Below are 118922 nucleotides of genomic sequence, written 5' to 3'. Positions count from 1 at the left end.
ACAGAGCTTGTGTCATACAATACTCTTATGAAACTCATTATTGTTGTTTTTATGTGCAAAATGAGAATATCAGCAGAGGGAGAGAAGTTCTATTTTACTGTTTTGATGTGCAGAATGTTGTGTTGAATCTGATGGGGCTGCTGTTTGGAAGGATTCATTGTTTTTTAAATCATGATTTGTAATAACTATATAATTAAGCATAATAGGATTGTATTTCTTTGAGAATCATGTTCTGTAATAATTATTATTGCTTGCAGCTTTTTTTCTTTCTTCTGTTTTTTCTTTACCTCTTTGGGTTATATGATTAGTGAATGTTTTATGTGTTTGATATTAGGAAACTTGAGAATGAACATGTTCGGTGACATGGAGAAAATGATGTTTTCTTTTATGCCTAAACCGGCCGAACCAAACCGCACCAAACCGGGCCAAACTGCAATGATAGAATATTTTTCACAAGAACCAAACGACCAAATTTTGAAACAAGGAAAATCACTAAATACATAAAAATTAACTGAAGTTATGTCATGAAATTCATGCAGTGTCGGAAGACAATGCAGCTTTGATCCTCTCAACAGTGCAAGCAATCAGATTGGTAACTGTTGCCACCGACCCGAGAGAGAGCTTGGCGGTCAGGCCAGAATCAACCAGAATTTGAAAGGCAACAGTGAGAAGGGAACCACCAGAGCCAGAATCCCCCATGCCTCCTCCATCTGGAAGGATGGCAAAGCCAGAAGGAAGAAGAGCAACATAGTCAGGGTCACTCCCAATTAGTACCACATTCATGGCAACAATGTCCACTGGAGCATAAATCACAAAAGAAGTTGTTTTGTCTGTGCAGCTCTCTTGCAGTATCAGCACGTTGCTCTAGCTTGAATTCGCACTCTACAAAATTAAAGGTTAATAATTCATCAATTGTGATTAGGAGCATAATATGGAATAATTAAGAAAATTAAAATAATAATAACAATAAGAGAGAGCTACATTTACTCGCAGTAGAGACACGCAATTTCCAGTGTTGCGACCATTAGCAATGTGTGCCATTTCTTGAACAATTCCACCATTGGAAAAAATGTCCCACGGCAACCACAAGTGATGAAGCTCAAGTAATTAGTCGAACCATTTTCATTCTTGTATTTCATGAATAATTTGGTTAATGTATTAGATCTGATAGATCATCCTACGAATTTGAAGGATAATTAATTCACGTACCTCATTACGAGAGTTCTCATCACGAAGGAATTCAAATACCCTTTTGGGAGGAACTGGAAGCCAGAAAGATGTGGCGGCGCTGAGCACAATACCGGGAGGCCTACCAGGATCATCCACGCTGTTTTGGGTCATCACTCGAACATCATCAGCCCCTGTCCCAGACAGTGTTGTCCATGTGTGAGTGGTTGAAGCGCTTACTCCAGAACAGAAGCTTATGACCATCCTTTCAGCCAATTTTAACAGACTTTTTCTGCCTTCTTGATTTGTAATCACTAATTAATCATGCATTAAAAAATAATAATAAGGCTTAATTAATGAATCCATGTGCGTGCACAACATGCTATATTAGACACATGCAATCTTTTAAGAGGACGTCTCTCGTGTTAGACAATACTAGAACGTAAAAGAATAGCCCTACACAAAATTGCTCTTACCACCAACATCACCAATAGGGATGTTTGATGCCAGGGAACTGGCAAGACGTTCACATTGACGGTCCAAGGTAGCGACCCATCGTCTCTCCCCAAATGCATTGCCAGAGTTAACCAGCTGCTTGTACAGATTGTGAACACCACGTTCATCCACATCGACATGCTCAACCCATGTAACCTAAAGCACCAAAAGTTTTAAAATTAAATGACAAATAATGTAATGAGTTAAATACATGATGCAAGTCAAATATGAATCAGAGTTAAATACATAGTGTGTTTAATTATTAATTACATTACCTTTGAGTATCCATTTGGCATTTCTTGGATGAGACATCCAGAGGGTCTTCTTTGGCATGACCTTGGTGCAGGATTAAGGCGCAGAGTGTCCAAGGAGTCATCAACCACAGCCCAAGTGCCATCAGCATTCTGTTTGCAGTACCTCACATAATAACTCTCACGAGTTGGAACAAGCGGTGAGGGTACTTGAAATTCTGCAGTCATCTACCAAATCACAAATAATATAGTCAACCCGAACATATAATTAACCATGACAAGATAATGTTATTATAAATACATAGTGTGTTTAATTATTAATTACATTACCTTTGAGTATCCATTTGGCATTTCTTGGATGAGACATCCAGAGGGTCTTCTTTGGCATGACCTTGGTGCAGGATTAAGGCGCAGAGTGTCCAAGGAGTCATCAACCACAGCCCAAGTGCCATCAGCATTCTGTTTGCAGTACCTCACATAATAACTCTCACGAGTTGGAACAAGCGGTGAGGGTACTTGAAATTCTGCAGTCATCTACCAAATCACAAATAATATAGTCAACCCGAACATATAATTAACCATGACAAGATAATGTTATTAAAAATATTTGAGATTCCAGGGAGAAGATAATAGAATTGTGAAAGTAGATATATATTATACCACTTGCAAGGCTCCATTGTAATTTCCAGCCACTCCAGTTGACAGCACTTCCAAAGTCATAGCTCTCGACACAATCCCAGAAAACACAGTCGACCATTGATTCTAAACAAGAAGATAAGTAAAACAAAAAATGATTAGGGTTTTTGTGTTATTCCTCTATTTAAAGACATAATTAATATTTGTTCAATGTTGATGACACAAGTGCCAAATTCTTGGCCCATATAGGCAGGCTATATACCCTTGATATGCATATACCGTATACCAAATTCTTACTTAGTCACAGAAGAAGAAAACGCAGCCAGCGGGATAAAGAAGAAATAAGAAAAAGATGGAGAGAGAAGAGAAGAAAGAAGAAATGATGGCTAGGAGAAAAGAAGAAAAAGCAGATGAAGAAGATGGAGAGATGGAGAGAAGAGAAGAAAGAGGGAAAGGAATGATGACGGTTGGGAGAAAAGAAAAAGAAAAGAAGAAAAAGCAAAGGAAGAAGATGGAGAGAAGAACGAAAGAAGGAAAAAATGATGACGGCTGGGAGAAAAGAAAAAGAAAACGAGAGTTTGTGGGACGGTTAGATTGTAATAAATACTACATTTGTATGGTTATTCGACAAGAAGATGCATCAGTCCAGTGGTGTTTGAGCCTTGTCTCCAAACTCCTGACCAGAGTTTGATTCCTCATGAGTTCACAAACTCCGAATTTTTTTTTCATTGAAGCAAGTTACACCCCAAAATTGCAAACATGAAAAAATTTACGAATAAACAATCACATTGAATTTGAAATTTCAGCAAATTAGTATATCTAGATATAGCAAATTTGTTCAATGTTGATGACACAAGTAAATAAGGTTACCACATCCATGAGAATCTCAACAAGGTTGCTTTATCGGCACGAAGCTTTTCATTTTCATTACGAAGTTGTGTGTTCTCATGAAGCTCTAGCTGAGTCTGTCAAAAAGGAAAAATAAATAAAACAAAGTTGTATATATTCCCAAACCCATTTTAATTAAAAACGTGTCATGAACAAAACATTATATACCTTCATATGGTTGCGCTTATTTTGAAACCACCATTTCACTTGGAATGGTTCCAAACCTAATTCCCGGCTCAGTTCCTTCCTCTGCTTGGGTTTTGGGCAGGGACACTCCTTGAATAAACTAAATAATAATATCCCAAGAAAAAAAACCAGAACATTAATTCAAGGTTTATTTTTTTTTTAAAAGGACCATTATGAACTCATTAACGCTTAAATACTACTCACGCTTCCATTTCTTGGATCTGATGCTGAGTGTGGCGGCGATGCGTCTTTTTCGGGCGAGGATCTTGGTCACCGAAACCGCCCTCAGGGTTGTTGCTGCCGAATTTGGTGTTGATCATATCCAGAGAGCTTAAAGATTTTGATTTTGATCCCAAGGCTTAGCAAACTTATGGTACAATCACAGATATTACAGCGTCATGGAAAGTAGAGACAATTACGGCGTTATGGAAAGTGGAGACAATTACAGCGTCATGGAAAGTAAAGTAGAGATGACTTCTTGAACGCGTTCGTGCACGTCACGACAAATGGTTTGGGGACGGTTGAAGCTTTAATTGCTAGGGTTTTTCTAAACTATAAGAGAGAGAGCAAAGAAGAAAGAGAGAAAGCAAAGAAGAAAAGAGAGGGAGCAAAGTAGAGATAATGTCTTATTCCTTCCACTATTCTCTGGATCTTAATTTAGCTCCGCCAACACAGGCAAGGGTGCAATCACTTGCACCAGTCTGGGCGCCCTATTTTGCGTCCTCACAAGGACCCGTGACCATCAATGACTCGTTACTCCTTGACAACGATGTTGCCATTGGAGTTGCGAGGAGTCTGGTAACTCCCAGAGATGTGCGCATACTGGGAATGAGAGATGATAACCGCCTAGTGAGTGATGTCGTGGCAATGGGCGTGCAGAGTGCTACATGTATCGCAAGTGTGGGCCATCGCCTCATTGCAAAAACTCATGAAACGCAATTTCTAAAAGCTCAGTTGACGGCAAAGCAAAAATTGGTTGATGAATATCGGCACGACAACATAAGATTGAAGAAGGATGGGGCAAAAAGGGAAGAGGAGCACCGACGCCAGCTCGAGTTTTTGCAGGCAGAAAATGAAAGGTTATCCAAACTGGTAACTTTTTATGATAAAGAAACGCAAAAACAGCCAACGGCCTCAGAGCAACCGAGTAAACGAAAAGGCGGAGATGACAAAGAAGCGGTGCATGAAAATCCGGAAGAGGATATTCAGAGCGCAAAACTAAAGGCTCCTTTGGTGGAATTATGAAGCATGGCGAGATGATGATGAAGAATATGAGGAAGAGGATGAAGAAGAAGAAGAGAAAAAAAAAGTTTTTTTTTTAGTTTTTTTTTTTAATGCAGCCTGTTTTAACACTCAGTTGTGAAAGAGTGTGGACTGAATTTGAATAGTGTAGAGAACATATAGTTTTTGTAAATTAAGAGTTGCAGGGAATTTCTATTTTTGACTGTGAAATGCGAAGTTAGAAAACGCGTCAGATTGGATAGGGACATGCAAGAAAAAAAGAAAAGAAAAGAAGAGAAACAGATAGAAACATAATTAAGAAAAGGCATTGATATGCCCCATTTTTTATGAAAAGGCGTGAAAGAAAAGTCAAAAGTGCAATACACAACACAAAACCTGATTTCTTCTTACAAAGATTGCTATACACGTGTCTCTCTGCTGATGGTTTCCAAGTTGGGCATTAAAATAGTATTGAATTGATTGTACCAATGTCCTGTGGAGGTCAGACTCATCAAACATCTTCATTCTTCTAAATTTGAAAAAGGAAAACCGAAAGGAAAAAAAAAGAAGAAAAGGGATTTGAAAGATTGATAATAGCATACCACCAATAGGCAAAAAGGCATTTCAGATCATGCAAAAGAGAAGAGAATCATTTTCTGTACATAATGGTCGCGTGAAAGGGGACCTTTTGGGACTTTTACAGTAGTTTTCTTGTTTTACATATATAATTTTGCATATTGTCTGTCCACTACTTTGGCATGAGAGGGAAGAGACACTCTCGTTAAGTATTTTTGTCTTCATTGTCACAAACAGACAAGTCTTTCCATTCTCTAGTTAAGGGAATAAGGAAAAATGAAGTGCAAAGAGATGGTAGTGGATCTGGGATGAAGGGAATAAGGAAAAAATGAGATGTCTTCCTATCATTGCAAAAACATCATCATTAATTAAAGACAAATGATGATGTCTTCACATAATTGCAAATAGTGTGAATTTTTTGGGGCACAACTTGTATTATGGTCAACATTCTTTTTTATAGTACAGACTTGAAGTACAATGTTCCCTTCTTCTTTTTTGGCATGAGGTTCCAAATTTCCAATGACTCATTGAGCCAAATCAAGGATGATACAAGGATTTATTGTCTAAAAATATGGATGATACAAGGATTTATTGTCCATGCAAGAAATGTCACAATCGTTATTTGTTCACAAGGGATGTAGTAAGAGGCCATATAATATGGGATGGGTTTATGTCCAAGTACAAAAATTGGACTCAACATGGGGAACTACAGCTATCATTATATGCAAACCAAGATACTAACGTCACTTTTGATTCTGTTGTTGGTGATGATATGATTGGAATGATACATGATGCATTTGTGCATCCAAATGCATATTCTATTTTTGGGAATGATAGACCAACAGAAATGGAACATAGTGAGGGGCTGAATGATGAAGGACCAAATGGTGAGGGGCCGATTGGTGAGGGACCAAATGGTGAGGGGCCAAATGATGAAACTAGAAGATATTTGAAATTGTTACAAGATGCAGAACGTCCTTTGTATCCAGGATGCGAAAATTTCACAAAACTGTCTTTCATTGTCCGGTTATTACATATGAAAGTGATTTGTGGATGGACGGACAAGTCAGTGACACTGTTGTTGAGATTTCTAAAGAAGCTTTCCCTAATGGAGTAGAACTACCAGACTCTTATTATGAGGCTCAAAAGATAACTGTTGAATTGGATTTCACATACAAGACATAGGATGCATGTCCTAACAATTGTATGTTATTCAGAGATGAGGATGAGAAACTTGAAAAATGTGGCATTTGCCAAGAATCTAGATATGAACAGCTGGAAGGTGAGTCTGGAAATAGTCAAATTGTGGATAGAAAAATACCAGCTAAACAAGCAAGATATTTCCCACTAAAGCGAAGATTACAAAGACTTTTTATGTCTTCTAAAACAGCGTTGCTTATGAAATGGCATACAGAGGAACGTACTAATGATGGTGTGCTAAGGCATCCAGCCGATACAGCTGCATGGAAAACATTTGATGAGAAGAATCCATATTTTGCTAGTGACAGCCGTAATGTTAGGCTTGGTTTAGCTTCAGATGGTTTCAATCCGTTTAGAACAATGTTGCATCTGTTGTGAGACGTCAACGCGCCCAACTAGAGACACAACTATCTCAGCAAAATGTTGTTGCTTCTGAGGATGACCATTTAACAGGCCAACCAGATGAGTCAGGTTCTTATGTGCTTAAACTCATTATCTTCATTTTATTTAATGATATTTCTCATTATTAAAAGTTTTTCAAATACATAATTATTACTATGGCAAATGGAATCCGAAGATATTATTAAAGGACGTGGTGCTGCTCGGAGTATTCCTCAATGGGGGACTGGAAACATATTGCATGTTACGTTTGATCCTGAGTGGAAGCCAATTAAAGCTAATGCATCATTGTTTAGTTCACAGCTTGGAATCATAGCACGAAATGGAAAAAAAATTCCTCTAACATATCCTACATGGAATGACATGCCTGATGATATATTAGACGACATTTGGAAGGATATCACAGTAAACTATACTTACAAAACCTTCTAATTTGTGATAATGTATGTGTATTCAATTTGATTGATAATTAAAATGTTATAATTGTAGGATAATACAGATGCCCCTGAGGCATATAGATTCCATTGCCTAAAGGTAGTTGGTAATAGATGGAGGGATTGGAAGTGCCGACTGAAGAAGAAATGGTATGATAGATATGACACTGATGAACAACGCTTAGCCATCACTCCTCCTCGGGTGGTCACAGAGCAGTGGAAGACACAAGTAAAATATTGGGGTCTTCCAAAAGTAAAAGTAAATATCTAATAAGTTTATAGTTTCTGTTTGTAGGAGAGATGAATTATCATTGATAAAACCATCTTGTAGGAATGTTCTAAGATGAATAAGGTCAATCGTGCACAAGGAGGTGCTCCACATAGGACTGGTCGCACATCATTTTCTCAGTTGAGAAATGTGGTAAGAACACTAGATTGATTATAAATGTGGTTGGCTTTCTATTGATTTATGTTGTTGTATTAATTTTTTTTGTTATGTGCTAATGATTCTTTCTATAGTCATTGACCATATAGGTATTGTTATTAGCTAATCCTTTTTGTTCAGGCATATATCTTGAATGGCTGGCAAATAATGCTAACAGAAAATTTAGAATTTGTACTATGGCTGTATGTAACAAATTGGTCATTGGTCTTCTTTTTAGATATATATTTAACGAGATCAAATTTTTTTTCTTACATAGATGAAAGAGAAAGGAGAGAAGACTGATCGTCTGAGCATGTTTATCAAAACTCGAACAAAGAAGAAGAAAAATGATGAAGATGAAGTTTTTGATGAGGACAGTGCTGATATTATTGTAAGTTTGAATATAGAGTTGTTTTGAAATTTTATCTTTTAGCCAAATGAACCAATTCTGCAAGTGTGATTTTGTAGAATCAATTCAACCAATGTTTGGAAGAAAGGGTAGAAGATGAACAAGATGAGTCATTTAGAGAGGAAATATTTACTAAAGTGATGGGAATTGATGCACATGGGCGTGTTCGCATGTATGGGGCTGGTGTAACTCCATCTCAAGTGTTTGGTCAAAAATCAAATTCTGACAATAATGAGAATAGGATGAGAGATGAGCTAGAGAAACAATATCAGTCAAAAATAGATGATCTCCAATCCAAGTTAAATGAAGTTAGCTCAAAACTCAATCAAGTAATGACTCATGTTGGTTTCCAAACCACCCCAGAAGAAACCGGAAGCGGCCAGGTACATTATATTTAATGCCTTTCTCTTATTAAAGAATAAATACTGTTTAAATTGAAGTGATCATAGTTTTTATTGTAACTTTGAAATGTTTTATATTTCCTATATCCTCAATAGATTCCAGATGCCTCAAGTATGCATCAACGAAGACTTAGTGTTAATAGCGAGCTACAGCCTAATTTAGACTTGGAGGCATAAAATAAATCGCTTTCATTAAAAGGTTAGATAATTGTCTTCGAAAAAAAATTAAAATGTATTTTTTTTTCCATTCATTTATTTATGTATTTATCACTATTTTCAGGTTAGGGGTGAAGATGAAATACAAGATAATGATGACTCCTTCAACTTTGAACTCTATTAATTTTAGTACTTTTGAATCCTAATATTTTGTTTTATATCTAGAGATGGTATTGTTTACATATGACTTGAGATTGAGATACTATAATTATTAAATTTTTTTGTGTTAATGCAAAAGATGATACTTTCAAGTACATGAATGAAGTTATTTTTGCTTTGATCAAGATATAACACCATTTTATAAGTTTTTATAGTCAATTCTAATTAAAAATCACAGTTTATATGTCAATTAAGACTGTCATTGGTGTTGCAAATTAAATTTTTTGCATTGAAGCAAGCTGTGCAAAATAATAAATTCAAAAATAATTCAAAAAACTGAATTTATTAAAATTGCGTCACATAATTATTGCGACACTACATACAATCACTAAATCTTTTTTAACGACGCATGCCACCGTCGTATATATTGTCGCCAAAAAGGCATTTCCTTTGTCGTGTAAGAATTAGCGACGGAACGGCACCGTTACAATTACTTTAATTGCTACACGAGCTCGCGTCGTAACTAGTGTTGTAAAATCGCATCTTAAATCCGACGCTCAGTTTATTGCGACAATTTTTAACCGGCGCAAATGCGACGCAATATGTTATTACAACGGGCCCTAAGTGTCGTAAAAACGGCTCAAATCATTTGCGACGCCTTTTATTGCGACGTGACAAAAAACGTCGCATTGCCATCGCTAATCGCTATTTACGACGCTTTTTTGTTTTTTTGTGACGGACTTTGCATGTCGCTAAAGGCCCTTTTTTCGTAGTATATGTAGCACAAAAGTAAAAGGACTTGTATCAAAGTCACAAAATCCGAGGATTAAACCCAACTTCTCAATGGAAATTTGGATCTATATCAAGTTTTCTATAAGAAAACAACAAACTGAGTAGGATCAAGACAAAATAACATAATATTAATTTGGGGAGCCAAGTTTGCTTTAACTTGTTTTGATTTGCTGCTAGTTCTGGTTCATGTTTTCCAAGCTGATGCAGTCAACTCGTATGAAACAGAAAAAACGTATTAATCTGCCTTAAAGATCCTAGGTGTAGTTTTTCGAAAATTCACATAATTATTGTCGTCATTCAAGGAAAGTTTTCAAAACACAACACTTAAAAGGAACAAATACGTAAAATAGAGTTTGTTCAAATGTAAATAATATTTTAGAAAATCTCCATTTTCACTACTACAAAAATCGAAATAGACGACGGTAATCCACCGTCATGTATTCGGTTTTTCAACCGTCGTGAAATCGAGCGACATCTTTTGATGCATAAAACCACGACGGTAAATCCCCATCGTCTATTATTTGTAAAGACGACACTTTTACTCAAAACCGTCATCTATTATACGTAAATAGACGACGCTTTTACTCAAAACCGTCGTCTATTATGAAGTAAAGACGACCCTTTTTATAAAAAAAACCGTCGTCTATTATATGTAAAGACGACCCTTTTTATAAAAAAAACCGTCGTCTATTATATGTAAAGACGACGGTTTTTTTATAAAAAGGGTCGTCTATTATGAAGTAAAGACGACCCTTTTTATATGAAAATGGTCGTCTATTATGAAGTAAATACGATCCTTTTCATATAAAAAGGGTCGTCTATTATATGTAAAGACGACGGTTTTTTTTATAAAAAGGGTCGTCTATTATTAAGTAAAGAACTATGTTTTATTATATCCAAAGACATCGGTTTTGTTAAAAAGCCATCATCTATTAAATGTGAAGACGACGATTTCTTGAAATATTGTCGTCTATTAACTCTAAGACAGCGATTTTTTAGTAAAACCGTCTTTGATTGTATATAAAAAGACGTTATGGTGTTAAAAGAGGTCATGTACAGATGACGGTTTTTCCAATAAAACCATCGTTTTATTATCTTTAGTTTTTTGAAGAGTCAATAGTTATTACATAGTCAACCAATCTTTATTCTATTACATACATACTTCCTACCTATAATTAGAAATAATGGAGCTCACAAATTCTACTAATTTGATTTTAACTTCATCAATTTGTTCTTGGGTTGACTTAGCTCTGTCTTCTTGCACATTTTCCAAGTTGTTGGTGTCGGAAAAGGAAAGACCTGCACGAAAGAGACCCCAATACTCTTAAACATAAACTTGTTTAGCAGTAACCTTAGCAAAAAGATCTATGCAGCTCTAGAATGACAGCAGAACACAATTGGCATAATTGGCAAAGTACCTGTTCTTGTGGTGGCACCATAACAAATGAAAAATCAGAGATTCAGAAAATTAACAATGAAATTCCAAAATAATTAAAGTAAACAACAAAAACAAAAAGTATTTTGGACCTGATGATGTTGTCGGTCCAAAAACAAACGGATCTAGTGAGGGATGGGTATGTTTTGCCTCATCTTCTTCGTCAGCTTCTTCATGATTACGAAGGCCTTGTGGGACGGCTGTGCATATTTATAAAAAACCCAAATGAGAAACTCACTTAAATCCCATGAAATTAGCACAATACATGAACAAACATATATATATAGACCGATTTCCATAAGTCTTTCTAGATCGAGTCGCTGAGTTTGATGAGCGAGTTGAGTGCCTGAGAGCGAGATCTTCTTTGAAGAAAGTGAAGGTCGAGATCTTTCAAATCAAACCTTTCAACCAGCTTTGATTCTCAAATACAGAACCTCCCTCTACATCTTATGGATCTGCGAAGACCTCAATCTCTCAACTCCTTCATTGATATCGATTTTTTGATGATTTTGTAGAGAGTTTCATGAGGGTGTTTTAGAGAGTGCAGGAGGGTTTCAAGGAGGGAGATATAAGGTTTTCAGAGATGGGGGAAAATCTGAAAATTTGTCGAGCGCGAATTCACTTAAGTAGCCTTTTTTTAGCGTGTTTTAAAAGACGACGCTTGTTAATGAGAGATAAGGTTTTCAAAGACAGGTGAAAATTTGAAAATTTGTTGAGCGCGAATTCACTTAAGCGGCCATTTTTTAGCGTGTTTTAAAAGACGACGCTTTTAAAAAAAAACCTTCATCTTAACATATAATAGACGACCCTTTTTATATAAAAAGGGTCGTCTTTACTTCATAATAGACGACCATTTTCATATAAAAAGGTTCGTCTTTACTTCATAATAGACGACCCTTATTATATAAAAAGGGTCGTCTTTACTTCATAATAGACGACCATTTTCATATAAAAAGAGTCGTCTTTACATATAATAGACGACCCTTTTTATATAAAAAGGGCCGTCTTTACTTCATAATAGACGACCATTTTCATATAAAAATGATTGTCTTTACTTCATAATAGATGACCCTTTTTTAAAAAAACTGTCATCTTTACTTCACAATAGACGACCTTTTTTTTAAAAAAGCGTCATCTTTACTTCATAATAGACGACCATTTTTTTAAAAAACCGTCATCTTTACTTCACAATAGACGACCCTTTTTTATTTATACTTTCATTAAATACAACATAAGATTTTGTGGTATCCACTAGTGTAAATATTTTAAATTGAAGATCAAATTGAGTCATTGTATTCATATAGGGTCAAGGAGTGTAGCTGTAAAAAATCATCAAAATCGGAGTTAAAATAACCGTTAAATCTTGATTTTTCATTTATAACCGTCGAAATGTTTTGTCCGGTTACTTGATCTCTGATTTATTTATTTTTCCGATTTTTGGCGTATATGATCTCGATGTGTAAACAAACAAGTTTGACGATTGGATCGTTGAAATTAGTTTTGTAGAATACGTATGCCATCAAAACAATATATTCACTAACAATTAAGAGTTTATTTATACTTTTATTAAATATAACATAAGATTTTGTGGTATCCACTAGTGTAAATATTTTAAATTGACGATCAAATTGGTTCATTGTATTCATATAGGGTCAAGGAGTGTAGCTGTAAAAAATCATCAAAATCAGAGTTGAAATAACCGTTAAATCGTGATTTTTCGTTTATAACCGTCGAAAAGTTTTGTCATATTACTTAATCTCTGAATGTTTATTTTTTCCGATTTTTGGCGTATATGATCTCGAAGTGTAAACAAACAAATTTGACGGTTGGATCGTTGAAACTAGTTTCGTAGAATGCTTATGCCATCAAAATAATATATTCACTAACAATTAAGAGTTTATTTATACTTTTATTAAATATAACATAAGATTTTGTGGTATCCACTAGTGTAAATATTTTAAATTGACGATCGAATGCAGTCATTGTATTCATATAGGGTCAAGGAGTGTAGCTGTAAAAAATCATCAAAATCAGAGTTGAAATAACCGTTAAATCTTGATTTTTCGTTTATAACCGTCGAAATGTTTTGTCCCGCTACTTGATCTCTGATTTATTTTTGTTTCCGATTTTTGGCATATACGATCTCGATGTGTAAACAAACAAGTTTGACGGTTGGATCGTTGAAACTAGTTTCGTAGAATGCGTATGCCATCAAAACAATATATTCACTAACAATTAAGAGTTTATTTATACTTTCATTAAATATAACATAAGATTTTGTGGTATCCACTAGTGTAAATATTTTAAATTGACGATCGAATGCAGTCATTGTATTCATATAGGGTCAAGGAGTGTAGCTGTAAAAAATCATCAAAATCAGAGTTGAAATAACCGTTAAATCTTGTTTTTAAAAAACCGTCATCTTTACTTCACAATAGATGACCCTTTTTAAAAACAAACCGTCATCTTTTCATATAATAGACGACCCTTTTTTAAAAAAACCGTCATCTTTACTTCATAATAGACGACCCTTTTTTAAAAAAAAACGGTCATCTTTACTTATAATAGACGACCCTTTTTAAAAAAAACCGTCATCTTTACTTCATAATAGATGACCCTTTTAAAAAAAAAACCGTCATCTTTACTTTATAATAGACGACCCTTTTTATAAAAAAACCGTCGTCTTTACATATAATAGACGACCCTTTTTATAAAAAAAACCGTCGTCTTTAAATATAATAGACGACCCTTTTTATATAAAAAGAGTCGTCTTTACTTCATAATAGACGACCTTTTTCATATAAAAAGGGTCGTCTTTACTTCATAATAGACGACCCTTTTTATAAAGAAAATAGTCGTCTTTACTTATAATAGACGACAGTTCTTTCAAAACAATCATGTCTTTACCAAAAAAAGGACACTTGATTTTTAAAAGACGACGCTTGTCATACCTGCTGTCGTTATTTTTTGGTCAGATTTTAACTCTGAAGAAAAGCTTTTTAATAAGACGACGCTTTTTTATTTGTGTGAGTCGTTATAAAAAAATTCTCAACAGTATCTCCATTTTTTAGTTGTTTAAGTCACTTATCCACGACGGTTTTTTATTACCGTCGTCTTTTTAAAAACAACTACGGTTTTTTGTTCTACCGCCGTCTTTTGCCCTTTTTGTAGTAGTGTTTGCGCGTGCGAGAAGTTGAATTTTGAGTAAACAATTTGGTTAGTATTATAAGGGTTGATCATTTCAGGTGCAGGAGGTTTCGGTTATATCATAAATGTGGGAGCAAATGTTTTCGTCTCCAATCACAGCACGCCACGTGGAAAAGAAGATTATCCCTTAAATTAATTAATTAAACCTATTTATTTGGTTAATTAATTAGTAGGGATAATATCTTAATTATAAGATATTATCTTTATTTAATAAGATAATATCATTAATTGGGATATTATCCTAATAAGGGGATAATGTCTTAATTATAGGGTTTTATCTCGTAATTAATGAGGTAATACCATTAATTCCGATATTATCATAATAAAAGGATGTAATCAAGTCCGACTCAATCTCTACGAAACCCTAGCCCCGAGGCTCCTATAAATAGATGACTTCCTTCATCATTCAAGGTACATCTAAACCTACATTTAAACCTACTCCTAATAATAGATGACTTCCTGCACAAACAATAAATGTGCGGCTTTGCCGTCTTACTCTCTCTCATCTTTTGAGTCAACCAAATCATTAACAATTAATTAGCCCTTTGAATATTGAATGTGGATCTCTCTCAAATCATTAACAATTCATCAAGCAATGTGTAGCAACTACTACTGGAGGAGCCGAAGAAGACAACCAGATGACCAGAGACGCCCAAGTCGAACGAATAATCCAAGGAGACGCCGAGATCTTGATCCTTGGCACTTATGGAAGGTAGACATGTACTTTAACCTGCCGTGGATAATACTACTCGGAATCTTCATCATCTTGAGATGGGAACCGAAAGGGTTTAACCCCGAGTTCCGAGTCCACTCAGCGGCCCTACAGTACCCACACATTAATGCGACTCGCTCCTCCTCCTCCGAATTAACCGCAACCTGGGATCTGACGCTACTCGCCACAAATCCCAACGACAAGTGGGACATCGACTGCGACAGCCTCCAGGCCTTGCTCTTCTACAGACCCGGCGGCTACCAACATATTACGGAGCGACCGCAAAGGCACAAGGAGAAGGAGAAGGAACTCGTCGTGCTCGCAGCGACGTCCTTGGTCCCCTTCGCTTTATCCACGAGGGACCAAATAGGTATCAGTTTCAAACTCCCCATGCTCAGCGCGTACGTGGCCAATGACGTGGTCAAAGAAATCTCGGATGGCAACACCACAACTTTGTCGCTCAGGTTCGGGCTTAAGCTTTCGGTTTGGTCCAGGTATAGGGCTCAGTTGATGAGCGACCAGAAAACTCCCTTGCCCAGATTTGCGAGCTACTTTTGCGACCGGATCCAAGTTCGAGTTTCCTCTGATAATATTAATGACACTGGGAATTTGAAAATAATAACGACGGCTCGTCAGTCAACGGCATGCGATTTGACCAGTGTTGTTTGATTAGGATCAATTTGCAATAAGGTTTTCAGTTTTAGTAGTTGTGTAATTTCTAAGTTTAATGTTTCTATGGCCTCATCTCATCAAGGAGTTTACTGTTTACTACGCGTTACTTTAGTTTGCTATTTTAACGAAGAAACTTGTCTTTGGTTCCTCCAAGGAAAAAATGATTCAACAACCTCCCGTGGTTACACTCAATTAAAAAGTTAAGCACCCTAATTTGGAATTAAAAGTGTCGTGCTACATTATGAGTTATTATTTATAAAATAATAATTTACTTATCAAGTCTCTACATTTACAATCTATGCATTTCGACGGATCTAAAACGTCCAAGTAATCAAATCGTCTTTACTACTCCACAGTTTGGAGGACCATATATCTCTTTTCCTTTTGAAAAATAGAAGCAATTTCACTCACCACCCACCAAACGGTTTACGTTTCTTCTATTGATTTTTTGATAAAAAGGTGATAGAATTTTATTAAATCAATATGAATAATAGTACAAAAGACACATATTGTAAAGAAAGCCATCCTAATAACTATATAGCAGACATGGGTAAAACTTCCCCAGTGACCTGAGCCAATTGAAAAGATGAAACGATATGGAGACAATCACTTTCGAAAATAACTTTTCTATAATGCCCTCAACCGCCATAATTTCCTTGAATCTAGTCCAATGACATTAAGGACAAAAACTAGTAGCTAACTGGCATGACTCTCTAGACTAAGAACACTTAGCAAACTCAACTAAAATTCTAGAATCATAAGAGAAAAAAACACATAAATTCATAGAGTTTATGGACTTTATTGAACACATTAAACCTAAATAAAAAAACTAAAACAACGCTAGCAAAAGGAAAAACCAACCGCCGCTAATCTTCCTTCGGTACATGACATAGAGAGCGACATCTAGTTACTCCAGGGCCTTAATGCACAAATGAGCAATAGATCTACCATGACCAAGTCGCAAGACCTCAAAGAGCAACCTCGCAAGATGAGGCACAACCAAAGCCAGCCCAAATATGAGACAATAGATCTGCCAATGAAAAGAGTAGATTGACATAAGTCTACCAAAAGCCGAAGAACACCGAAGATCCGACGGAATCCGAGGGGAAAACCCCCTTGATCTAAATCTTTCTCTCTCTCTCTTAGTGGCTAGAGTTTTCAAATATGTTCAAGTTTGTACGTTCATCATTTATTTTTCAACCAATTATGATTTAAAGTTGAGATATCTTGGACAAATTGGAGATGAATGAATATGAATTTGCTTCTATCGATTTTAGTAAACTTGGGTGTGCAGAAAAGAAAATTAAACTAACGGTGTCTTTATGGTAGAAAAGGCCAAAAAAAAACTAATGATGTTAAAGTGGAGAGATCTGGACTGCTAGATTATTTGGAGGGTCAGTAACATCACAAGAAACCGCCAAAAATGATAGCATAAGGGAGAAATATTATTCCACTTGGACTTTTAACATTTCGGTTAGGGTAAATTTCAACTATTTTTCTACAAGCTAAAAATACCACATTGGATTGTACAATTCTATTTTAATGAGTATTCAATTGAAAAAAACAAGTGTTGTTAGACTAAATTATTCCAAAAAATTAATTATAAATTGGGCCTTGCGCCTTCTTACATTAATCCATTTATGAAAAGATGTAGATTTCCTACTACTAGTAGTATTTGGAAACTTATGCCCAAAAAAAGGAAGAAGTATTTGGAAACCTTATCAGAATGGGACTCGGATACAACACAACCTAACCCTATATAAATGCAAGGCCGTGCGTGGTACCTTTCACACACGAAATTTGAGTATTCTTTTCATTCTAAATTTGTTCCTCTTTTGTCTGCTCTGCTTGTTCTGATCATGGCTTTGAGAAACATTTCTACTCTGGTTTTCTTTGTGATGATGGCGTTCAGTGGTGCTTATTCTAGTGTAGTTTATAGAGTTGGAGATTCTGATGGGTGGACTTCGAGAGGCCTTGTTGATTACAACAAGTGGGCTTCAACGAAAGATTTTCACGTTGGCGACACTCTCATTTTTGCTTACAACAATCAATTCCACAACGTGATGCAAGTTTCTGATCAAGACTTTCAATCTTGCAATGCTACATCTGCCATCTCATCTTTTACCTCTGGTTCTGACACAATTACCCTTAAAAGGCCCGCCCATTATTACTTTCTTTGTGGTGCTCCTGGCCATTGCAAAGCCGGACAAAAGGTTGACATCAAGGTCTCTCTGCCTGTTCCAGAAAATTTGATCCCAAGTCCAAGCCCATCGTCACCTTATGGATCCTCATCACCTTCCGCCTCTAATCCTGAAGAGATGTCACCAAGCTCAACTCTAAGCAGTGCTCCAGCTATTGGCTTGCCATTTGCCACTGTTGTGTTGTTTCTTTTGGGTTTCGAATTCTAGACATGTTTTGTATTCTTTTGGGTTTTAGTTAAATAAGGTTGGGGTTGGTATACTAATTTGTCTGTGGTGCATGGATGTGCTATATATTAATGATTCCGTAGATAAATTCTATGTATGCCTATTACTAGAATTCTTCAGATATTGTTGTTTTTCTTTTGTATGTTACAAATAATTTTGAATTTGACTTCATATAATATTTTTCCAATATATTTTCCACACAAAAAAAATCACATAAATGTACATAGAAGGTTGAAGGCCACATTTTTATGTTTCGCCCCTGAATTTACTTGACTGAGAGTGGCGTCTTCCCATAATCATGTCGATATGCATGACATGAGACTTGTCGATTGATATTGGACCACAATATTATTATGACAATTGCCGCCCATAAAAGGAAAGAAAATTACGAACATTATTTCTCCAGCCATAAAAGAACGATGAAGAACACCCCATATTATGTATCAATACAATTTGTTTTGTTCTAGTAGCTAGACAACAGCCTGTTGTTGAAATTTTTGAGAAGTGTCGGCGGATATAATATAAAATCTTAATAGATCAAACAAGTGTATTGCATGCAATGGATATGCATGGACTATCAGCAGCATAATCAGCACGAATTTCAATATCCAATCCGTTAGGGTATCGGAATTTAGGAGCAGTCACCATCTAGCTAAGACTCTACATTAAGCAACTTGTTCCAACAAGATTTTCAATTTTATTTACAAAAAGATTTCTGTCTCTACCTGTAATTGCATTGATGGTTGGTTGGTTCATCTTGTTTCAGTTGCATTGATGGGTTTGGTGCTGGAGGATCAATCAAAGATTGGTAGTTCTTGAATTTTGAGTACAATGGAAGGAGGCTTGAACCATATGATCAAGACCCCATTGTTGTCATGTGAAGATGAAAGGGCCAACAAACATGGTTTAGTTGGAAGCAGTAACTCTGTTGCTGCTATGAAATGTGATTTCCTCTCCAAATTGCCTGACAAGGTTCGGTCTGGCTTCGATCCTGAGGCCCCTTTTCATCTTAACCTTTCTAACACCACTGGCTTGATAGAAGGTAACTCAGAACTATCTCTTGGTTCTTGGTTTTATCCAATCATTACATAAGTTTTGGATTTAGATAATACCCTTAAAATTAGAGAATCTTATTTGGTGTCAGTAAGATTGAGATATTTTTGTGCTACTGAAATATGGGAGTTATTTGATTGATTATTAACTGCATTGGTCACTTGCAGTCTATTTTAAACAGAAAAGGATGGACCATTTAACTTCGAATAACGATGTTCGTAGTTGTCTGAAATATTTTAATCATGTAGTACTACTAAATATCAGAACAAATGATGGTTTGAATGTCCTCTGTAGTCTGTCTGGAAGAATCATTAAAATAAATCAAGCAATTGGATAGAGCTAATGAGGTGATCAGTTGAGTAAACTACAACTAAGTCATCGACAAAGACGGTATTGAGGTTGTGGAAAAGAAGATAAATTGTTTTCTGATTATGATTATATGTTTAAGTTTAGTGATTTTAAAAGTAAATCTGGAAGGTTTGATCATTTTCGGTTAATGAGCATTCTCTAAGATGATACTTACAATATAAAACATATGTTCCTCTCTCTTAAAAATGAGTTTCTTTTTGTATTAGGGGAAAGAGAATACTATGAGAAGCAATTTGCCACCCTAAGGTCTTTTGAGGAAGTTGACTCTCTAGAATCACCCCATGTCATTGATGAAGAGGAAGATCGAAAAGAACAAGCCCAGCATGAGAGAGCAATGAACATTTCTAATTGGGCAAACATCTTTCTGCTCGCTTTTAAGGTTATATATTTTATTCCTTATGCAGCTTTGCTAGTATTCTGCAAATTAAATGGCAAGGCACTTCAGCATCTCAGCTATCCGAACTTAGTCTCAGAAAATCTGAGAAAGCAGATCTTTTCTTGAACAAGAATGAGCCAACTGTTTCATAAATTTCATCCAGATTTCATGTTAGTCATTGATTGTTAAGTAAAATCCCTTCTTGTTTTTATGCAATGCAGCTATATGCTACACCAAAGAGTGGATCCTTAGCTATTGCAGCATCAACACTAGATTCTTTGCTAGATCTTATGGCTGGTGGTATACTTTGGTTCACACACTTGTCAATGAAAAACATAAATATCTACAAGTACCCTATTGGGAAATTGAGAGTGCAACCAGTAGGCATCGTCGTATTCGCAGCTGTCATGGCTACTCTTGGTATGTAATGTGGCCTAGCCTCTACCTTATCATAATATTAGGAAGTTGAGTGAAAATGATCCATTGTACTGTTGAAATACATATGTTTAGGCTACACAAAATATTCATTTGTGTGTTCAAAAAATAACCCCAAAATGCTTTTTCATCAAGGGGCATATGCCTTCTGCAGATTCAATTTTCATGCCATGTAAACTGAGACTAAGTAGTTTAAGTAAAATTTCAACTCCTCAAATATAACTGGAACACTGGCAACCATAATTGTATGAAGCTGAATCTTTAGACTTGCATTAGAATCCTTGAAAAGGTGCTAATGGGTTTTCTTGCTTCACTTAAGTTCTGTTTTAAGACAATCTGAAAAAATTGAAGGCATACACTATAGCCCTTTCACTCCAGTGCAGGCTTTCAAGTGCTTGTCCAGGCCCTAGAACAACTGATCAAGGACAAACCTTCTGAGAACATGACTTCAGAAAACTTGATCTTGTTGTATGCCATCATGCTGACAGCTACTGGGGTAAAACTTGTCCTTTGGTGTTATTGCAGAAGCTCTGGAAACACAATTGTCCGCACGTACGCGAAGGTTTATACATGCAATTTACAACACATAAAACTTTATATTTGCTCCTGCTTTGTGATCTTACTGCATTACTCAAACTGATGCTTGCCAGGATCATTATTTTGATGTGGTAACAAACATAGTTGGTTTGGTTGCTGCTGTTCTTGGTGATAAATTCTGTTGGCGGATTGACCCTGTTGGGGCTATCATCCTAGCATTCTACACAATTTCCAATTGGTCCGGAACTGTGCTAGAAAATGCAGGTCTCTCTCTCTCTCTCTCTTCCCCACACACACAAAAGGTTGTTCTGTGCTCTTGATTGAAAGCCATATAGAATAGATAAAGACTCGGAATAATTTTATAGCGGGGAACACTGATATACTAGTGGTTGCTTCTTCATGCAGTTTCTCTGGTTGGACAATCAGCTCCTCCTCAAATGTTGCAGAAATTGACATATCTCATCCTAAGGCACCACAGTTTAATCAGACGTGTCGATACAGTTCGTGCCTACACGTTTGGGGTTCTTTATTTCGTTGAGGTGCAATGTTTAAGTATTAAGTTCAACTTGATTTCTAGTGTTAATTTGTACACCAATCATTTCTTTTTCTCATGAAATCTAGCTGCTGTAAATCAGTTGTTGAAGGGCACCAAGATAGTAACATTTCATTTTAGAACTGCTTTTTAGTTCCTGTCCTCCCAAGTCCTTACCAGAATTTTCCTCTACAAAAACAGGTTGACATAGAACTGCCAGAAGATTTGCCTTTAAAAGAAGCTCATGCAATTGGAGAGTTATTGCAAATCAAGATCGAAGAGCTCCCAGAAGTGGAACGGGCGTTCGTTCATCTCGATTATGAATGTGACCACAAGCCAGAGCACTCTGTTCTGAGCAGGCTCCCCAGCAGCCATGCTTAATTTCGAGTTCCCCATGAAACAATGCCCTGTTGTTTTTGGTGATTGAGATATGTGTGAGAATGTGAGATACATATATGATTTAGTTTTTAGTCCTAAAATATTACCATGAAGGCTTTGTGATTTTAACACTTGTGGGGGCCTTCGCGTCCTCAAGTCGCACAAAAAAAACTTAAACCAAATTACATCATAAAAAGAATATAGAGCCCGAATTTAGGGACCCTTTATTGGGGAGATTGTAAGTCTAAATTATAATATTTAAGAGTTGTTTAGACTATCGCTTGTATAGCAAATGGATACCAAGACAAGCATAACCATAACATGTCTATTTTGTCCTTCAAATTTTAAATAAAATGAGTAATCTATCTAGAAATTATGGACAATGTGGTGATTAACCAAACACTTACCACCATTTCCTCTTTTTACTTTTTTTTTTCTTTTATAAAAAAATAAAATGAAATGACTGCATTGACTTGTAAGTTAACCAAGGAAATGATTGACCTAAAAACTAGGATTGGCATCATATACTTGTTTTTTTGTGAGAAAACGTTTTATTTTCTTTTTTAAATGGCAATAATTGAAAGAGCTTGGTTTTTACCGTAAGCGGCTCTGGTGATAAAGTAGCGGTGGTGACAGTGGAACTCCAACTTCACAATTGTTAGGGTAGGCAGAGGAATTAGGATTAGGGCTTTGCAGTGAGAGGCTCTGAGCTTGCATTCGCCGTTGAGGTTCAAAGGAGTAGTTGGGTAAGTGGATTTGGTTCTGGTCATCAGCTAAAACAAAAGAGATTTGAAAATTCCGTTGAATCAGACAAAGCCTTGAAATTCTTCTCTCTTCGTTTTCTTTCTGTACTTTTAAATTTCCAGTTCTGGGTTATTATTTGTATAATTCTTTCATGCAACAAATCTTTTTTTTAGGAAAAATTTGGTACTCACAGCGTTTGCTTCATTGGAAAATGGAGGCAAAAGAGAAAAATGTGAACACTGAGTTTCATGTTCTTGTTTTTTCTTAGGTTCTAAAACGTAAAAGGAACATTTTTTTGCTGGGCCTGGTTGTTCCAGAAAAGCTAATGATTTTTTTCTGCTTAATGCCTGAAACTAAGTTGATGTTAGCTTAGAACTTGAGTAATTAATTATCTTATTATCATTTGATATTGAATGGTTTGAGTGTTTAAGTTACAGTTTCAGGATTGACAATAGTTGGTTTCTTCTTTTTTATATGCAGGGGTTCTGATAAAAAGATTAGTGTAACCGGTTGTGATAACTAGTTGAACCAAACTACTTTTGAAATAATAGCAGAAACCCTTTCGGTTCATTTCGATTTATCAATAATTAAGCCTTTGCATCCCAAAAGGAAATTCAGTTGTTCTCTGCAATGAATTCTGTTTTCTCATCACAGTCCCTTTGCATTCCCTTACCTAGCTTCCAGTTGCTACCTTGTCTTCAAACACAACCTCATTGTACATTCTCCAACCGTGTCTGTTATCGGAATCGTTGCATCTCTCCTCTTTCTCTTTCCTTTCCTTTTATTTCGCATCGGGCTTTGCATGCTCGGCGATCATTTTGTGGTGCTACAGCTCCACCGGATGAAGGAGTAGTCTCTGTAATCAACTTCGACGATTTTGCTGAGAAAGACTGGTCCTTTCTTGATTCCGCTGATTTCAGTTCTGGACAGGATTATAACCTAAACATTGATCGCATTATATCTGCGGGAGAAATTGAAGAAACTTCAAGAGTTATGGTTTCAATTGGTTCCGAAGGATTTGTGGATCGGGTGGTTGAATCATCACCCTGCAATCTCTTGCTTGTTGTCCATGATTCACTTTTTGTGTTAGCTGGCATTAAAGAAAAATATGACAAGGTTAAGTGTTGGCAAGGAGAATTAATATATGTACCTGATAAGTGGGCACCTTTAGATGTTGTGTTCCTTTATTTCCTTCCAGCCATGCCCTTTACACTTGATGAGGCATTTGGAGCACTTGCAAGGTGTTTTTTGCCAGGTGATTTTCTTGTAGAAATGAATAATGTCATCAATTTTTCTTTTCATTCATGTCTGTGTTGTGCCACTGCTTCTCAGCCTCGATAACATGTCATTAATTGCCTCGGATTCATCCTGGCATGTTATTCAGGGCTCACCCTGAAGTTGCATCCTAGCACTGCTGTTGCATTCTGAGTTCTGGCTGTTGCTTGTATAGGTGCAAGACTGGTTATCAGCCATCCCCAAGGAAGAGAAGTTTTACAGCAACAACGACAACAATATCCAGATGTTGTAACTTCTGACTTGCCTGAGAAGAAGAAATTACAGGAAGTTGCAGCACAACATTCTTTCGAGTTAACCGACTATGTCGATGAGCCTGGTTTTTATCTTGCTGTATTAAAGTTTAGTGGGGCAAGAAGCTGATAGTTGATTCTTGAGAGTTCCTTGTGCAAGAAACAGTGGATTCAACTGAAAATTTATAGACTTGCACCTTTTTGCCTGCCTGCGTTATTTTTCTTTGGTTTAAGATTCTTATCTTTGGGCCATTTTACCCTTTTGCCAGAAACTGAGCCAATTAGCCTTTTGCTCAATTAGGCTTTTGTTCAATAATTGAACTCCCGATTAATCAAATTTGTTCACCAAATGATGTGTCAGGTACAAAAGTATTTGAAAACGCCGTTTAACCCGACTTCTCTTACCAACTCATGTGGCCTGACTTGGCTAAACATCATCAAATTAATTAAAAGAAACGAAAACGAATCATATCTTTGCAAAACCTGAACCTTCATCAAGCCTTCTTCTCTTCTCTAGACCCTACCAACAAATGGAGAGCCTCCTCCCTCAGTTTTTTTCTCCTTTGGTTGTTTCTACCCTTTGGCTTTCAATTGTGTTGTGTAGAGCCATACCATATGCCATTGGAAAAGGTGGATGCCAATGATGTCTTGAATGGTAAACAAAACCCCCAAGCCATAAAAAATTTGATGTAACAACGCAGGAACGATTTTAGTGAGCATAAAAATAAACATTGATTCTCAAAAAGTTTGCATTAAGAAATGACAAATAACTTCCTCATCATAAGCCCCATTATTTTCATCAGCCAAGAAATTTCAATTAATTAACTGACAATGTTTTAGGAGGCTCAAAATCCTAAAACAACAAGTACAACAGATGGGACTGTTTTAGCTCTGAAATACAAAAAGAAAATTTCCATACCAATAAATTCTTCATTTAATAAAAGTAAAAAAAAAAAAAAAAACCTGGCCTCTACAGAATCTTCAAACATAGTAGCACTCTCCCTCTCTATAATAGGCAAAAAAACGATGGGACAACTTGGATAACTAAAGAGAAAAAAAAAACCTATGAGCTAAAATTGGAATTTTTCAAAGGAAGATTATTGTGTGCCATATACCAGGTACCACAAACCTTCATCACCAAATAAGAAGATAGAGACTGAATTCCTGAACAGCCACCTCACACCTTCTTACAACTACATCAGAAGAATGAAAACCTTATGCCATTACTTGCTGCAAACAGGTTGTATTCTTCAATAGTAGCCTCTTTCTTATTGCCCGCATGATGATCATTCTCAACATGATCTGAACATTTTAGAGGAAAATCCCCAACAGTCTGTTCTTCCAGCGGCTTAAGATTTGAATTACATCCTGGAGGATCAGCAAGAGGCCCGCCATAATGGAATAAGGAAAAGCTATCATTACTCGTATGCAATCTGCCAGAATTATCGTCTTGTGCTCGTTCTCCACTTGCTGGTGCTTGCATTGAATACGGTCCAGATGGATCCACACACTCTGTATTAGCTTCATAAAGAGATTCTTGCACACCTGGGTTAGAAATTTGAGTCTGCTCCTCTGTATTGATGGCTGGATAAATTGGAACTGGGCCAGGGGTAAACAAGGGAGTGGGTACATGCTGCACAGGACTATACGGCATGCAGAAGCCTGAGTTTCCATTCATACCATACCCAAGAGGGCCAGCATATAGATAGTGGTTGGGATGAGGAAAAGACATCATTCCACTGGTTGGAGCAGCAGGCCATGAAACTGAACTTTGGTGATAGTAACCCATTGAAGGAGCTTGAAATAAGGGAAAGTGTACATTTTGGTTATGCATTGGAGTAAGCATGCCATGATGCTGAGAACCCACACTAATAGCAGACAAACCATTATCAAATCTCTGAGCAATATTTGTTGATGGATTCCCAAGAATGTTACTCCCTGCTCCATTCAGTGAGGGGCCACTCAGTGCCCTGCTTTCCATAGACTCCCCTCTCTTTGCATCCTGATTATTCTCCATACCATGGCACTCTGGGAATCCATTTTGAATGGATAAAGAAGTTTCTTTTCCTCCTGATTTCTGGCTGGCATCTTCTGAATCTGAAGTGGAAGAAGATTCCTGATTTCCATGATTTGACGAGGTTGTATTGCTGTCTCCCTCACTGAGGCATGATGAGCAGTTATCAGAATTAGAACTGCTGCCGACCGTGGAGTCAGAAATTCCATTTAATGCAGTGTCAATAGAATCCTGTGCTCCTGCATGAAATCCGTTCTGACAACTGACATCCATTCCTATGCTGGATTTTCTTAATTCCTTCAAATTATTATCGTCATCAACTTCACCTGGATTTACCACAATATCACCTGTACATACGTCACCAGATGACTTCATGTTTTTATCTTCAGACTTGAAAGCAGAAGACCTCAAGGTAACATCAGAGTCTGAGTTACTTCGAGGATACTTTTTCGTTGGCTCTACGGGCTCCCAAATTTTCCTGGGTTGAGGCAAATCTGTACCAGGATTGTCCCCTGAATTGACTTTGCTTTTGGGTCTTGCACAACTGTCACGCATGTGTTCTACTTGGTTATACCTGTTACCACGATAGAATTGCTTAGAAATATCTAATGCAGATTCCGACTTACTTGCAGTTTTGGTCTCCCAGCCCACTCTGGCAGCAGAAACATGGGGTTCTACCTTTGCTCTATATTCAGTATTTTTGTTACAGCTGCAAGAATGGAAGTCATATCTGTCGCTCATCCGGTTGCCGGGGGAGAGGAACTTCTCAGTAAACTTAGGACCACTATGCCGACCATTGGACTTTGGGCCATTCACTCTTAATTGCCTGTTTGATCCATTGATTCCCCTTGCGGGAGTCTCCAAATTATCACCATTACATCTCAACTCAGATCTATTAACCACCGAAGCACTATCTGAAACAGCAGCATATCGGCGCCTGTCAGACCACTTCAAAGATGCATCAAGTTGTACTTCTCTCCTAAATTTCAATCTCCGTCGAGAAAACTTAGATTGTTCAACTATAAAAGAACCCGTACCACTTTTCCCATTGATAATATCACCATCAAAACTATCATAACAAGGATCTTCAATTTTTGAAATAATATAATCATTTTGGAACTGTTCATCTGGAGTGTCAGGAGATCCAGGTCTAGACAGAATATCATCACCAGCTTCACTAACTGAATCCTTGCAGCTAATGGAACTATTAGGCTCCTCATCAGCAATTAGTGATGATGATTCTTCCTTTGAGACATCGTGAAGATCAAGAGTTTGATTTGCTTCAGAACATTTCTTATCTTTATCCTTTTCTTTCCCTTTCAACCTCTCCTTTCTTCGTAACTTTTTCTCTCTTTCTTTTGTCCTTCTCCTCTCTTTGCGTTCTTCTTCTTCACGCTTTTCTTTTTCTTCCTCTTCCAGAAGTTTCATCTGTAAAAGTACAAAGTCGTCAGAAGTGTTTCTCCTGAAACTGAAAATGGCTCTTCTGGTTTTTCTTTCTAGTATCTTATCTTTAAATATAACAAGATTTAAGACCTGCTTTTCAAGAGTAATTATATCTTTGCAAGCAACATGAACTCGTTCTTCCAGCAGCTTTAGTGCAAGACAAACAAAGATGCTATGCGCATTTTGGCGAGCTGTTCCTTCTCTAAATGCCTTTTCCACCTGAAGGAATAGCATTCACAGTCAAACATGGAATACTTAATATTAAAGTCACACAACGTGCATACTCAGAAATGTGCCAGCATTACACAAGCACATAGTGAGTAATTGCCCAGCATGGTGCAAACATATGTTTGGTGCTCAAAAGCCATAATATTTTAGCAAGGATAATGCTTCCCTCCTTGCCCATAAGGAGGAACTCCTCCTTGCTTACTAATGTGGCTCAGCCACAATTTTATACGTGTTCTCTTTTGTGAAGAATAATTAAAGTGAAAAATAAATGCACCTTTGAGAATTAAAAAAAAAAGGACAAGTGTTAGTTTGTGGTTGAGCCACAGTAGTAGGTAAGGAGGAGTTCCTCCTTATTCTGCTATGAAGATATAGCGTGCACAACTTGTGGCTAGTCAAATTCCTTTTCTTCCTCTTTCCCCGCCATAGGTTCTCCAACCTTTAAATACCATTTCCTCAATAATTAAAACAAAAGGTTTAAATAGTAATACTAGTGCACTATTTTGATTGCATTACCCTAGACACCATTCACCTCACCACAATTTGTGTCATTCCTTGCATAACAAATATAATTATCCCTCTTTACTTTCCACAATCCACAACAATGTCTACATAGACTGAATTGTATACCTAACTAAGGTTTTAGAATACCATATGGAACATGAAAGAACATATGATCACCCAAAAGGTAATCAAACAAGAAGCGGAGTTTAAAAAAACCAAAGACAAGCTTTAACACACAACAAGATCAGCAGAATGAACATGCCTGCTCCTTGAAAATAACAGTTGCAGCATCTAGAAGAAATTCTCGAGCAAGTTCAGGACTCTTCGCATGTTTTTGCGGACGGGAGCATTCTCCATCCAGCTCATTTCCATCCTTGTCCATGGAATCATCATCCTGAAGAAAAAATACATTAAATAAACATAACACATTAGTTTTAATCCCTTGAGATATAAGTCTAAATTGCCTATAATAAGCTTTTCTGGATCTTAACTACCTCTTCTTCCTCTGCCTCTTCAGCATGCTCAAAAAACCTTCTGATAGTTTCTCCTCTTGTGATTGTTACATAGCCATCTCCAACTATAAGCCTACAGTGAACACATTGTTGACCCTTCAACGCATGAGCTTTTACAGAAAGCTCAGTGCAGCGACCATCTAGTTTCCAAGCCCTCAGGGTGATAAAGCATGCACTTAAACCACCAAGATCAAGGCCATTGACCTTAACACTTCCATTCATGCCAACATTTTCAAATTCCAGAATGTCAGATTTTCCCTCGCCTGTTCCAACTGCCCATTCAAAGTGATGGTAAGTCCCAACAGTATCGGCAAAAGTATGGCGCCAGTCAGCTTGGACTGTCCCATCGGATACCTGTGATGACAGAAAATAGACATCACATCATCTGTATGTATCATCAAAAAAACACTGAATAAATAAAGTGGCCCCACTATCAAAATTTCGTATCTCACCAGTTTTGCTCTTGGATGACTTAGAGAAAACAACAACCATAACAGAAATCAGAAAAAGTCAAAATTAAAGAAACATATAAGGCCACACCTCATACTGAAAGGTGGAATCTGCAACACAAAACCAATTAGTGCAGCGAGGTTCCCTCCGCAAGCGCTTCAGCTCCTTTAGCTCCTTGAACTCACGGATTACATTTCTTCTGCAATCTCTGCAAAACCTCTTGCTGTCAAACCTGTGACATGAACATCAAAATCTTAATACAAACCAGAACACTATAACATGAATTCTTATAAAGCGTGAGGCATGAATTAAGAGTAATTGATGAGGACTTCGGAGATATCACGACATAAAGAACCTATAATGTAACTCTATCAATTTTAAAATAACCTATAACGGCCAGATGTTATGCAAAAAGAAAAGCCGCTGATTGATTAAGAATTCAAATAAATTGCAACCGAACTAGGAATGAACAACCAGAACACAAATAAAACAATCCTATGACACATTAATTAGTAACAGGGCAAACCTTATCTGGACATACAACACAGCCACAAAACCACACCCACTATGAATTCAAAACAGGTTGTTTCTAAATTAATGATGCCTCTTCAATGCGGCTATGCATTACTTTTTACATTGATAAGACTCAAATCTTTAAATGTTTAGGGGTCTTGGTGATGTTTTCTGTTACCGAATCCCGGAAAAATTTATCGCCTACAGCATATCACTCTTCATCAAATTCAGTTAATATGAAGGATGCATTTATCCACTCCCAATATGTTGCCTATCATTATGTATCTTCTGCAATATTGCCCATAAGACAGATCACTATCCTTACTGTTCACCTGCATATTTTTTGGTGAGGAATTTCAAATACCCAACATTATACTTACTAGGTGCTTGAACCCAAATAAAAATTGATTGAAAGAAAACAGTATGTCTCAGGCCTATGTAAAACCCTTCAAGGGTACACCAGCTGATATTGGACATCTATTGTTCCAAATTAAGCTACTTTTCTCTTGCCAATCAACTTTACCAGGCTGAACATCCCCAATATCAGTACTAATCTTGCAGGTCCAATAACTGAAACTTGCTCCGCTATCTCCATTATCTGGCACTTCCACTGTTCTATATTTAATTTCATGCGGAAAGGATAAATAAATGGCTAATCACCTGAACATGAGCCTCTCAATAAAATCCTCTTCCTTCATCCTAAGAAGAGATTGCCGAGTTTCTTCTCCAAGTGCTGACCAAAAATCCACCAATGTATCGCAAGAAAGCCTGGCAGTGTGCAATGCACATGTTTCTCTCGTTCCATGACCTCTTCCATAACTTGCCATTCCTTGGCTTATCCAACCCCGACCTCCCCCACCACAGGCATCAGGATAAAGCAATTCACGTTCTCGTTCCCTTGCACGCGCACTGTCAAACACCTGATTCAAGCAAAACATCAGCTACTATAATGAAATTGGATAATAAATTAAGGGAGCTGATTTTCCCACTCCTCTTTTGTCCACTTACCCTCCCTTTGTTGGAAATTGTATGCACTCACTCCTCTTTTGACTCCTTTTTATGTTATAGTAAAAAGTATTAAAAACAAAAGGGAGTGTAAGTGGACAAAAAGAGGAGTGGGAAAATCAGCACCCTAAATTAATCTCATAAAATTAATAAAATCATCAGAACTTACATTTTGAAGTCCCTTGAGAGACTTGCAATACAAATAGCAATCAATGAGTGTCAATGACCCCTCACGTGTTATCGTCAGACCACCCCAAGGATGGACAGATGGATCTGGGATTTCATCATGACACCCATTAGTAATACTTGACCCACCATCCTTATGATTTTTTGAGGCCCTTGATCTGTTGCAGGATATTTGCCCACCTGTTCCCTCCTGCTTCAAAGACTTTCCATACATGACAATCTGCAAAAATCCTTCAAGCAATAACCCATTGCACCGAGAGCAGTACATGTTCTTACGAGCTTGCTCAAAAAGTGTTTGCTTGTCAATTCTGAGAAGCTTCTGCCGAGCTTGTGGCGACAGCTCACTCCAAAACTGTCAAAAGTAAATAGAACTTCATAAGAGACTATTCACGTCATCAATAGTCACAAACAAAAGGAATAACGTGCAATCTGTGTATTGAACAAGGTTATCCTTACTGCAAGGAAATTTCTTATTAAACCCAACTACAGCCACTAACTTATTAAAGGAGCCAGAGTCTTAGGACCAGTAACTACAAAATGTATATCAAGATGCAACAAACGCAACTTTTCTTCCTGTTGCATGCTTGAGTGGATGAAGAGTCTACATGTGTTTCTGTGTGTGTCTGTGTTTTAGGTTCCCTTAGCATGCAAGCCTGTAAGTTTTACAATGAACTAAGCACCACAGGTGCATTAGACTTGGTATACCAAGATGCTCCATTATAACTAGCCCACCAGGAATAATCAAAATCATAACATTTCTTTCTATTCTACTTTATACGTCCTTACCTCGCATATGAAGAGCACCTTGGAAACAAAATGCTGATGATAAACACTCTCTGATAATGGTAGACATTACGCAATTCTCAACTCATATACATAATTAGTGGATCCGAAAAACAAAACACTGGCATTCCAATCAAAACTAGACCTCCAATAAACAATCGCACAAATATAACCTCAACAACACCTCCATCAGATAGCTTGGTAGTGCAAGATCCAATTCAAACTCAAAGTGCCCATTAAAGTCATTGATAAAACACGATACAAAAAAGTGATCCATACCAATCTCAACCCATTATAAATGCACAAACTGAATAAATTAGAAATAATTGAGTACCTTCTGGAGCTGATTGTAGCTAACATCATCGCGATGCTTGGACCAAAAGCCGTTGGGCGAAGAGAGGGAGTAAATGGGCGACGACCCATTACTGAATTGGTCATTTCTCTGAGGTAAGCCGGGCATATTTGGTTCAAGCAGTCATAGAATTCTCATTCACCCGCCCTTCCCATCTCCAGCAACGCGTTCAGAGTCCGATTCGGATCCAATCCGATCGATTATCGAGTATCAAAACCGAAATTAAATCGAAGAACAATTAATTTAGGAATTATAGATCGAGGAGCGAAAGGTTATTGGATCGAAATAAATTGCGTTGGAGGTGAATCTGATTATTGGGATTGTGGATTGAATTCAATTGAATTGAATTGAATTGAATTAGATTAGATTGGATTGGATTGGATTGGATTGAAGGGATGAGAACTGAGGAAGAGATTCAGAAAGAGAGAGGGATGTAGTGGGGTTTTGGTTGAAGACGATGAGATTTGGTGCTGCGTATATATTTGTAGAGAGAGAGAGAGAGAGAGAGAGAGAGAGACAAAGGGAGGCTTGGGTAATGGACTAATGGTAGCTATAAGGGAGGCACGGGTAAAACGAAATGAGACAGAGAGAGAGAGAGAATACTGTTACGTTACAATTTACAGGATTGAAAATAAATAAAATCACAGATGAATTAATTTTCCAACCAACAAAAATCAATATACAAATTTGTAACTTTTTTCTTTTCCACTTTTTTTATTGTCAGAATAAATTTGGTAGTTTTTTTTTTTCTTTTGGTATGGAACTTTCATTTCGTAGTAGTTTGATATGAAAACCGATTATAGGTAATAATACATACATACAAGAGTGTTGAAGTACTTACCCTAGGGCTATATTGTCAAGTTTCATCCCCGCTCTATTAACCGTCACATTTCTTATTATATATGGCTTATACACCCACATGTCGGATTTGTCATTCTCATTCTCCTTTGATTAAATTAGGTGTGAAGGCCTCAATATTGTTTTACAAAGAAAATAAAATATTTAATAAAATGAAAAATATCACCATACTTCTATATAAATTTCATTGGGACTCAAACAATTTTTTTCCACACCTAATACCAATAATATTTTCTTGAAATTCTTATTTTACCCAAATATAAAATTGAAAATAAAAAACAAAATAAATTCAACAACAATGGAAAACAAACCAAAACTAGTGGAGCCTCATTCTCATGTGATAACCACCAAATCATTATGGTATGTTTACTTATAAGTAATGGATATAAGAAGAAATATAATCGAATAAACAAGAATTTGATCAACTACCCCATCCTAGTTGATCTGATTCCTAATTTTTGGAGTATTTCATTAAGGATTTTAAAGTGGGACCCGTATATTACGCAATTCCTTACGTGTAAGTAAATGCATAAGTCAAGAATGGAAATCATTCCGTTTATTCTTATTCTTTAACATGTAAGTAACCGTGTCAATCCAAGCCCAAATGGGTTTACCCGATCATGAATTAATTAGCTCTTAATTACTTATATAAAGACTATATTTTAACTCTTGATTAAACATAGGAAAATACTTTCCTTGTTATCAAGTAAGTAGAAGCTCCTAGATTCCTGTCATGTGTGCAGAAGTTTTTCTTTTTGTGTTTTTGATGAATTACTTTTTGCATATGTGGTAAATTGTAATTCGCATGAAGGAGGAGTATCTATTTACCGTTAAGGAGGCAAGTAGTATCCTTAAACATATAACTTCGCTGCCAATAGAGTCTAACCTAGTGAAAAAGGACTTTAATTTGCAAACCAGTGATCTCAAGTTTGAACCCCTATAACACCTTGGTAGTGTGCGTGTGAGAAAACCTCTCATTCCTTCCTAACTTTGACAACAAAAAAAAAACATATAACTTCGCTCAATTAATCAATTGCCCCGCCCATAATTTTATTTTACCCTCTCATTCACCGAAACTACTATTCACCTCTACTGCTTGTGACATTTTCCATTCTAATTAACCCCGGTAGTGGGAATAACAATAGGGTTAATCACAAATAATATTTACAAATTAGAACTCATTCTAATTATGCCCTCCATATATGAATCACTATATTCGAGCATTACATTATCATAACTCATCGTTAATGTTTCCACACCTGAGACCGGATTATCCTCACCATTCGTTAATTTCAATACCACATTGTTTGGATGCTATACGCAAGAATACTGTCCATATCTTGATCCATACAAGCATAATTCTTGCAAAAAGCAAGTAATTCGAAAGTTTATTTATATGATCATTTTACTAGTTATATCCTTGCAATTATACTTTTATTTCAAAACATACTTCTAAACACGAACATATACAAAATAGATGATTTAGGTCGTATTGTCATATCGACGAGTAGACACCCACAACAAGTGATCAACTTAAATATTTATTAGAGTGTCATGCTCGCTCGCCCAGATATATACTAATAATTGAACATAAGTGTGGTAAGTATAGCCTAAGTAAGGTGAAATTTTTTTCCAATTCTATTATTACCAAATAAGCATCCAAAATATTTTAGTCAACAATGAGAAATTATAAATTATTGGAACTAATTTAACAAAGCAAAAGAGAATATTATACTAAAAAATTATTCAGCGCTCTTGTCCCTATGTGGAGGTTGTGTCGACATTTTTCCCCATTGGTTAGGAGGATGGGGCATAGTGTAGTCATTCTGTCGTCAAAACATGAAGTTCAAAGAAAGTATGTATGGGGTATTAATTGCTGAGTAAAAACAAAATATTATCAAAATATTTGCTGAGGGTATTAATCTGCCCCCTGTGTTTGGTGTAGCCCTTCAGGGGCGTTTATTCTAGCCCTTGAGGCTTTTGTATTTGTACTGCGCTTATGACGTAATTTATAAATATAATCTCTCTATCGTTTGACAAGAAGAAAAAGGAAAAAAAAAATTATCAAAATTAACGTGAATGCTAATGTTTTAAACATGGGAATAAAAATGTGTCATATATGGACCCCTATTTTATATGTATATGGCGATCCCTTCCCATGGATTGTCTAATACCAAGTGGGCGCCAAGCCAATGTTTGCAGGAGAAACCATGAAAATGATTCCCATGTATTTCCAATAAACTGCATTGTAATGTGAAAATGATATATACTAGCTTTTAGACTTTTCTATGTGCATATGGAACACAATTTGCTTTTAAAATTATACTCGGCTCTGTTTTTATTCTTTGCTCTCATAGTTATTTATGGATATCCATAAAATTTACCTTCTCAAAACGTATAGATGAGATCATCTTTGTTAGATTCGACTTCTCTTTCAACGTAAAGAGTCATTTTGTACCATGTTGCATCCCCTTTTTTTATTTGACGAAACAAAATAGAGTTACTTTGTACCTTAGATAATCAATCATCATGTTAATCAAAAAAGAAAACTAAGAAGAAGTGAGATTTTCTCAAAAAGTTTGTTCCGTAAGAAAGAATGAACGTCATTGCTTTCGATCTGAATCGCAATATCTAACGCTTACTCAAGTGACATGAGAACTAAAAATATGTGAATACAAAAAGGTTCATTAAACTAGAGGAATAATTAAGTAGCTTGCGTTTTTAATAAAAGTTTCACAATAACATCTACCAAATGCAAATTATCTTACGCCGGGTATTGAATCAGATAAATGACGATGCAGAACATGCCCTTGTGAGAGTTTCTTGTTTCAGTGGAGCAAAATGGGAATAGGTTTACAAACAAGAAAGATACATTACAAAGCACACACAAGACAAAGTTGCTCTATTCTGGGGTTGAATTGAAAATTTGTTAGGCGTTTGCATCTGGGCCTGCAGGTTTTGAGTTAAGCAGTGGCTGTAGAGCCTTCACAACAATCGTCATGTTTGGCCTGAAGTCAGCCTCATACTGAACACAAAGTGCTGCCACTGCTGCCAACTGAAACATTCAATGAAAATCAATGGTTAAGAAAAATTGGTAATTTGAATCAATCATTTTATCTATCGTGTGATATAATATATCCAGGCGGCCGCTATGAACCTGCACGCTTAAAAATCAATATTTTCTTATTTACAACGCTCGCAAAAGGAGTGCGGGATGACAAATTAGGATTGCGAATTGCATTAAGCAATAACTATTTCCAAAAATCGTTCATAGTAACATAGTTAAGAGAAAGGATGCTAAAGCAGACCTTAGCAATTGCCTTTTGTTGGAAGTCATTGTTTAGCTTGGGATCAATACACTGCTTCACTTTGTCCTCACTCAATCTCGGAGTTGCCTGTAAAGGTTTTGTGTGTGTTTATGTTAGAGGCTTGAAAAAGTAGAACTAAAAGCAACTGAGAGAGTCTGAGACAGTGAGAAAAGTACATACCCAAGTAACAAGACTCTGTTGCCCCTTAGGCATTGTATGATCTACAGGTTTTCTTCCTGTCAAAAGCTCTAGTAGAACAACCCCAAAACTGTAAACATCACTCTTCTGAGTAATCTGGCCCGTCATGGCATACCTGAATAATAAAGAAAAGCAATGATTTTAAAATTAGATGAGGAAGATATGCATCTGCTCAACTTTGTTTGAAGATCAGAAGGGCTGGTTCTGGTAGTAGAAAAATTTATTTATATTATTTATATATATATTTCCAGACGTTCTAGCAACATAAGATGTTTACGTTCGCAGACTGTGAATCTTGACCATAGATTAGAAGGTCAAGACTCAGAATCTGGCAAGAAAACATTATGCTATATATTATACTAACCTTAATATGTAAACTATGCATCTCTTTCTAACCATTGCAGGGGGTAGAGTATATCAAACTCATCCCATTGCTTAACTTCTAAGCTAGTAATATTATTTCTATTAGCTAGTAGAATCATGTCAAACATTCAGAAAACAAGAGCTAAGGCTTACTCAGGAGCATGATAGCCAAATGTTCCTAAGACTCTAGTCGAATGCAGTCGCGCAGCTGTGTCAGATGACTGATTTGTCAAGTTGAAGTCTGCCACTTTGGCAACGTGGTCATCAAAGAGGAGGACATTGCTGGATCTGACATCGCGATGAACAATTGAAGGTTGAACTTTTTCGTGCAGATACTCGAGGCCTTTGGCTGCACCATAGGCAATTTTAATTCTCTGATTCCAAGTAAGAACTGGACCTGGTTCAGCCCCTTGTACTCCTTTCCTTCCTGCAGTTAGAACAACAAATCAATGAATTGGTTTCCAACAGAGACAAATGTACAAGCAAACACAAAGACCAAATATATAACTCAGAATACCATGTAATATGTCATGTAAAGAGCCCATTGCTGCAAACTCGTATATCAAAATTCGATTATTTGCGTCCAAGCAATACCCCATCAACTCCACAAAATGATCATGCTTAAGTCTTGACACTGTTGATAACTGCACAAGATTGATACAAAATTTTGAGTAAAATGTGCAGCATGAATGTGGAAATAACTATGGCACAAAATCTTACTTGTGCTGTGAAATCGGAGTCTGGCTCTTGTGATGTACCCGTATCCAACTTCTTTATTGCAGCATTCTTACCATTACTCAATTTTGCATAGAAAACTCGGCCATAAGAACCTTCTCCTATCAATGCCTTCTGACCAAAGTTACCCGTTAACCTATTCAATTCATCCAATGACATAGCCGGTATTTCGATCGGTAAGGCCTTCTGTGGAGCTCCACTTTTGACCGTATTGGTACTCCTTGGCTCTCCTCTGTCATTGCCTGTAACACACAATGCAATGGTTTGTAATGCTTGACAAGGTGCATAATTTGTGCAACAAGTAATGCATGAAAGTTGATAAAATGTTGGACATTCTAGCTTGATGTATATAGTTGACAAATTCTCTAAGAACTTAACTTTTTAGGGTTTCAAACAAGAAATTTTTGAAGTTGTGTAATTATCTAACACGTCTAACATGGTATCAGAGATCTAGTTTCAAGAGACGTTCGGTATGCAACCTTCAAACCCCCATCGACCTCTTATTCTTTTCAATTACATTAACCTTGACCTTTCTTGATCCTCACTCTAACTCATTTATCTACCCTCCCACATGCGCAAGATGGGGATTCATGAGAGGGGGCATGTTAAGGAGTTAAGCATTTGGGGTCTAGTGATCGTCTGACATACTTGAGCTAAGATGTTGGGCAACCAAACTGCTAAATGCTAACAGTCAACACCAACCTTATGGACCTCACAATGTAGCAAATAAGAAAACACTACCTATTCTTTTTAAGAGAGAGAAAGAAATTGGAATAAAATAATACCTCCTGCTCCATATGTATTTCCACCTCTAGGTGGGGCAGCGTTATATTGATTAGCAGGTGGACCATAGTTTTCCTCCTCCGCACCCCCGCAGCACGACATTGTTCAAAGTTGTGGTGGCACAACAAAATCAACGGCCCATGTAACACCAATTACAACTAGTGCTACACAATTTTATTCAGCACCCAAAAAAACTTCTGAATAAAAATTGTTCCTGCAATTCCAAAAATTCCCATATCAAATTGTAGTCTTTATAATGAGAAAACAAAAAAATAGAAAAACCCCCTCCAAAAGAGGAAAAATTAGCTTCCAAATGGCATCCTCTATGTTCCTTTTTTGTCCCAAATTTATGAAGAAAAAAAATGAACAAGGAAACCATCAACAAATTAAGATCTGTTTAGTTTCAGGGTAACCCAAAAAGAACCAAAAAAAAAAAATCATAAGGGTAATTACCTATTGTCAGAGTGCACCCAATCACAGAGGTAATGCCAATATTCTACAAATTTTTTTTAAAAAAAATTAAAGGTGAAGAAAAAAATTGTACTTGAATGATGAAAATGAGCTGATGGGGATTTAAAGAAAAATGGTGCGGAAGCAGAGGGGAGGAGGGACAGAGAAGAAACAGAGGAAACAGAGGAGAAAGAAAACAAGATTTGTGTATTTTGTGAGGGAAGGGGTTCGTTTTGGGACGACGGAGGGCACATGCTTCTCTGTTTCGCGGGAAACTCGGCCTACGGGACTTTAACCGCTAAAACCAACCCTACTTCGTCTGCCTGTACATGCCCCCACGTTGCACGTCCCCCATTTTATTTGCTATTTTTCTCATCTTTGTGAGATTGATGTGCCCATCCAACGGCCCAAAATTCACCGGGCAAATTCATTCTTTTTATTTGCTGGTTTTCTTTTATTTCTTGGTCTTTACAACTAGCATATTCTGATTACCAGATCTTCTTTAGTTTAATCATTTGCCGTCCATGCAATGCAATGCAACACTGATTTTATTATGAGTTTTTATCACGTTCTGTACTTAAACTTTTCAAAAATCTTCATTTGAATCTTCATATCGCCTTGTTGAGCAAAAACGTGAATGTTATTTTATTTTCTTTGTAGATGAGCTATATTTGAACGAAACACCATTTAAAGTTGATCAAGTGATCAATTTTAACGAAAATTTTGATGGAATGTGACAGTATGACTCAAATTGATGTGTAGACCAAAACGTTAAAGACCCATATTGATTGATTTCAGAATTAAAAGACTAAAAGGAAGACTTCAAAAGAGTTTAGGAACCATTTGTGATAAATAAATAAATAAATAAATAAATATATATATATATATATATATATATATATATATATATTTTAAAAACTCTCTTCTATTATTAAATTCCACAAAAGAAAACCAAGGTGGGTGTGTAATGGAACAATAAGAAATTACAAAGTCAATGGGCTCAAAATGTCTGTGATTTACAAATTCATCCTGGCAACCTAAAGTTAGGTTTGGATCCATATTAGTTGCTTTGGATGATAATTGTCACATTAAGTTTGATATTAATATTATGCTTTATATATATTTTTATTTATTTCTTCATATGCGATTGTTTTAGCAGATAAGATATTAACTTGGATCATATAACTATCTATTTGTTAATTCTCAATAACTGCTCTTACTCAAAAGTTTGCTGCTTGCTTGGCATAGGCTTTGACCATCCTAATGCAACCAATGTAGGTACATTCCATCTCTTAGACTTATTTTACCTATCAAAAAAGTCTCTCAACTTCAAGAGACAGAGAGAAGACAAGAAGGAGAGAGAGAGGTAATGAAACCGGGATATGCAAGTTTTTCTTCCCAACAAGTGCCGGTGTTTTCAAAAGTGTCATGTGATGAGAGAAAAAGAGAAATGGACAATGAGACCAGGATATACGCGATTTTTTCCCCAAGAAGTGGCCATGTTGCTATCATGTCATTTTCCTGTCACATTTTGCGGTCTATGGATTGACTAAGTTTGGCAACACTCCAACCCAAAAGCTAGTAGCTGCCGTCCCATGACAACAGAATGCAGTATTTTATTTTAGGTGAGCTTAGAAAGCTATATTTGTTATAGAGAATGTTCTCTTGCAATCCATCATTCCAGTCAACTGAATTTGAAGTAAAAGAAAAACTCTTGAACAGATTCAGAACAAGCCAAGCAAAAGAAAATCTCTTGAATAGATTCATCAATTCAGGCCATATGGTGTTAATGACCACACTGCATCAGAAACACATAGGTACAAATACAGGGCAATAGGTGTATTTAGATACATATGAAGCCAAGGACTTTGTCAGTCTTGAGGGTAAAGCATGCACAATAACCACGCAAATTATTGCTTCAAAACAGGGACATCCTACTGCACTTCCATCAACCCCATTGAATAATTCAGATATCCATTTCCACACTAGGTTGCAACTCTGATCTTACCAGGGCAGGCAGTCAGCAGATAAATCAGTTTGCAAAATACCCTCAAGCTAAATCACTTAAACTCCAACTTTAAACGAAAAACCCAATCGAAATACATTTGACGCTTCAACATGGGGCTACCCTAGCCATTCTCAGAGTTTTTAACTGTACACCTAAACACAAATCATCTACCCAGATCTTCATTCTTCTTTCCATATACGGCCAGTAATCCTCAACTTTAGTTCTTGCTTATCCCCACCAGAGAAATACAGAGCTAGATTCCTCTGAATAATGAGTCCATCTTGGCTGTCACGAACTTTTCTATGACTGTCCCGGATACTCCTAGGAATTCCCTGCCATATCAGCTTACGGCCATTTGCGCCAACTTCCAAACTGTAGCTGAATTTCTTAGCCTCAATGTCATCACCCATGAATCGTAAAAAGGCCATGTAGACTGGAGCCATGCCTAGCTGGAAGGCTTCAAAGTGCAAACAGAACTGTCTTCCAAAACAATTAAAGACCTGCAAGAGAAAACAAAATTCAAGATGCAGGTCAGACTTCCATATATAGAATAGGTAGCCAAGAGGAATCAATAAGAGGCATAGCACAAAAGATGGACCATAACAAAAGGAGGGTTAAACTACCAGATTTTATACTTTTTTTTATAAAAATGTTTAACAAAATCAAAGAAAAACTTACAGTTAGCATCCAAGTTGCATTTTCAACTTCATTTGGGTTTGCTTTAACATATCTATGGTTGAAGGTACACCCATCATGCATGTCAACCTTGTGATCCTCCTTAAGGTGCCCAACAAGAGTAGGGATATCACCCGTAACAGAGCACTCAGATCCAGCATAAGGGCAATTGTATAGACGAAACCGACAGTGTTGTTCATGTTTGAGCTTGCTGTAGTATGGAAATATATCATGACAGCCTAAACTCTGGTATCTGCACGGAAGTTCCAATGATTCAGCAACTTTCTCCAAAGCCAAACACCTTATATCTCCAAGTTCATAGCGGCAAGTGGGACAACAATTGTGCACCCTAATCTTGCAGTCTGAACATAACGTGTGACCATTTGGACACTGCAAAATAAGAATTTAGAAACATAAGGATTGAGTTAAAAAGAACATGTGATACCGGATCATAAGACACTACCCCTAGGGTTCAATTAAAAGAAGATAAGAAATTAGAGACGAGAAAGTGATAGAAATTGGTCACTTCAAGGGGATTCATGGAAATCTGACCCCAAAAAGCCAATAAGCAAAGAATTTTATCACTTGAGTAAAAGGCACATGGGGCATTGCAATTTACTGAATTTAGTCTTCAGAAAACCTAAAAATTAAAAGTAGTAAAATAAAACGGTTTACTCCACTATATAATAGACTGTGGATAGTACGAACAATAATACAGATGATTAAATAAATTAAGTCAACAATAACAACTAAAATGAAGGAGTCACATCTACACTACAGAGGCACTTTTTTTTTTTTGGCCGAAGAAAGGGGGATTGCATGACAGTTCTATCCAATTTTACATATTGAACTAAGTTTGCAACAAATTAAAGCAAAGAAGCATCACAGAACCATCATGCAAACTTATCATAAGATACTATATGAAGATGATGAGTCCAGGCATTAGTTTCAACCGTCAATCCCAAAAAAATAAAAAATAAAAAAACCGGGGTTTACAAGTCAAGCCAAAACAATATTCCACTACAATTGCAAAGCATACTCTTCAAACCCTTATGAGAATTATTTTTTACATTGGAGCAACCAAACTTCCAAAACATATTCCCTCCTTAAACCATCCACTCCACCACCGGAAACCTACAGTTAAAAGCTTCATTGACAATGAGCTGACTCCACACCTATTAAGCCTAATACTCATGTCATCTAAACTAAAAATATATAATCTGCTACAATTACCTACACCATATGTGCTACCATGTATGCACCCATAACATTTTCTTTCCTTTCAACCATTGCTTTGTTAATAATTTTCCCATATGTAAGAAGAAAAGTTAGAACTCTAGCCTCCTTCATGGAGGATTTAAAGAAAATCCCTCAGAAAATAATATATCCATGTCCTGTCAAGGTCACTTTGGTTGGTGGGGTGGGGAAAGGGGGGGCAAGAACCTTTATGCTTGAAACCATTAATTCATGTCTGGTGCATTTGGTCAATAATTTCTTTTTTCTCATGTTTCTTTTTTAAAAGTAATTAAAAATGCAATCCTATATTTTATCCAGTGATGAGAAGAAGTTGACTGTAAATAATATTTAATTTGTAACATCACTTAAATACATTATAAAACATTTAAAGTGAAGTAAGTAGAAAACATTTCATGATTGCAATTGCATTCACTGAATGTTCTGGAAATATAAAGGCAACACCAATAAATTTTCAAAGAATATTATAGGCTGCACGATTTTGTGATATATAGTAATATTAATTTCAATTGTTAAACGGAAAATTCAGGTGAAACATAACATATCTGGACTGCAAATGTACCTGATGAATAGGAGGGTACATCAAATTTGTGCAGACAGGACACTCAAGTAACTCATGCACGCCATTGGTTGAATAAAGACCATTTTTCCCACCCAAACCAGGGGAAGTTTTATTGAGCATACTAGCTGTCTCCGACTTTGCCATTGCCATGTCATAATCTGAACTGTTAGGTGAGACTCAAGAACCCCCCTGCAAAATGACCCCGAGAGTCACGGATGATTCAAATCGAAGAACCCCTTGCAAAGTTCCCCTAGGAGACACGAGTGATTCAAATCTCAAAAAAATTATGGCTCAAAGACCCAAAACTATATTCAACTTGCCCTCTGTTCCACTCTCAATTCTCCATGGACATGCTATTTCTGTCAAACAAAATATACAAAAAATTTGGTATAAGTATATCACATGCTATGAATGAATACTTTCTACACAATTTATTATTCAACTCTTGTCCAAAATCCAGAAAAAACACAAAAAACAAGGTTAGCATCAAACTTTCATGAAATAGACACAGTATGGCACTGGTTAGTCAGCGCAATACACTTAGAAATGTTATGAGATATGAGCAAGTCAGTGCAGTTGATGCAACCTACAGTTGCTTTCGGATATCTAATGAGCTTGGAAAAGATTCTTGCCTGGCAGCTAGGAGATTCTCAATCTCCTAGGGTCGACCTTACACCTATAAATATCCAGATTTTTTCATATTAGCTCTGAAAGTGTCCTTCTAGCTCTAAAAATGCTGGAAAATGGATTACTGGTATGAACTGTGGAATTTGTTTTGATAGTGAGTATTACAAGAAAAGGGTGCAGTAAGTTATGAATTTCCATAATTATAAAATAACTATGTTTGCTAAATATCTCTAGTTTAAAAATCAATATCCAAAAGTTATTATTGCATAATTATTATGGTAGCAATAAAAAAGTTCATAAGAAAAGGAAGAAGGGACATTATGGAGATTGGAGAAGAAATCATGCCCCTTGAAAATATTTTGAAGTAAAAATGGAAAGTCTTTCTGCTTTAAAAGTGATATGAGACAGAAGAACGAAGTTAAAAGAAATCATGATAAACCAAAACCAAAACTGAAACTTCCATTTCCAGCTTCCATTGTTACATAGGTAACAAATTTGCAGATTTATAAACATATTCAGCAAGATGAGGACAAACTCAGATCGATTCAGAACTGGGTTTGACTAAAACCCACATTCCTCATTTGCTCTAAAAACAATAAGTTTGGAATTTTACAAGAAAAACTTGAAAATAAAGTAAATCCCATTCCTCATTTAAAACCAAGCAACCAGCCTTTTTTTTTTTTTTTTTTTGGACGAAAGCAACCAGCTTTCTCAATACAATAAACCCCAATTCAAAGCTGCACTGCAAAACAATTCATCAACAAGAGTTTAAACTAAGCTTTCCAAAGTCTACCTTCTCACCATAATCATTGATGAAAGCAAATTTCAGAGAGAGAGAAAACAAATTCCCATACAAATTTCCACCCAGATATCAATTTTCAAACTAAAAGCTGGGATTTTGCCAAAACCTAACTTCCCTCACTTTAAAATAGCAGTATGATAAATCCTGCAACAATAAAAATTAAAAATTAAAAACAAAACAAAACCCCATTCCCATCCAAAACCACTACTAACCGAAAGAAAAAACAAAACCACAACATAAAGAACAAAGAACAGACCAAAACACAGATACCCAGACGAGATTTCCAAGCCAAATGCCTCCACGAGCCACCAGTTGAAGCAAAATAACAACTGGGTCTCGCTCCTAAATACTAAAACAAACAAAGAATTGAGATTGCAACACCCCAAACAAGAACAAAGACAAAAGAAAATCGAACGACGAGCCCAGAAACAACACGCGTATTACCCGGATATGGAAATTGAAGAAAAAGAGTGTCTTGCTCGCATCGGAGGTGGCCATCGATGGCCTTTGTTGTCTGTATGCTTCAGAATCACTAAATGTGTTTTTGTTTTGTTATTTTATTTTGGCCTTCTTTTTGTTTCTTATGTGTTTTGAAAATAAAATATTCAGTTTATGTTTCTCGGGTTTAATTTCTTAAAGTTTGAAATTAAACACACAAAAAATGACTCAACTGTTTTTATTTTATTGTTTGTTAAATTAAATTTTACCCAAGCGTGGACCAATTTTGCCTCTACCCGCACGCGATGTTTGAATATTCCAGTCTTTTTGTTTTGTTCTTCCTTTTTTTACCCAAGCACTTGCCTCATAAAAATAAATATATAAATAAAAGACATGAAATTTGAATTCTCAAATTCACACAGCACCTAACCTATTAGGTTTTTAATGGATTTTTGTGGCTAAAAGCGTGTATTTCTTTAAAAAAGATTAAGGTTGTGCTGTGACTATATATGAAAAGGGGTCAATGGGTCTAACTTAATGGAAAAGGACCCTCACGGCATTATGTTAGTGTGTATACGAGAAACCTCATCACTCTATAGTTTAAACTATCACATATATTAAAAAAACAATACTTCGAATATCGTTTGACAAAAAAATAAAATGCTTTAGAATCATAGAAGCGCTTTTTGAATGATTATTTAGGAAGTACTTGAATATTTAATAAGACTTTCAAAAAAAAAAAAAAAGGATTCTAAATTTTGCTTTGACTATTTCCAAGAACTCTGGCAATTTTTATTCTCAATTGTACTGACAAAAGATCTTATACCGCTAAAAGTCTTTAATGACATTTTTATATACTTCTAACTTACAAAAGACTGTCACTAACACAAGACATCATCTCATTGCTCCAACCTTTAAGCAAGAGAAAGAAGAGAAACCCAAAATTTACTTTGACTGTTTCTAGGAAATTTGGCAGAGAAACCCAGAATTTACTTTGACTGTTTCTAGGAACTTTGGCAGTTTCTGTACTCTCAAATTTCCACCATTTGGGTGATTGCCCATGAAGGAAGTAAAGGCAACCTCTTACATGATCTTGCCTGAAATGAGCAATTTGGGTGATGTGTTGTCCTGTGAGACCCAAACAATACGTTGGAACTTAATAATTAGGGTTTCAGAATTCACCAGAAACATGGACCACACGCACCCAACTTGGTTTCTAGGAGCATCAAAATATTTGGTGTTGGATGATGATCAAAAAAAAAAAAAATATTTGGTGTTGGATAATTTAATGATTTTTTTATGGGCAAATTCCAAACATGAGATCATGTTTTACGAGTAGAGATGATTAATTACATTAATATTGACAAAATTTTGGCCTATCTTTTGTTGCTCTAGTATCTGCATCAACAATAATATAATAAGAATTTGAAATGAATAAAATCTAAGAATATTAATTAGGTAAACTCTCTGGTATTAAAAGAGAAAAACTAATGATTAGGTAACCACTTATGGGAATGGTTTCATACTATTATTCAAACTACGTGTGTGCGACTTGTTCCATCTGGTAGCATATGGCTTTCATGGTTGAATGGAAGTCCTACTTTCATATCACCAGTTTTAGTTTTATTATTGTTGCACTGCAATTTATTCACAATATATATTATCTGTATTGTATTGACAAACTTGTTTAAACTAATGTTTATAGCTGCGTGCAACCAAAACATTTGTGGGTTCTTCGTTATCTTTTTTTTTATAGATGAAACGAATTTCATAATTTCTTGTTTTAAGAGGTGGTTGCATGTTTAGGGGCGCGTTTGAGACTGTTTATGTATGAAATTATGTTCATAAAAGCTTTTGTTAGAAGTATTTTTAGTAGAAGAATTAAAAAATCAAGTGTTTTATTTCTCAAAGGCACTTTAATTATTTTTTTGCCAAAACGCAGTCTTAGAATCTGTTTACTGTCTTACCAATTTTTATTTTTATTTACAAGCGATATTAAAAGAACATAGAACTTTGAGTAGAAGATTAAAAATTCTTAATCATTTGAGTTCTAAGATTTTCATAAGTCTTTCCAATTTTAAAATCTGAGCCTTTTGAAATTGGCATTGCTAATTTCTTCCCACATTTCACAATGAGAAAAAGGAAAGACAAAAAAAGGTATCCCGTGAAGTAGGTTCACATATGCTTCTGAAAAAACAAAGCTCATAATAAATGTATTGATGTTTGAATTAATGTACGTATTCTGAAAAAACAAAGCTAATAAATACAGCAGTAATGTTGAATCTGATACGTTTCGAACATTTTGTCTTTTCCATTGTATGAAAACTATGACAAAAATACAAAGTGGGTTAAAAATCACATGGAATAAAATTAAAAATTCACATTGATGTTTGATAAAAGCTCACATGTTTCAACCTAGATGTATATTTTATTTTATACAAATAATATTCTATTTTAATTTAATTTCAACAACGAGGAGGAGAATTTGAACTCAGGTGCAGAATAGTGAGACAAGAAACAAATGGGAACTTATAAAAAAACAGAAACAAAATTAATAAAGAAACAAATGGCAACACCCCAACCAACAACTAAAGAGCTCAATTAAGCCCAACAAAAACTACAAAAAGTCTAGCAAACAAAGCACACGATCAGGGTAAAAACACAGGCCAACCCAAAGAAAGGAAAACTACCCAAACGAAACAAAGAAAAAAAGGAGAAGAAGCAGAAACCACAAGGCCTTAGTGATCTTCCACTGATACCGTAAAGCATAGAGCATAAAGCATATACACCGTGCTGCTATACCCAATTTCCTTGAAGCCATGGGAATTTAAGCTTTGTTATCAAAAGATTTTTCCATGATGAATCATGGGTTGTGTTATATTATTACAATCGGAAAAAAATAACACAACCATTAGAAGCTGGGAGGCATTTAGTGACGTCCTTTCTTTAATCAATACTAATACATTAATACATTAAGGTATCTAGACTTTAAGGTACTTAAACTTGTTAGTTTCAGTGTCCTTAAGGTCATCTCCAGCCATGGTCATAGGTCATATGTAGCCCTCAAAACATGCAAAACCCATCTTTACAGTGGCGGATCTAACTGCCTACCCAAAAAATTTCAGAAAAATAAAATATGTATGCAACTCCCTAAACCTAAGACCCTAGAGGCATATGCATGAGAGAGAGAGAGAGAGAGAGAGAGAGAGAGAGAGTGAAGCCGACATGCAACCACTAATGCTTAGGCTTTATCACTCAATTTTCAAGGCTAATATTCTTTTCTTCACAGTTCCAGTATGATATTGGATTGTTGTCAAAGCATCTACGGAAGAAAAAAAAATTCACTCAAACAGTCGAGTTTAGTGTGTAAATTTTGCCTATCCGACTTTTGAATCATTGAACCGCAATTGCATCTCCATCCATGGGCTAAAAAAAAAATTGGCCAAATTTTGAGGGCCACATTTAGCCCTTTAGTCCTCCTCCCACGCCACTTGTAGCCCATGCCAAATTTTTGTGTGGGCCCAGCGCATGTGCTACTCAAGAAAAGAAAGTATCACCCGTGGGCGTGAGTACGAAATGTCTCATGCAACTGCGATTCAAAGGCTGATTTATAACCTTTTAAATGTATCTAAATTAGTTTTTTTTATAAAAATATATATTGTGCGGATGTCCGCATGTTATTATTGTGCGAATGCCATTGTAAACAGGGAGGAAAGCAAAGAGGGGTAATAAAAAATACATGGCGTTCGCACGATAATAACGTTTGGACGTTCGCATAAGATAATTTCTATATATTAGTTATTCGCTTATCCGGATGTCCGCATGTTATTATTGTGCGGATGTTATTGTAAATAGGAAGGAAAGCAAAGAGGGGTAATAGAAAATACACGGTATCCGCATGATAATAACATATAGACGTCCGCATAAGAGAATTTCTGCATCTATATATATATATATAACGGTCAGAATTTTTTGAAACGTTAACTCTTTTTTTTTTCTTCTCTTTTTACGTTTTAAATGTATATAATTTTTTTTTTAAAAAAATTATAAACAATTGGTTCTGACCATTGGGAGGTCAGAACCTTTTGAAATGCAGCAATTCTTTTTCTTCAAAATTTCCGTTGTTGGCTTTTTTATTTATTTTAAATTTATAAATTTTAAAAAATTTAAAATATATCTATAAATACCTCCAAATTTCTTCAAATTCTTATCAATGTACACATATATATGGAATATTATCTCTAAATAGTAGTTAAATTAAATTAAACAATATATAGCAATGGAATGTATAAGTGTTGTACCATAGTTTTTCTCAAAATAATAAAATATGGTATTCGCCCTACACTATTCTTTAAAAAAATTAATATTTTGGAGGACTAAAATTATAACTCTGGACTACATTTAGGCCTAAGACGGAAGATGACCTAACTATATTATTAACATACCTAAGTAGAATCCTAATTCAATAAATTAGGTAGTTATTGGTTTCGTCGTACTTCTTTTTCCATTGTTGAAATAAATCCCAAGTGGAATTCCCCCATTGATATATATATATTTTTAAAAGAACTATAGTGCACTTTAGATACTTAGTATAATTATATTTATCTGAACTCTATGGAACTTAGTTGGATTGACCAATATAATCGGCTTGCCTTGTGTTGACTGAGTTGAGAATTTCCAAATATTTACTCGGACTTTTCCTAAATTTATATATATATATATATATATTAAGAGGGATTTATTTTGATATGAATTAAAAAAATATCACATGCGATCTAATAATGATCCGAACTGTTTATTTATTAGAATCTCTCACTACACTTGAGCCATGGGTGATTATGCAACTGGTACATTAGCACCATGCCGGTGTTCTTCTTCGTTAAGCTTAAATTTTACTAAAATTGAACTTTTCATATTTTTGGAGAAACTGCAGCTATCCAGGAAACCGTAGAAAAGGTAGACCACACATAAGAACCCATAGAAGAATCTTAATAAACCTATAGGCAGAAATTTATAGGGTAATAGTTTAATGTATATACCTAACTATATTATAAATGTACCTAACTTAAGTAGAATTTTAGCATGCTTAAGTTTAATGTTAATCTACCCACATAGAACTCTAATGTACCTAATGTAAGTACATTTTAGTTTTCAGATACCTAAGTAAAATTTCCCTTATCTAAACTTTTCAGTACCTAAATAAGTCAGTTTACCTAACTAAAAAATAATCTATTTGCCTTTTTGTTTTTGTTTTTTGTAATCTATCAGCTCTATAATAATCTAGTTAGTAAGTGAATATTAATTATTGCCTCTCTTTCAACTAATAAAACGTAGCATTTACTTGTGACTTTCTAAACAACTAGTGCGATGCGGCCAAACTTTTTTTGATGCATGAAGAATTTTAGATGCTACTGCGTGAACCAGTCTATAGCTAGCGTCAAGTTTATGCTAATGCGTGAACCAGTCTATGCTACTGCATGCGTGAACCTGCTATCTTCAATAATTTGGTTAGGTGGCTACTATCTTCAATACACTTAGCTGCTATTTAAGATTTCCTGCATGCGTTTACAAAAGAAAGAAAAAACTTTGTTCATGTACTCCCTCCCTCTAGGCTCTATATAAACTCCATGCAGCAGCAGTATACCAGGAAGAGCACCAAAAACCCTCTCCACTTAGACTTAGTTATGGCAATGCAATTACACTCTTTGCTCTTATATGTGGTGCTTCTCTTTGGCTTTGTTGCATTGGCAAATACCAATGCTTTGCATTGCCAAAAACCCTCTCCACCCATTGATTGCCCAAATAATCTGAACAGGCCCCATTTTGATTCTCTTGTACCGCATTTCATATTTGGCGCTGCTTCATCAGCTTACCAGGTCATCATCTCCCTTCCAGGGTTTAATTAATTACTCTTTAAGTTGTTTTAATTAAGTTACTTAGGTTAAATCTAATTTCAATGTCAGATAATTAACATCCATGTATGAATGCTGACATCTTCATTCGGTATATTCTCTTATATATATATACGTATACGTAATTTGTATGCACATTTCAGGTAGAAGAACGAAGATGGTAGAGGACCAAGCATATGGGATTCCTTCACCCACAACCATCCAGGTCTGTCAACCAATCAATCAATTAATGAACATTTTTGTAAGGCCTTGAAATACATTACGTACCTAATCTAGTACGTCAAGGGGATATACCAAAAATATGCATACACTTTAAAAGAATGTTCGGATTCTTTCAAGGACAAAATGGATTTGTTTCTGTTCTTACGAAATTAAAGTGATGGAGAGTATACATTTTACAATGGGATCATGCACCATCAACATAGTTATATTACGCCACCATAACCATGACCATTTATCGAATTGACCAAAAATATATGTCATTCATGCATCCGTGTGAGTCGAACTTGAAACCTCATCCAATAAGAAAGTGAAAACTCCACTAGATAGTTAGAATTATAAAGAATTGAATAAGGTTATTATACATCTAATAGGGGTACACATGGAACATGAATTTTAGTTACAACAACAAGAAGGTTGCTAGCTATTTGAATATCTAGATTACTTTGTATTATTTTTAATTATTAATGGTCATGTGGTATGCATCACACAAAAGTTTACATGATATGATTTCTTCGAACTTTATGTTCTAAAAGTTAAATTATCTTTGGTTAATTGTAGAAAAGATCGATGATCGAAGTAAGGGAGATGTCGCCATTGATGAATATCATCGCTATAAGGTTCTAAAATCACATATTTTATTCTCTTGGCCTTCTGTAGTTGAAGTGTACATACTGAATTTTAAATGGATTCTTAGTTTTTAACTTCTATCTTATAATTATGTACATATATTATGTCACTATAGGAAGATGTGGGGATTATGAAGAATATGTCAATGGAAGCGTATAGGTCCGCTCGGTTAAAAGGGCAATATTCCTTTCAAAAGAAAACTAATGTTCCTTTAATAATTTTACATGGATGTTATATATGTTAATGTCAATACTAAAACTCCTTACGTCGCATAAACTTTAGTTTGTTTTAATGCACTTATGTGGGCAAGTGTTAATGCACTTCCCTACCAATTTCGCATAATCGTGACACTTAAATTTCATTTGAATTTTATGCCGCAATAAAACTTGGGTGCTATTAAACGAACCTTAAAATTAACTGAGTACACTACTATTTATTGAATTACTAATTTACCCTAATATAAAATGACAAAAAATATATATTGAATTGTGTAACAAATGTAATTTTAATAAGTACACCCTGCTCACCATATTCAACCCTAATTAAATCAATCCCCGATCAATTAGCAATTCACAAGGCAAGAACAAAATAAAGTTAAATTCATCTCAAGCACAACAGATGGGACGTTAATATTAACCTTACGCTCCTGGCTTTTGGTACTTCTCATTGAATGAGGAAATACTTCAACTAAATCGGCAGCTGTTAGCTTGACAACATCTTCAGGACAACTGCAGTGTAATGCATCAAGGCAACCATCAATGGACTAATCATAGATGATGTTTCTGCAGTGTAAGCCCAGCAATTCATTGGCATACCAAGGTAAAAATTAGGAAATAATACCGAATGTAAGGATCTCATTTATCATTCCCTAAAGACAACAAAATAAAATGCCCCAGAAAGAAAATCTATTATCCTGCGAAGACCACTGATACGTACTAATGGCCTATAGAATTGACAACTTTTAGAATCATGTTCTCCAGACCACATTAATGCTGACAAGTTTGCAATACCTATATAATGAAGCATAAAGTTTTGAGTTCTGCTAAACAAACTCTAAAATTAACTGAGTGCACCCTATGATATAAGTACACCCTAATATTGAAATCAAAATGTAAAATTAACTAAGTTTACCCTATTTAACTATCAAAAATACCCCCGGTACATCCTAATACACCATTATAAAAACTTAAAACAGCTTTGTTTGTATATATATATATATATATATATATATATACTCAAATCTGCTTTTTGTATTCATTGGTGCAGAATGATTGAGTCCTGAAGATGAGGAAGCTAAAAAAAACTTGTTTTGAAGGCTATTGAAGAATCGGGCATAACAGATGATGAAGCCAAACTTAGTGATATGCTTGATCACAAGGTTTGCCTATCGAATGTTTATTTAGTACCTTCGATTAAATGGTATCTATTGATCTTGGCTCCACCTTTACATTATTATTTTTAATCATATCTACTTGTTTGGTGCCAGATCAATTCAACCTCCAGATTTAAAGTTGAGAACAAGCATAAGCATGTTCATTTGGTGGCCAAGGATTAAAATACAGTGTGAAGTGGAGTAAATAGGAATCACAGTGTAGTGTCGCCTTTAAATTTGCAGCGTTGTCAGCCTTGGTTGGCTGGAACCTCATTCAAATTCAGAATCAAATGCAGATGGTTGGCTGGACTGGAACCTTTTTTTGTATGCAGAGTCACAAGTCTAGGACTCATATTTTTTTCATTCTGTTTGTAAAGTTTTCAGAATAAATATCATCATTGTCATTAATTCTACAATTCTATATGAATCAGATAGACATTGTGATGGTTGTCTCATAATACAAGATCCATTCTTAACTTACCCATCTCTCGACACATTTGTTAATCCAACTTGGCTTTATGGTTGGTCCCTCCCTAATCATTCATTTTTTTATTATTGAGGTTAACAAATAAACCCAAAAGCAAAAACAAAAAAGTCCAATTTGGTTGAATATGGGGGTGTACTTTTTATTTATTTATTTAAATTTTATAGAGTAGGGTGTACTTATTAAAATTACATTTGTTTTACAATTCAATATATTATTTTTTGTCATTTTATATTAGGGTAAATTAGTAATTCAATAAATAGTTTGATAGTAATTACAATTCATACATGTCAACTTTATGATACAATTCATACATTTCAACTTCTTTTTCAAGAGTGCTAACTTTATGATACAATTCGTACATGTCAACTTCATTCTCATACAAGATATCACTCAATTTCTTTTTGGCCATTTTGAGAGTTTCATTCAATTCATCAAATTCTTTGACATTTTGTTCCAGCATGTGATTCTGTTGTTTGAAATTACAGTTTTCATTGAAAAGCATATCATACTTTTCACAAAGTTCCCTGTATGACTGGTCATCCTGCCTGTCATCTCTAGACACATATTCATTTCATGAATCAAATTTTCCTTCATTAACTACATGAACTCTAGCAAGGCTAGAGTTATGAATAGACACAGCAAGGGCAAAATTATTTGCCTCTTCATAAGATGAAGTGATATAGTTGTTGGAATCGTCACTATCACTGTCACTCAATTGTGCACTAATTGACTCTTCTCTCCCTTTAGACTCTATGATGTGGTTATTTGTACATTCCACATCAATGTGATCAGCACCATCACATATGTAGCACTTTACAAGACCCTTCAAACTTTGGTCCTCCCAAAAGCCATAAGAGTCCGAAAAATTCCTCTCCTTAGGCCATCCCCAATGGTTGGGGCTCTAAAAGGAGTTGATAGAGCCCCATTTAGAGCTCCGATGGAATCTTTGAGGCTCTAAAGGAATCACTCTCACAACAGAAGGGCTCTATATCTAGAGCTTTATATTCGATATAATTTTATATACGTGTTATTTTTAAAATAAAAAAAATATTTGCTTTAGTGTATATTATAGTATGTTAGTTTTTTTTTTTTTGAACATTTCAAAAAAAAATCAAAATCAAAATTTAGACAAGATTTGAAAATCTTTTCTATGAAAAAAAAACCTTGATTGTTGCCTTGAAAAAAAACAAAGCCTCATCCGTAAAAAAACACAAAAACAAACGCTATCCAACCCATCTCCTCTCATTGGTCACATTAAATAAAATATAAAACAAGGAGAAGCAATCATTGGTCAAGAAGAGAGTATCATGAGCTGCAGTCTTAAGGCAAGTCACCAACAACACATATGGGTTGGCAGCTTTTTCTTTATGTGGGCCCCATTCGGTTTCAGGGGCTTCAACCATGAACATAAATCTGGGTATAGCTCTGGTGGGGCTCAATCATTTAAGGCCCCAAAACTGAACCACTGGGGATGATTTTTTTGCTTCAGTTGCTATATATTGCAGCCCAAGGGTGGTGCAGCCCAATTCAGAGCCCCCATTGGGGATGGCCTTAAGAACATTGTCTTGAGACACACATGTAGACAAAGTAGGAGGACTTTGACAATTCATAGTGACTTTGGTTTTATCTTTGACAATTCACATGTAAAATTTCTTTGTGAAGTTTGATGGCTTAGGGATGCCCAAATAATGGAACATCTTTCTATGAAAATAACTGCATTGACTCTATGACCAATGTTTTGTGTGTTGAAGAATAAAGTCCCACATCGGAAACTTGACAAAATAAAATAATATATAATGAATGGTTCCACTTCGAATTGTACCAAGGCCTTCCCTTATCCCTTACACATTACGTGGTGTTCATGTGTTAGGCTTGAATGTTTGACTCCGATGTGAACTTGGCTCCATGTGTGGCCTACTATGTGGTGGTCCCACGTGAGGGGGCGTGTTGAAAAATAAAGTCTCACATCAGAAACTTGACAAAATAAAATATAACATATAATGAATGGTTCCACTACTAATTGTACATATGCCTTTTGTGATAAAACCCCACACCTACTGGGTTTTATAGGTGGTTAAGTTGAGGACAATATCGGCGTTGTTAGTAGTGGGCCGCTGGCCCGTCTCTCTGAATTTAACATTGTGTCTTACTTTATCCTCTACCTTCAAGTCTGTCATATAATTCATTAAAAATGCCGACATGACAAAAAAATGGGACCCATTGCTTTGCTAAAATGTATGTCATGTGTGAAAAAAAAAACTATTAAAAAAATGAGATCTTTAACAATTTAGAGTAGCTTTCTATCCATGGTCCCCAAGGAGCTGTAATAAGGGGATTCCGAGCCTCTACATTTAGGGATTGTGCATTTACCTGCATTTGATAGAATCTTGAACATTCATTAAATCTAATGGGTAAAAGCAACCCACGTCACATATATATATTTTTTCTCACAAAATACACTATTGCAACTAACTGACGGCGTCAGTTTTCCATCTTCTTTTTTGGATAAAAATTTTATTTTTCCTCTTATGAACAAAATCGAGTCTCTACAATAAAATATTGTACATTTATATGCATTCGGAAAAATCTTAAACAACCAAGTAATTGAAATTGGTACTTAGGTGATGAGAGGTAAATTTAAATGCTATTCAAGTAGACACGGTGATCTTCACACACTTTAGACCTTGACCAAATACGCGTATGACTAGTCAACTGTCAGACATGAATAACCACAACCAAGAACATACACAGAGCATATCAATATGTACTTGCAAGCCTAGAGAATTACTAGTGACAACCTAAGCACTCAGAAGGACCCGTCAATCTAGGCATCCTATGTGCTAGCAACAACTATGGTGAAAGCGTGTGAAGGCATCATAATCAAGTAAACACCAAACAGCAAAAAAGGATGACTAGTCAACCGCAAGAACACAAACCCAGAAATACATGAACATCATGCTATGACTAATCAACTGTCAAGAATACAAACCCAAAAAATTACAGAGATGCAAACCAGAAATTGTTCACCAAAAACCCATCATTGGGAAAAACTGGGAGTCATCAACCGACCAGGCATTCACTAAGCAAAAAGATTCTTACAAAGAAACACTAGCAAGCTCAACAAATCCTAGGTCTATTTAGGAAGATGAGCTATACCTCCTTTGTGCAATCTTCTTCTCCAGCTTAGCAAAACCAGCAGCATAGTCTTTCATGGCAATGACAGCTTCTTCTTCAGCTCTATCATCCCATGGCACCAGCTAGCCAGCTCCAACTTGGACAAGAACGAAATTTGGATTCAAGGAGTAAATGACCAATTTCTTCAAGAAACCATACTCTTGAAGAAATCAATCTTGAATTTGACCTAGATATATATGAGAGAGTGTTTGATCTAGCAAGATGAGGTTTTCATATTTCAAATGCAGTTTTCGAAAAATCAATTTGGAAAACTCAAAGATGAAAAATATGAAGGTTTGCTCTTGAGGAAGAAGAAGAGAAAGTTTTCTAAGAAACTTTCCAAAACTCACCCACCAAAGAGCCGGTTGCCAAATGAGGAATCCTTTGGTTTTTACACAAAAATTCCTAGGTTAGAATCGTACAGGCAACAGAGAATTTCATAGAATAGGACAAAACAGATGGGTAAGATCTAGCTGGAAATAGTGAGCTGGAAATCCTACTAATGCAAAGGTTGACTAGTCATACGAAGGAAAGATGACTAATCATAATCTTCAGGAATTTAATGAATGCAATGCAAAATTTACCTTTGTCAAACACATTGTTGTCCATCATAATGTAGCCAAATAAGAACACCTAGAGATGTAATTCTTAATCTAAACTAGAGTTTGGGAAAATACAATGATTGTCCTATTACAAAATTGTCAAGTGAAGCCAAAAGAAAATCACAAAATGCATACACTTACAGTAATCCAACATTATTCACCGATAAGTGGCATCAACACCCTCTCATAACATACCGTTTCTAGCTTTCCCTAATTTTGTTTTCATTCTTTGTTCCTTTGTTTATTTACAATAAATTGTTTTTTTTTTTATAGCAGAATTTACAATAAATTTAGAGAACAATTTTTCTTCAACCACAGAGAAGCATTGGCACAATTGTTATCTATATTTATGAGTTTTCAATATGAAAGAACAAACCTCCATTGAGTTGAGCATCAGAGTATAGTTGATGAAAGAAAATGTGAGTTTTTCATGAAGATTAGGTATTTGAACCAAACTAATTTTGGTTGAGTATCACTGTATCAGGTTGTGGTGAGCCCGTTGATAAAAAAATGGCTTCGGCCCTTCGTTTTATGAGGTGTCCTTGATCTAGCAACTGAGATACGAAACACCAGTGGTGAAACCTAGATACATAATTAGATAATATGTTATGAAGAAATTTGGAATGGCCTTTCAAGAATCTATAAATTGACTAAAAAAAATGGAATTTATGGAATTAAGATTGAAAAAAAGAATCTCTTAGGATAGAAACAAAACATGAATCTATAAATTGACTATAAAAAATGGAATTTATGGAATTAAGATTGAAAAAAAGAATCTCTTAGGATAGAAACAAAACATTATTAAAAAAACAAAAAACAAAAAAAAACAAAGGAGAAAGGTGAATAGGCGTTGGCGTTGCTCTGCTGGGTTCCACCATTTGGTATAGAAAGATGTTCGGTAGGCTTCAAATTATGCGAAAATAACATGTGACGTGACTTGCTTTTACCCATTCAATTTAATGGATGTTCAAGATTTTTTCAAATGCAAGTCCTCCCGTCATTATTGCAGGTCCACACAAACTGGAAATGAAAAACGTTGCACAAAAACAAACACAAGGAAAAAACTCAATTTGTTCTCTTTATTCCCTCTCAGTCTCTCATCACTCTCTCTCACCCAGAAACCCAAACAGATTATTTGTTTGAGACGGGTGGTTTCAAAGAATATTGTTAGGTCGTTGGATTGGAATTTGGCCCGCTTGTTCATCATCTTACCAAACAAAAGAAAGGCTAACACTCAACCCTTTTTGACTTGCACAACAATAATGCATCGTTTCCTTTGGTCGGTCACTCCTTCACTGCATCATCGTTTACTTTGAATTCAATGCTTTATTTTTTTATCTGCGATCTATCAAATCTAGCCAGTGAAATTATTGCCTCTCCTCTCCTATTACAACCAACAAAAATAAAGCATTGATTTGAACCGCATATAAGAAATTGTTTCAGATGTTAAGATTGTTTCAGATGCACAGCTACTTCGTGAAGTAAACCAACCAGTCTATAAATATACAGCAGATCGAGCTGTGTCTGTTGAAAACTTTCAGAAGCCAACTTTTATAGGCTACTAGGAAGCCACGATGTGTTGATCTATTGTTAGCCTTTCCTTTGTTTGGTAAGATGGTCAACAATGTGGGCCAATTACTGAAGACATTTTTCATGTGTGTAATTATTAACATTCCAATAGATACTTTAAGAGAGAGTGCTACTCTCCAAGTGAATCCATACTGAAAAAAGAAAGTCTGGACTTCTCTCTGGAGCAAACCTTTGAGTTCCAATTCCAGAATTCTCTCTCTCTCTCTCTCTCTCTCTCTCTCTCTCTCTCTCTCTTCGTCTTTGAATATTAATCTCTCGAGTGATTTGCCGCTATTGTTACCAAAATTCCGACAGCGGGGACCGTCTATAGCTATCCTCAAGTTTATGGCTGACACAGCAAACATAAGATACACATGCAGTAAGTAACGTTTTTTTTTTTTTTTCATTTAATATTCAAGGAGCTCAAAATCGTTTCTGATTTAACGGGTATTTTTCTATTGAGATGGACGATAATGTATTAAACTCACATACGTTTTTTTTTTTTTTTTTTTTTTGCATTTAATATTCAAGGAGTTCAAAATCGTTTATGATCAAAGATATTATATACCTTTACTTTTATTGTCTACACATTTAATGGACTTTCTCATTTTTGCTATATCTTGTTTTCCATCTCTCTCTGTCTCTTATGTTTACTATACATCTCTCTCTGCCTTAATGGAAGCTACACCATCTCTCAAATCAAACCTACCCTGGTACAGGAAGACCTTGTTCTTCTTCATCAAATATTCCACCATGGATTTCACACATCTTCATGCAAAATAACCCCCACCAAATCACTGCATTCCTCAAAAACCAACGAACCATTAACCCCAAAAGCCTTTTTCACCTTCTCATGCCTCAAAGAATCCTCAGCCAAACTGGTTTTGTAAGGAACGTTCTTTGTGTAATCAACAGAGCCCAAATCGTAGAATTGTTGATTCATCTCCAGGTTTTCAGATTTTTAATTTATTTAAGGAAAAAAATCAGAGTCCAAGAAATACTCATCTCCCAATGCTTTAAGTAATCGTAAAGATCTTAGAAATTCTGTGATCAAATATAATTTCCTTACCTTTTCGCCAAAATCATTCTCTTCAACATCCATTATCTTGTTGTTTTCTTCTTCATAAACAATTTGATTGAATGAATAGAAAAGAGAAGAAAATTATTTGAGAATTGAGTTCTGAGCACTGAAAAGTCATAAGAGGAATCATGAGCAAGGAGTCATGGCTTTCTTGTGTTTTTTTTCTTTCTGTCAAACGATAGGGTTACGTGAGAACTTGAGAAGTCTTACGCCTTTTTTTTTTTTCTCTTTCTTTTTCCTTAAGTCCTTTTAAGTCATTTTACAATAGGGTTAAATTTGTCTTTAAAAGTTTAAAGATAAGGTGGGTGGGAAAATAGAACTGGTGGTGGGTGAAAATAGCAGCACTCTTCGCTATATAAAGATAACCATGTATTATACTATTTGAGTAAAATAATTGGGTACTATATTGTTTCAATTTCTGAAAATCCCTTCAATTGGGATTCCAAATCAAATAAAACTAAAAATTCTATTGAAAACATTCCTCATAGTTCATGAAACCAAAAAGAAGTAAAAAATGATGCACAAAAAATTGAAAAATTTACAAATACCATTCTGAGGAAGACTTAGCTGCAAGGACGGACCATCCCAGACAATTATTTCGTTTTTCCAGTTTAAAATAGCAAACTCAGCACACCTGATCAGTTCACTCCCTCAAGTTGAAATCAACCCATGCAAATGGACCCCAGCCGACAGAGTTAGTGCATTGCCTTGGTGGACCACCTCCTCTTTTCAGTTCCACCACGCTTCCCCAACTTTATTAACATTCAACTCTTCAAATAAATTTTAAAAAAAAATCTTCACATATAAAAACAATTAACATTAAAAACTACACTTCTCGGTCAAATTTTTGTTTAAATTAAAACCACATCCTATTCCTCAGCTTTAATATTGTAATAAATTTTGGTTTAATATTGTAAAATTAACATAAAAAAGAATTTTGAAAATTGTGTGAGTATGGGATATACATGAATTGTTCTATTTTTGAGTGGGAAATTTTGGGTTTGAGTTATCTAGCATTATAGATGGACTTAGTATGTTTGTACGCAAGGTAAATTTAGCATCTTTGGTTTAAATAGATGGTGAATGAACTAATTTAATTCACTTTAAACAGATTGTGATTGTACTAATTTATCGTAAACTATTTTAGATTTCCCGCATGCGTTTACAAAAGAAAGAAAAAACGTTGTTAACACGTTATAACTTATTCTCTCGTGTAGCCTCTAGGCTGTATATAAACTCCATGCAGGAAGAGCACCAAAAGCCCTCTCCACTTGAAAGACTTGGTTATGGCAATGCAATTACGCTCTTTGCTCTTATGTGTGGTGCTTCTCTTTATTGGCTTTGCATTGGCAAATACCAAAGCCTGCATTGGCAAAAACCCTCTCTACGCATTGATTGCCAAAATCTGAACAGGACCAATTTTGATTCTCTTGTACCAGATTTCATATTTGGCGCTGCTGCATCATCTTACCAGGTCATCATCTCCCTTCTATGGCTTAAATAATTACTCTTTAAGTTGTTTTAATTAAGTTACTTAGGTTTAATCTTCATTCGGTATATCCTCTTATATATATACGTATACGTAATACGTATGCACATTTCAGGTAGAAGGTGCTGCAAACGAAGATGGTAGAGGACCAAGCATATGGGATACCTTCACCCACAACCATCCAGGTCTGTCAACCAATCAATCAACTAGAGTATATATATGTACAATATGTGTATTATATGCGAATTCACTAAGTAGCAAAATTATGAACATTTTTGTAAGGCCTTGGAATACATTACGTACCTAATCTAGTACGTCGAGGGCACATACAAAAAAATCTGTACACCTTAAAAGAATGTTCGGAGTATGAATATATTTTCTTTCAAAGACAAAATGGAAATTAATATTTTCGGTTCTTAAGAAATTAAAGTGGAGAGTGTACATTTTACAATGGGATAATGCATCAACAGAGTTACGCCATAACCACGACTAGCTACCAAATTGTCCAAAAATATATGTCGAACTTGAAACCTCATCCAACAAAATGGAGACAACTCCACTAGATAGTTAGAAAGTTGTAGAGAATTGAAGAAGGCTGTTACATCTAATAGGGCTAAACATGGAACATTAATTTTAGCATTTTTAATGTATTAAAGACAATGTTTAAAGTGTAAGAAGAATGACACATAGCTTGAGAAGAAATGAGAAGTTACAAGAAGAAGAAGGTTGCTAGCTATTTGAATATATCTAGATTACTTTGTATTATTTTTAGTTACTAGTGGTCATGTGGTATGCATGATTAGTCTACACACGAAGTTTACATTATATGATTTCCTCGAACTTTATGCTCTAAAAGTTAAAATTATTTTTTGGTTAATTGTAGAAAAGATCGCTGATCAAAGTAATGGAGATGTCGCCATTGATGAATATCATCGCTATAAGGTTCTACAATCACATATTTCATTCTCTCGGCCTTCTGTAGTTGAAGTGTACATACTGAATTTTAATTGAATCCTTAGTTTTTAGCTTCTATCTTATAACTATGTGTGTGTATATATATATATATTGTGTCACTGTAGGAGGATGTGGAAATTATAAAGAATATGTCAATGGAAGTGTACAGGTTCTCCATCTCATGGTCCAGAGTGTTACCAAGTAAGTAGATCATACGCAATACCATATTTGATCGTGATCACAAAAATTTAAATTTTAGCATGTTTTATTTTATGTTATTTATATTTATAGGTAAGTATTGGCTTATATTTGCTTGTTGTTTTTAATTATTATCAGAAGGAACTGGTCAACCTAACCCGAAAGGAATCGAATACTACAATAATCTCATTAATGAAATCCTAAAGAAAGGTGATACGACTGGCAATCTCATATATCGTCCCCATTAGATTAATGTAGGACATGCACTCATAAAACATATTTTAATTTTAATTTTAATTTTCTTTTACTGTATAAAGGTATGAAACCATATGTTACACTCTTTCACTGGGATCTTCCCCAAGCCTTACAAGACAAATATGGTGGTTTCTTAAGCCCTCTTATTATGTAAGTGAATAAATTTCAGGCTCTAGATATTATTGATAATTTTAATAAATAAATAATACTATATATAATAAATATATTTTGAAATGTGTATACACAGAGATGACTTTAGGGCATACGTAGAACTTTGTTATAAGGAATTTGGTGATCGAGTACGGTATTGGACGACATTTAATGAGCCATATACTGTGAGTAACCATGGTTATGCAATCGGGGTCCACGCACCAGGCCGATGCTCTTATTGGTACGACCAAACATGCCTCGGTGGAAATTCGGGCACTGAACCATATTTGGTGACACACAACCAACTCCTTGCTCATATCGCCGCTGTAGAATTATACAAGGATAAATATCAGGTCCGATGAATTATTATTATTATTATTATTCTTTGGTCTGCATAGTACTAGGTAACAATAAAAAAAGGGAATAGTTTGGATATGTAGACAAACAAAGATTTATTTATTTTTTATCTCGTTCTAAACCAACAAACATATTCAATTTTCTTATGTAGGCATGTCAAAAAGGTGTGATAGGAATAACAGTGAATACTTACTGGTTTGTGCCCACTTCTAAGGCAAAGCATGATATAGATGCTGCATTTCGAGCTTTGGATTTTATGTTTGGATGGCAAGTGTATTATTCATTTATATATAAACTCATTTCAATGCTTTATTTGTGCATTATAACATTGACTAGCTTGATAGCATTACTTTATACAATACTATAAGTTCACGCTTGGAATTTTCATATTTTCATAGGTTTATGGACCCATTGATAAGTGGTGATTATCCACATAGCATGCGATTTCTTGTTGGAAAACGATTACCAAAATTCACAGATGAAGAATCCAAGTTGTTGAAAGGGTCATATGATTTTATTGGAATAAATTACTATTCTGCTAGATATGCAAGTGCTTACCCTGCAGGTTATTCTGTACCTACGCCTCCAAGCTACATGACTGATAATTATGTTAATGTTACAAGTGAGTATAAATTGAAAACTTCAAGTAATTAATGAAGTTCTAAGAATAATTAGATCCTAATATTCATATTCATATTTATTGTGGCAGCTGAGTTTAATGGGGTCCCCATTGGTCTAAAGGTATGTAAAAAATTGTTACCTTAAGCTATTGGCATTTTGACAATTAACTCTTGAAATTCTCGCTAATCTTCCAATGGGATTGCAGGCTGCTTCAGACTGGTTATATATTTACCCAAAAGGACTTTACGATCTTATACTCTACACAAAGGAAAAGTATAATAATCCAATTATGTACATTACTGAGAATGGTAATTAATACTTTTAAATATTAATTAATTGCATCATCAATGTTTAATGCACATTTCTTTTTTAGATAAAAAAAATGCATGCATATGATACTGCATTATATTGCAGGCGTGGATGAGTTCAATAATCACAAAGTACCACTTCAGATAGCCCTTAAGGATCCCGATAGAAGTTACTACTACTATCACCACCTTTGTTACCTCCAAGCAGCAATCAAGTATGTTTTTGTCAACGAATGGTCTAGCCTTCGTACATTTCACTTATTTAATCACTACATTGACCTGAATACGTTCCTCTTGTTTTTTTTGTGTGTTTGCAGAGAGGGTGCTAATGTGCAGGGATTCTTTGCATGGTCATTTCTAGACAACTTTGAATGGAATTCTGGATACACTGTTCGGTTTGGTATCAACTATGTTGATTACACCAATGGACTGAAAAGATACCCAAAAGACTCGATGCAGTGGTTCCAAAGTTTCCTCAAGAGATCATAAAATTTGTGTATCAAAATGATGGATAAAGTACAGTAGTTGTGCAAGTTATATTGTGTTAACTTTCTGTTTGACTCTTTCTGAGTCGGAATAAGTTGCAAGAACTCATTATGTAATGAGTTGGTTCTCTTTGCTTTTGTGAGTTTAGTTTTCTTCGAAAGAAAACTAATGTTGCTTGCATAATTGATTTCATGTATAGAAATTATTCATAGACTTTAGCTTATGTATGTTTTAATGTCAATATTAATATAGTTTATATATATATATACCCATTCCTACTATCGGTATTATAAAGAAACACAAATACATGGAAATTGAAGAAGAAGAAAAAAAACTAAAATTTGACCAGTGTACATTTTTTTATTTAATTAATGAGATGAACTTATGATGCATAAACAGTTATGTTAATTTTTTAGTACACTGTTATTGATGCACTTCATATGAATATATATCGTGCAGTTTTTTGGAACATGTTTGCTTGAATCTGTTTATGTGGTGGAGTAGCAGGGCCCTTTGTTTATTATTTCCTCATGTATCATTTGGATAATATATATATATATATATTAAATTCTATAGATGGATTTAGGGTTTCCAAGAGAACTTATGATGCACAAACTGTTATGTTAATTTTATGTGAAAAGCTCTGTTTTGTTTGGGCTCTTTGCGCCACTTTCCCTCTGTTTTACTTTAGAGGTATTTTGTCTGCAATTTGTTAGTTCATAGAGATTAGGTATTTTGCCACTTTCCCTCTCTTTGCGCCACTTTCAATTTCAACAACCCACTTCAAGAGACGGTAAAAGACAGAGAAGTTAGGGGGGTTTGCAGAGGGTGGGGAGTTTGGGGAGAAATGGCGTTGGAAAAGGGTAGGGGTATGGGAAGACATGGTATAATAAGGTTAACTTGTTTATTTATTTATTTAGGTTTTAAATTCTATTTTTTTATTTTTTAGTTCAATTGAATTGACAAAAATGCTCTTATACTTAACAGAAACTTTAACGGAGTTAGACTTAGATGGTGGATTACAATACTTAACAAAGTTCAGGTAGTTAAAAATAAAAATTAAAAGTTCGGGTGGTAATGGCGCACATGTCTAAAAGTTCAGGTCGTATTCATATAAAAATGTCGGACCCATAAACCCTAAAGGCGGAACCGCATTACAAAAAGTTGGGAAGACCAGGATATCTAATTATTAAAATTAAGAGAAAATAAGCAAATGTGCCTTACGAGTAAAATCACATGTTACCAATTTGGAATTGAACCTTAATTTTAGTGGGAATTGGACATTTTTTTTTAGAAGGAGAATTCATTCATAAAACCACAGACATACAAAGAGCAACATGATACAGTGGCCTTGTTAAAACCTTCATAGGGCAACCTCATGGGACAAACCCCCTGGGAGGAAAGAGTACCACACATGTCATGGACTAACAAGAGAGTTCAATTCAAGTCACTTTGGACCATTACAATAAAAGAACAAGTCAAAAACGAAAACTAACACAAAGACCTCCGACGAGAACAACAACTAGAGACCAACACAGTAGACCCACATGAGAGGACCGCAGAAACCCAAATAGTAAACCCACAGGGGAGGACCGCAGAACATCCCAACTGTCAAAAGAAGCCTTTTATGAGCAAAATCATAGTCATTTGACACCCACACAAATTGTAAGGCATACCATAGTAGAAACCAGGAGAGAACACGGAGGAGGAACACATAAACAATAGTAAAAAGACCTCTGAGAAGCACTCCATTTCAACTCAGAACTTGAAAAGGAAAACCTCCTATGACCAAGCATAGTTCCTCGTTCTGCGCAGAGTAGAAAAGAGCACCACATCCCAACAACTACCACTAGCGTCCTGTTGCCGCTGTCCTTAAAACAGAGACAAAACATCAACTACTAGGTATCACAATTCTTCCAAGGAGAGACACAATCCAGCGTCACTACTGTTGCTGCTGCCGAGACAAAGACAACACCAGTCACCTAGAACATTGCAAAAACAACCAAACAAAACAAAGAGACAAACAGATTTAGACTATCTGGGGAAGGGAAGGAGATGAGAAAAGGGGATAAGAGGAAAGAAAAAGATAGGAAAAAGAAGGGGAGATGAGGAGGGGAAGGGGAAGATGCACAGAAGGGAGGAGGGGCAGTGGCCACCTCCCCTCCTCCCCTCCTTAGCTTCCTTGCAGTTGGTTGTCAATAAGGAGAAAGGGGACCAGAGTGCGACTAGGGTTTTCTCATCGATCTAATTATATTTTTAAAACAGTGGCATGGGCTGCAACTTTGATATGTTTATAAGGCCATTTAGTAATATGGGTTTTTTTTTTCTTTTATAAAAATTCAGTTTGGGATTCTTTTAAGAATGAGGTGGCAGCTTTGTAATTCATCGGATTTTCAAGAGCTATTTGATTTTTGTAAATGAGGTTGATGTTTCTTTCTAAATTGTGTTTGGTGTAGGGTTTTCTTATATTTTGGGCCTAAATGAAGCTCCCGATATTTTTTTTGGTGTTTTTAATTAGGGTTAATTATACTTTAGTACCATGTGGTTACACTCTTAAGACATGTTAGTTCCAATCTTCTTAATTTTACAATAACATACCCCAGACTTTTAAATTTGTTACATTGTGATTCTGCTGTTAGGGTTTCTGTTAGATCTCTATGTTAGTTGCATTCGTGGCATTGTGGGTCCCACATTTTTTAATTTTTTTAATTTTAAATTGATTAAAATATGAATAAAATATATTTTTTTTAAAACCAAAATCTCTCTCTCTCTCTCTCTCTCTCTCTCTCTCTCTCTCTCTCCAACCCCCACGAACCCAGAACCCACAGAACCCATCCCCTCTGCAATTTTCTTCTTCCTCAATTTCGCAACGGTTCGAGGGATTCGAAACGGAGACCTCGACCTCTATCCCCCATAACAGAAAGCAAGCTATGAAAGCCTTGAAATTTGTTCTGCGATCGCTGACGAAGAAGGCTTGAGAAGGATTGGGGATTTTTTTCGAATAGAAGAATGATTGAGGTGGGTTTTTTTTTGCTTCTGCTTCTGCTGACATGCAACAACATGTGATTGATTAATGGTGTTTTTTTATTTTTGTTTTGTTGGGTTGTGTTTTTGTTTTAATAATAAAAGTATTTAATTAGTGTTGTGATTGAATTTGGATTTGGATGGTTGGGTTGCGGGTGGGATTGGATTTTGGAAAGGAAACTTAAACAGAATGACGGAATCGTTCATTTATTTTCTTAATTATACTATTATTCTTTGGTTTTGAGGTTTCTGTTTCTTAATTAAGTTATCTATTTCAATTGATGTGCTACGTTATGTTGGCATTCGCGAATCTCACGACCTGGTGCTCCGGGCTGAGTGGGTCTGCGTCAACACAGGTCGTCCTTCTTGGGTTTTGCGCGATTGAATGCGCGGGCGTGCCAGCACAGTTCGCCGTGCGTTTGAGGGTGATGTGAATGGTTGGATATATGAGTGATGCGCCTGTTTGAGTCTAACTTTTAATCAAACGATTGTGGCCGAGAGAGGAACTGATCTCGGCCGTTAGGTTCACGGCCTGAGCTACAAGGCCGTTGATGGTGGTGCTGATGGTGGTTTTAGGTGGTGCTCCGACGCATCGCTAGGTGGTGACGGCCGTATGATATATGGGATGAACGAAAGAGTAACAAGGATGATGCTCCGGCGCCTTGAAAATCAAGGGTTGTGTGATATATTGATGAATGGATCTTTTTACAAACTGCCCATACTCCCAAGAAAACAAGTAAATGTATCGAAATGGCATTACAGGAATGTAAATGACAAGAAGTAAATGACAGAAAAATGTAATCTGCTCCGTGGGAGGCTTGTGTTTGGTGTTGAACCCTTTGAATGTAGTTTGAGCTTGGTATTTATAGGAGGACCTCTGGAGAGACAATCAAGGCTGAAACTCCGCATGATGGGTCTGATCAGAGCAAGTGGGTAGTCAAATCGGCATTTGGGATCGTGAAGCATAGTGGTGTAACCCTATAAATCCCGGCCGCCGCCCTGATCGTGGGTTCTGTTTTGGCCGTGAGGACGCATTTAATGCTCTGGTCTGATGGTTGGTAACACCTCTCTCAATCTGTAAGAATGTTTGCGCCTAACCACTCTGATTTTTCTTACCATATCCTGGCTCCAATCACTTCCCTCATTCCCTCATGCATTAAATGCTTTTTTGCGGCTAGTGGGTTTTGCTGCAGTGGTCAGATGCGCTACTTCTTTAAATGAAGCGTGGGGCCATGATGCCACGTGGCGATATCACTTGATTCTCCTAATTTGGCTGTGTATCTGAGGTGTCCTTCGGCCAATTTTACCGAGGTGGCATTGATTTATAAGCTCATTTGTCTTTAAATAAAGGAAGCGAATGATGCCTTGACTGTGGGTAGATGTTAGGGCCGAGTTGTTGGTCCTTCGGCCAGACCCTTTCGGTCAACTTTCTCGGCCGAGATTTATTAGGCACAAACACGTTAATCCAACTCTAATCGCAAGGGGTGGAGGGAGAAGAAATCGCATAGGGTGGGGGAAGAAGAAAATCTTCAAGGGGGGGGAGAAGAAGAAAATCGCAGGGGTGGATGGGTTCTGTGGGTTCTAAGTTTCGTGGGGGCTGGGGTTTTGGGTTCTGGGTTCGGGGGGGATAGAGGGTGGTGGTCATGGGGGTATGCAGGGAGGAGAGAGAGAGAGAGAGAGAGAGAGAGAGAGAGAGCGCATAGGGTGGGGGAAGAAGAAAATCTTCGAGGGGGGGAGAAGAAAAAAAGAAATATGTGGGACCCATAGTGCCACGCAAGCAACTAACGGAAACCTTAACGACGGAACCACATTGTAACAAATTTAAAAGTCCGGGATATGTTATTTTAAAAATTGAGAAGGAATGAACTAACATGTCTTAAGGGTGTAACCACAAGGTACTAAAGTGTAATTAACCCCTTTAATAAACTAAGAGCATTTTTGGGGTATTGAAAGTTTCACTTTTAAGCGGCAAGCCCATGGGGAGATCTAGCATGTCAGAGCGGGAATTTCAAATTTTTTTTACCGTTGGCCTGTGGAATGCACACACCAACAGTAAAAAAATTTGGATTTCTTACGCTGACGCTAGCCAGACGTCAGCACTGACCCACAGATGCTAGAAACCAAAGGCTACAAGCCACGTGGCTTCTCTTAGAGCCTCCGATCCAAAAATCTTATCAAATCCAACGGCTGTCCATTTTTTGGCTAAAAAATAATTGAAAAAAAATCAAAAAGATTTGTAAAAAAAAAAAAATCAAGAAATTCTGGAAATTTTTTCTATAAATACCTACCAATATTATTCACTTTCCACACCAAATCTTCATACAAATTCATCTTCTTCCAATATTTTTCACTTTCCACACAAAATTTTCCACTACTAAATTCCATTTGTGCAAAAATACAAATGGACTCTTCCAACGAAGCCGGAGGCGCATGGACAAGCGTGGAAGATATTTTGTTGTGTGAGTGTTGAGTCAAAGTTGGTCATTGCCCAATCACGGGCAATGAGATGAAGTTCTCTCACATGTGGAGAAAAAATCATGGAGAATTTTGTGAAAGATCGGGTTCGGCTCATTTGGAAATGGCATTGGCTAGTAGGTGGAAAATTTTGAATAAAGAGTTAGGGAAATGGAAAGATGCATTGGCAAAAGCGAGGGAGAACATTCGAAGATGTCAAAATCTTGGCGGCGAGGTAAAATATTTTTTTTAAATAGATTATTCAATCACAAATGTGGTTCAGTGCCATTGGCCAAGGCAAAAAAAGTTTCATCAATCACCAATGTTGGGACATTGTGAAGAATTGTTCGAGATTCAAAATTATTTCCAATGGTCCGACGGTTGTATTGAATGAGACGCCGCTCCTCGATCAAATCAACTTGACGTCTCTCGTGAATATAAGAAGATTGCATTTCTTGATAACGACCAATCATACGGTAGTTGTATCGACTGTCCCTAATCAACGGTTCATGCTCCAGTGACTGTCCATTTGCTCCCACGGGCCGTTAATAAATTATTGTTAATGTCGTGTTCATAGGATTGGGTTCGAACATCCTTGGGGCATTATAATCATACTTCCTCCACAATCATGTTATGGAGAATGATGCAAGTCATCATAATGCTCCAAAGCACCTCTTCATCAAACATAAAAGCAGCACCCCTAATAATTGCCCAACGAGCGTGCAGGATACCAAAACACATTTCCACTTATTTCCTATAACCCTCTTGAAAAGCAGCAAAGCTTTTTTCCTTCTCCAATTGGGGATTCGAAATTGTTTTGACAAATGTCGTCCACCTCAAATAAATTTCGTCAACTAGGTAGTACCCACCCGAGTATACGGTATTGTTGACCTCTCAAGGCATCGTTGAATATTGAGGATTAACCAAGCACGTTGAGGTCATTTTGAGATCTGGCAACTCTTAAATATTCGTGTCAAACCCAGGTATCGAATGATGCAACGGCCTCCAGAATTATACTTTTTTGGCCTTTCCTATTCTCATAATCTCCTTGCCAAGCGTTGGGCAATTCTTCCACTGCTAGTGCATGTAGTCGATGTTTCCAATCATGCTTGGGAAACCTTGATCCTCAGCTTTTTGTAGAAGCCTTTGGAGGTCCCTAACCTAAGTTTGCAGTGGTAATCCCTCTTGTAGAGAGTTTCTATGGCATCACAAAATCTTACCAAGCACTCTAGGATAGTTGACTTCCCCATTCTAGCAATCTCATTCACCTGGCCTGTAGATGCCCCATATGCAAGCATCTGTAAAGCAGCTATAAGTTTTTGCTCCGGAAAAAGACCCAAAACCCCAATAGCATCGTACTTATGAACGAAGTATGTGTCGTAATTGCGAACATTATGCATGAATTTTTTGAACAAATGGGGTTGTATTCTATATCTCTCTATAAAATAAGAAATAGGATATAATGAATTTGGGATAAAGTAATCTTCTAAGAGATTCTTATCCCGAGAGTGCCTATGTTTGTCCACGTTCGGGACACGACCATGCTGGTGTTGCCTTGATTGATTGAGCATACCCACCGCTAAAACAACTTCATTCTCTTCTTCATCCAACTCGTGATCTTCTTCAGCACGTTTGTGCCTGATTTCTTCATCTTCTCGATGTTGCCTCTCCAACACTCTCCTCAGGTTAGACACTGAGAGTAAAATGTGTTTTGTAAAATATGAGAAATGAAAGGATAGAGAGGAAATGGTGTGAAAGGTTTGTGTAAGGTTTTTATTTTGACCTTTATTGTATTTTGGCTATTCTCTTAAACCAACAAAACCATTTTAATATTAATTAGATTCTAGGTTAGAATCAGTGTGGGTTGAAGGGCTTCTATGTCTCCTCGTTGCAAATCAAAAGGTAAAATTGCATGCATAGATCACTTGGATTAATACATTCTCACTTGTATTAATCCATTCTACGTTAGTTTTTACAGCTTTGTCAGATTCCTTTATTGCATTGATATTTCTTATCTGACCAAAGCATGAGGTTTATTATATTTATCAATGACTATCTTTACAAAATATTAAACCCCTTCTTTCTAAAGACATCTTGATTATTATATTCTTTCTTGAAAAAGAATTGATTTTAAAGTCTTTTTGCACACACATCTCAACTATACTTTTGTGCAAAACATTTGCATGTGTATATGACAAAAGCTTGAGAGTATTTTAATTACTCTCAAATGGCTCATAGCCTTCTTGGAAGCATGACATTTGTTTTAAAAAAAACCCATACCCATCTTGGTCTTTACAAAATGCCTTTTGTATACCACCTTTTTGAGTGATGGGTTATATCTTACTTTTATTTTTCTCTTCGGACTTTTAAAAACTTGCTGTTCATTCTTTGTAGCCATGTGCGGCTCCCCTTGGTTCCAAAACACCCATGCCTTATTGTTTATTCTTTCCTAAGTGTTTTGACAGCTCACATGGTTTCCAAAAGAATCTTTTTATTCCTTATCCACCTTTGTGGTTTGAGCCGTTCTTTGTGTAAGTGTTTGGTCTATAGCCTTAAAATAAATAGAATTATTAAAAAGCTTCTCTATTTATACCTCCTCACTTAGACGGTTTCAGGAGGAGATCTCACTCATGCATTGAAACTTTACTTATGCTATTCAAAGTTATATTCTCTGCATAAGTCAAGCTGAAATAAATCTTCTCTTCCTCAACCATTTGTTTATACTCTTGAGGGTTATGAGAATGAATGCATTCACAAAAGTGCTTCCCTAAGATGATTTTCATTCTTTAATGGTTGATTGTTTCATTGTTTCATTGTTGTTATTTTGAATTAAACTATATGCTTCAAGTTCATTACTTCTAGTTTAATCATCACAACACTTAGGTTTCATTTGTCTAGCTCAATCATACTTTGTGATTGAGATAGATGAATCTGTGAAACCATAACTCACTTCATACATCAAACTACATGCAACTTGAGCTTGGTGCTCTTGAGGCGATTTGCTGCTAAGAGATAAAGAAAAGGTGCTTGCTGAAAGATTGGATTGTAGCTGCCTATAGGTGATAGATGAGCTAAGTCTTCTTTCGTTTTTCTTGTATTTCTTAATTGAGCAGATTGGATCTCTCCTGGCTTGGTGCCCCCAGTTTTTCACCCTGTTGGGTTTTCTGGGTCAACAATTATCGTGTGTTATTTACATTCCTCTGTTACTAGTTTTAATTTATTAATCACGAAATTAATTGTGTTTGTGCTTGTGTGCTTTTGAAGAAGTTTATTTTAAAAAGGGTAGTCTTTTTCTTCTCGCCTACTTCACCCCCCCTCTGTAGGCTTTTAGAGCTTAGGGCCTGGTTTTACAGTTTGAGTTGAGGGTGTAGTTTTATAGAGGGATTTAGAAGATAGAGATGACACGTGGCACAATTTTAGAGGGTGAAAATCTTATTTGATATTAGAATTTTATAATACATATCGACACGTGGCAACCAGGAATCTTATCCGAAAATCTTTTCTGAAATTTGAGATCTAAATGTTATAACAAAATATGGACACGTGGCAACCGAAAATCTTATTTGAAAATTTAATCATAAAATTTTATCCTAAAATGTTATACGAAAATGTTACCTGAAATTTTAGATGAGAATTTTATAATAAATAGTGACACGTGGCAATCGAAAATCTTATCAAAATTAATCATTTAAGTATAAAAAAATAGAAAATAAATAAAGTGGATAGTAATTGCCTTTACCCTTTCCCATAGGGGTGGAAACAAAAAAGGCAAGGGCTGCCACTATTCACATGAATAGTGATAGACCTTGCCTTGCCCTTGCCCTTTGGGGTGGAAGTGCTCTTACGGCATGTTTACGTATCAGTAATGGAGAAAGTAAGGAATCAGATAATTTAGGAATCGGGGAACTACTGAATCGGTATGGGAAGAATCATTCCCATTAAGCTGTTTACTAAACATACGGAATTAGTAAAGGAATGGGGTTGATTTCCATTGTTATTGTTTACTAATTTTCATGAATCAGAATCCAAATTAATTTGATTACTAAAATGCCCTACACATTTTCACCACAGCACATGATTTGCACAAGTGAAGTAAGGGGAAACTGCAGCAGAGCCTCGGTGAAGACCAGACCAAGAATTCTAAGGAAATATTCTACTACTCATGCAAGAACCATATTTGCATCAATACAAAATTTCAGAAAAATGCTTACTCTCAACGAGGCATTCACAATAGGTAATAAAAGTAATTTAGAACCAGAGCACCTAAAAGGCTAGGAATTTATAGAATGTATCACAAACTCACAATAAATATGCAAAGATCAGACCAAACTATTGGAAAGGGAGTTTCAAATTTATCAGTAAGAGGGAATCCGTTATCAAAGAAAATTATCAGCAATTTATTCTGAACCAAAAGCTAGACAAGCTAACCTGGCTAAGAAATCTTTGATCAAGTGAGATAAAATTCACAAAAGAAGTCACCTAAGGGCTATGCAGTTACAAAGAGAACAGAGAAAACCAACAAAAGCAGAGCCAATTCAATGATCATGTTAATAATACCTTTGTCCAGAGCCAATTTCAAATGAAAAAATAAACTCCAATAAATTTATATCTTTCACCTACATAACTAGTAAACAATCAAATAATAATAATCTGCATAATCTTCATACGATTAAATACATAATAGTCATACTACCAAAAGAAGAGATATATAATCTCTACAAAAGTCATTCACCCATTACTCATCAACCACAATCACTGTAAGCCATGCTCCATAAGATTAAATACATAATCTTTTTTTTCTTCATCAATCATGGTAAAGAAGACCCTCAGCAAATCGTGCTCTTTGGCTAAAATGTTGGTGATACGAAATACTTGCAAAGGAGATAGGAATTCTATTTTCCTCAATTCACCACCAAGGTTAGCTTGCATATCAGCAAGATCCTTCTCTGTGGAAAGAACATTAACCAAGCTTGCAAGCTGAGGTGCCATTCCTGCTACAGCTTCAGCCATAAGTCCAAATTTGTTAGACATTTCATTCAAAGCATTTACCTTCCTACGAGGATTATTTGGACCACTTGCTACATCTTGTGCGGGTCTCTTCTGTTGGGCACGTTGTTGGGCACTTGAGGGTTGGGGGTTTGGTTGTGTAAAGGTTGTCTCATCATCTTCCAAATCCTCAACATCCTCAAATTGAGATCCCTCATATTCTGAACCCCCATATTGTGACCCACCATCAGGATGTGAAAACATCTCCTCAATAAAGTCATCACCCACACTTCTATTCTTATGAACACTTGCATCATCTCGCCTAACGTCTTCTTCATCATCATCAGCATTTCCAGCATTTGTTCCAATAGCACGATCTTTTCCGTATATCTCTCCAAGTGCATAGTAATGTGGAAACGACTTGCCATACAAACCACTTGCATCCTTTTTGTTCTACAATTACAATATATATCTGCATTAGTATTCTTAAATAAATATTAAAGACATAGCATAACATATGTATTTTTTAATTCAATACGCCCATAATAGGATATGCTTAGATTTACCTTTGCCCATGCATCAAATACACTTTTCTCACGTACCAACATCATCTCCTCTTCATTCCACCCAAAACCACTTTGAGATAATGCGTCAGCTAAAGCACCATATTTTCCCTTCAAAGTCTTCACCCTTGATTCAATATGGGGTGATGCCTTCAACCTAGAATTCGGAAGTTTGACTTCTAGCATAGTTTCTAATTTATTCAAGTATCCATTTTTAAAGCCTGAGTCACCTCGCCAATTGGTATTCTGATGGAGTTCCATCAAGCATTCCATCAATGTGTTATCCTCCTTAGTTGTCCAATAGAGCTTATTTTGTCCCCTTCCTCCCTTTACTTTTCCACTTGAAGTAGCAGTAGAACTCATGACGATAAATGATCTACTACATAAATAAACAAAAAAAAAAATACATTTTTTGAATCAAAAGGCATGACAAGCAAGCAATGTCATATAACAGATGTTGTCAATGTCAAAGGCATGAAAAACAATCAATCTGCTACATAAGTGATGAATAACATGTAATTATATTGAAATTTTTGAATTTCCAGCTCTAAAAAATGAATGAATGAATGAATAAAAAGGTTCTTAAAAACACAGGAACTCACATTAGTTGTTCATATTCAATACATTACATAAGCACAATAAATAAATAATGTCTTGAGTACATTAAATAACATGATAAAAACAAACAAATAATGTGTTCATCACATGTCTTTATTCCCTATTTCCATTCCATGTATTCCACATTTCATTTGCAAGGTTTTGCCTCCATACACTCCACTCGTCTGAGGACTCAACTGTACCAATGTAATCATTTGTTTCCAAAGTTCCATCTACAAGCTGATTGTCCACTTGATGTTCAATAGGATCCAAAGCCATCTCTCTTCTTATAAAGTTATGGAGCATACAACACACAGAAATTATACGACGTTGTGTTATAATATCATAAAAGGATGGACTCCTAAGAATTGCCCAACGCATTTTTAATAAACCGAAACACCTCTCAATAACATTTCTAGCACTCGAATGTTTCATATTGAAAAATTCATTTGGTGTCTCAGGTCGATGGCCATCCCTCCAATCATTAAGATGATAACGTTGTCCTCTAAAAGGTGCAAGGAAGCCTGTTCCGTTGGTGTAACCAGCATCCACTAAGTAATAATAACCTAATGTAAAAACAAAACAGTAAGAGACATAAACCTAAAGTGATATTTTATGCATAACGGAAAATGCACTAAATTAAAAAATTAGTTTTTAAATATTACCATTAGGGACTTTTAGTCCATTCCTCCTACTCAAAGCATCTTTAAGGACTCGACTATCATGTGCAGAACCCTCCCATCCAGCCAAAACATATATAAACTGCAAGTCTTGAGAGCAGACTCCCAAAACATTCGTTGCTATTTCACCCTTCCTTGTTCTGTACTTTGGTTTCTCTTGTTCCGGTACCTTCACTCTAATATAGGTTCCATCTAATGCTCCTAAACAGTTCTATATTAAAATATAAAAAATTATTAATAAGGTTCTTAAAAGAAAATAAGTATTTTTGTTTTGAATAATTTCATAGCTATAAATAGTGCATACCTTAAACCACTTCCACCTATAGTCTGTTGAGTTCTCAGGTATGGGTTCAGGTAATTTCCAGAAATCCTTTTGGCATCGAATCATTGCCTTCAAGCACTCATGAAAATATTTACTAACAGTTCGTCCCGATCTAGTAAAATTAAATTTTATGACGCGATTCTTATGATGGTGTGCAAGAATATTTAAAAAAAATTGCAACCATCTCCTCTGTGGACATGTTTCGGGTCGATCGTAGTTCTCCTTTAGTGACCAAAATTTGACAAAGCTTATGAAAAGATTGTCTATCCATCCTTAGTTGGTCAATACATGTAGTATCACTCTCATAAACTAGTCCATGTAGGTATTCTAGTTGTTTGTAAACTCTTATCACCGAAGGAAGACTTGGTCGACGACTTTTTCGATAAGCTAAGCGTGCATAGACATAACCCGCAACACATACAACAAATATTATTCGAAGGTAGACAATCAAAGCATTTATAGTAACACGCAGTTTCCTCTTTGTGGACAAACTTAATCGAGCCATTTGTCTACATGACATTAAAATATATATATATTATTCAAGATATCAATACCTCAGTATCTGAGAAAGTTGAATTTTAAGAATCTTACCAAATTTGGGATATGATATTGCTTCGCAAACGTTGCTTTCGTGCTCAACAAGATATACTCACAGTCACTTTTATTGACACCTGCAAAGAACCAAAATTGTAAAATTAAATATAAGCCTTTGCAACGTGTACAGAAAAACATCAGAAAGTTTCTTAGAAATTTTTTTCGGAAATTTATTTGGAACTGTTATTGAACTTTAAAAGGTAAGGAAGATTGGAGACAAAATCATCCAGAGTTTCCAAGAGTAAATAAAGAGAAATAACCCTTTTCACATTCTCCTTCAGAGCAGGTAAAGGCCTCACAGCAGCATTTGCATTCGGTGCTCCTGTGCAATAGAATTATTGAATGGTAGAAAACTTAGCACAATAGAATTATGGAATGGAAGGGAGTCTGTAAAAAATCTTGAATTATTTAAATCTACAGGGCCAAATAAATCACTTTGTAGTAATTATCTAAACAAAAAACAAAATAGATTCTTAGAATAGTAATTATCTAAACAAAATACATGCGTGAGTGTTTTTTATTTTATTTTAAGTGGCTGTATGGTTTGGGTTGTTTTAGAAGCAAGGCAGTGCGACTGGGATTATTCTAAAAGCAAGCCCCAAATTTTTTTTATACAGTTCTCATGACTATTTAGGGTTTGGGTTGTTTTGGAATTATGGTAAAGTGGTAAGGGTATTTTTGGAAGTTAATAAGGGAAAACATGAATGGGAATCGTATCGACTACCCCCCCCCCCCCTAGTTGATCTGATACCTGGTTTTGACGGGATGTGATTATGGATTTTGAGGTAGGGCCCACTTATTTTTTCATTCCTGATTGCAAGTAACGCAGGGGAAGTCAGGAATGGAAATCATTCCCTTTCCTCACATACCCATTACTGATACGTAAACATGCCCTTAAATATTTAGATTAGAAGCCAAATTGATAACTGAAACTTGTGTTTATGCAAGGCCTTGCCACTTAAGTTGTTAAGAGCAATACCGTTCGAATTTCGCATTCTCAATATCGATGGTATAAAAATAAACTTGTATTTGGTGACTTGGAGTTTGTATATTTGGATTCCTTAATTTGTGAGGATGAGTATGGATTTGCATGAACATGATTTGATTTGAGTTAATTGGTTTTTTTTTTTCTTTTATAAAAGAGAAACTTCATTAAATAAACTTCACCAATACAATCAACGACATCAACATCACATCTAAAGTATCAATCCCAACAGGGCAACAAACTAACATGTTACAAACAAAACTAAAGCAGACAAAAGCCACACTAAAACTACTAGCCAACATTACCACAATTAACCGAAACCTTAAAGCAACCCAAGTGCCTAAATGAACCCTACCACCACCACCTAAAGAAGCGTCGTTGAAGCCACACCCACCACCGCATCCGTTACAAATTTGGGGAAAACATGGTTTCTAACGATCTACACACGCATAAGAGCGAACTAATAAATGAAAACAATAACCCTGGTAAAGAACAATTGGATGATTTGCAGCAACCTCCTTCAAATACGATATCGGCTAAAATTTAGAGAATATGAGCAATGTTAGAGATTGGTTTTGGGAGAATGGTTTGATTGAGAACTGATAAAAGAGGTGATGAGGAACTTCAATATAAGCATGGCTCAGAAAAAATCACCACAAGGGACTTCTTATTCAAACGCCCCAATGCACTTATTCACTGACCCAAAAGAAAAAATGTGACAAGAAATGAGAGAGAGAAGGGGTAGTAATGCTTCTTCATCCTCCCCCCACTCTATAGAATTCTCCTTTTTCTAGTTTATGCTCATATAAAAAAGCATCAATCTTGCAGAGCTTTGATCAGGCTAGCTCTATTGAAAATCAACTTTGCGGAACTCCACTCAATAATGATTGCATTATTGCCTTAGGTTTATAATTGCAAATATTCCAATAAATAATTATAATTAAATACATGAAATGATATGTGCTATATGTGCACTACTGCCTTTATAATTAATTGCAATACTCCCTTGGACTCTAATATGAGTTATATATATATTATTTTTATTTTAAAGAAATCATAGGTTCTATATGTGTTTAAGGAATAAGATAATTTTAATCGAACGTGTGTTCCCTCATGATAATCGTAATGTTCAAATATTTATATTTAAAAAAATATAAAAAATATGAAAAAATCTCTATAAAAAAAACCCCTAACAAACCCATAATATTTTTTTTCAATGAGATAGACTTCAAAAAATAATTCCCAACTTAGCAAAAATTAATAATTTAAAGGTTTCAAATTCTCAACTACTCTGTCACAACACTACAATTTGGATTTTGAGATCTTACATAGACAAAGAATAAAAAAAGTGTGAGTTTTTGAGTGAGAGATTGAAGAACAAAGATAGGAAGACTGATAATATGAGAAAAGACGGATGCGTGGAACTGATAAGGATTAAATTTTAGAGAGTCTCTCACGCCCCAAAATCATACCAAAATTCACTGAAAGAACAATTAAGTTAAACTCTTGAACTTGCTCAATTAGAACTACCACGATCTGCGATGTTACCAAAACTAAACATAAACACTTCTATTTCCACATAGTGTATCCACTAGTACAACACTACAATTTAAAGTCTCCCAAAACAAACAGATCTTCTAAACAGTAGCCAATACATCACCAAAAGAGTCAATCTTCTACTTCGAGCTAATATGAATCGGAAGGGAAAAGGGTGAGCTACAAAGCTCAGTAAGCAACTATATATGGCCACAAGTGAGTGTGAGAATCACAACTATACAATATCTGAAAATGGGACTAAAAAGAGTACAGATTCATAGTCAAAATCAGAGAAACAATAACAATGAGATAGCTTCTATAATCCTCGTTAGGGTTTCAAATCAGGCCTCATGGTGGTTGCATGGGCCTTATTATTAGCCGGCCAAAGGTCTTGACTCCTTCAAAAGAATGCACAAATACTGTAATTCAGAGAGTCTAAATTAACCACAAGTTCAGATGCTATTTAACATTCAATTATGAGTTCCTTTAACAATCAAATGATGGCAAATATAGCTGAAGTTACAATGGTACAATGTTGTGATATCAGTAGAAACAATGAAATCCTGAACAGCAACTCAATACCAAAGAAACTAAGATATTCAGAAAGATGGAAGCAAAGCAAAGCAAACACCATAATAGATAACTTACCTGATTCCATAGGCTGAAACTATAGTCTCCAAAACACTTCAGCCTCTTCTTAATGGAGCAAGCAATCCTAGAGCTCTTTAGCTTCTGTTCTCTTTTTCTCTAACAACCTGGAGCTATGTTTTCATGCTACCTATAGTATGTGCAGAGACAAGCAGAAGCTGGAGTGTGTTAGTGTATAAGCATTGAGCTAATATGAGTTTAGGATTAATAAGCCTTGTATTTAATTGTGTATTCACTTTGTCTTAGAAAATGACAAGTGTAAGGCTGAGATGTAATATTGCTTGTGTGCATCCAGCTAAGGCAAAAGCTTTTGTCATACATGCTAAATAGAAGAATATACACACATTGCTCTCTGACTTGGAGAGTAAGCAGAGCATTTAGACAGATTGCATTCTTCCATTTTCTCTTTGTTCTTCTCTCTGCAAATATACTCAATTGAAACCCAGCTAAAGATTGAAAACACTAACATGGCCTCAGAGCCTAGTTCGATCATTTGAAAATCTGGGCGTACACTGTGTTGCAATTGAGCTACATTCAAGCTCGTTCTGGTTCAGGTGAAGTCGCTGGAACTCCATAGATTCCGGTTTAGTTTTTTATTTGAGATTCATATCATCTAAGCTAAGAGATGGCTAGATCTGGAAGTTCTGAGGTGAGAACTCCGATCTTCTCTGGTGAGAACTACGAGTTCTAGAGAATCAAGATGGTGACGATCTTCAAATCACATGGGTTATGGAAATTGGTTGAAAAGGGGGTTACGACCTCAGATCCAAAGAAGAAGAAGGCTGAAGGAAGCTCAGAAGAGGTAGATGATGAGAAAACAGTGGCTGCCTATATGCAAGATGCAAAAGCTCTAGGTATTATCCAGAATGCTGTTTTAGACTAGATTTTCCCACGAATTGCCAATGCTGAATCAGCTAAAATGGCATGGGATTTGCTGTATGGAGAGTATCATGGTGGTGATCAAGTAAGGTCAGTAAAATTGCAAAATCTGAGGAGTGAATTTGAGTATGCTAGGATGAGAGATGATGAAACTCTATTTGGTTATCTTACTAAACTAAATGAACTAATTAATCAGATGAAAACGTTTGGTGAAAATTTGTCCAATGAAAGACTAGTATAGAAAGTTCTAATTAGCCTTAGTAAGCCATATGATTCTATCTGATTGGTTTTTGAGAATACAAAGTGCTTGGAGACTGTAGAATTGCAGGAGGTTGTAGCAATTTTGAAAAGCCAGGAACAGCGTTTTGATATGCACACTGTTGATGCTACTGATAAGGCATTTGCCTCCTTCTCTGTGAGCTCAAAAGGGCAACAAAATAAGGGTAACTCTCAGTCCAGTGGTCCTAAGTCCCAAAAGAATTGGAATCCTAAGGGGAAACCATGGGAGTCAAAAGGAAAGTCTCAGCAGAATAATCCTGCACCAAATCACAGCTTCAGTTCATCACAGCTGGCAAATCAAGAAGCTGTGAAGCCTCAGTGCAAACTGTGCTCTAAGTACCATTTTGGAGAATGCAGATATAAGGGCAAGCCAAAATGTTACAATTGTGATAGATTTGGTCACTTGGCTAGAGAGTGCACTGCAGGAAAATCTATGCAAAAGGCTAACTGTGCAAATCAAGTGGAGGTTTCTGGTAACTTGTTCTATGCTAATAGTGCAATTACTGAGGTCAAAATGAATGGGAATTGGTATATTGATAGTGGTTGTAGCAACCACATGACTGGAAATGCTGAGCTGCTTGTTGATGTAAGGACAAATGTGTCACTGGAAAGGTACAAATGCCTACTGGAAATCTGGTAGATGTTGCAGGAATAGGCTCATTGACGATTGACACGGGTGCAGGCAGAAAATACATTAGGGAAGTCATGTTTCTACCTGGTTTGAAGGAAAATCTGTTGAGTGTTGGATAGATGGATGAACATGGGTATTATCTGCTCTTTGGTGGGGGTATGTGTTGTATTTTCGATGGCCCTGCACTTGACAAACTGGTTATCAAGGTTAAGATGAAAAACAATAGGTGTTATCCTCTATCCTTAATGCAAAATGATCAAATTGCATTGAAGGCTAGTGTGACTGAATGTACCCAGACTTGGCATAAGCGATTGGGTCATCTAAATCTTAGAAGTCTCAAACAACTAAGAGAAAAAGATATGGTTCATGGTCTTCCATGCTTGGAAGAGATTGATGGTGTGTGTGAAGGATGTCAAATGGGAAAACAACACAGAGACTGGTTTCCAAAAGGACAAGCTTGGAGAGCTAAGTATCCTCTAGAATTGATACACACAGATTTGTGTGGTCCCATGCAAACTGAATCAATTGCCGGGAACAAATATTTCATGTTGCTTATTGATGACTGTACTAGGATGTCATGGGTGTATTTCTTAAGATACAAATCTAAAGCTCTAAACTTCTTTAGAAAATTTAAGGCCATGGTTGAACTTCAGTGTGGATATAAGGTGAAGTGTTTGAGAAGTGATAGAGGGGGAGAGTTTCCCTCAACTGAATTCAACAAGTTCTTGGAATCTGAAGGCATACAAAGATAGTTATCCATTGCTTATACTCCACAGCAGAATGGGGTAGTGGAGAGAAAGAACAGGACAGTTGTAGAGATGGCCAGGGCAATGCTTCATGATAAAGGCATGCCATACATGTTGTGGGCAGAAGCTGTACAAATAGCTGTGTATATTCTGAATAGATCACCTACAAAAGCTCTTGAAAACATAACCCCATTCAAGGCTTATAGTGGCAGAAAACCAGGTATTGGTCATTTAAAAGTGTTTGGTTCACTTTGCTATGTGCATATACCAACTGAAATGAGACAAAAACTTGATGCAAAGAGTGTCATAGGTGTGTTTGTTGGATATGCAACATGTGAGAAGGGATACTTGGTATTTGATCCATGTACTAAGAAGCTAATTTTGTCAAGGGATGTGGTCTTTGATGAAACTAAGTCCTAGAATTGGAAAGAAACTTCAGAAAATTCTGTTGCTGTGACTTATACTCAAAACCAACCGGAAAAGGTGATTAACGTGTCTTCACATGAGTTGATTGGAGTTGAAAGAAGTTCTTCTAGCTCCTGCACTTCTTCACATGCTGAAGAACAAGAGAATGTCACACATGAGTCTGCACAGATCACACAGCCTTATGATCATACACCAGTAAAATGGAGGAATATAAGTGATATTTTGGCACAATCCATTGTGGAACCTGAAAAATATGAAGAAGCTGCTCAAGATAAAGCTTGGATAAAAGCTATGGAAGAAGAATTGTCCATGATTGAAAAAAATGGAACTTGGGAGCTTGTAGACAGACCAAGTGATAAGCAGGTTATTGGTGTGAAATGGGTGTTCAAAACCAAGTTGAATTTGGATGGCTCAATACAAAAGAACAAGGCAAGGCTGGTTGCTAAAGGGTATGTACAGAAACCAGGAATCGACTACAATGAGACTTTTGCTCCAGTTGCTAGATTGGACACAATCAGAACATTGATTGCTCTTGCTGCACAAAGAAGCTGGAAGCTATATCAATTGGATGTTAAATCTGCATTCTTAAATGGGAAATTGCAAGAAGAAGTGTATGTTGATCAACCTGAAGGGTTTGTGATTAATGGCAAGGAAGATAAAGTCTATAAACTGCACAAGGCTCTCTATGGATTAAAACAGGCACCTAGAGCCTAGTATGGAGACATTGACAGTTATTTTGCTAAGTGTGGGTTTGAGAAAAGCTTAAGTGAAGAAACTCTCTACACTAAGACAAGGGGAGAAAAGAATATACTAATAGTCTCCATATATGTGGATGATATTGTGTATACTGGAAACAATCAAGAAATCCTAGATAAATTCAAAGAAGATATGAAGGAGAAGTATGAGATGACAGACTTAGGACTTCTTCATCATTTTCTGGGAATGGGAGTGATTCAAACAGAATCTAGCATTTTCATTCATCAAAGGAAGTATGCCTCTTCCTTGTTGGATAAGTTTGGATTGAAAGATTGCAAATCTGTCTCTATTCCTCTTGTTGCTACTGAAAAACTAAGCAAAGATGATGGGAGTGGTGCAGCTAGTGAAGATCAATATAGAAGAATTGTGGGAAGTTTGCTATATCTGACTGCTACAAGGCCAGATGTGATGTATGCTGCCAGTTTGTTAGCTAGATATTGTTGTGTAGATACAGCTGCACCAAAATGGATTCAGTTGCATCCTCAACTTGTGATACTCGCAAGTGCACGAGCCGTTAGGTAGTATAGCATATGTAAGTGCGAGGTCGATCCCACGAGGATTGGTGATTGAATGATCCAATTCATTTCCCTACACAAAACATAAATGAAAACAAAAGGAAATAAATAAAACAAGGAAGAAAGAAATAACTAACTCAAGCAGATAAGTTCCCAAGTTCAATTTAGATTAATGGATTGATTCTAGCTAAAGTATGATTAAGCCATGGTGTGTGGTCATAACCTTGTGTTCCTAATTCCCTAATTTGATCATTTGTTGTCTAACCTAAAATTAAGCATTAGGAACCCATTAAGCATAGAAGAACATTTTAAACAACCAAGTATGTATCTAATCCCTGTTGTCGAATGTCCATACATACTCTTCCTATTCATAGTTCAATTCGAATTAAAGCATGGTGTATACTCTTAATTCAAACCAAGATAGCTAACATGCAAGCCTAAATGGTGATCAATCATTCAAACTAGCATATTAACTTATAAGCATAATGAATAAGAACATGAACCATAATTGAAACTTGGAAACTAATCAAACTTGAAAAACTAAAGAAAAGAATTTACATAATGAAAAGTAAAGTGGAACTAAGAAAAACTTAAGGAAAATTTCAGCACAAAAGATTTCATTACAACAATTGAAAACTAGAAAATGAAACTAAGAGAATTTGAGGGAGAGAAGGGAAGGGAGCTCTAGAGAAGTGTTTGAGAGCTCCCCCCCTTGGGGTGTGTTTACAAGCTTGGGAAACCTCACTATATATAGGCCTAAGGAAGCTGAAAATCTGAATTAAGTATGGCTAATGCATACAACACTTTGTTTTATAAAATCTGAAATGGTTGATGCACTTCACTAATGCATACAACACTTCCATTATAAAATCTGAAATGGTTGATGCACTTCACTAATAAATCCCACCAGCAGCCCTAGCTCATCTTCATGTCACCATGACCAAGCTTCCAACCAGAAATAATAGCTCATCCTGAGGTCAGCATGACCAGCAACTTCAAGGGCTTACGAATTGGGCTTCCCTTAAGCAAATTAAGACTTTAAGCACTCAAACTTGAAGTTCAGAATGTCTTCTTTCCAGCCATATATCATTTGGGCCAATCCAAGGTCGGAGGAGGAAGTTAAGGCCAAAACAAATTGCTAACTCATTTTGCGCGCTGATAAAATCCATCCTGAGCATGGCTCTGTGTTTGCTAGGTAACAGACTCCATATTTATCCAATGGGGCTGAATTTTGGATATGTTATATTACACACCCATTGGAACAACTTTCATGAAGAATGTAGCCTCATCCGAGCTATGTAGGTTGCTGAAACAAAGCTTGCAATATGACCTACGAAACTGGGCTGGCAGGGGACTGTAGCCAAAATTGAGTTTGTCTTTAAGCTCTTCATCCATTCATCCAAATTAGGCCCTAACATGCATGGATTGCATCATTTACTATCCAAAGCCCTCATTATTACCTAAAGCTCAATGAACTGAAAGATAAACACAAAAAGGATTAAAAGCACAAGTTTAACTCAAAAACATAACCAAATCATAAGCTAGAAGGGTACAAAATGATATGTAAATATGCACCGATCAAATACCCCCAAACCTAGATTTTGCTAGTCCTCGAGCAAAACAAAAGGAAAACAAAGATAAAAACAAACAAGAAGTTAACTAGACCACTTTCGTAGGTAACTCGATTGCATTGAGCATATGCAACAAGCCTTTAAACCTATAGGCATCCCTAGTAGGAGGAGTTGTGTCTCCTGAGGGTTTAACAGATACGATACCCACAAACGTTTTACTGACTCTGTAAAACAAGGTAATTAGAAAACTTAAAAGATTGTTAGTCCTTAAGCAAAATAAAAAACAAAAACAAAAAAAAATAATAATTACATTAACAAAAACAGAACAAAACAAAACAAAAAAAAATTACAAAAATAAAAAGAACTCAAAACAATCTTTCCGAACATTTTCTAAAGAGAAATGACTCATGCACATGACTCAAAAGTTTTAACAATAAAAGCTCAATTTTAAACATTATTCACAAAGCGGCAAAGTTCAAAACATAATATGCTCAAAGTGTGGTAGTGTGATAGCCAAATGCAACAAATTCCCCAATCTTAGTTTTCACACAATTTCAAAGCACAAGTTCAACTTCAAATCTCACCAAAGTTGTCCTCTCACAAATGAATCACTCGGAAGAGGGCTATAATGCAACACTCAGTTATAAACATGAGATTAGAGTTAAACCATAAAGACTTAACTCGAAATAGAAAGATGAAGAACTTGCATTAATATGATCTCAAGAAGGATGCCAAACACTTAAAAGTAGAAAAATGAATGCAATTCAACCACATGACATTTAAGATCAATTTAGGTCTTTAACATAGGTTGTAATGGGGCCAAGGGTGTAAGGTGAGTAAGAAATGAAAGGTATGGATAAAACAAAGTCCAAGGAACTCAAAATATAAGAGCATAAAACAATTGTTTACAAGACTTCGAATCATCACAATGAGAATTTATTTTTCTTTTACATGATCAAAACTCCTTATACCTTCATTTACATTGATTCACTCCTTTCCTGAACAACCACCAATTTATTTTGAAGGCCCAAAAATGAAACCCAAAAATGAAATTTCATTCAACCACCACTTAATCACAACTTTTCTCTTTTCTTTCACCAATTGTGTGATATATATATATATTTTTTTTTTCTTTCAAAATGTAACACCCATTCCCTATGAGTTCCTTAGAAAAGTAAATATTTGTTTTTCGGGCTAAGGCGAGGAACTATAATTGGTAAATGAAAGAAAAGGTTTACATGTAGGCTCAATATGGTTAACAATGGAAAATCATGCTTAAGCATGCATAAGGTTAGCTTGAAAGGCACAAACGATCCAAAGAGGGCCTTAATATCACTTCTTAAATGTCGTGAAGTCAAATTGCATAAGAATAAATGACTTTTAAGTGTTCAACCAAATCAATGAATAATGAGATCAAACAACAACTTAGATGACAAGAAATTAAGAGTACGTGTATAACACTCATGAATTGAAGTACAAGGCTTAAAAGCTCACTTTATATGGTTGGTTATATAAGTCTAATTTATGCTTCATACAATTCTTTAGATCATGCAAATCCTTTAATTGGAAAATTATGAAACAAATGGCAAGTGTAAAGAAGGTTTCAAGCATATCATGCTAGAACAATGCCAATTTTTATTTATTTATTATTATTTATTTATATGAAATCCAATTTTCATTTAAGTCATGCAAACATTTATCACAATCTCATCGAATGTGTTCGGAAAGTGACTAAACAAAACAAGATTCAAAATAAGAAAGAAATTTAAATTATTATTATTATTTTTTAATTTTAAGAAAAACCAAGTTTACTTGCTAAACTCCAATACCCCCAAACCTAGAAATGAGCATTGTCCTCAATGTTTAAAAATTAGCCACAAACAATGTCATAACAAGAAATGAAAGGTACTAAAGTAAATATAAATCACAAAACACACTTGAATTAAAATACACAAATAAAATAAAATAAAATAAATAAAAATAAAAATTACAAAACAAACAAACAAACAAATAAATAAATAACGAAACAGTAAAACACTCAAAACAGTAAGCCCTAAACAGACAGTCTTACGCAAACTAAAACCCAAACGTTTGAAAGCCCAACCCCAAAGAAAGTTAACTCACTTTGAAACCAAAACAATGGTGAAAACCCGACCCACAATGAAATCCAAAGCCCACACGTTTTAATTTTAATTTTTTCTTAAAAAGATAAAACGTGAATTATGAGCGCAAAGCGGGATTTCTAAAAAGAGGGAATGTGGTCCCTGATGTCGTCTCATGGATAGTCATGGGCAGACTGAGCGAGACACGTGTTGACAGATAGAAGCGCCGCAGATTTCACAAGCAGAAATTACGGGCTCATGGAAAGGCGCGAAGGCTTTACTGAACGCGTCCGTTCAGAAAAGACATGTCGTGATAAATGAGTTGGGTATGGTTGGAAAGCGAGAAGGTTGTGGGACTCGAGGAATGCTGGAGATTCAGAAATGCTTAGACGCTGCAATGGCTAGGGTTTGTCAAAGACTATGTATATAAGAAGGAAAAAGATGGGGATAAAAACAAAACCACAAACTCAGAAACACAAAAGAGAAAAGAAGAAAAAAAAATCAGAAATCAAATGGCCTCATCCTACCCATTTTCGTTGGATCTCAACCTAGCTCCACCGACTCAGACATTGGGCCAAGCAGCGGCACCAGTATGGATGCCCTACTTTGGCTCCTCCCGGGGGCCTGTGTCTGTCAATGACTCAATACTCCTAGACAACGATGTTGCTATTGGAGTTGGCAGAAATTTAGTGACTCCCAAAGATATACGTGTGTTCGGGACAAGGGATGACAACCGGGTCACGAGTGATGCCCTGGCACTGAGCGTGCAGAGTACAGCATGTGTCGCAAGTTTGGGTCATCGCCTACTTGCGAAGTCCCATGAGGTGGAGGTGCTCAAAGCTCAGTTGGCGGCGGAGCGAAGTATGGTTGAAGATTGTCAGAGTGCTATAAAAAGCTTGAAAAGGGAAAGGTCAAGGATAGTGGAGGTGAATCGACACCAGCTAGAAGTATTGCGGGACGAGAATAAAAACCTATCAAAGATGGTAGAGTTGTATTCTCGCGACATGCGAAAGCAGCTGGAGGACCTAGACCGACCGGGTAAACGCAAGAAAGCAGATCACGAGAGTAGTTACGCTCAAGCTAAGATTGCGATCTTTGGGAGCTCAAGTGATGAGCCCCAAGAGGCTGTGCGTGAAGACCCAGAAGTGGACATCCAGACGGCCAAACTAAAAGCTCCTATGGTCGAGACACCGAGCGCCAAGAAGAAATGATTTCAGTTTTTATTTATTTATTTATTTTTAAAGTTTTTTTTTTTTTTTTTTTTTTTATATATATAAAAATGTTATGCTATCTCAAAGAGACGATTGACCCTAAATTTAAAGAATGACAATCAAACAAAAACACGAAAACCCAAACATGAAATTTTTATTAGTTAAGTAAACACACAAATAGCTGCTTCTTCTTTTAAGAGAAAAACTTAAGGATGACCAGTTAAGGGCCTCAGAAAACACAGCCAGGGGTTCCGGGAAGGTTGGAGGGGTCACAATGGTCCCGCTTAAAACCCGAACTTCTTAGACACCGAAGGTGCCGCCTAAAGAACTCCTAGACACTGTATAGACTGCGGTTGCTCACTGGAGTTACCAAAAATTTAGCTCCTTCAAAGAATATCCTATGAGTTTTAAATTATAAAACCTAATAAAAACAAAATAAATAAATAAAAACTGAAATAAACACGCAATTCAAACAAGAATTTAAAAGAAGAGATGGGATTCTTGCACCAGGTGTCCAAGACGCATCTTTAATTTTGTCTCTTCTTCCAACTAAATTCTTGAGAAACCTGACAAACAAGAAGAAAAAAATTGAAAAAAAAATAAAATAAAATAACAAATGAAAAAAGCAAAAACACAAACATCAGAAAACAGGGAGGCAAAAGTAAGTGAAAGTGTAAGCATGCTCCCTTTTAAAAAAAAAAACGTGCTCGCAATTTGCGCCGGAAATGAAGGGATCCGAGAGAAAAGAGCACAGGATAGCACCCTCGAGATCCGAAGTGCTTTCGGCTCCCTCGTCTGTATAAGTCTATTTAAACTCATCTCGGTGAAGTAGAAGAGCACCCCGCATTTCTTCCTGCAAATTCAGAGAAAAACATCAAAAAATCCAAAAACAAAACAATGGCATCCTCATGCACTCACCTTGATGATCTTAACCTTGAATTGTCCCTTGCGCCACCGAATGCGCAGATAAGGGTTCCTCCAAACCATGTCTTCCCAAACTCCACATATCATCACGGTACAGCCTCAAACTTTGCTGAGATGATACCGAACTTTTCTGAGGCAATGCCGAACAGAGCAGCGCTGCTGGGAGGCATGATTGGTAACAAGCTCACACCGACAGATCATCTGCATGTGGCACAGAGGTCTGACAAGGCAGCGGTGGAGGAGTCCCACAATTTAACTGTACTCCACGCGGTCTCGGCTACCAATTTGGGCATGCGATTGCTGGCGAGAACACGGGAGTGTGCCGCGATGAGCGAGGAAATAGCTTCCTTGACGGCTATGGTGGCGGACTTGCAGAAGCGGCTCTATTGTGCCAATCAGCACGTGGAAGCACTGCAGAGAAAAAATGAGGACCATGTGGAGTTGCTGCAGATTCTGCAAGTAAGAGAAAACAGAGGCATGCCATGAAGATGAAGATGAAGATGAAGAAGTTGTTTTTATTTTTAATTTACTTGAATGTTTTTTTGTTTTTTTGTTTTAAACTTTTTATCTTTTTGAATGCAATGTTTGAATAAAAATGTGTTTTTAACACTCAGAAATAAACTAACTAACCACACCACGTAAATAAATAAACTAACCTAATAAAACAAAAAAAACATAAAAGAAAACCAAGAAGTTCCAAATTGAATTTTTTAAATTTTTTTTTTTTTTTTGGTTATTATTATTTACAACTAGCTGACCACACAAAGAAAAAAAAAACAAAGAAGTTCCAAATTGCAATTTACAAGGAAAAATAAAAACCCAAATTTCAAATTTCAAATTTTTTTTTTAATATTTATTATTATTGTTTTTAAAACACACAAATATACAAGCAACTCACGGATGACCAGTTAAGGGCCTCAGAAAACACAGCCAGGGGATCCGGGAAGGTTGGAGGGGTCACAATGGTCCCGCTTAAAACCCAAACTTCTTAGACACCGAAGGTGTCGCCTAAAGAAATCCTAGACACTATATTAACGGAAGTGCTTACTGGAGTTACCATAAGTCAGCTCATATGAAAAATAAATTATTATTATTTATTTAAATTTTTTTTTTAAAATATATTCTCGTAAGAAAAAGAAACAAAAACAAATTAAGATAACATGAAACAACAAACCATAAACGAAAATAAACTAAGTACTCTAAACAAACTCAAACAAACGATATAAATTATTGTACTAAAAGAAACAAACCAAGAAACCAAAGAAAAAAAAAACAAACAGCACTTTCTATCACCTATTTATCACCATTTGGACAGATTCGTTTCTATGTTTTTCAGCTTCGACCTCTGTTCAGTTTTTAGGCTATAACTTTCCAACCGTAAGTCCAAATTTTACGTTCTTTATATGGTTGGATTCAGCATAGAAAAACAAAGAACTTTGCGCGGACCAAAAGGCAAAAACAACTACGGAAATAAACAGAATTCAAAGAAGAGAAAGGATTGAAATGCTCCCCCTTGAAGCGATTAGGTCGAATGTGATGCACTTGGAGGTCGCGACTTCTCCCATTGCTCCACACTTCCCATTCTTATGATTGAGGTTGCCATCTCTCTCCATTTTTATTAAGCTATCATAAATTGCTAAAACAAACACACAAACTTGAAATGGAATTAAAAGGATTAGGAAATAAAAACTAAAATGAAAAGGAAAATCAACACACATCCAATTCCATACTTCAAAGCAACAAGCACCAATGGGTTGTGTAAGCTGGGACTTAAACCCAGTTCTCTTGCTTGTTGGGCAGTTGTCCTTTTCTGTTGGACTACAAACACAACTTGTCCATTAACGTCATTAACTTTAAAACTTGAAATTGTCTAGAAAAACATGAAAATGAAAAATAAAAATAAAACAAGTAGGGAAAAGAAATAGAACCAAACTATGTTGCCAATCCCCGGCAACGGCGCCAAAAACTTGTTGTGTAGATACAGCTGCACCAAAATGGATTCAGTTGCATCCTCAACTTGTGATACTCGCAAGTGCACGAGCCGTTAGGTAGTATAGCATATGTAAGTGCGAGGTCGATCCCACGAGGATTGGTGATTGAATGATCCAATTCATTTCCCTACACAAAACATAAATGAAAACAAAAGGAAATAAATAAAACAAGGAAGAAAGAAATAACTAACTCAAGCAGATAAGTTCCCAAGTTCAATTTAGATTAATGGATTGATTCTAGCTAAAGTATGATTAAGCCATGGTGTGTGGTCATAACCTTGTGTTCCTAATTCCCTAATTTGATCATTTGTTGTCTAACCTAAAATTAAGCATTAGGAACCCATTAAGCATAGAAGAACATTTTAAACAACCAAGTATGTATCTAATCCCTGTTGTCGAATGTCCATACATACTCTTCCTATTCATAGTTCAATTCGAATTAAAGCATGGTGTATACTCTTAATTCAAACCAAGATAGCTAACATGCAAGCCTAAATGGTGATCAATCATTCAAACTAGCATATTAACTTATAAGCATAATGAATAAGAACATGAACCATAATTGAAACTTGGAAACTAATCAAACTTGAAAAACTAAAGAAAAGAATTTACATAATGAAAAGTAAAGTGGAACTAAGAAAAACTTAAGGAAAATTTCAGCACAAAAGATTTCATTACAACAATTGAAAACTAGAAAATGAAACTAAGAGAATTTGAGGGAGAGAAGGGAAGGGAGCTCTAGAGAAGTGTTTGAGAGCTCCCCCCCTTGGGGTGTGTTTACAAGCTTGGGAAACCTCACTATATATAGGCCTAAGGAAGCTGAAAATCTGAATTAAGTATGGCTAATGCATACAACACTTTGTTTTATAAAATCTGAAATGGTTGATGCACTTCACTAATGCATACAACACTTCCATTATAAAATCTGAAATGGTTGATGCACTTCACTAATAAATCCCACCAGCAGCCCTAGCTCATCTTCATGTCACCATGACCAAGCTTCCAACCAGAAATAATAGCTCATCCTGAGGTCAGCATGACCAGCAACTTCAAGGGCTTACGAATTGGGCTTCCCTTAAGCAAATTAAGACTTTAAGCACTCAAACTTGAAGTTCAGAATGTCTTCTTTCCAGCCATATATCATTTGGGCCAATCCAAGGTCGGAGGAGGAAGTTAAGGCCAAAACAAATTGCTAACTCATTTTGCGCGCTGATAAAATCCATCCTGAGCATGGCTCTGTGTTTGCTAGGTAACAGACTCCATATTTATCCAATGGGGCTGAATTTTGGATATGTTATATTACACACCCATTGGAACAACTTTCATGAAGAATGTGGCCTCATCCGAGCTATGTAGGTTGCTGAAACAAAGCTTGCAATATGACCTACGAAACTGGGCTGGCAGGGGACTGTAGCCAAAATTGAGTTTGTCTTTAAGCTCTTCATCCATTCATCCAAATTAGGCCCTAACATGCATGGATTGCATCATTTACTATCCAAAGCCCTCATTATTACCTAAAGCTCAATGAACTGAAAGATAAACACAAAAAGGATTAAAAGCACAAGTTTAACTCAAAAACATAACCAAATCATAAGCTAGAACGGTACAAAATGATATGTAAATATGCACCGATCAGATATATGCAATGTCCTACAAATAAGCACTATGGAACAGCTAAGAGGGTGCTAAGATACATCAAAGGGACATTAGACTATGGTTTGAAATATGAAAAGGGCAAGAAGGAAGTTTTAATTGGATATTGTGACAGTGATTGGGGAGGCTCTATTGATGATAGCAAAAGTACATCTGGCTATGCATTCTCGTTTGGAAGTGGAGTGTTCTCATGGGCATCTGTCAAGCAAAACTGTGTTGCACTTTCAACAGTAGAAGCTGAATATATCAGTGCATCAAAGGCTACAACTCAGGCTATATGGCTCAGATTTGTTTTGGAGGATTTTGGTGAACTGCAAACAAAAGCAACTTCTCTACAATGTGACAATACATCTGCAATCTCAATCACTAAAAATCCAGTGTTTCATCAACGGACAAAACACATTGACAAAAGGTATCACTTCATCAAAGATGCTTTGCAGCATGGTATTGTTGATTTGGTCTATTGTCCTACCAAAGATCAAGTGGCAGACATTTTTACCAAAGCTTTACCAAAGGAAAGGTTCAACTATCTTAGAGATAAACTTGGAGTTATATCAGCTCAAAGCTTAAAGGGGAGTGTTAGTTTATAAGCATTGAGCTAATATGAGTTTAGGATTAATAAGCCTTGTATTTAATTGTGTATTCACTTTGTCTTAGAAAATGACAAGTGTAAGGCTGAGATGTAATATTGCTTGTGTGCATCCAGCTAAGGCAAAAGCTTTTGTCATACATGCCTTAGTGCGTGTTTTGCTAAATAGAAGAATATACACACATTGCTCTCCGACTTGGAGAGTAAGCAGAGCATTTAGACAGATTGCATTCTTCCATTTTCTCTTCGTTCTTCTCTCTGCAAATATACTCAATTGAAACCCAGCTAAAGATTGAAAACACTAACAGAGTGTGGCTGAAAGAAATGGTTCAGATTCATACACCTAAAGCATGAGGTGGCACTCAAATAACAGAAGAAAATTCAAAAATGAACTCTAAGGCTATGTTTGGTAGGCCTCACTAGATTGGACTATGTTAAATAACACTTGAAACCCATGTTTGGTAACAAGGGGGGACAACTTAAATAAGACTATATAGTCCAACAGTACCAAAAAACCCTCACTCGCTGGCCCAATACAACGATGCTGAAATATGGCTCGCAAAATAGCGAGCTCGCAGAACAGCGAGGCTGAAACCAGCACCGTCTGGGAGAAAATCAACCACCACCAATTCGACTAACCACCACCATCAATTCAAACCCAATGGAACCACATAGTGGTGGTCTCCCCTAAAAAAATAATTTTTTTTTTCATATGAAGATGGAATCATAAACTCTGGGAATCATAAACACAAAAACTCAATTCCTAGTAGATCCAAACTAGAGAAAAAGAGAGAAACGCAGGAAAAAAATTTGGAGAAACGAAGGGAAAAAAACAAGAGAAAGGCGAGAGATAGGAAGAAGAAGAGAGAAAAGGAAGAAAATTAAGATGATTTTGTTGATGTATCCCTACCACCTTTCCAACTTTGTTTGCTCTTTCTTTTGTATCTTGCGGCTGAGGCTGTTTTTGGTCCCAAGCTTTTGTTGGGCTCCTGTGACCTTGTTCTGCTTTTCATGCCTTCTCAAGTATATCTAAAGAGACAAAGAGAGAGAGATGAGGGAAATGGCACGGAAGAAGGAAAAGAGGAAAAAGGAAAGGGAAGAGTGAGGGAGAGAAAAGTGAACATGGAAGAAGAAAAGGGGGAAAAAAGAAAGGGAAAAGAGAGAAGAAAGAAAGAGAAATTGGAGAAAAAGTGGGTTGTGGGTGTGAGACTGGAAGGGAGAGAGAACAAAAGAGAGTGACTCTTCACTAATTAAATTTAAATTTAAAAATATTTAAAAAAATTATTTTTTAGTTCGACACATTACCAAACATAGGTCTTCATTATTTTTACAATCCAGTTTCTTAGTTCGACGCAGCATCAAACGTAAGTCAGTACTTAATCCAGCTTAGTCCAATCCGGACTAATCCAAGACAGTTCCAGAATTTAGTCCAGTCCATGACAGTCCACCATACCAAACGACCCCTAAAGGCTTAGACAAGTAGCTCAAGGAAGCATGAGGTGTAGGCAAAATAAGCAGGAGGGTGGGTGTAGGCAAAATAAGCAGGAGGTGGATTTTCTGTAACAAACAGCTGAAATTACAATTCAAACCTTAAAATGTAATGTTTTTTCATGGTATTTATTATTATTATTATTTGGATACTATGTGCTTCTTTTTTCCCAAAAAAAAAAGAAAAGAAAAAAGAATAGTGCATTTTTTCAGAAATATATGAAAAAGAAGATCTCGCATTTCCGCGCCCAACAAAAAAAATCAAAAACCCTGCGGTCACACTCAACAACACTCTCACCAATCACCAAAACACTCTCGGACTCGGAAGATCCCTTCTCTCTCTCTCTGTCTCTCTCTCTTTCTTTCCCTTCAAAACCCTCTCTCGCACTCACAAATGGAAGAAGAAGACCAGCAAAAAGTCGCGGATCTGATCAAAGAGCTCGTCATTCGCTTGCTCTCACAAAACCCCAACTCTGAATCTCACCCACCAACTCCCAACTCCCCTCAATTCCAAAGCTCATTACGCTACGCGTTTCGGTTGATCTCGAGTCGATTAACTCCATCTGTTTCTCCAGATGCCACCGCCATAGCCGAATCCACCAAGCGCCGCCTCGCCACTCAAGGTAAGTCCTCGCAAGCGCTCACTTTCGCCGACCTTTATACTAAATTCGCATCGAAAACCGGACCAGGAAGTGTAAATAACAAATGGGCAGTCCTTTATTTGCTCAAAATTATATCTGAGGATCGAAAAAATGTGAAAACCCAGTTAGATTCTTCGATTTTGTTGCCCAATTTGGCGTTAAACGACGGTGAATTGGGCAACGAGTCGAGGGTTTTGTTGGGTAAGGGAAATAAGGAAAAGGGTTGGAACAATGGGGTTTTGTTAGTTTCGAAAGACCCAGAAAATCTTCGGGAAATTGCATTTAGGGAGTTTGTGAACTTGATTAAGGAAGAAAATGAAGTTTCTGAAGAGGTTTTGGTGAGAGATGTGTTGTATGCTTGTCAAGGCATTGATGGCAAGTATGTGAAATTTGATTCTGGTGCTGATGGCTATGTTTTATCGGATTTGATTAAGGTTCCGAGAGCAATCCGCCTGATGGTTCGAAAGCTTTGTGAATTGGGGTGGTTGTTTAGGAAGGTTAAAGGGTATATTTCAGAGAGTATGGATGGGTTTCCATCTGAAGATGTTGGAACTGTTGGTCAGGCCTTTTGTGCTGCATTACAAGATGAGCTCTCTGATTACTATAAGTTGTTGGCAGTGCTTGAAGCACAGTCGATGAATCCAATTCCTTTGGTTTCAGAGACAGCAAGCTCAGGGAATTATCTTTCGCTGAGGAGGTTGTCTGTATGGTTTGCAGAGCCAATGGTGAAAATGAGGTTGATGGCCGTTTTGGTTGATAAATGTAGGGTTTTAAGGGGTGGGGCAATGGCTGGAGCTATTCATTTGCATGCCCAGCATGGTGATCCATTGGTGCACGAGTTTATGGGGCGCTTACTCCGGCGGGTGTGTTCTCCACTATTTGAGATGGTGAGGAGTTGGGTTTTGGAGGGAGAGTTGGAAGATGTTTTTGCCGAATTCTTTGTCGTTGGTCAGCCAGTGAAAGCTGAGTCTCTTTGGAGGGAGGGTTACCTGCTCCATGCTGGGATGCTTCCTTCTTTTATTTCACAATCTCTTGCGCAGCGCATTCTGAGGACTGGCAAGTCAATAAATTTCCTTCGTGTCTGTTGTGAGGACCGTGGTTGGGCTGATGCTGCAACAGAAGCGGCAGCTGCTGCTGGTACCTCAACAAGAAGATGGGGTCTTGGATATGGTGAAACTGATGCTCTTGAGTCTTTGGTTGATGGAGCAGCAAAGAGAGTTGATAAGCATTTGTTGGATGTTATTTACAACCAGTATAAGTTCAAGGAGCACTGTCTTGCAATAAAGCGGTATTTACTGCTTGGACAGGGTGACTTTGTTCAGTATCTAATGGATATTGTCGGGCCAGAGCTTTCTGAACCTGCTAACACTATAAGCTCTTTTCAGCTAGCTGGGTTGCTGGAAACTGCAGTCCGAGCATCTAATGCTCAGTATGATGATCGTGATATATTGGATAGGTTAAAGGTAAAGATGATGCCACATGGAACTGGTGATAGGGGCTGGGATGTGTTCTCATTGGAATATGATGCAAGAGTTCCTCTAGATACTGTTTTTACAGAGTCTGTGATGGCAAAGTATTTAAGAATTTTTAATTTCTTGTGGAAGCTTCGACGAGTAGAGCATGCTCTTATTGGTGCTTGGAAAACGATGAAACCAAATTGTATCACTTCGCGTTCCTTCATGAAGCTGCAGCATGCAGTTAAGTTGCAGTTGCTCTCAACTCTGAGGCGATGCCAGGTTCTTTGGGATGAGATGAATCATTTTGTCTCAAACTTGCAATACTATATTATGTTTGAAGTCTTGGAGGTGTCATGGTCCAACTTTTTGAATGAAATGGAGGTGGCCAAGGACCTTGATGATCTACTTGCTGCACATGAAAAGTACCTCCATTCGATTGTGGAGAAATCCCTCCTTGGAGAACGTTCCCAAACCCTTTACAATTCACTCTTTGCCTTGTTTGATCTTATATTGAAATTCCGAAGTCATGCAGATCGATTGTCTGAAGGAATTAATGAGTTGCAAGCAAGGTATTGCTCTTTCTGTGTGACTACTGTTATTTGTGAACCAAATAATGCTACCTCCTTTCTTCTTTCTTTTTCTGGTTTTTTCTTAAATTGTTTTGATAAACTAACGTGTTGAATGTTTTGCTGCAGAACCTTGGAATCCTCTGTACCGTCTCGAAACAAGAGTAAAACAAAAAAGCGGTTAAATGATACATCAGAGCCTGGGTCCTGGGTCAGTGAGGGTAGGAAGGCCCTCACACAACGTGCTGGTGAATTTCTTCGGAATATGGGACAAGATCTAGATGCACTATCAAAAGAATATTCATCATTGCTTGAGGATTTTATTTCTAAGTTGCCCATGCAGCAGCATGTTGATTTAAAGTTCCTCCTATTTCGGCTTGACTTCACTGAATTTTATAGCCAATTGCGTCCTAGTACGTAGAAAATATGTTCGTACATACGAGTCAAAGCAAATGTGTCCGCGACTCCTGACATGATCAAACCAGTTTTAGTTCATTAATTGTCCCTGCTCGTGTGGTTGAACAATCATGCTGTCATGCTGTCGCTGGCTGACGGGCCAATTCACTTTATATTGCTTGTTTGTTAGGTAGGGGGAAAACCTCATGTTCTGTTTGCATTTGACATTTTCTGGAGGACTAACATCTAATACTTTTTTCTTGATATGTCCAGATGGTGTTTGCTTCTTTCTGGATGGCCTGTGTGGAAGATTTACAGTTGACTTGAAGATATATTGCATCACTAGATCAGGGTGTGAAATTTGATTGTGTACACGTATTGTAGCTGATGATTTTTGAAGTTTTTTTTTCCTTGGTGAGTTTTTGCAGCTTTGTGGGCTGCCCTTCCATTAGATTTAGAGCTTGTATATCTGTATCATAGTTCTGGATTAGATGAATGACAGACACTGAGTGCTAACTTTTTGCATCTTTATTTTCATATTTTCGTCAACTATTTTCGATGCCCCCTGTAATTCCCTCTGCCGTTGCTATATAGTTAAAGGCACAGGGTTTCTTAAGCAATGAGGCATGAGATTTCCTTGCAATGTGTACTTGTTCTCTTCTCAACAAGTCGTTATAATCTTATATAGAAAACATGGTTTGCATAAGGAGGGGCTAAACTTGAAAACAGGAGCTTTGGTTGGATATGCATAGAGTGATGTCTTGCTTGTTAGAACTTGTAGTATAGGGTTTAGGGTTGTAGTTGCCGTAGACCTCTTTAATAATTTTGTTTTTTGATGATTGGCCTCAATGCAAGTTTTTCATCTGGATGGATATTATGACATTTTTCTGAGTAATTATACGATACTATACCTTAGAAGTGGGAAATCTAAATCGTGCCGTACTTATGTTATAATATGTGAACCGGTTATTCCACGTATCATGTGACCATATCAGACAATAATTTCATCATTTTTCCAGTATAGAATGCATCAGTTTTGGCTCCTTCAAGGAACCAGGATATTCCATTTTTAATCCACCTATATAGGGTGATACTTTGTTTTAGCAGGTTTCGCTTGGATCACTTAAACCCCATTTCGGTTTTTGATAAATAAAAAAATGAACATTTTGTTTAACAATTAAAACAAAAAATTATTTCCAAAATTTACAATTCTTATACCTAAGTTTTTACCTATAAGATGTAATTTAAAATTAATCAAAATAGAAGTATAAAGAACCAAATAAATACCCTAAAGTGAACTTAAATGAGCAACAACAAAATATATAGGGTTAAATACCTTTTGGTCATTGGGTTTTACACAAAAATTTAATTTTGTCACTGAGAAAAAAATTTAGCCAAATTGGTCACTGTATTTCTCAAAGTTTACAATTTATAGACATTCCTTTATCTTCCGTTCATTCCATAAGTGCAGTTTTTATTTTTATTTTGTAAGAAGCACATTTAGTCTTCTTATTCTAACTCAATGAGTTAGAGCATATTGTGCTATTAGGGTTTAATAAATTGGAGGAAATCTTAGGTTGAATTTGAAATTGTGATTTCATTTTAACTTGGTTTGGCCTTTTGATTTTCCTTATAATTTCAATTCAACTATTTCCCCCAATTTGTTAAACCCCTAAGAGCACCTCCAGCATAGGAGCCCTGCCTGGGCAAAAGGCCCCCCGCCAGCCCATTTCCCCCTCCAGCGCAGGAAATCCAGCCCGGGCAAGAGCTGGGTCCCACGAGCCCAGGCAAGCCCACAGGCAAATTCAGCCCGAGCTGCTGCCTGGGCAGGATGATGCAATGCTGACGTCAGCAATAAATAAAAAAAGGAAGAAAAAAAAACCAAAAATTCCGGAATTTTTTTAAATAAATACCTAGGCATATTCTTTATTTCCCACACCAAAAACTCTATACAAATTCATCTATTCATATCTCATATAAATAGTATTTGCCCTTGCCTAGCCTTCCAAGGGTGGAACCAACTAAGGCAAGGCTGCCACTATTCACATGAATAGTGGCAACCCTTGCCTTGCCTTAGCCTTCATGGGTGGACATGCTCTAATAGCACAAAATACCATACTTGTCGAGTTAGAGGAACAAGACTGAAGATGTTTCCACAAATAATAATAATAATAATAACTGCATTTAACGGAAGATAACAGAATGTCTATAAATTGTAAATTTTGGGAAATACAACGACCAATTTTCCTAAAAAAATTTCTCAGTGAACAGATTGAATTTTTGTGTAAAACCAAGTGACAAAAAAAGTATTTAACCCAAAAAGAAAAGGAAAAATGAGAAAACCAAACAAATACCCGCCAAAACCCAGCAAACATAACATGTTGATGCGAGAAGAATGAAGAGAACACGGCGATTCGAACGAGTCACCGCCAAATCCAAGAGGCCAATTCATGACGACGACGACGAAGCTCGGCCGAGTCAACCTTCCGACTCATTGACCGGTACCGTTCTCAAACCCAAGAAGTCCAAATCTCAACTCCAAACCAAACCCGGCTCAATCCCAATCCCAGACAATCCTCCCGAGAAAATGACGATCTTGCCCTTCACTTTCTTCCAAATTGACGCCCTCGACCTCGCCCCACGTTTGCTCGGCAAGCTTCTCAGGCGTGACGATGTTGTTCTTCAGATTACCGAGGTAATAATCACTCCTCTCTCACTTTTTTTTGTTTTTTTTTTTTCTGTTTGTTTCTCGAGAAAATTTAGTAAACGAGAAGAAACTGCAGTTTCTAAGTACTTGGGTTTTTATTATCTTAGCTTAATTCGTTTTTTACCCCTTTGTATGCTCTGAGGAAAGAAGAAAACAAATTGGAATTCTGAAATATTTTCGTTTTGTGGAAAAATAGACATTTTGTGAGAACTCAAAAGCTTCCAACTCTCAAAACGAGTTACATTTTGTCAAAATTGAATGCACTAATTCCATATGTTTTAGACCATAAAAAGAAAATCAAAATGTTTCATCTTCCCCTTGTTGAATGCACTAATTCTAATGGTAGCTTGGTTAACAGTAATGGGAATCTTCTGACAGGTAGAAGCTTATAGGCAAAATGACTCAGCTTGTCATGGTCGATTTGGCGTAACTGCAAGAACAGCCCCCGTTGTGAGATTCTGCCCTTATTTGTTTCCTTATTTGTTTTTCTTTTAAATTTTAGAATATACATCAAAAACTTTGAACTCATATTGATGTATTGGAAATTGCATTGGTGATGGATTGGTTGTTTGGATACAGTTTGGGCCTGGAGGAAATGCATATGTTTATCTTTGCTATGGCCTTCATACAATGCTGAATGTTGTTGCTGACAAGGAGGGAGTTGGAGCTGCCGTCCTAATACGTTCTTGTGCTCCAGTTAGTGGTAACTTTCCATAGAGATTGTCATAATACCCTTATGATCATTAACTAGAGTTACCCTTCTGTTTACCTTCTATTGCTAGTATTCATATACTTCTACCCTTTTGTTGAAAGCGATGGTCTTGTCCTATCATTCTCAAACCGAGAGAGGAAGAAAATTTATAAATTCAATATGGCAACAGCTGCTAACCAACCTTTGTTACAATTATATGGAAACTGCAACCAGCTTATTATTATTTTTTAAAACTCTATTGGTTTACGATGTAGGTAAGATGGATAAATGAAGAGATTTGTCTTATTTTGTTTTTCAAAGAGTAGGGTTGTTTTAGGAGTAGTTGGGGAATGCTCCAGGTGGGTTGAGCAATATAACTTCAAAAAAAAGAAATAATGGGAGTGGGGAAAGCGCTCACTGAGCATTTTGGACTGGTAATAGAAGCACTCTTAATGCAGTCATCGGGGCTTCTTTGCTGATAGCATTGCAGAAGATAAAAATAACTCTGAGTGGTGCTTAGCTGAAAGAAATGTACTTGAAAGACAAGAAATCAATGCTACTGTGTGAAGCTAGTAGCTTGAAATTCTGTGGATGGACTTAGCTGATTATTCTTTGAGATGGTATGGATTATCAGAAATTGCCAAATGGTTGCAGAAAATAGAGAGAAGAATGTGTTGAGTATCCATGTTACATAGGTTCAGCTCTTTGATACCCTTTATATTTCTCTTTATTGCTTACCAGAAGCTTTTTAGAAGGACCTCTTCTTTATTTTCAATTCATTACTGCTTTTAGAAAAACAAAAACAAAGAACATAATATTAAGATTTCTAATTTCTCTCATATGAGTTTGGATGGGTTGAAAGAAATAGAAAAAATATATAGTTAGAAGTATCTGTGGAATACTTGAAAAACCAAACCTAACATGAATTTCATTCTCTCAAAGGAGGCCCAGAGAGAAAAAAGCTCTAAAAGTCTCCTTTTCTCTATACATCTAACTATCATTTAACCATCTGAAAAGAGCATGTTTCTTCTCTTCTGTCCATTGCTCTCGATGAATGTTATTCATATGTATAGTGAAAATCATTATAGGACTTGAGACCATTCAGCAGCGTCGAGGTCAGAAGACTGATAAACCTGTGCTACTTAATGGACCTGGAAAGGTCAGCACCTTTTTCTTTAAATTTCTAATGCAATCTTCTGTTGGTACAATTTTTGTTTTAGTGGATGATGGTTGACTCTATTTATTGGATGCGGTGTTAGTGCAGTGGTGTTGATTCGATCAAAACAGAAATCTATTAATTTTAAAAGTCAGCCTGATTTGAAAATTGATTGACTAGTTTTTCCCAAAAAGAAAAACAAGAGACTTTGTTGATTGTATGATTGTGATTGTTTAAAGACTGAACGATGAACACAAATATATTGACAGATAATTGACTGAAATGTTTATAGGTGTTTAGGTGTTCCAAGAATAAGAACACTGCACTGTGTTCTTATTCTTAGGAAAACTGATAAACTTTTCTGAATTGTTATGATTTCATTTCCATGCACCTTGCTTTTTGTTCGCTGCTTGTTAGAGTTGCTGATTTCTGTGTTCAGATTGGTCAAGCACTGGGACTTTCTACTGAATGGTCTAACCATCCCCTTTATAATCCTGGTACGCATAGCACTCACGCATATTTATCTCTAAATCTAAAGGAACTTATGTAATTCTGAAGTAAATGAATTCTTCCGGCCAGGTGGTCTGGAGATCTTAGACGGTCCAGAGCCTGAAAAGATGTTGATTGGTCCCCGTGTGGGCATCGAGTATGCTTTACCTGAGCATGTCAATGCATTGTGGAGATTTGCAGTTGCAGGCACCTCTTGGATAAGTGCTCCTAAAAACACTCTCAGGCCACCCTGATGTTGGATTATCCAGCAGGGAATTCCACAAAAGGAATTTGAGGACCAAGAAAAGAAATGTTTCATGAAATTGTATAAAATGTAGATATGCATGCTTGTGGTCTCTCATAATCCTTTTTTCCTTTGCATTCTCTGTACAAAACCATCTACTATAAGTCATCAATCTGTCCCTGCTTTGATATATTTGTGGTTTTTAATATAAATTTTATCAATAGTATTTTGCCTCTATTTAGTTTCTCCTATTTGACAAACTGATTATTTTCCTTTTAAATTCTTGGGGGCAAATGCAACTAAATTGGTAAGTCATTGATTTTAAAAAACAAAAAGGGAATTGTTTTTCACACTACATAAAGCCCTTAATAAAAGAATTTTTTTATAGAGAAGTTGTACTTTTCATTATTTTGATATAAGTGACATTGAAGGGGTGATTCGAATACAGGATCTTAGATATTAACTTTTTGAGCTACAAGCACTTTTCAAGAGATTGCACTGTAAAGAGTGCTTTACATATATATATATATTTTTTTGGAAGTGCCAATATCACTCTTAAAAGAAAAAAGAAATGAAAGATAGTTGATGAATCAACAAGTCAAGCAGGGGTTTTGTTGTTTTGAATTGTCAAGTCATCCCAGTTAAAACAACACAAATGGCAAACTAACCTAAATAAGGCTGGCTCCAGTCTTCCAGATCCTTCTACTCCAAAATCCGAATCTACAAAGTAATTGGTTCCCCAACTTTATTGGGCCTCAGCCAGCCACCCCAAAATTCTAGACCCTTCCACTCTCCTCACAAGAACCCTCTAGAGCCTCTCTCCAGCCCCTTATTTCTCTCTCCTTTCACATCTCCAAACCCTCTCTATCCCCAGAACACACTCAGTCTCTCTATCTCTCTGTCTCGATCTTGCGGACTTGTAATTTGATCAATGGCGAAGTACGGCGAGGGCGACAAGCGATGGATCGTGGAGGACAGGCCAGACGGAGCCAACGTCCACAACTGGCACTGGGCCGAGACCGATTGCCTCGGTTGGTCACGCGACCTCCTGACCAAGCTCCTCAGCAACCTCACCGTTCTCGATGGCGAAGGCAACCTCCATCTCAAGACCAAGACCGTCGACAAGGTCGACGGCGAGGCCTACGTCAACATCCGGAAGGGCAAGATCATTCCCGGCTACGAAATCAGCCTCAGTCTTTCCTGGGAAGGCGAGGCCAAAGACGCCGATGGAAAATCGCTGCTAAAGGTCGATGGGGTGGTGGAGATTCCTTATATTGCGGACGAGAACGCTGATGAGGACCCGGAGGTCAAGATTTCGGTTAAGGATGAGGGGCCCATTGGGAAGAGGCTTAAGGAGGCCATGTTGGCTAAAGGGAAGCCTTTGATTTTGGAGAAGGTTAGGGTTTATGTAGAGAGTATTGCGAAAGGTGGGCCCGTTAAGGACGAAGTAGAGGCTAAGAAGATTGCCACAAAGAGTAATTCGACGGCGGCAGTACCGGCTGCTGCGGAGGCGGTGAAGAAGGAGGTGGTGGTGGAGAAGAAAGAGGTGAAGAAGAAGGAGAGTAAAAAAGGGTTCAAGACGATTAGTATGACTGAGAAGTTTAGTTGCAGAGCGAAAGATTTGTTTGAGATTTTGATGGATGAGAATAGATGGAAGGGTTTTAGTCAGAGCAATGCCAAGATAAGCAAGGAGGTTGGTGGGCAGATTAGCATTTTCGATGGGTCGGTGACGGGTACCAATTTGGAGTTGCAGAATGGGAGCTTGATTGTGCAGAAATGGAGATTTGGGAGCTGGCCTGATGGCATTGATTCAACGGTATGTCAAGTGTTTTTCTTTTTGGTTGAAATGAATTCTTGGTTGGTTTTAAATGGTTTTGTGATTTGTGGGTTGAGTATGTTTTGTTTGAATTTTTGCAGGTGAGGCTTACACTTGAAGAGCCTGAACCCGGGCTCACTGTTGTCAAGCTAACACATTCGGATATTCCTGAGGAAGACAGGTTGGTTTCGATTTGAACTTTTGATTAATGGTTTATTTTTAGTTTTAGTTTATGTGAGTTTTATTGTTTTCTTCTATGAAAAGCTGACTGCCTTGTTTTGGTACCTTTGGTAATGCAGATATGGGAATGCGACTGTGGTGGAGAATACGGAGAGAGGATGGCGGGATCTTATTTTCCAGAGGATACGGGCAGTTTTTAGTTTTGGAATTTGAGATACTTGAGTAGGGTTTCTCTTGAAAGTGTAGAATTTAATGATTTTGGAATTATGATTCAGATCTAATGTTTCCTATCAAAACAATTTGCTGAGTCTAATGTTACAATGTTTCGCAATGTCATTGATAAACTGCTTGTCTTTAAAATGTGTTGTCAGTCCTCTCACTATTTCAATAACTGAGAATCATTGTAGAATTTGGTGAGAAAGAGTTGTATCTGGTTTGTCTCATTGGGTTGATTTATCGCACTTTTACCATTTTTGCTTCTTTGTCTTAACTGTATTTACTTTTCATCACTGCGAGAAAAAAAAGGTTTGTTTCTTACTGCCTTGCAGAAGAGCTGTGTTTTTCACATCTGTACTGCATTGGAGATTCTTCTGTCATCTAAATCGGTGCTACTGCATTGGATTATGTTATTTACTTGTTTCATTGTTAGCAAATGAACATATGTATAATTGTTTATCTTCTTGTTACTTCTTAGCTGTTGATTCACAATTAACAATGGGGAAAGAGTATTAGAGGGATGAATGCATTATGTTGCTAGCAAGTACGGAAATTTGGTGTGGGTGTCGAATCCAAATAATTCCTAAAGGCCTTGGGACATCAGTTTTAGAACATTAGATTGGAAACATCAAGGCCTTTTAGTGGTAGTGATTGATTAGAAGTTATGTTTCAGGTTGCCAGCTTTGTCAGGGTTCTAGGATCTTGATGAGTAAGAGAAAACTTAGGTTTTGATGTTTGTTTTTTGGAGAGGGGGTTTTGGGTTGTATGATGCTATCTGATGTCCTGGGCCGTCATCCTGTCTTTGTTATTGTCTTTGTAAACGAGTACGTTGCCTGTCATGCTGTGGACTGCTGGAACTTCCCACCTGAGGGCTTTGTTGTATGCTTGGAGCTGTAGTTGTGTTCCTCGATCCTATGGATCTTGCATCTGCCGCCAGTTATCAGGCTTCTGGATGAAGGTTTTAGGCTTGTTTGTAAAACAGTGCTGGTTATGTATGGTAAAAAGTGTTATGAATGTGGGTGAAGATTCAATCGATGAAATTAGGGTTACAAACTTATGAGTTGAGCTTGTGCTTGGTGGCATTTGTAGCCAAACCATGAGATAGATGTTAATTTGCATTTGATGTTTGGTAGTATACAACAAAGGTGCTGGTTTGAATTACATACAGAGGTTGCATTGTGCAAATTTTTGGATCATTTCCCTCACTTCATCAGGTACAGGCCAGGCTTTATCTACGCAAATCACTTCTGCCTTAAACTGCTCGCCATTCCATTACTTGCAGTATATTTAACAATGAAGTGTGTGTGAGTTTAGTATCCGTGTAACATCCGTGGTGTGTACCAAAAAAAAACAATGAAAGAGAACTTGTGCAATGTTTCCCTATATAATCAGAAAACTTGTCTTCCAAAATGGAAAATCTTATCTGAATTGTTGCCAATAAACAATAAAAAAAATATCTATAGCATGAGGGTGAAATTCAGATATACAGGGATATTTCCACGCTTTTACAAGGTAACCCTGTTGTGTACTAGAATATCAAAATTAGTTGCAATTGATCACAGCCGTGAAAAGAGTCATATTTTCCAATTTAATGTTGTCAAATTTATGACAAGGACACCGATCTTGCACCATCTTACAATTGCAGAGAGTAATTTTACTTTTTTCATAACAAAATATAACCGATAAAAGCCCATGTGTAGAACTTGCCTCTACAAAACTACTTGAAAAGAAAAAAAGGTGTCCAAGAATATTCAAACCATCACAAAATATTTTATCCAACATTGTTTAACCAAATACCAACCTACAATACAAGTCAAGATTAGGATTGGGAGAAAAACACACCATAATATCATCCCAAACTAATTTTATTTTTTGGCCCATTATCCCAAACAAGTTGGGGAAAAAAGTTAAAAGAGTTCTGTTGTTAAGTCGGGTCTTCACTACTGGAGCTTAATTTCTCAGAAAGAGGAAATTAATCCACAGATAAAGTTGGTACAGGTAAAGAGCTTCCCAATGCAATTTTGTATCCTTACCTGAGATTGGGACTCAAACTCCATTGGGCTTATTATTAAATCCGCGAGGAAAGGCCCAACTGCTGAACAACTTACTATTAAAACGGAGGAGGCTTTGTCCCACATCGAAGAATTGTATATTTGCCGAGTTCTTTATATCCTTGCGCTGAAGACTTAAGCTCGTCCCTTCGGGGACATCCGATAAAATTGGAACGATACAGAGAAGATTAGCATGGCCCCTGCGCAAGGATGACACGCATAAATCGAGAAATGGTCCAAATTTTTTTTGCCCTTTCTCCGCCAAATTTCGAATGGTTTTTTTTTGCTCTCTCCATGGTGTTTACCACAATCTCTAGGGGCCAAAGGCGTAGTTCAATGCAGTGGCTTGATGGGATTGATTAACGGTATGTGAAGTTTTGCTTTTGGTTGATTTTAATTGGTTTTGTGATTTGTGGACTGAGCGTGTTTGGTTTGAATTTTTGCTCACTGTTGTTAAGCTAACACATTCGGATATTCCCGACGAAGACAGGTTAGGTTTGATTTGAGCTTTTAATTCATCTCAGTTTATAGTTTCATTGATTGGGATTCTGTGGTGGAGAATACAGAAAGAGTTTGGCGGGATCTTATTTTCCAGAGGATACGGGCAGTTTTTGGTTTTGGAATTTGAGATACTTGGGTAGGGTTTTGATGATTTTGGATGCATAATTCAGATCTAATGTTTCCTATCAAAACAATTTGCTGAGTCTAAGGTTATAATGTTTTGCAATGTCATTGATAGGCAGGTTGTCTTTAAAATGTGCTGTCAGTCCTGTCATGAACTCAGTAACTAAAAATCATTGTGGCAATTGGTGAAAATGAGAAAGAGTTGTGTCTGATTTGTCCCGTTGGATTGATTTCTCGTACTTTTAGTAGTTTTGTTTTGTTTTTTAAAAATTTAGCCAAACCATGAGAAAAAAAGGGTTTGTTTCTCGCAAATAAACCCTGCAATGGAGTTTTTTCTGTCATCTAAATAGGAGCTACTGCATTAGAGTATGTTCTTTACTTGTTTCATTGATGTTGGTAAATGAACATATATATCATCGTTATCTTGTTTATTACTTCTTAGCTGTTAAATCACAATTAGTAATGGGGAAAGTGTATTACAGGGAGGAATACGTTATGTTGCTAGCAAGTTGAGAATTATTTTTAGAACATTCCTGATTGAAAACATCAAGGCGTTTTTGTGTTAGTGATTGATTAAAAGTTATGTTTCAGGTTGACCGGTTTGTCAGGGTTCTAAGATCTTGATCTTCCTGAGCGCTTTGTTGTAAGCTTTTAGCTGTAGGTTTTGCATTTTCTGCCAGGTACCAGGATGAAGGTTTTAGGTTGTTTTGTAGAACAGTGCTGGTTATGTATGGAAAAGAGTGTCATGAATGTAGGTGAAGATTCAATTAATGAAATTAGGGTTAGAAACTTACGAGTTGAGCTTGGCAAAATGCGGGGAGCTATTTGTATAGTATGAGATTTTGAGAGGTACAAAAGTGCTGGTTTAAATGTGATGGTCATGAATTTTTGTCTCGACCACATGGTGTTATGTTCCTTGTCCTTTGAACTAGTCTCAGGCCTTTGTGGATAAGGATTTGCAATTCTTGTAATAGCAATGTTGAGTTTTCGGTTTACAAATTTGAGGATTTTTTTTCCGAGTACGTTCATCTGTAATTCTTCCATCTAGTGATCATGTTCAGTGGAGACAGACTGAAAATAGAATGGGATCATGACATCTGAAACCTGTGTGACCTGCACTTTCTTTTACAAAAGTACAAGAAATAGATAGACCATAAAACATAAGCGTCAGAAATTTTTTTGGATTATTTCTCTCATTCCATCAAGTATAGGCCACGCTTCACAAGGGCTTGAGGTACACAGAATGTTAAAAAGTAGTTCCAATTGATCACGACCCATAATATGAAAACAGTCATATTTTGCAAAGTAAAAAAAAAGCATATCCTACATGATGATTGGAAATGACAAGTAAAAAAGAAAGCATATCCTACTTGATGATATCAGGTTAGAGTTGGGATTAGGGACATGAAATCTGAAACCTACTTTCATGAAATTTCTTTTGTCTCTGACATGGTTTTTTGTTTACATACACCTATGTTCTTGGCGTGAATTTCATGAAAACAAAACCATGTTCTTGGCTTGAATTTCTTTTGGTTTATTGTCAGCTTGGGGTGATAACAGCGCCTATGTTCTTAGGTTGAATTGGCAACTTATTGATATTTATGGACTCTCATGCCTTTGACTGACTCATATCATGACAGGCTCCTCGAGCTCTCAAGCTTGCACTCATGATTCTTTCGGAAGTCCATACTGTCTGTTACTTCGAAAACCATGAAGCTGATGGATCGTTGGAAGTGATTGTCGGAGTTGCTTCAGTTTGAGAACTAGAAGGTGGTGAAAGCCATACCTTAGAAATGAATGGCTGCATGTAAGCATTTTCAAAAAAATATACGCGTCGATTATTGTGGGGCTAGAACTAACGACAGCAAGCTTAAGAACTCAGCGAGTTACCAAGTCAGTTACACAGGGAGTTGTTGACTTATTACTGCTTTATTTGTTTTTATAGAGTCCCACATCGGAGAACTATAATAGTATTTTACACCTTAAATATAGGGGTTTGATTGATAATAGCACCAAGGCCTTTAGGGAAAACCCCACACCTATAATAAAGGTCTATTGGGCTTGACCAATCTATTGGACTTAGGTGGCTAAGTTGGGGACAATATCGGTGCTAGTTGGTGGGTACTATGCGGAGGTTCGTTACCGACATGCATAAGTGCTAATGGGATAATCCTACATACCAACATACGTAAGTATTCGATAAAAAAAAAAAAACACAGATAAAGTGTGGGTGGTGGGCCTATGCAGTGATTCGGTACCAACATAGCATAAAAGGTAGGCCCACTATAAATAATATTAATCAAATAGCACCGAGGCCTTTTGTAAATTTTTTATTCGGATATCCGTATATTTTCGTATTAAAGTACAAGAAGATCAAAAAACATAAGCGTCATACAAATTTTGGGATCATTTCTTCACTCCATCAAGTACATGCCTTCTGAATGCTTCACAAGGAATTGAGGTACCCTGTTGTGTACACCGAATGTCATTCAATTGATCACGACCCATAACATGAAAAAAGTCATATCTTGTAATCTAATACTGCTAAATTTATGACAAGGATGCCAGTGTTACACTATCTAACAATTGGACAGAATGTAATTTTGCTTTGTCTTGTAACAAAAAATAATTAATTTTGTAGAACTTGCCTCTACAAAATTACTTGTCAAGAAGTACAAACAAATTGGGGAAAAAAAAATTATGTTGAGTTGTACAAATATCCTGTTGTCAAGTCGGGTCTTAACTTTAATTTATCAGAAAAAAGAAATTAATCCACAGGTTAATTTGGTATAGGTAAAACAACTCTCCGATGGAATTATGTGACCATTGGGCTTATTGTTAGATCCGCAAGGAAAGGCCCAACTGCTGAACAACTTGCTATTAAAACCGAGGAAGCTTTGTCCCACATCGAAGAATTGCGAATTTAATGAGTTCTTTATATACATGCGCTTAAGATCATAGCTCGTCCCTTCGGGGACATCCGATAAAATTGGAACGATACAGAGAAGATTAGCATGGCCCCTGCGCAAGGATGACACGCATAAATCGAGAAATGGTCCAAATTTTTTTGCTCTCTTTTCTGCCAAATTTTTTTTTGCCCTCTCCACGTTTCCCACAATCCCAAGGGCAAAGCTGTAGTTGAATGTAGTTACAGAGGCTTTAGAAGCTATACGAACTATGAGGATTTTGCATTTGAAGTCTTCGATGGTTCGGTGGCTTAGTCTTTGATCTTCCAGGTGTGAGTAAAAGTTTGAATTCAATCTACTTTTCTAATTTAAAAGCATATCTGTCCAGTATTTGATGGTTCAGTGACTGATTTTTTAGTATGAAATCTTGTTTCTTACAATCTAATCCATGTAAAAAGCTCGCCCACCAGCTGTTTGATAAAATGACTCTGCTACTATGACCCTTGTAAAATTGTTAAGCATGCACTTCAAATGATCCTCTCATAATCCCTTGCCCTTCTCTAGCTTTTGATCTATGGGTTGGTGTTGTTCCTTTGGTATTTTGTATCTCCACTTTTTCTTATTTGGCCAAGTAGGATGTACAAATCCAAGATATCCTTCTTTTAGTTAAGTTCGTGAGTATTGGTTTAGAAGTTTCAATCTTGGTTGTTTGAGAAATTCTTAAATCATAATGTAAATTCAATCTTGGTAGCCATTTAGATTTAGAAGTTTATAGAATGCAAGGATCAGCCTGTGACTTCAATATCCTACTTAGTGATTTGAAATGCTAAGTAAAAAGAAAGCATATCCTACATGATGATATCAGGTTAGAGTTGGGATTAGGGACATGAAATCTGAAACCTACTTTCATGAAAACAAAACTATGTTCCTGGCTTGAATTTCTTTTGGTTTATTGTCATCTGGGGGTGATAACAGAACCTATATTCTTAGGTTGAATTGGCAACTTATTGATATTTATGGACTCTCATGCCTTTGACTGACCCACGTTTCATATTCGTATCATGACAGGCCCCTTGAGCTCTCAAGCTTGCACTCATGAATCTTTCGAAAGTCCATACTGTCCGTTACTTCGAAAACCATGAAGCTGATGGATTATTCGAAGTGATTGTCGGTTTTGCTTCAGTTTGAGAACTAGAAGGTAGTGAAAGCCATACCACTTTTTTTTTGTCAAGTAAATTAATCAACTCTAAACTAAAGCCTTTACCACTTTGACATATAGTTGGCCTTTTGTATCTAAAGTCTGCTTGCTTGAGGCATGTTGGCACTTCGCATACAAGTTTCTTTTACTTTCCTTAGGGCTGCAAAGATTAGAAAACTGAGCACAAAACTGGAGTGCATCTTAACAAAGACCTTTAAGGAAACAAAGATAGAAAGAAATTTGACTGTACATATTGTGTTCTTCATTATATGCTGTGGTTAGAAAAGTTTACAAGAACAGAGGCCTAGCAGAAGAAAGAAAACAAAAATATTACAAGAAATAGGGAGACCAAAACATCAAGCATCACACAAATTTTTGGATCATTTCTCTCACTTCATCAAGTACAAGCCAGGCTTGATGTCCCCCAATAACTTCTGCTTTAAACTCCCCATCTTTCCATATCTGCGTTACATTAACAGTCCACTTAGAAAAGTTTCGCACTGTTAACCAATACAATCAGAAAAGTCTTGCTGCACAATCGAAAAATCTCACCTGAATTGTTGGCATTTTCTGAGAAAACAGGAAGATAAAAAAATTATTAATAAAAATTAGGCAACTTATTAACCAAGTAAAATTAAAATTATGGAAGGGGGTGAAATTCAGACATACAGAGATGTTTCCACGCTTAACCAGAGCTTGAGGTACCTTGTTGACATCAACATAATAGAATTTGATCCTGTTGTGCGCACAAAAATGTCACAATTGTAAATTGATCACAACTCATCACATGAAAAGAGTCTCTTATTTGTGCAATTTAATATTGCCAAATTCATGAAAATTATACCAAATTTCAGTGAGAGAGAGAGAGTTACTTGGTGTCATATTCAGCAGCCAATTTCTCCAATTTAGGCTTCAAATAAATGCATTTGCGGCACCAAGCTGCCATCCTGTCCCCAAAAAAAATAAAAAATCCTAAGATCCATTCACTCGACCAACTGGCCTAACCTATTCCCTCGACCAATTGGCCTAACCTATAAGACCGAACTTCTTAACCAAAATTCATTTGTTTACTAAACCTCATCTGTTTATAACCAAGTAAGATATTTAGATAATGTGAACAAAATAGGTGAGCTGGCATTCACTTATTCATCAAGACAAGATAAGGGAGAAAGGGAGAGACCAGTCAATGATAATGGGCTGGGATTGCTCTTGTGCATGGCTTAGAATCTGATCAAAGTGATCACAGTCGTTGATGGCTTCCAGCGCTACAACAGTGGGTCTTGAATCATTCCAAAAAGCCTCAACTTTGAAGTCCCACTTCAACATCTTCTTGCCATCATCTCTGTTTCTGTTCAAAAGTCCAAACCCAGAAGAAGCTTTGGGCAGCAACAAGCTGCCCCCACTGATCCAAAACTGTTGCTGATGCTCTCTGTGATGCATTTCTCTATACAAAATGTGAGAATTTGCTGCCAAAACCGACATCTTGCGTTCTCTCTAAGACTCTGATACTCTCTATAAGTAAAAAGAAGAAGAAGAAGAAGAAGAAGAATGATAAAAACGACTTTGATGTAGAGGAAGTGAGAGCTTTAGGATGACGGGTTGGATTTGTGGTGTATTTGAATCATATTATAGTTGGAGCTCAAAAATGGTGGTTTTTGTTTGTGTGTAAGGTTGGCTACTTGGATTTTTGGATTTGCTTCTTTAAAGGGTCTTTGTTTGTCTTGGTTCGAAAAATGGGGGAGAAAATGCTTATCCATAACTAGTGTTGGGATTGGCGTACCAAGTAAGAACACTAGAATGTAGGGGCCACAGCCACAACTTGTGTCTAGGCTTACTTGGGTTTGTTGAACCCAACACAGCACAGCAGCCCATTTGATTCTCATTTGGTTTTTGGACTGCAAAGGATATTTTTGGCAGATCTTAACCCAAAATGAGGGGTTATATTTTCGGGTTATAATAAGGGGTTCAAGTCGGAGAGCTATTAAGAACCCCTCATTATAACCTCTCACAATTACCTCTCATTGTAGCTTTCACGAATAGAATCTAAACGTAAAGGAAGAAAAATAAAAATAAAGGGTAAAATAATCTTGCTGTGCAAAGAAAAAAATGGAGCAAATACAAAATAGTAAACCTTACGAGACTATTGGGACTGAAAGTGTAATGTGGGTTAAATCCATATTATTCAACTCATTTTATATTTGATCATTTGTGTCAGTGTTGAGTTGGGGATAGTTCATTGAGTATCCAAATTCAGGCATGCATATCTCTTCAGTGCGTTTGACATAAAAATTTAGAAGTATTTTGTAGAATTTTGTTTTAACTTTCTAGAGAAGCAGTATTAATTACTTCTTTATAAAGCACTTAGATATTTTCTAAAAACTTCAATACAAGTCCTAAAGTAGAAATGTAGTGCACAATTCGGGTACTAAAATTTGATAGAGAAAGTGGTCGTTGTGTGAGCAATCAAGCTATGCGATAGTTTGACAACATAGGACTTGAGTGGTGATTGGCATTTGTGAAGCATACAAACTACGGGCGGCTATGAGATTTTAGAAACCTTGAACAAAATGTGTAATAGGGTCTTTTAGAGCAAAGTCCTGAACAAAAATATATAAAAAGACATAGACCATATATATTGATAATAAATTTATAACTACTCATTAATATCTATTTTAAATATTATAAAGGATTAAATAAATAATTCAACAAGGAGCATAAAATCAGAAACTCATAGTTCATCAAATTACTAATTATAATTAACCAACAAAAAAACCTACGTCTGGTGGATTTGGTATAGATCAAGAGCTCCTATTATATGTAATATATTATGTGAGAACAATTTAAAAGAAGAAGAAAAAGTCACAGACATGGAGAAAGCTAGCAGTTATTGCACTCGTTCTTTCACAACCTTGCTGTTTATGTGATCCAATTGCCTTCGGTGGCTATATGAAAATATACGGATATGTGAATAAAAATTTTACAAAAGGCCTCGGTGCTATTAGATTAATATTATTTATAGTGGGCCTACCTTTTATGCCATGTTGGTATCGAATCACTGCATAGGCCCACCACCCACACTTATATGTGTTTTTTTTATTTTTTTTTTATTTTTATCGAACACTTATGTATGTTGGTATGTAGGATTACCCCACTAGCACTTATGCATGTCGATACCGAACCCTCGCATAGTACCCACCAACTAGCACCGATATTGTCCCCAACTTAACCACCTAAGTCCAATAGATTGGTCAAGCCCAATAGACCCTTATTATAGGTGTGGGGTTTTCCCTAAAGGCCTTGGTGCTCCTATCAAGCAAACCCCTATATTTAAGGTGTAAATTACTGTTATAGTTTCCCAATGTGGGACTCTACAAAAATGAATAAAGCAGTAATTAATCAACAACTCCCCGTGTAACTGACTTGGTAACTCGATAAGTTCTTAAGCTTGCTGTCGTTAGTTCTAGCCCCACAATGATCGACGTTTAGAGTTTTTTGAAAATGCTTGTTTTAGCCATGATCATGGGCTCATGCCATGCGGCTTCTCTGTTACAACTTCCTCTTTTTTTTTTTTTTCTTTCTTCTGACAAGTTGGTAATGATATAATCTATCAAAAATAAAGTAGAAGTTGACATACTTAACATTCTCCATGTAGCCATTCATTTCTAAGGTATGGCTTTCACTACCTTCTAGTTCTCAAACTGATGCAACTCCGCCAATCACTTCGAACGATCCATCAGCTTCATGGTTTTCCACGTAACAGACAGTATGGACTTTCGAAAGAATCATGAGTGCAAGCTTGAGAGCTCAAGGAGCCTGTCATGATATGAGTCAGTCAAAGGCATGAGAGTCCATAAATATCAATAAGTTGCCAATTCAACCTAAGAACATAGGCGCTGTTATCACCCCAAGCTGACAATAAACCAACAGAAATTCAAGCCAAGAACACGGTTCTGTTTTCATGAAATTCAAGCCAAGTGCATGTACTTAAGCCATTAGAATCAGAAGGAAGATGGGGCACTTCTCCTCCGATTGAGAATGGTGCTGGGCCGAGCACCACTTCTGGAGAAGCGTTCAGATCAACCCCAAAGGTGACATTTCCATGTGCATGACTCCCAATGAAATGAGGATCTTGAGTGTATCTCTTCTGTGTGTGACCCCTTCTCCTGGTCTCACCATAGTTTATTTATTTATTGAGGGGAAGCTGCAGATTTAGGTATTTATAGTTTTAGAATACTCGAATTAACCCAGTAGAATTCGTTATAGTAGCATTTGAAGGTGAGGCAATTTCCCCTCATTTAGGATAATTGGAGAAGCGATGGAACTCTA

General features: G+C 36.4%; 13 protein-coding genes, 2 long non-coding RNA genes, 2 other non-coding genes and 1 pseudogene across 28 annotated transcripts; 12 read left to right on the top strand and 6 right to left on the bottom strand.

Moving 5' to 3' along the window:
- Positions 1 to 304: 304 nt before the first annotated feature.
- LOC148293246 (homeobox-leucine zipper protein HDG2-like) lies at positions 305 to 3087 on the bottom strand. Of its 5 annotated transcripts, none has more exons than XM_088244747.1 (8): positions 2847 to 3087; positions 2574 to 2675; positions 2244 to 2447; positions 1938 to 2141; positions 1644 to 1818; positions 1210 to 1481; positions 988 to 1043; positions 305 to 882 (listed from the first exon to the last, which is right to left on the bottom strand). In XM_088244747.1, the coding sequence occupies exons 2-8, from the start codon at positions 2631 to 2633 to the stop codon at positions 852 to 854; spliced, it is 1002 nt and encodes a 333-aa protein (XP_088100873.1). In that variant the 5' UTR covers positions 2634 to 2675; positions 2847 to 3087; the 3' UTR covers positions 305 to 851. The 5 variants fall into 5 exon arrangements, 4 of the variants coding, with proteins under 4 accessions (XP_088100873.1, XP_088100875.1, XP_088100876.1 ...); XM_088244749.1 differs by having other exon boundaries at positions 982 to 1043; positions 2847 to 3086; XM_088244750.1 differs by lacking the exon at positions 988 to 1043 and having other exon boundaries at positions 2847 to 3085.
- Positions 3088 to 7790: 4703 nt separating this feature from the next.
- LOC148293245 (uncharacterized) lies at positions 7791 to 9027 on the top strand. The gene is made up of 5 exons (XM_088244633.1): positions 7791 to 7874; positions 8155 to 8268; positions 8346 to 8669; positions 8784 to 8858; positions 8968 to 9027. Exons 1-5 carry the CDS (start codon positions 7797 to 7799, stop codon positions 9025 to 9027), a joined length of 651 nt encoding a protein of 216 aa, XP_088100759.1. The 5' UTR covers positions 7791 to 7796.
- An 8652-nt stretch (positions 9028 to 17679) lies between these two features.
- On the top strand, positions 17680 to 18228 carry LOC148293244 (mavicyanin pseudogene; annotated as a pseudogene).
- An 823-nt stretch (positions 18229 to 19051) lies between these two features.
- LOC110755865 (metal tolerance protein 4-like) lies at positions 19052 to 22013 on the top strand. Its single transcript, XM_021957166.2, has 7 exons — positions 19052 to 19288; positions 19875 to 20047; positions 20266 to 20464; positions 20863 to 21041; positions 21130 to 21280; positions 21422 to 21555; positions 21750 to 22013. Exons 1-7 carry the CDS (start codon positions 19078 to 19080, stop codon positions 21927 to 21929), a joined length of 1227 nt encoding a protein of 408 aa, XP_021812858.2. The 5' UTR covers positions 19052 to 19077; the 3' UTR covers positions 21930 to 22013.
- A 472-nt stretch (positions 22014 to 22485) lies between these two features.
- Positions 22486 to 24402, top strand: LOC110755841 (DNA-directed RNA polymerase subunit beta). Its single transcript, XM_021957129.2, has 3 exons — positions 22486 to 22672; positions 23151 to 23925; positions 24121 to 24402. The coding sequence occupies exons 2-3, from the start codon at positions 23301 to 23303 to the stop codon at positions 24324 to 24326; spliced, it is 831 nt and encodes a 276-aa protein (XP_021812821.1). The 5' UTR covers positions 22486 to 22672; positions 23151 to 23300; the 3' UTR covers positions 24327 to 24402.
- Positions 24403 to 24986: 584 nt separating this feature from the next.
- Positions 24987 to 32721, bottom strand: LOC110755845 (uncharacterized). The gene is made up of 8 exons (XM_021957132.2): positions 32166 to 32721; positions 31032 to 31400; positions 30518 to 30777; positions 29435 to 29576; positions 28877 to 29248; positions 28645 to 28776; positions 27744 to 27872; positions 24987 to 27638 (listed from the first exon to the last, which is right to left on the bottom strand). The coding sequence occupies exons 1-8, from the start codon at positions 32289 to 32291 to the stop codon at positions 25395 to 25397; spliced, it is 3774 nt and encodes a 1257-aa protein (XP_021812824.1). The 5' UTR covers positions 32292 to 32721; the 3' UTR covers positions 24987 to 25394.
- Positions 32722 to 35741: 3020 nt separating this feature from the next.
- LOC110755860 (Protein kinase superfamily protein) lies at positions 35742 to 39196 on the bottom strand. The gene is made up of 8 exons (XM_021957155.2): positions 38882 to 39196; positions 38431 to 38642; positions 37631 to 37887; positions 37428 to 37554; positions 37064 to 37337; positions 36530 to 36662; positions 36350 to 36436; positions 35742 to 36096 (listed from the first exon to the last, which is right to left on the bottom strand). Exons 2-8 carry the CDS (start codon positions 38528 to 38530, stop codon positions 35971 to 35973), a joined length of 1104 nt encoding a protein of 367 aa, XP_021812847.1. The 5' UTR covers positions 38531 to 38642; positions 38882 to 39196; the 3' UTR covers positions 35742 to 35970.
- Positions 39197 to 40618: 1422 nt separating this feature from the next.
- Positions 40619 to 45408, bottom strand: LOC110755861 (E3 ubiquitin-protein ligase SINAT2). Of its 6 annotated transcripts, none has more exons than XM_088243942.1 (6): positions 45251 to 45389; positions 44798 to 44950; positions 43698 to 43736; positions 43378 to 43566; positions 41565 to 41951; positions 40619 to 41386 (listed from the first exon to the last, which is right to left on the bottom strand). In XM_088243942.1, the coding sequence occupies exons 4-6, from the start codon at positions 43525 to 43527 to the stop codon at positions 41066 to 41068; spliced, it is 858 nt and encodes a 285-aa protein (XP_088100068.1). In that variant the 5' UTR covers positions 43528 to 43566; positions 43698 to 43736; positions 44798 to 44950; positions 45251 to 45389; the 3' UTR covers positions 40619 to 41065. The 6 variants fall into 6 exon arrangements, with proteins under 6 accessions (XP_088100068.1, XP_088100069.1, XP_021812853.1 ...); XM_088243943.1 differs by having other exon boundaries at positions 44806 to 44950; XM_021957161.2 differs by lacking the exon at positions 44798 to 44950 and having other exon boundaries at positions 45251 to 45408.
- A 13901-nt stretch (positions 45409 to 59309) lies between these two features.
- On the top strand, positions 59310 to 65329 carry LOC110755862 (beta-glucosidase 12-like). 2 transcript variants are annotated; one of them, XM_088244761.1, is made up of 14 exons: positions 59310 to 59588; positions 61508 to 61764; positions 61895 to 61964; positions 62663 to 62721; positions 62859 to 62934; positions 63070 to 63141; positions 63249 to 63336; positions 63434 to 63689; positions 63845 to 63888; positions 64092 to 64315; positions 64403 to 64434; positions 64520 to 64622; positions 64729 to 64837; positions 64940 to 65329. In XM_088244761.1, exons 1-14 carry the CDS (start codon positions 59555 to 59557, stop codon positions 65109 to 65111), a joined length of 1596 nt encoding a protein of 531 aa, XP_088100887.1. In that variant the 5' UTR covers positions 59310 to 59554; the 3' UTR covers positions 65112 to 65329. The 2 variants fall into 2 exon arrangements, with proteins under 2 accessions (XP_088100887.1, XP_088100886.1); XM_088244760.1 differs by having other exon boundaries at positions 59328 to 59588; positions 63845 to 63960.
- A 10009-nt stretch (positions 65330 to 75338) lies between these two features.
- On the bottom strand, positions 75339 to 76498 carry LOC148293243 (uncharacterized). Its single transcript, XM_088255946.1, has 2 exons — positions 76139 to 76498; positions 75339 to 76025 (listed from the first exon to the last, which is right to left on the bottom strand). The coding sequence occupies exons 1-2, from the start codon at positions 76496 to 76498 to the stop codon at positions 75339 to 75341; spliced, it is 1047 nt and encodes a 348-aa protein (XP_088112072.1).
- A 20995-nt stretch (positions 76499 to 97493) lies between these two features.
- On the top strand, positions 97494 to 100730 carry SPC98 (spindle pole body component 98). Its single transcript, XM_021957154.2, has 3 exons — positions 97494 to 99925; positions 100052 to 100508; positions 100592 to 100730. Exons 1-2 carry the CDS (start codon positions 97653 to 97655, stop codon positions 100341 to 100343), a joined length of 2565 nt encoding a protein of 854 aa, XP_021812846.2. The 5' UTR covers positions 97494 to 97652; the 3' UTR covers positions 100344 to 100508; positions 100592 to 100730.
- A 1919-nt stretch (positions 100731 to 102649) lies between these two features.
- LOC110755847 (DNA-3-methyladenine glycosylase (MAG)) lies at positions 102650 to 105842 on the top strand. Its single transcript, XM_021957133.2, has 6 exons — positions 102650 to 103013; positions 103404 to 103475; positions 103605 to 103728; positions 104805 to 104875; positions 105312 to 105369; positions 105452 to 105842. Exons 1-6 carry the CDS (start codon positions 102714 to 102716, stop codon positions 105613 to 105615), a joined length of 789 nt encoding a protein of 262 aa, XP_021812825.1. The 5' UTR covers positions 102650 to 102713; the 3' UTR covers positions 105616 to 105842.
- Positions 105843 to 106297: 455 nt separating this feature from the next.
- On the top strand, positions 106298 to 107945 carry LOC110755863 (Aha1 domain-containing protein). The gene is made up of 3 exons (XM_021957163.2): positions 106298 to 107421; positions 107523 to 107602; positions 107721 to 107945. The coding sequence occupies exons 1-3, from the start codon at positions 106537 to 106539 to the stop codon at positions 107812 to 107814; spliced, it is 1059 nt and encodes a 352-aa protein (XP_021812855.1). The 5' UTR covers positions 106298 to 106536; the 3' UTR covers positions 107815 to 107945.
- A 2066-nt stretch (positions 107946 to 110011) lies between these two features.
- On the top strand, positions 110012 to 110114 carry LOC148293242 (U6 spliceosomal RNA). Its single transcript, XR_015825894.1, has one exon. It is a non-coding gene; the product is annotated as a U6 spliceosomal RNA (small nuclear RNA).
- On the top strand, positions 110021 to 112716 carry LOC148293241 (uncharacterized). The gene is made up of 2 exons (XR_015825802.1): positions 110021 to 110233; positions 112133 to 112716. It is a non-coding gene; the product is annotated as an uncharacterized LOC148293241 (long non-coding RNA).
- Positions 112717 to 113428: 712 nt separating this feature from the next.
- LOC110755843 (uncharacterized) lies at positions 113429 to 116228 on the top strand. 2 transcript variants are annotated; one of them, XR_015837013.1, is made up of 3 exons: positions 113429 to 113728; positions 114467 to 114596; positions 115723 to 116228. It is a non-coding gene; the product is annotated as an uncharacterized LOC110755843 (long non-coding RNA). The 2 variants fall into 2 exon arrangements; XR_002526565.2 differs by lacking the exon at positions 115723 to 116228 and having other exon boundaries at positions 114467 to 115126.
- LOC148293240 (U6 spliceosomal RNA) lies at positions 113457 to 113559 on the top strand. The gene has a single exon (XR_015825883.1). It is a non-coding gene; the product is annotated as a U6 spliceosomal RNA (small nuclear RNA).
- Positions 114836 to 116078, bottom strand: WCRKC1 (WCRKC thioredoxin 1). Its single transcript, XM_021957130.2, has 5 exons — positions 115777 to 116078; positions 115469 to 115543; positions 115266 to 115332; positions 115149 to 115166; positions 114836 to 115058 (listed from the first exon to the last, which is right to left on the bottom strand). Exons 1-5 carry the CDS (start codon positions 116076 to 116078, stop codon positions 114960 to 114962), a joined length of 561 nt encoding a protein of 186 aa, XP_021812822.1. The 3' UTR covers positions 114836 to 114959.
- Positions 116229 to 118922: the final 2694 nt, after the last annotated feature.

Source organism: Prunus avium, chromosome 7 (genome assembly GCF_965620075.1).
Source record: "Prunus avium chromosome 7, drPruAviu1.hap1.1, whole genome shotgun sequence".
NCBI lineage: Eukaryota > Viridiplantae > Streptophyta > Magnoliopsida > Rosales > Rosaceae > Prunus > Prunus avium.
The sequence above is the reverse complement of the archived record's forward strand: the minus strand, read 5'-3'. Positions and strand labels throughout refer to the sequence as shown.

What these genes read in the sequence shown, in the direction of transcription:
- LOC110755861 (XM_021957161.2), bottom strand. Translation starts at nt 43,527, where the DNA reads ATGGCAATGGCAAAGTCGGAGACAGCTAGTATGCTCAATAAAACTTCC. An exon ending in TGTACCCTCCTATTCATCAG is followed by an intron (nt 41,952 to 43,377) that starts GTACATTTGCAG and finishes CTTATTTTGCAG; the next exon opens with TGTCCAAATGGTCACACGTT. An exon ending in ATGCAACTTGGATGCTAACT is followed by an intron (nt 41,387 to 41,564) that starts GTAAGTTTTTCT and finishes TTTCTCTTGCAG; the next exon opens with GTCTTTAATTGTTTTGGAAG.
- LOC110755862 (XM_088244760.1), top strand. Translation starts at nt 59,555, where the DNA reads ATGGCTGACACAGCAAACATAAGATACACATGCA. An exon ending in ATGGTCCAGAGTGTTACCAA is followed by an intron (nt 62,935 to 63,069) that starts GTAAGTAGATCA and finishes AATTATTATCAG; the next exon opens with AAGGAACTGGTCAACCTAAC. An exon ending in GGGTCCCCATTGGTCTAAAG is followed by an intron (nt 64,435 to 64,519) that starts GTATGTAAAAAA and finishes ATGGGATTGCAG; the next exon opens with GCTGCTTCAGACTGGTTATA.
- LOC110755841 (XM_021957129.2), top strand. Translation starts at nt 23,301, where the DNA reads ATGAATTCTGTTTTCTCATCACAGTCCCTTTGCATTCCCTTACCTAGC. An exon ending in TGCAAGGTGTTTTTTGCCAG is followed by an intron (nt 23,926 to 24,120) that starts GTGATTTTCTTG and finishes TTGCTTGTATAG; the next exon opens with GTGCAAGACTGGTTATCAGC.
- WCRKC1 (XM_021957130.2), bottom strand. Translation starts at nt 116,078, where the DNA reads ATGTCGGTTTTGGCAGCAAATTCTCACATTTTGTATAGAGAAATGCAT. An exon ending in CAGCCCATTATCATTGACTG is followed by an intron (nt 115,544 to 115,776) that starts GTCTCTCCCTTT and finishes TTTTGGGGACAG; the next exon opens with GATGGCAGCTTGGTGCCGCA. An exon ending in GCTGCTGAATATGACACCAA is followed by an intron (nt 115,333 to 115,468) that starts GTAACTCTCTCT and finishes TGCGCACAACAG; the next exon opens with GATCAAATTCTATTATGTTG.
- LOC110755860 (XM_021957155.2), bottom strand. Translation starts at nt 38,530, where the DNA reads ATGTCGTGCTGCGGGGGTGCGGAGGAGGAAAACTATGGTCCACCTGCT. An exon ending in ACTCCGATTTCACAGCACAA is followed by an intron (nt 37,555 to 37,630) that starts GTAAGATTTTGT and finishes AATCTTGTGCAG; the next exon opens with TTATCAACAGTGTCAAGACT. An exon ending in AACAGAGTCTTGTTACTTGG is followed by an intron (nt 36,437 to 36,529) that starts GTATGTACTTTT and finishes AAACCTTTACAG; the next exon opens with GCAACTCCGAGATTGAGTGA.
- LOC110755863 (XM_021957163.2), top strand. Translation starts at nt 106,537, where the DNA reads ATGGCGAAGTACGGCGAGGGCGACAAGCGATGGATCGTGGAGGACAGG. An exon ending in CTGATGGCATTGATTCAACG is followed by an intron (nt 107,422 to 107,522) that starts GTATGTCAAGTG and finishes GAATTTTTGCAG; the next exon opens with GTGAGGCTTACACTTGAAGA. An exon ending in GATATTCCTGAGGAAGACAG is followed by an intron (nt 107,603 to 107,720) that starts GTTGGTTTCGAT and finishes TTGGTAATGCAG; the next exon opens with ATATGGGAATGCGACTGTGG.
- SPC98 (XM_021957154.2), top strand. Translation starts at nt 97,653, where the DNA reads ATGGAAGAAGAAGACCAGCAAAAAGTCGCGGATCTGATCAAAGAGCTC. An exon ending in ATTAATGAGTTGCAAGCAAG is followed by an intron (nt 99,926 to 100,051) that starts GTATTGCTCTTT and finishes GTTTTGCTGCAG; the next exon opens with AACCTTGGAATCCTCTGTAC.
- LOC110755845 (XM_021957132.2), bottom strand. Translation starts at nt 32,291, where the DNA reads ATGCCCGGCTTACCTCAGAGAAATGACCAATTCAGTAATGGGTCGTCG. An exon ending in AAGAGGCAGAGGAAGAAGAG is followed by an intron (nt 28,777 to 28,876) that starts GTAGTTAAGATC and finishes TTTTTTCTTCAG; the next exon opens with GATGATGATTCCATGGACAA. An exon ending in TAATTACTCTTGAAAAGCAG is followed by an intron (nt 27,639 to 27,743) that starts GTCTTAAATCTT and finishes GTACTTTTACAG; the next exon opens with ATGAAACTTCTGGAAGAGGA.
- LOC148293245 (XM_088244633.1), top strand. Translation starts at nt 7,797, where the DNA reads ATGAATAAGGTCAATCGTGCACAAGGAGGTGCTCCACATAGGACTGGT. An exon ending in TTTCTCAGTTGAGAAATGTG is followed by an intron (nt 7,875 to 8,154) that starts GTAAGAACACTA and finishes TTTCTTACATAG; the next exon opens with ATGAAAGAGAAAGGAGAGAA. An exon ending in AAGAAACCGGAAGCGGCCAG is followed by an intron (nt 8,670 to 8,783) that starts GTACATTATATT and finishes TATCCTCAATAG; the next exon opens with ATTCCAGATGCCTCAAGTAT.
- LOC148293246 (XM_088244747.1), bottom strand. Translation starts at nt 2,633, where the DNA reads ATGACTTTGGAAGTGCTGTCAACTGGAGTGGCTGGAAATTACAATGGA. An exon ending in CCCTATTGGTGATGTTGGTG is followed by an intron (nt 1,482 to 1,643) that starts GTAAGAGCAATT and finishes ATGATTAATTAG; the next exon opens with TGATTACAAATCAAGAAGGC. An exon ending in ATGAGAACTCTCGTAATGAG is followed by an intron (nt 1,044 to 1,209) that starts GTACGTGAATTA and finishes GAATTGTTCAAG; the next exon opens with AAATGGCACACATTGCTAAT.
- LOC110755847 (XM_021957133.2), top strand. Translation starts at nt 102,714, where the DNA reads ATGAAGAGAACACGGCGATTCGAACGAGTCACCGCCAAATCCAAGAGG. An exon ending in TTGTTCTTCAGATTACCGAG is followed by an intron (nt 103,014 to 103,403) that starts GTAATAATCACT and finishes ATCTTCTGACAG; the next exon opens with GTAGAAGCTTATAGGCAAAA. An exon ending in TTCTTGTGCTCCAGTTAGTG is followed by an intron (nt 103,729 to 104,804) that starts GTAACTTTCCAT and finishes AAATCATTATAG; the next exon opens with GACTTGAGACCATTCAGCAG.
- LOC110755865 (XM_021957166.2), top strand. Translation starts at nt 19,078, where the DNA reads ATGGAAGGAGGCTTGAACCATATGATCAAGACCCCATTGTTGTCATGT. An exon ending in CACCACTGGCTTGATAGAAG is followed by an intron (nt 19,289 to 19,874) that starts GTAACTCAGAAC and finishes TTTTTGTATTAG; the next exon opens with GGGAAAGAGAATACTATGAG. An exon ending in TCTTTCTGCTCGCTTTTAAG is followed by an intron (nt 20,048 to 20,265) that starts GTTATATATTTT and finishes TATGCAATGCAG; the next exon opens with CTATATGCTACACCAAAGAG.
- LOC148293243 (XM_088255946.1), bottom strand. Translation starts at nt 76,498, where the DNA reads ATGAGTTCTACTGCTACTTCAAGTGGAAAAGTAAAGGGAGGAAGGGGA. An exon ending in TATTTGATGCATGGGCAAAG is followed by an intron (nt 76,026 to 76,138) that starts GTAAATCTAAGC and finishes TTGTAATTGTAG; the next exon opens with AACAAAAAGGATGCAAGTGG.